Raw genomic sequence first — 143,200 nt, forward strand, 5'->3', positions numbered from 1 at the left:
GTATGGGACGTCAAAGACCCCAAAGAGCCAAAACAAAATTGAAGACAAAAACTAAAGCTGGAGACATCACAATTCCAGACTTTAGGTTATATGACAAAGCTGTACTGAACAGAGCAGTATGTTACTGGCAACCAACAACAACAAAAACACAGATGCAGAGATCAATATAATGGAAACCCAGAAATGAACTCAAACCTATATGGTCAACCAATTCTCAACAAAGCAGGAAAGGATATCCATTGGGGAAAAAAAAAGATAGTCTTGGGACACACGGGTGGCTCCAAAGCGTGTTATTGGTGTTTCCGCTCAGATCATGATCTCAAGGCAGTGCAGAGCATGCATGGGATTCTCTCTCTCCATTTTTCTCTGCCCCTCTTCTGCATATACTCTCTCTCAAAAATAAATACATAAACTTAAAAAAAGTCTCCTCAACATATGGTTTTGGAAAAACTAGACAGAAACCTGCAAAACAAAACAAAAACAACGGACCACTTTCTTACAACATACACAAAAATAAATCCAACATGGATAAAGACCTATGTGTGAAACTTGAAACCATAAAAATCCCAGAGGCTAACTAACAAAGGCAGTATCTTATTTGACATTGGCTGTACAAACATCTTTGTAGATATATCTCCTGAGGTAAGGGAAACATAAGCAAAAATAATGGGACTTCATAAAAATAAAAAGCTTCTGTCAGCAAGGAAATAATCAACAAAACTAAAACACCTACAGGATAATATTTGTAAACGACATCTGACAAAGGTTTAGTGTCCAAAATATAAAAAGTTATACAGCACCCAAAAAATGAGAAATCCGATTAAATATGGGCAGACGATATGAATGGACATTTTCCCAAGGAAGACATACACATAGCCAAGAGACTCATGAAAAGATGCTCAATATTACTCATCGTCAGGGAAATACAATTCCAAAGTACAATGAGAGAACACGTCACACCTGTAAGAATGACTAAAATCAATGAATGATGAAACAGCAGGTGTTGACAAGGATGTGGGGAAATAGAAACCCTCTTGCATTGTGGGAAGGAATGCAAACTGGTGCAGCCACTCTGGAAAACAACATGGAGATTCATGAAAAAAAAAATGGAAATAGAACTATGTTACGATCCAGCAATTTCACTACGAGGTATTTACAGAAGGAATACAAAAATAATTCTTCAAAGGGATACATGCATCCTGATGTTTACAGCAACATTTTCTACAACAGCCAAATTAAAGAAACTGACCAAGCATATATCAACTGATGAATAAACTGAGATGTAGTATATGGAATGTAATATTATTTAGCCGTAAAAACATGAAATCTTGTCATTTGCCACGAGCTGCATGGAGAGAGATAATGTTATGCTGGGTGAAATAAGACTCTCAGAAAAAGACAAAACCAGATGATTTCACTAACACATGGAAATGAAACAAAACAAGGAGGGGGGGGGAGGAGACAGTGACAAACAAACAGACTCTTAACTAGGAAACAAACTGAGGAGTTCCACAGTGAGGTGGGGGAATGGGTGAAACAGCTGATGGGGATTAAGAAGTGCACCTGGGATGGGCACAAGGTGATGTGTGGAATGGTGCTCTATATTGCACACCTGAAACTAATATTACACTGTATCTTCACTCACTGGAATTTAAATTAAAAGATAACATAAGGTTAATGACAGGTACCTCCAGGTTTTCTGTAGTTTTCAATCACTTCACTAGGTTGGAAAAATAACCATGAATGTTTTTTTTTTTTTAAATTATGTATGATGTGTGGGACAGTTTGTGCTCTTACCTCGGTCTCTGGTTCCAGCAGGATTCAAAAAGTGGGTCCCAGCTCATTCTTCTAGAAGGTCCTGAGATGAGCATTTCATGCATTCATGTCCTAACGGAATGCAGTTCCCATTCTTCTGCATTTCTGTCAGGGTTTCTTCCCGGAAACAAGCCTGAATCTGGAACAAACCATCGACTGCATCTATGAGGTGATGTCGTGGGACCCCGCAATCTACGAGCCCTTTAGTAAAATACATCTTGTTCAAAAACTGTCCAGGAAAGGGAGGAATGAAACACAGGAACAACCCAGAAAATGCAAGGGCCTGTGCTGCTCAGCAACCACCTTGCCCAGGGAAGCCACCCTGCGCCCCCTCCTCAGCACTCAGTACAACAAAACAGCTTCTCTCTGGCGACTCAGGAGATGCCAAGTTGCTGCAAAGCTCCCAAGGTCTCCCCTGTGTGCGGACAGCATAACGCCCTGGAAAGGCAGCTCTGCTCTCTGTCCTGAGGCAGCACCAGAGGCCCTGCATCCTCTGGGAGCAACAGCAGCCCTTCCTGCTCTGAAGTGCCCTGGGTCAGAAAAGCCAATGGTGTGTCCTCTGCTGGTCATCACTGCCCAGGCAGAAGAACCCACCCCTCCGGGTCTGTGGTGCTTGAGCTCTCTCTGCTGGCCACCATGGGTATTCCTTCAATGTGGAAGTCCCTGGTCGCACAGCTGAGAGGCCCAAGGTGCTCTGGGCAACTAAGCCTGTTCTCCACACTGGGAAGGGTTTTAGTGACAGGGCCTGGGACACAAAGAAATCTTTTCCATCTCCTTTCTTGTGAGTGAAGAATGAAACCTAATTTATTAACGTAATGACATCATTTGTAATGTTTTAAGCAATGTTCACAGAAAAATAAACTGCCAATTTACACATGCTGAACATGAGGTAATTGTGTTTACTACAATTGTATTTAGGTTAGATAAATAATTGACACCTTTGAGAGAGAGATACTGGCTTCCAGGTATGAATGAATGAGTCCTAGGGATACAAAGGACAGCCAATGGAATGGAGTCAATCCTGTAATAATACTGTTGCATGCTTTCACATGATAGCTACACTTGTGCTGAAGTACAACATAATTTATAGACATATGGAAGGACTACAATGTATGCCTAAAACTAATACAACAAATGTGTGAACAATATTTAAATTAAAAATAGACATCCTCTATATTATCCTTAATTTCTCCTTCTTTGCCAATAAACTATCATTCCTGGGGTGCTTGGGTGGCTTAGTCGGTTAAGCCTCCGATTTTGATTCAAGTCATGATCTTGCAGTCCATGAGTTTGAGCCCTGTGTCAGGCTATGTCCTGACAGCTCAAAGCCTGGAACCTGCCTCAGATTCGGTGTCTCCTGCTCTCTCCCCCCCTTCCTCCCTCAGGCTCTCTCCAAAAAAGAAAAGCAGAAACATTATAAATTTTTAAAAAATCTTTCCTAATTTAGAATCTGTGAAATTCCATTTATACCAGATTCTCTAACATGACCATCTTGATGTTGAGAACTTATCTGAATAGTCACTAATAATATCTTTGATGACACATATGTGACAAGGTCAGAATGCAACTTACAGGGAGCTATACATCTGTTATGAATTTACTGTATGTATCCTTCACTAATATTTCCAATGAAATGTGCTTTAGGGATACAGATGAATGAAATAATGTCCATAAGTCGTATAGGTCAAATTCCTATAAGACCATTATGCCTTTAATTAGTAATTGCCATCTCTTAAAAATTAAAAGAAAGCTGTGACAAGAAAATGTCTTGAATTTGATGTAAGAGAAGACTATCGTGTTTTAAAGGGTTCACCTACCATCTGGCATCCTCAGTTTGGCAGTGGACAGGAGGATAGCAACCCACGGTCTTGATGAACACCGCTAGTTCCAGAAGGAGAATATGGACTTTATTGTCAAATACTTTTTATCAATATTACTAGTCCACCTCTGCCAGGTCCAGACTGCCGGACCTGGGGGCAACACAATGCCTGATGCCTGGGTTCAGAACTTGAGGAAGGCCAGCTGGTGGGGGTGGGGGAGAAATCCAACAGGTACTGGGGCAGTGAGGGAGATGGCTCTGGGTCACCTCCCCACAGGGCATGCTCTGGAGTTTACCTGCCAAAGAGCAGCACACTCTCCCTCAAGATATCCCTCTCCATGACAGAACATGAGGCTGTGCCCCCACAATTCCAGGAGAAATGAGGGATACCCATCTTTTAAAATGCAATGTCCTCTGCAAAGCTTGGCCCCAGGGATGTTGGAGTCTTGGAGTCACAGAACTCTGATGCCCATGATACCAGCCCTTTCTGCCCCAGCACTCTGAGACACTTCATACATCCCCTCTCCCCCAGCCCATCTCACCCCGTCCACGTTCCTGGACAAGGTCTCTACTTTCCTCCCCTTACTTCTTCTTTGTCTCTGTTTCTCCCTAACCACATCTCTCACTGTTTCTTCCTTTCACTCTCTAGGACTTGCCCAATTCCCCTATCACTCATTCAGTGCCTCTCTCCTGCCTGTCTCTTTCTCCAACTCTCCCCAGGCTTCAGGCTATCTGCTCTGTGCATACAGCCCTGTTCAGGAGCACAGGGCTCTCCTGTATCTTCCTCTCTCCTGTCATGTTTTGTCCCGGGCCCTGATCACAATGGAGGAGAATTCCCTGTACAGCAGCTGCTCATGTTAACATTTGCTAGAACAATGCTGTCAGCATGTGGACAGCCAGACATTTACCCTTGGTGGCCCAGCCATGACCCAAAAGCTGCTGGAGGGCTGCTTCCCTAAGCTGGGAGAAAAAAGGGGCTCACAGGGTTCAGGGCCCTGGGGCAAAGTGGGTTGGATTGGCCAATGTAGAAGGAGCCATATGCTTACACCCAACTCTCCTGGATGGTGTCGAAGGAACCTATCTCAGACCATAGACCTCTGCCCTCCCCATCCCTCAATAAGGCAACAGGGGAAGCTTTGTGGGACATCATGTGACTCACCACAGAATTTTCTCCATTTGCCCCCTTGGAGGCCACCTGGATTGGTGCTTGGGGGCAGCTGGTAAGGTGCACAAGGGCACAAGAGGTGAGCTAATGCAGGGCCTCCTTACTGGCCTCCTGAAACCATTCCTCACCATCAGAAGAGACCCTTTCCTGGAGACAGAGACCTGCCCTTCTCATCAGCACAAACCCCATCAACTAGCATGTGCGCTGTGTGTTCATGAGTATCTATCTACAGAATAAACAACCATGACCAGAGCTCCCAAAAGGATGTATCCAACTCCTCAGATGGAACTATAGGTCCCTTCCAGGCAATACAACCCCAAAGAATGATCTGTCTTCTTCCACCAATACTGTACATATTATGTGTTGGTTAACAGCATATACAGGAACCCCAAAGTGTACACTTGATGGGGAATGAGTGTCGATTTACTGGAAGCAGACGCTGACACAGAAACACAACTGTGACCAGTGCATTAGGGGACATTAGGAAGGACAAAATGGAGGGGACAGGGTGAGCAGGGAAAGCATTCAGACCAAGAAGCAGATTAGACACCATCTCTAAATATATAATAACCATAGCTGGTTTGTAATGGTTCAGTGTCCTCTTCAAATTTCAAACTGATTTCCCTCTATGTCAAAGTGATTTTGAGTTATTGCAAAGGGATCTTCTGTTCTCCTCTATGCATTTTGTCTTCTACAATATATCTGTGTCCTTGGATGAGCACATATTTGTGTGGCTGCATTTGTGTGTCTACCTCAGATCTTAGATGTAGATCCCTGAATGTACACATTCTCATACTTATCTTTTCCTTCTTTGTAAAGAAGGACCTGAATTTTAATAGAAAAAACACAGGGGTCTTTGTTGTGTCTTTTGAAACAGGAAATGCCAATCTCCCAGCCTCAGGCATTATACCCTCAGTTTCATGAAATTGAATGAACATCTGTTGATGATCTTCTGTGTGCAGATACATTCATTTCCACCCAGAGAAGGGTGAATGCCCACTCATCCCATACATTTTACAAATTCCTTATGTGCTTAACCACCTCTTCATTGCACTGACCTCAGAGACCAACATTGTCCCTGCTTCTCAGATTACAAAGCTGAGGCTCTGAGATGGCCCCACTGAGAGCTGGCATTAGGGCTGAGACAGCAGGATCACAGGCAGTGCCTCAGGAAATTGTGAGGGAAGTTTCAGAGATACAAACCTTCATGCAGGGTAGTGACAGTAGATTCAAGGGTGTGGTGTCAAGAGTCCAGCAGGGGCATTTCCTGGTCATCCCTGAATTCCCCGCTAAGAGTCTGACTCAGGCTGAAGGCCAAGGAAGCTACACAGCTAATCTAGAACCTTTCATCACATTTAGTCTCACAGAGGCACACAAACTTAGGCAGACAAGCATCCCATAAGAACCAAGCTAAACTACAAATCTCCAGGTCATTCTTTCACACAGATCCAGAACCTTCAGAAAACCAAGGGAAACAACAATCTTTATTTAGATAATAAACTAGGTGCACTTTGGCCACAATGATATTTCAGAGATGATACCTGCGTGAACTGTCCTTGAACCCATGCAGCAGCTCTGTGTGGACTTCACGCTGTGCCCACTCTCCCTAAGTTGTAGGCCCTGCGAGATATGGCTTCCAACTCCCTCTCACTGAGTCCAAAACCCTCCCCTCTGCACCATCTCAGCTATCCCTTCTCATGCACAGCCTCCAATTCATTCCCATGAGATTCATGTCTCTGTCTCTTGTACTTGAGGACCCATTACTGGAGCTGCCACTATTGTAGATCAGAAGTTCCATGTAATTTAATGCATGTGACTCTCTGCCCATTAGGACAGTTGAAGCCCCTCATGGTAAGTGTTTGCCTCATCTCTCACAGAGCCAGGGACATGGACTGTGTACAAGGCACATCTGCAGAACTTATATGCCTGCTTTTCTATTAAAAGGCTCTTTCCTTCTCCACAAGAGACATATGCAGCCCACTCAGTAATGGAAATGACACAGCCCAACATATGTATGTCCTGAGAAACTTGAGGAATCTTAACAGTGTCCTCAGCCAGCAGCACCCTTGCATTACAAAGCATGTGAGGCCATCTCTACGTCTTCTCAAAGACTCAACAACACAGAAGCTGAACATGCTGATCATGTCAGCTCATACTGTTCAGATCATTTCACAAATAGTCGAGGTGGAGGTGGCGGGTCCTGTCCCTGAGAACACCAAGGAATTCGAGGTGGCTCATAGAGCCCATGAACAGTGATAAAGGGTATCTGTAGTGGGTGCACCTAGGAAAGGAGGAGGCCTCTTGCATCGATAGGGACCTACAGAACAGAAGTGACAGGTATGTTGGTATGATAGACAGAAGCAGAACACCCACAGGAGCTGAAACACAATGAAGCAGGTGTCGGCACGTGGCCCCTTGTTCGTTCATGGGTTCTAGCAAAACAGAGCATCAGTGCCAGAAAACTCTACCCTCCCACAAGGTCCCACTTACAGCCTGAAGGTACCAGATGGCACAAGGAAAAACTACTGTCACCACACGTCATTGCCCATGTTTACCAATGCAGAAAGCCAGGGAATTCTATTCTAGAAGATTGATGGCAGTAATGCCAGTCTAATAAAGGAGCGTATTCCAGAGAGGCAGGACTCTGTGTCGAGGACCCCTCTGGTGTCCACTTCCACCAGATCTGCAGACTTTTTATTTGCACATTGAGAACAGACAGAACATGAAGGAATGAAAGAAAAGCCCAGCACCACACAGAGATTCAGGGCCACCCCAGGGTCAAAGCTCAACCTGCCATCCCATGCCTGTCCTCACTCTGCTTCCCTCCCTGACAAAGACATCTTCTGTGCAAGGCCACAGAGACCTCTGAGGAGATGGGGATTCCTGGAGTCCTTCAGGAGGCCTGGAAATATGTTTTCTGAGAGAAACACGTTACCTGTGCACATTCATTGTTCTCAAGTATATTTATCTTAATTCACAGGTAATTCAGCTTTTAAATACAATATGAGTCACATAGCCATTTTGTCCCATTGTAAAAGAGAGGTAGAAATTCTACATAAAAGAATGAACAGAAACATGTCTCAATTTCAGGTGTAAAATTCCTGTAAGGTATCATGAGACAAAGTACCAGTTACAACTGCTCCCGGGACACAAGAGAACCTGCTCATATAAACACAACTGAAGAACTCTGTGAGGTATTGGCCCTGCAGGTAATCACTGATTCTCTCCCTTCATGACTGCAGTTCCACATACATTTTTGATTACACATGCCGCTTCTGAAAATTCAGAGTATTTCCACCTAGGGGACGACTGGAGAAATTCTCTATCATACATTTACCAACACAGAAGGACCAGTAATGAATTCTGAAATTTTGCTAAGAACCCTCAGTACAAAGCACACAATATAATGTTGGAAAGAGTTTTTATCTATTCCAGTCACGAGGCTCATAGCACACATTCTGAACAAATTCATGGCCTACACTGAAATAGGAAAAAATGAAAATAATAAGGATAATCCCATGTAAAGAAGGTGTGGAAGGAGTCAGAAGCTCCAGAAGACTTGAGGGTGCAGGGAAGTGTCATCCTCCTCAAGTTATTTCCACAAACACAAAGTGAGACCCACGTGGTCCTCAGCCTCCACTCACTTGTGGCTTCCAGAGGCGCCAGCTAACATGATGATGTTAAACTGGAGAAGCCTGGAGGCTTGTGAGGACATAAATCAAATAGTAAAGACACCAGAGGACATAGAAAACCAGACAAGGCCAGATAAAAGTTTTTCAGAAAGCATTGCAACTGAAACGGGCAAGATAATTTACCTTGTCTTTCTCTGCATCCTTGGTAGAGACACAACTGATATTCTCCACGGGAGCTGCACCACATTCTAGGTCTCATAACAGATGGAGGTGGATGGAGGTTGATTCTGACTTGCATAGACTGTGTGGAAGAAAAACAAACCATCCGCCACATGTTTCATTATATTCAACTCATTCACACTCTTGGGTCCCTTACCAGGGGCAGAGGGTATTTCATGTGCCTCGGGTGACCCTTGAGGACAAGAGGGAGATCTGATCCTGTCTCTTGAGGAAGGTTTACAGGGCCTTGTTTCGGGTGTTTTTATAACTAATCAAGCAGCTGTGAACAGCTCAGGTCTCAACTCGCTAGAAAATAAGTTAGGGGTGTGTCTCATCCCTCAGAGAGCCCAGCACATGGTCTCTGTACAAGCTACATCCTAGGGAGTGCTATGTCTGTCAGCATGTATAAGGCCTCCTTCCTTCTCTATCAGAGGCACGTGTTGCCCAGCTCACTATGGGGAAACGACTGCCCATTTTATGCATTTCCTGAACAACTTGAAGAACATTACAATGTCCTCACTCAGGCTGACCTGAAAGCCCTGTGGTGCCATCACTGCATCTTCTCCAAACACATGACAGGTAAAAGACAAAACGTGTTTTATAAGTCAACTCATACTGGTCATATCATCTTCTACATGGTGGAGGAGAAAGGTGAAGTCCCAGAGGACCCCAGTTTGGAGAAGGTGGGAGTGGCCCTGCCCACGGATAGTGATAAAGGGCATCCCATGGGGTATGACATGAAGGGCACTTCTGGGAAAGGAGGAAATATCCTGGAAACCACGTGGACCTGCAGGACAGAAATTAAACTTTTGAGATGTGGTAGGGTAAAAGGTGAAAAATCCAACACCAACACCAACACTAACATACCTGAACCCCATTGAAGCCGGAATGGTACCTGTCTTCTTCCCCTCCCCCTGGTTTCAACAGGGCAGCATCAGTGCCACTAAACTCCACCCTTCCCACTGGGTCCCACCTAGAAATTCTAGGAGTTGGAGGCGACAAAGCAGTGCATTGCTGGCAGCATGCAGGGTACTAGCTGTGTCTGCAAATGTAGGGAAGGAAGTGGCTAGTCTTAAAGGATCAGAGGGATAATTCCATACTAAAGAAAGTCTGTTCCACACACACAGTCTTTTATTTCCAGGACTACTCTCCACCCAGCCCTCACCACCTCAACAGCTCCGTCTTGGCATAGTAAGAGCTGAAACGATGAGGAAGAATTTTGTTTCCGTACCATTCATTTATATCTTTAATCCATTTCAAGTTAATTCTTGGAGTGGTATAACAAGGTGCTAAGCTCTATTCTTACACATGTGAATATCCATTTTTCCCAGCACCAGTTATTCAAGAGACTACCCTTTTCCACTGTGTATTCTTGACTCCCTTGTCAAATACTAGTTGACTGTGCATGTATGGGTTTAGTTTTGGCTCTCCATTTCTGTTCCATTGTCTTGTGTGTGTGCTTATGCCAGTGACATAACTGATTTCTTTGTGTTAGAATGAGCTTGAAATCAAGAAGTGTGATGCCTCCTGTTTTGTTCTTTCTTGCATTGGCTACTTGGGGTCTTTTTGTGGTTCCAAATACATTTTAGGATATGTGTTTCTAATTGCATAAAAATTGCATCAGAGTCTTGAAAGAGATTGCACTGAATCTCTAGAGGGTTTTGGATAATATGGACATTGTATGTATATTAATTCCTCCGAAAGATGGACGTGGGATGGCTTTTCACTGACTTGTGTGTTCTCCTGTTTCTTTCATCCAAATTGAATTTCTTCCATTTCTGCACACAGGTTTTATAGTTTTCTGTAGAGAGATCTTTCACTTCCTTGGCTAAATTTATTACTATAAAGTTTATTGTTTTTGATGCTACTGTAAGTGGGATTGTTTTCTTTCCTTCTTAGAGAATTTGGTTAGCATATAGGAACGCTACAGAATTTGATATGGTGACTTTCTAGTTTGGAACTTTACTGCATTTCTTGATTATATATTTACAGGTTCATTTACATTAAACGTTTTATTTCATTCTTTTACCTTATTAAAAAAATCATGTTATTTGGGAATAGCTGTTACACTATGTTACATTAGTTTCAGATGAAGAACATAGTGATTGGACAAGTGTATACATTTTGCTCACTAACACAGGTGTAGCTATCATCTGTCACCATGCATCACTATTCGAGTACCACTCTCTATGTTCCCTATGCTATATCTTCTATCTGTGATTTATTCATTCCATAACCAGAAGCCTGCATGACCCAATCCCCTTCACATATCGAGGGCATCCTTGCCTTGTGCCTGATCATAGAGGAAAATCTTCCACAATTTCACTATTGAGTATGTTGTTAGCTGTGGGCTTCACATACATGGCCTTTCTTATCTTGAGATATGTTACTTCTACATGGAATTTTTAGAGTTTTTTAGCACAAATGGATACCGAATTTTCTCAGAACTTTTTTGCTCTGTCTATTGACATCGTCACATGAGTTTTCTTTTTAATTTTTTTTAATTTTTTTAATGTTTATTTATTTTTGAGACACAGAGAGACAGAGCATGAACAGGGGAGGAGCAGAGAGAGAGGGAGACACAGAATCTGAAACAGGCTCCAGGCTCTGAGCTGTCAGCACAGAGCCCGACGCGGGGCTCGAACTCATGGACGGTGAGATCATGACCTGAGCCGAAGTCGGACGCTTAACCGACCAAGCCACCCAGGCACCCCTCTTTTTAATTTTTAAAATGTATGGGGCGCCTGGGTGGCTCAGTTGCTTGAGTGTCCGACTTGGATTCAGGTCAGGATCTCACAGTCTGTGGGTACGAGCCCCACATCGGGCTCTGTGCTTACAGCTCAGAGCCTAGAGCCTGCTTTGGATTCTGTGTCTCACTCTCTCTCTGCCCCTCCCCTGCTCAGGCCCTGTCTCTCTTTCTCTCTCTGTCAAAAATAAATAAACATTAAAAAATTTTTTTTAAAATAGTATTCATTTATTTTAGTTTAAATTTATTTATGTATTTCTTTAGTATTTATTTTTTCAAGTTTTTATTTAAATTCCAGTTGGTTAACATACAGTGTAATGTTAGCTTCATGTATAGAATGTAGTCATCCATCACTTACATACAACACTCAGTGTTCCTCACTACTAGTGCCCTCCTTAGCCCATCACCCATTTAACCCATCCCCCTGCCCCATCCCCCATGGGGACCCAATTCCAAAGTCTGACAACGGTATGCACACGGGGTCGAAAATCCCTGCAGAAATACTCAGCATGGAACTTGGAACATCACCATGTCATTTCCAAAGCACGACTACAGCTGCACTAGAGGACTCCTGAGGCCTCCCAGAAGGGTGGCCCATACAATTGTCTGGCCTCACAACCCAAAGACTAATCCTCTCCTGCACCCTCCCTTGTGGACTAGAGTGAGCCCTTAGGGAGACAACTGCTCTGCTGTGGGGTCCATGCCTTGAGCCTCGTGGGAAATAACCCTAACCCTATCCATAACCCTCAACCTACACCTAACTCTAACTCGAACCCTAACCCTACACTTGATCCGCACCCTTGCATGGGCCCTCAAATCAGCCCTTGAGGGAGATTACGAAACTGGAGTCGCATCAGCCCTGGCGACGTCCCAGGACCATTCCCTAACCCTAACTAAGGCTCTCTCCTCATGGGGAACCAATTCCAAAGTCTGACAACAACACGCACACGGTTTGGAGAATCGGTGCAGAAATACTCGGCATGCAACCTGGAACATCACCATGTCATTTCCAAAGTGTGACTGCAGCTGCCCGAGAGGGTACCTGAGGCCTACCCAAAGGGTGGCCCATATATTTGTCTGAACTTTGAACCCAAAGAATACTCTTGACCAGCACCCTCCCTGATGAACTCCACTCAGCCTTTCGTGGAGACAATTGCTCTGTTTTGGGGGAAGGGCCTGGAGCCTCCTGGGACCTAACACTAACCCTAACCATAACCCTAAGCATAACTCACAATGTACACCTGACTGTATCTCTAACCCTAACCCTACATTTGACCTGCACCCTCGCATGGGCCCTCAATTCAGCCCTCGAGGGAGATCATGAAACTGCGTCGCTACGGCCCTGGCGATGTCCCTGGACGGAACCTTAACCCTAGCTAAGGCTCTCTCACCTTGGGTACCGAATTCCAATGTCTGACAATAGCATGCACACAGGTCCAAGAAATGGTACAGAGATACTCGGCATAGAAGCTGAAACATCACCATGTCATTTCCAAAGCATGACTGCAGCTGCACGAGAGGATTCCTGAGGCCCTCAAGAAGGGTGGCCTATACATTTGGCCTTGGAACACAAAGACTAATCCTCTCTGGAACCCTCAGTTGTGGACTAGAATAAGCCCTTCAGGGAGATAACTGCTCTGCTGTGGGGTCCGTGCCAGGAGCCTCGGGGGAACTAACACTAACCCTAACCCTATCCATAACCCACAAACTACACCTAATCCTAACTCGAACCCTAAACCTACACTTGACCCTTCCCCTCGCATGGACCCTCAAATCAGCCCTTGAGGGAGATCAGGAATCTGGAGTCGCATTGGCCCTGACGAGTTCCCTGGACCGCACCCTAAACCTAACCCTAGCTAAGGCTCTGACCCCATGGGGACCCAATTCCAAAGTCTGACAACAGCACGCACACGGGTTGGAGAATTGGAACAGAAATACTGGGCATGCAACCTGGAACATCAGCATGTCTTTTCCCAGGGCCGGCTGCACTTTCCAGAGAGGATTCCAGAGGTCTACCCGAATAGTGGCCCATACGGTTGTTTGGCCTTGGAAGCCAAAGACTAATCCTGACCGGCACCCACCCTTGTACCCTCAACTGAGCCTATCAGGGAGACAAATGCAATGCTGTGGGTTCAGCGCCTGGAGCCTCCTGGAACCTAACCCTAACCCTACCCCTAACCAGAACCCTCAACTGAAACCTAACCTGATCTCGAAACCTAGTCAAACACTTGAGCCTCACCGTTGCCTTGTCCCTCACTTCAGCCCTCGAGGGAGATCACGAGACTGGAGTCGCTTTGGCCCTGGTGATGTCCTGGACCAAACCCTAACCCTAGCTCAGACTCTCTTCCAATGGAGACCCAAGGAACAAACCATAAATCATCTATGAGAAAAATTTAAGAAACCCAAAGAAATGGAAAAAATTCCATGGTCATGGATTAGAAGAACAAACATTGTTAAGATGTCAATACTATCCAAAGCAATGGACACATTCAATGTAATCCCTATTAAAATAACACGAGCTTTCTTCACAGAGCTAGAACAACCCACCCTAAAATTTGTAAGGAGCCAGAAAAGACACCAAATAGCCAAAGTCATATTGAAAAAGAAAACAAAGCTGGAGACATAACAACTTTGGATTTTTGGTGTATTAGAAAGCCACAATCATCAAGACAGTACGGTACAGGCACAGAAATGGAGACAGACATCAATGGAACAGAACAGGGAACCCAGAAATATACCCTCAAACATATGGCTGAGTAATCTTTGATAACGCAGGAAAGAATATCCAATGGAAAAAAAAGAGTCTCTTCAGCAAATGGTAATGGGAAAACTGGACAGTGAGAAGAATGAACCTGGACACTCTTCTTAAAGGACACACACACACACACACACACACACACACACACACACACACACCTCAAAATAGATGAAAGATCTAAATGTAAGTCAGGGACCATCAAAATCCTAGAGGAGATAACAGGCAATCTACCTCCTTGATCCTTGCTACAGCAACTTCTCGCTTGTCATGTCTCCAGAAACAAGGGCAATAAAAACCAAAATGAACTATTGGGACCTGAAGATTAAAAGCTTCTGCACCGCAGGGGACACAATCAACAAAACTAAAAGGCAACTGAATGAAATGGGAGAAGATATTTGCAGGTGACTAATCAGATAAAGGGTTAGTATCCAAAATCCATAAAGAACTTATCACACTCAACACCCAAAAACCAAATAATCCAGTGAAGAAATGGGCAAAAGACATGAAGAGACACTTTAACAAAGATGACATCCAGATTGGTCACACATGAAAAGATGCTCAATCTCACTCATCATCACTGAAATACAAATCGAAACCACAATGAGATATCCCCTAACACCTATCAGAATGACTAAAATTAACATCTCAGGAAATGACAGATGTTGGCAAGGATGCAGGGAAAGGGAACTCTTTTGCAATGATGGTGGGACTGCAAAGTGGTGTAGCCACTCTGGAAAATAGTATGGAGATTCGTCACAAAAACAAAAAATAGAACTACACTAGGACCCAGCAATTGCACTACTAGGTATTTATCCAAAGGATACACTAACGCTCACTCGAAGTGGCACATGTACTCCAATGTTTAAAGCAGCACTATCAACAATAGCTAAATTATGGAAAGAGCCCAAATGGCCATTGAAGGATGAATAGATAAAGAAGATATGTATATTCATACGATGGACTATTACTCGGTGATCAAAAAGAATGAAATCTTGCTCTTTGCAACAACGTGGATGGAACCGGACTTTATTATGCTAAGCAAAATATGTCAGAGAAAGACACACATCCTATGATTTCTCTCATCTGTCGAATTTAATAAAACTGATGAACATAGTGAAGTGAAAGCAAAAATAAGATACAAACAGAGAAGGAGTCAAATGATAAGAGACTGTTAAATAGAGGGAAGAAGCTCAGGGTTCCTGGAGGGTTACTGAATAGGGGTATGAGCTAAATGGGTGATGGGCAATAGGGGTGGCACCTGGGATGAGTATTGGGTATATTTTGTACTTGGATCACTAAGTTCTACTGCTGAAACTGTATTCCTCTATAAGGTAACTAACTTGGGCTTATATTTAAAAAAAGAAGAAATATTAAAAATAAGTAAAGAAATGTACTACCAGTCAAAAGAAAAGAATATTTAAATCAGGCTCTTGAGTGGAAATGAAAGACTAAAAGTGTTACAGACAAGAAAGGATCAGAGAAAACATCAAGAAATAATGACAAAACAACTAGTAGAATGGGACTAAATATATACCTATCAATAATCACTCTGAATATAAATGGAATAAATGCTCCAATCAAAAGACATTGGATAGGACATCAGAATGGACAAAACAAACAAATAAACAAACAGAAACAAGACCTATATAGATGCTGCCTACAAAGCCTTATTTTGACTTAAGTCACTTGCAGATTTAAAGTGAGGGAATGAAGAAACATTTATCGTGCCAATAATTTCAAAAGAAAGCCAGTAGCAATATTTATATCAGGCAAAATAAACTTTAAAACCGAGACTGTAGTTTGGTACCCTTTGGGTAAATACCTAATAGTGACGTTGCATGCACCCAATATTTATAGCAGAATTATCAACAGTAGCCAAACTGTGGATAAGCCCAAGCATCCATCAACTGATGAATGTATAAAGAAGTTGTGGTGTGTGTGTGTGCCTGTGTATGTGTACATATATATACGCATATGTACGTATGTGTATGTTCATATACACATACATACGTATATACAATGAAATATAACTCAGCTTCAAGAAGAATGAAATCTTTCCATTGGCAACGATGTGGATGGAGCTAGAATGTGTTATGCTAAGTGAAATATGTCAATCAGAGAAAGACAAATATATGATTTCACTCATGTGTCATTTAAGAAACAAAACACATGAAAACTAGGGAAGGGGGCAGGAAAAGAGAAGAGTGGTAACAAACCATATGAGTATCGTAATGTTAGAGAAAAAAAAACCTGAAGGTTGATGGAGGGAGATGGGTCAGCGCTGGGCTAAACAGAGGACGAGTATTAAGGAGAGCACTTGTTGTGATGAGCACTGGGTGTTGTATGTAAGGGATGAATCACTGAATTCTACTCTGGAATCCGAGAATGCACTGTATGTCAACTAAGACTTAAATTTAAATAAATAAATAAATAAATAAATAAATAAATAAGTAAGTAAGTAAGTAAGTAAATAAATAAAGCTATAACAAGAGATGAGGACAGACACAATTTCATACTAAAGGGGACAGCCAAACAAGAATATCCAATGATTGTAAATTTTGATGCACCCAACATGCGATCACCAAGTATATAAAACATTTAGCAACAACCATAAAGGAACTCATTTATAATAACACAATGATAATGGAGGACTTTAACACATCACTCACATCAATGGACAGAATCTATAAACAGAAAATCAACAAGGAAATAATGGCTCTGAATGGTACACTGGACCAGATGGGTTTAACAGACATATTCAGAACACTCCATACTAAAATGGCAGAGTACACATTCTTTTCAAGCGCACATGCGGCATTCTCCAGAATTGATCACATTCTAGGTCACAAATCAGGCCTCAACAGGTACCCAAAGACAGAGATCAAACCAAACATCTTTTCTGACCACAAAGATAGGAAACTTGAAGTCAACCGCAAAAAAAGGGCGGGGGGCAGGGGGGGAAGGCCACAAATAAATGGAGGTTAAATAACATGCTACTAAATGAATGGGTCAAACAGGAAATCAATGAGAAAATACATTGAAACAAATGAAAATGAAAATACACTGGTAAAAACCTTTGGAATACAGCAAAAGCAGTCTATGATGGAAGTATATAGCAATACAAGCCTACCTTAAAGAGCAAGAAAAATCTCAAACAATCCTAACTTACAAATAAAGGAATGAGAAGAAGAACAGAAGAAGGAAGGAAATAATAGAGATTAAGGCAGAAATAAGGAATATAGAAACCAAAAGACGCTAGACCAAATCAATGAAACCAGAGGCTGGTTCTTTGAAAACAGTAATCAACTTGAAAACCTCGTAGGCAGACTTTTAACAAAGAAGAGAGAAAGGACTCAAATAAATAACATCACAAATAAGAAAGGAGAAATAACAGTCAACACCACAAAAATACAGTTAGAAGATAATATTAAAAACTATATGCAACAAATTGGACACTCTGAGAAAAACGAACAAATTCCTAGAAACACACAAACTACCAAACCTGAAACAGGAAGATATCTAAAATCTGAAAATAGAAAGAAACCATATCAGTAATTAAAAAAATTTCCCCCCAACACAAGAGTTCAGGGCCAGATGGCTTCATTGATGAATCTACCATACATTTAAGGAAGAGGTAATATGTATTCTCCTCGAATTATTACAAAAAAATAAAAAAGAAGGAAAACTTACAAATTCATCTTATGAGGCCATCATTACCCTGATAACAAAACCAGATGAAGCCTCCACTAAAACCGAAAACTGCAGCGGTGCCTGTGTGGCTCGGTCGGTTTACTGTCCAACTCTTAATTTCGGATTAGGACATTATCTTGTGGTGTGTGGGTTCGAGTCCCACGTTGGACCCTGCCATGACAGTGTGGGGCATGGCCAGGATTCTCTCTCTCCCTGTCTCTCTGACCCTCCCTCACTGTTATGTACTCTAAGTAAAGAAATAAACATTTCACAAAATGTTTAAAAATTTTTAAATAAAACTGCAGACCAATAGCCTGATGACTATGTATGCCAAAATTCTCATTAAAATACCTTCAAATTAAAGTCAACAATACATTAATAGAATTATTTGCCATAATCAAGTGGGATATATCCCTGGGCTGTAAGGGTGGTTCCACATTCACAGATCAATCAACATGATGCACCACAGTAATAGAAGAAAGGATGAGAACAATATGATGTTTTCAACAGATTCAGGAAAACCATTTGACAAAATGTCACATCCATTCATGATAAAAACCCTCAGCAAAGTACATTGAGACTCAACCTACCTGCACATAATACAGGTCATCTATGAAAAACCCACAGCTAATCTCATCCTCAATGGGGAAAAATTGAAAATTTTTCCTCCAAGGTCAGGGACAAGACAGGGATGACCCCTCTCACCACTGTTATTCACATGGCACGGGAAATCCTAGCCACAGCAATCAGACAACAAAAAGAAATAGGCATCCAAATCGGCAAGGAAGAAGTAGCACTTTTGCTATTTGGAACTGACATGATGTGCTCTATAAAAAATATGAAAGACTCTCATAAAAATTGCTAGAATTGATATATGAATTCGACAAGTCACAATATACAGAAATTGATGTACATAAATGTATTGCATTTCTACACACAAATGATGAATTAACACAGAGAGAAAGGGATCAATCCCATTGACAGGTTCACAAATACCACAGGATACCAGGAATATACCTAACCAAAGAGGTGAAAGACCTGTACTCTAAAGGGTATGAAACACTGATGAAAGAAATGGAACAGGACACAAAGAAATGGGAATACATTTAATGTTCATGGATGGGAAGCACAAAATCCTGTTAAATTGTCTACACTCTTCAAAACAATCTACACATGTAATGAAATCCCTATCACACAAACAAAAACATTTGTCACAGAACTAGAACAAATAATCTCAAAACTTGTATGGAATGACAAAAGTCCCCAAACAGCCAAAACAAACTTGAAGAAGAAAAGCAAAGCTGGAGACATCACAATTCCAGACTTCAGGTTATATTACAAAGCTGTACTGATCAGAACAGTATGGTACTGGCAAAACCACAACAACAACAACAACAACAACAACAACAACAACAGCAGCAGCAGCAACAACAAGAAAACACAGAGGCATAGATGAATAGAAAGGAAACCCAGAAATGAACTCACACATATATGGTCAATTAATTCTCAACAAAGCAGGAAAGAATATCCAATGGGGAAAAAAAAACATAGTCTTGGGACACATGGTTGTCACAGTCACCAAAGCGTGTGATTGTGAATTCAGCTCAGGTCTTGATCTCAGGGCAGTGCAGAGCATGCGTGGGATTCTCTCTCTCCATTTCTCTCTGCCCCTCTTTTGCATGCTCTCTCTGTCTCTCAAAATAAATACATAAACTTAAAGTCTCCTCAACATATGGTTTTGGAAAAACTGGACAGCAACCTGCAAAACAAAACAAAACAACAGACCACTTTCTTACAACATACACAAAAATAAATCCAACATGGATAAAGACCTATGTGTGAAACCTGAAACCATAAAAATCCCAGAGGATAACACGGGTAGTATCTTATTTGACATTGTCTGTACAAACATCTTCGTAGATATATCTCCTGAGGTAAGCGAAACACAAGCAAAAATAATGAGACATAGTAAAAATAAAAAGCTTCCGTCACCAAGGAAATAATCAACAAAACTAAAACACCTATAGAATGATATTTGCAAATGACATCTGATAAAGGGTTAGTGTCCAAAATATATAAAGTTATACAGCACACAAAAAATGACAAATCCAATTAAAAATGGGTAGAAGACACGAATAGACATTTTCCCAAGGAAGACATACTCGTGGCCAAGAGACACATGAAAAGATGCTCAACAATACTGATCTTCAGGGAAATTAAATTCAAAAGTACAATGAGATAACATATCACATGTCAGAATGACTAAAATCAATGAAGGATGAAACAGCAGGTGTTTCCAAGGATGTGGGGAAAGAGGAACCCTCTTGCACTGTGGGGAGAAATGCAAACTGGTGCAACCACTCTGGAAAACATCATGGAGATTTGTCAAAAGAAAAAAAAAACTGGAAATAGAACTACCTTACGATCCAGCAATTTCATTAGGAGGTATTTACACAAAGAATACAAAAATAGTTCTTCAAGGGGATACATGCACCCTGATGTTTACAGAAGCATTTTCTACAACAGCCCAATTACGGACATTGCCCAAGCATCCATCAACTGATGAATAAACTGAGATGTAGTATATGGAATGTAATATTATGTAGCCCTAAAAACATGAAATCTTGTCATTTTCCACAAGGTGGATGGAGAGAATGTTATGCTGGGTGAAATAAGCCTGTCAGAGAAAGACAAATACCAGGTGATTTCACTAACCCATGGAAACAAAACAAAACAAAACAAGAGGTGGGGGAGAAAGGAGACCGTGACAAACAAGCAGACTGTTAACTAGGAAACAAACTGAGGGCTTCCACAGCCAGGTGGGGAATGTGTGAAACAGCTGCTGGGGATTAAGAAGTGCACCTGGGATGAGCACCGGGGGACGTGTGGAAGGGTTGCTCTATAATGTACACCTGAAACTAATACTACACTGTATCTTTACTCCCTGCAATTTAAAAGATAACATAAGGTTAATGACAGCTACCTACCAGGTTTTCTGTAGTTTTCAATCACTTCACTAGGTTGGAAAAATAACCATGAAATTTTTAAAAAAGCATGTATGATGTGGGAGACAGCTTGTGCCCTTACCTCGGTCTCTGGTTCCAGCAGGACTCAGAAACTGGGTCCCAGCTCATTCTTCCAGAAGGTCGTGAGAGGAGCATTTCATGTATTCACGTCCTAACGGAATGCAGCTCCCGTTCTTCTGAACTTCTGTCAGGGTTTCTTCCCGGAAACAAGCCTGAATCTGGAACAAACCATCGACTGCATCGATGAGGTGATGTCGTGGGACCCCGCAATCCACGAGTCCTTTAGTAAAATACGTCTTGTTCAAATACTGTCCGGGAAGGGGAGGAAGGAAACACGGGAACAGCCCCGAAATTGCAAGGGCCTGTGCTGCTCAGCAACCAGCTTGACCAGGGAAGCCACCCAGCGCCCCCTCCTCAGCACTCAGTACAACATTGCAGCTTCTCTCTGGCGACTCAGGAGATGCCAAGTTGCTGCAAAGCTCCCAAGGTCTCCCCTGGGGCGGGCGGCAGAACCCGCTGGAAACGCAGCTCTGCTCTCTGTCCTGAGGCAGCAGCAGAGGCCCTGCATCCTCTGGGAGCAACAGAAGCCCTTCCTGCTCTCAGGGGCCCTGGGTCAGAAAAGCCGATGGTGCGCCCTCTGCTGGCCATCACTGCCCGGCAGAGGAACCCGCCCCTCCGGGTCTGTGGTGCTCGAGCTCTCCCTGCTGGCCACCATGGGAATTCCTGCGATGTTGAAGGTTCTGGTCGCTCAGCTGAGAGACCGAGGTGCTCTGGGCAACTAAGCCTGTTCTCCACACTGGGAAGGGTCTTAGTGACAGGGCCTGAGACACAAAGAAATCTTTTTCTTCTCCTTTCTGGTGAGTGGAGAATGAAACCGAATTTATTAACGTAATGACATCGTTTGTCATGCTTTAAGCAATGTTCACAGAAAAATAGACCGCCAACTTACACATGCTGAATAAGAGGTAATTGTGTTTACCACCAAAATACCCAGGTTAGATAAAGAGTTGACACCTTAGAGAGAGAGATACCGACGTCCAGCTATGGAATGAATGAGTCCTAGGGATACAAGGGGCAGCCAATGGAATGGAGTCAATCCTGTAATAATACTGTTGCATGCTTTCACATGATAGCTACACTTGTGCTTAAGTACAACATAATTTATAGACATATGGAATGACTACAATGTGTGCCTAAAACTAATACAACAAATGTGTGAACAATGTTTAAATTAAAAATAGACACCCTTTACACTATCTTTAATTTCTCCTCCTTTGCCAATAAACTATCATTCCTGGGGCGCTTGGGTGGCTTAGTCGGTTAAGCGTCCTACTTCCACTCAGGTCATGATCTTGCAGTCCCTGAGTTTGAGCCCCACATCAGGCTCTGTCCTGACAGCTCAGAGCCTGGATCCTGCCTCAGATTCGGTGTCTCCTGCTCTCTCCCCCCACCCCAGCTCGGGCTCTCTCAAAAAAAGAAAAAAAGAAACATTAAAAATGAAAAATAATTCCTAATTTAGAATCTGTGAAATTCCATTTATACCAGATTCTCTAAAATTACCATCTTGATGTTGAGAACTTATCTGAAAAGTCACTAATACTATCTTTGATGACACATATGTGACAAGGTCAGAATGCAACTTACAGGTAGCTACACATCTGTTATGAATTCACGGTATGTATCCTTGGCTAATATTTCCAATGAAATGTGCTTTAGGGATACAGATGGATGAAATAATGTCCATCAGTCATATAGGTCAATTTCCTATAGGACCATTATGCCTTCAATTACTAATTGCCATCTCTTCAGAATTAAAAGAAAGCTGGGACAAGAAAATGTCTTTGAATTTGATGTAAGAGAAGACTATGGTGTTTTAAAGGGTTCACCTACCTTCTGGAATCCTCAGATTGGTTGTGGACAGGAGGATAGCAACCCACTATTTTGATGCACACAGCTAGTTCCAGAGGGAGAATATGGACCTTACTGTCAAATATTTCTTTTATCAGTATGAGCAGTCCACCTCTGCCAGGTCCAGACTGCAGCACCTGGGGGCAACACAATGACTGATGCCTGGGTTCAGAACATGAGGAAGGCCAGCTGGTGGGGGGAGGGGGGAAATCCAACAGGGCCTGGGGCAGTGAGGGAGATGGCTCTGGGTCACCTCCCCATAGGGCAGGCTCTGGTGTCTACCTGCTAAAGAGCAGCACACTCACCCTCAAGACATCCCTCTCCGTGACAGAACATGAGGCTGAGTCCCACAATCCCAGGAGAAATGGGGGATACACATCTTTTCAAATGCAATGGCCTCTGCAAAGCTTGGCCCCAGGGATGTTGGAGCCTTGGAGTCACGGAACTCTGATGCCCATGATACCAGCCCTTTCTGCCCCTGCACTCAGAGCCACTCATACATCCTCTCTCCCCTGACCCATCTCACCCCGTCCACATACCTGGACCAGGTCTCTACTTTCCTCCTTGTACTTCCTCTTTGTCTCTGTTTCCCTCTAACCACATCTCTCTGTTTCTTCCTTTCACTCTCTACTTGCCCAATTCCCCTATCACTCATCCAGTGTCTCTCTCCTTACCTGTCTCTTTCTCCACGTCTCCCCAGGCTTCAGGCTATCTGCTCTGTGCATGCAGCCCTGTTCAGGAGCACAGGGCACTCCTGCCTCTCCCCCTTTCCTGTCATGTTTTGTCCCGGGCCCTGATCACAATGGAGGAGAATCCCCCGTACAGCAGCTGCCCATATTGACATTTGCTAAAGCAATGCTGGCAGCATGTGGACAGCCAGACATTTACCCTTGGTGGCCCAGCCAGGACCCAAAAGCTGCTGGAGGGCTGGCTGCTTCCCTAAGCTGGGAGGAAAAAGGGGCTCACAGGGTTCAGGGTCCCTGGGGAAAAGTGGATTGGCTTGGCCGATGTAGAGGGAGCCATATGCTTACACACAACTCTCCTGGGCGATGTCAAAGGAACCCATCTCAGACCATGGACCTCTGCCTTCCCCATGGCTCAATATGGCAACAGGGGGAGCTTTATGGGACATCGTGTGACTCGCCACAAAAATTGCGCCATTTGCCCCCTTGGAGGCCACCTGGATTGGTACTACTGGGGGCAGCTGGTAAGGTGCACAAGGGCCAAGAATTAATGCAGGGCCTCCTTACTGGTCTCCTGAATCCATTCCTCACCATCAGAATAGACCCTTTCCTGGAGACCTGCCCTGCTCATCAGCACAAACCCCATCAACTAGCACGTGCGCAGTGTGCTCATGAGTATCTATGTACAGAATTAACAACCACCACCAGAGCTCCCTAAAGGATGTACCCAACTCCTCAGATGGAACTATAGGTCCCTTCCAGGCAATACAACCCCAAAGAATGATCCGTCTTCTTCCACCAACACTATACATTCTACCTGTTGGTTAACTGCATACACAGGAACCCCAAAGTGTACACTTGATGGGGAAGGAGTGTTGATTTACTGGAAGCAGACGCTGACACAGAAACACAACTATGACAAGTGTATTTGGGGACATTAGGAAGGACAATGTGGAGGGGATGGGGTGGGCAGGGAAAGCATTCAGACCAAGGGGCAGATTAGACACCATCTCTAAATATATAATAACCATAGCTGGTTTGTAATGGTTCAGTGTCCTCTTCAAATTTCAAACTGATTGCCCTCTATGTCAAAGTGATTTTGAGTCATTGCAAAGGGATCTTCTGTTCTCCTCTATGCATTCGGTCTTCTACAATACATCTGTGTCCTTGGATGAGCACATATTTGTGTGGCTGCATTTGTGTGTGTGCCTGTAATGGAAGACGATTATCTTCAGATCTTAGAGTTAGATCCCTGGGTGTACACATTCTCATACTTATCTTTTCCTTCTTTGTAAAGAAGGACCTGAATTTTAATAGAAAACACACAGGGGTCTTCGTTGTATCTTTTGAAACAGGAATTGCCAATCTCCCAGCCTCAGGTATTATACCCTTAGTTTCAGGAAATTGAATGAACATCTGTTGATGATCTTCTGTGTGCAGATACATTCATTTCCACCCTGAGAAGGGTGAATGCCCACTCATCCCATACATTTTACAAATTTCTTGTGTGCTTAACCACCTCTTCATCGCACTGACCTCAGAGATCAACATTGTCCCTGCTTCTCAGATTACAAAGCTGAGGCTCTGAGATGGCCCCGCTGAGAGCTGGCATTAAGGCTGAGACAGCAGGAACACAGGCAAAGCCTCAGGAAATTGTGAGGGAAGTTTCGGAGATGCAAACCTTCAGGCAGGGTGGTGACAGCAGGTGCAGGGGTGCGGTGACAAGAGTCCAGCAGGGGCGCTTCCTGGTCAACCCTGAATTCCCCGCTAAGAGTCTGACTCAGGCTGAAGGCCAAGGAAGCTGATCTACAACCTTTCGTCACACTTAGTCTCACAGAGGCACACAAACTTAGGCAGACAAGCATCCCATAAGAACCAAGTTAAACTACAAATCTCCAGGGCATTCTTTCACACAGATCCAGAACCTTCAGAAAACCAAGGGAAACAACAGTCTTTATTTAGATAATGAACTAATTTGGCCGCACTTTGGCCACAACGACATTTCAGAGATGATACCTGCATGAACTGTCCTTGAACCCAGGCAGCAAATCTCTGTGGACTTCACGCTGCGCTCGCTCTCCCTGCCCAGGTTGTGGGCCCTGCCAGAAATGGCCTCCAACTCCATCTCACTGAGTCCAACACCCTCCCCTCTGCACCATCTCAGCTCTCCCTTCTCATGCACAGTCTCCATTTCATTACCATGAGATTCATGTCTCCATCTCTTGTACTTGAGGACCCATTACTGGAGCTGCCACTATTGTAGATCAGAAGTTCCATGTCATTTAATGCATGTGACTCTCTCCGCATTAGGACACTTGAAGCCCCTGAGGGGGGTGTGCCTCATCTCTCACAGGGCCAGGAACACGGACTCTGTACAAGGCATGTCTACAGAACTGATACGCCTGCTTTTCTATGAAGAGACTCTTTCCTTCTCCACAAGAGACACCTGCAGCCCAGCTCAGTAAGGGAAAATGACACAGCCCAACATATGTATGTCTTGAGAAAGCTGAAGAATCTTAACAGTGTCCTCAGCCAGCAGCACCCTTGCATTGCAAAGCCTGTGCGGCCATCTCTACGTCTTCTCAAAGACTCAACAACACAGAAGCTGAATATGCTGAACATATCAACTTATACTGTTCAGATCACCTCACAAATAGTAGAGGTGGAGGTGGTGGGTCCTGTCCCTGAGAACACCAAGGAGCTGGAGGGGGCACACAGAGCCCATGAACAGTGATAAAGGGGATCTGTGGGGAAGGGCCTGTAGGGTGGACCTGGTAAAGAAGAAGGTCCTCTTGCATCCATAGGGACCTACGGGACAGAAGTGACAGGTATGGTGGTATGACAGAGAAGCAGAAATGCCCACAGGAGCTGAAACACAATGAAGCAGGTGTTGGCACCTGGCCCCTTGTTCATTCATGGGTTCTAGTAGAATGGAGCATCAGTGCCAGAAAACTCTACCCTCCCACGAGGTCCCACCTATGACCTGAAGGTACCAGATGCCACAAGGAGAAACTACTGTTACCACACATCACTGCCCATGTTTACAAATGAAGAAAGCCAAGGAGTCCTATTCTAGAAGACTGATGACACTAATGCCAGCCTAATAAATGAACGCATTCCAGAGAGGCAGACATCTATGTCCAAGACCCCTCTGGTGTCCTCTTCCACCAGATCTGAAGACTTTTTATTTGCACATTGAGAACAGACAGAACATGAAGGAATGAAAGAAAAGCCCAGCACCACACAGAGATTCAGGGCCACCCCAGGGTCAAAGCTCAACCTGCCATCCCATGCCTGTCCTCATTCTGCTTCCCTCCCTGACAAAGACATCTGTGCAAGGCCACAAAGACCTCTGAGGAGATGGGGGTTCCTGGAGTCCTGCAGGGGGCCTGGAAATGTGTTTTCTGAGAGAAACACGTTACCTGTGCACATTCATTGGTCTCAGGTATGTTTATCTTAATTCACAGGTAATTCAGCTTTTAAATACAATATGAGTTGCAGAGCTATTTTGTCCCATTGTAAAAGGGAGGTTGAAATTCCACATAAAAGAATGAACAGAAACAGGTCTAGATTTCAGGTGTAAAACTCCCATAAGGTATCATGAGGCAAAGTACCAGTTACAACTGCTCCCGGGACACAAGAGAACCTGCACATATAAACACAACTGAAGAACTCTGTGAGGTACTGGCCCTGCAGGTAATCACTGATTCTCTCCCTTCACGACTGCAGTTCCACGTACATTTTCGAGTACACGTGCCGCTTCTGAAAATTCAGAGTATTTCCACCTAGGGGACGACTGGAGAAATTCTCTATCGCAAATTTACCAACACAGAAAGATCAATAATGAATTCTGAAATTTACCTAAGAACACTCAGCACTGCACAAAGCACACAATATAAAGTTGGAAAGAGTTTTCATCTTTTCCAGTCACGAGGCTCATCGCAGACATTCGGAACAATTTCATCGCCTACACTGAAATAGGAAAAAATGAAAATAATAAGGATAATCCCATGTAAAGAAGGTGTGGAAGGAGTCAGACGCTGCAGAAGACTTGAGGGTGCAGGGAAGTGTCATCCTCCTCAAGTTATTTTCACAAAGTGAGACCCACGTGGTCCTCAGCCTCCACTCACTTGTGGCTTCCAGAGGCGCCAGCTAACATGATGATGTTAAACTGGAGAAGCCTGGAGGCTTGTGAGGACATAAATCAAACAGTAAAGACACCAGAGGACATAGAAAACCAGACAAGGCCAGATAAAAGTTTCCAGAAAGCATTGCAACTGAAACGGGCAATAGAATTTACCTTGTACTTTCTCTGCATCCTTGGTAGAGACACAACTGATATTCCCCATGGGAGCTGCACCACGTCCTGGGTCTCATAAAGGCTGGAGGTGGATGGAGGTTGATTCTGACTTGCATAGACTGTGTGGAAGAAAAACAAACCATCCGCCACATGTTTCATTATATTCAACTCATTCACACTCTTGGGTCCCTTACCAGGGGCAGAGGGTTTTTCTGGTGCCTCGGATGACCCTTGAGGACAAGAGGGAGATCTGATCCTGTCCCTTGAGGAAGGTTTACAGGGCCCTGGTTCAGGTGTTTTTATAACTAATCAAGCATCTGTGAACAGCTCAGGTGTCAACTAGCTAGAAATAAAGTCAGGGGTGTGTCTCATCCCTCAGAGAGCCCAGCACATGGTCTCTGTACAAGCTACATCCTAGGGAGTGCTATGTCTGTCAGCCTGTATAAGGCCTCCTTCCTTCTCTATCAGAGGCACGTGTTGCCCAGCTCACTATGGGGAAACGACTGCCCATTTCATGCATGCCCTGAGAAACTTGAAGAACGTTCCAACGTCCTCACTCAGGCTGACCTGAAAGCCCTGTGGTGCCATCACTGCATCTTCTCCAAACACTCAACAAGTAAAAAGACAAAACGTGTTTTATAAGTCAACTCATACTGTTCAGATCATCTTTCCAGATGGTGGAGGTGGAGGGTGAGGTCCCAGAGGCCACCAGGTTGGAGAAGATGGGGGTGGCCCAAAGCCCACAGATGGTGATAAAGGGCAGCCCATGGGGTGTGACATGGAGGGCACTTCCGGGAAAGGAGGAATGTTCTGGAAGACACGTGGACCTGCAGGACAGAAATTAAACTTTTGAGATGTGGTAGGGTAAAAGGTGAAAAATCCAACACCAACACCAACACTAACATAGCTGAACACCAGTGAAGCCGGAACGGTACCTGTCTCCTTCCCCTCCCCCTGGTTTCAACAGGGCAGCATCAGTGCCACTAAACTCCACCCTTCCCACTGGGTGCCACCTAGAGCTTCTAGGCGTTGGAGGCGACAAAGCAGTGCATTGCTGGCAGCATGCAGGGTACTAGCTGTGTCTGCAAATGTAGGGAAGGAAGTGGCTAGTCTTAAAGGATCAGAGGGATAATTCCAGACTACTAAAGAAAGTCTGTTCCACACACACAGGCTTCTATTTCCAGGACGACTCTCTACCCAGCCCCTCACCACCTCAACAGCTCTGTCTTGGCATAATAAGAGCTGAAATGATGAGAAAGAATTTTGTTTTTGTATCATTCATTTACATCTTGAATCCATTTCAAGTTAATTCTTGGAGTGGTGTAACATAAGGTGCTAAGCTTTATTCTTATACATGTGAATATCCAATTTTCCCAGCACCAGTTATTCAAGAGACTACTCTTCTCCACTGTGTATTCTTGACTCCCTTGTCAAATACTAGTTGACTGTGCATGCATGGGTTTAGTTTGGGCTCTCAATTTCTGTTCCATTGTCTTGTGTGTGTGCTTATGTCAGTGACATAACTGATTTCTTTGTGTTAGAATGCAGCTTGAAGTCAAGAAGTGTGATGCCTCCTGTTTTGTTCTTTCTTGCATTGGCTACTTGGGGTCTTTTTGTGGTTCCAAATACATTTTAGGATATGTTTTTCTAATTGCCTAAAAATTGCATTGGAGTTTTGATAGAGATTGCACTGAATCTCTAGATGGCTTTGGGTAGTATGGACATTGTATCCATATTAATTCCTCCAAAAGATGGACATGGGATGGCTTTTCACTGACTTGTGTGTTCTCCCGTTTCTTTCACCCAAACTGAATATCTTCCATTTCTGCACACAGGTTTTATAGTTTTCTGTAGAAAGATCTTTCACTTCCTTGGCTAAATTTATTCCTATATATTTTATTGTTTTTGATGCTGTTGTAAATGGGGTTGTTTTCTCTACTTCTTTTTAGATAATCTTTTTAGATAATAGTGTATAGGAATGCTACAGTATTTGATATGGTGACTTTCTATTTTGCAACTTTACTGCATTTCTTGATTAGATATTAACAGATTCTTTTACATTAAACTTTTTATTTCATTCTTTTACCTTATTTAAAAAAATCATTTTATTTGGGAATAGCTGACACACTATGTTACATTAGTTTCAGATGAACAACATAGTGATTGGACAAGTGTATACATTCTGCTAACCCAGGGGTAGCTATCATCTGTCACCATGTATCACTATTCCGGTACCATTCTCTATGCTCCCTATGCTATATCTTCTATCTGTGATTTATTCATTCCATAACCAGAAGCCTGCATCACCCAATCCCTTTCACATACCTATGGCATCCTTGTCTTGTGCCTGATCTTAGAGGAAAATCTTTCACAATTTCATTATTGAGCATGATGTTAGCTGTGGGCTTCACATACATGGCCTTTCTTATGTTGAGATATGTTCCTTCTACACTGAATTTTTAAAGAGTTTTTTTTTTAGCACAAATGGATACCAAATTTTCTCAGAACATTTTTCTGTGTCTATTGACATTGTCCCATGAGTTTTCTGTTTAATTTTTAAAATGTATTTATTTAGTTTAGTTTAAATTTATTTATGTATTTCTTTAGTATTTATTTTTTCAAGTTTTTATTTAAATTCCAGTTGGTTAACATACAGTGTAATATTAGTTTCAGGTATAGAATGTAGTCATCCATCACTTACATACAACACCCAGTGTTCCTCACTACTAGCGCCCTCCTTAGCCCATCACCCATTTAACCCATCCCCCTGCCCACCTCCCCTCTAGTAACCCTCCATTTGCTATTTATAGTTAAGAGTCTGGTTTCTGGTTCATTTTTCTTTCATTCAATTATGTGAGGGGACACATTTATTGATTTGCATTTCTGAAACATCCTTCCTTTACAGGGAAAAAACCCTTCATCATGGTCAATGATCCTTTTAATGTAATGCTGAATTTGGTTTGCCTATACATTATTGGGAATTTTTCATCTATATTCATCACGGGGATACTGGCCTATAGTTTTCTGTTCAGGTAGTATCCTTCTCTGGCTTCCTACCAGGGCAATTCCAGTGTCATGAAATGAGTTTGGTGGTGTTCATTCCTTTTGAATCAGTGAGAGGACTGCTGTTAGTTTCTTCTACAAACGTTTGGTCAAATTCACCAGTGAATCCACCTGGTCCTGGGCTTTTTTCCCCTGAGAGAATTTCGATTACTGATTCAATTTACTTGCATTGGTTATCTTCTTGTATTGATACAGTCTTCCTTTAATGGGTCTGCGCAAACCTTCTATATCTTCCTGATACAATCTTGGTAGGTTCTGTGTTTCTAAGAGCCTATTCATTTCTTCTAGGTAGGCGGTTTGCTGGCCTCTAATTTGGCCATAGTCGCCTCTTTGTCTCCTTTATGTTTCTGTGGTACCAGATGTAATGTCTTCTCTTTCATTTACAATTCTTTTGATTTGGGTCCTCTCTCTGTCTTAGCATAGTCTATGTACAGTATTGTCAATTTTGTTTCACTCTTCAGAAAACCCACTGTTGGTCTTCTTCATATTTTCTATTGATTTCATGGTCTCAGTTTCATTGGTTTCCACTCTCATATGTATTACTGTCTCCCTTCTGAGAACATTGGACGTAGATTGTTGTTTTTTTCTAGTTCTTTGAAGTTAAAAGTAGTTTGTTCATTTGAGTCCCAAATCTATCCTCCACGCATGCAAATCCAGTGACTCATCAGAGAACCTTCAACAGGTCTTTCCTGTCCTGTCATTCTCAGAACTTGAGAAATAGAACCAGAAAATTTATTTGAAGACACAATAGATGAAAACTTCCCTAATGCGGGGAAGGAAACAGATCCAGAAGCAGGAGGCACAAAGAACCCCCAATATATTCAACAGAAGCAGATCCACACCAAGTCATATAGTAATTAAAACGCAAAATGTCATGATAAAGAAAAATTTTAACAGCAGCAAAACCAAAGATGACAGTTACCTACAAGGGATACCCCATAAGATTATCACTGGATGTTTTTCAGAAGAAACTTTGAAACCATAAGTAAGCAGCGTGGTATGGTAAAGGTGCTGAATGGAAAACATCTGCAGCCAAAGAGAGTCTATCCAGCACACTATCATTCAGATGGAAGGAGAGATCAAGAGGTTCCCAAATAAATGCTAAGCGAGTTCACAACCAACAAACCACCCCTGCAAGAAATGTTAAAAGGGACTCTTTAAGTGGAAAAGAAACACCTAAATTGACAGTATTAAAGGGTGAAACGCAAAAGCAATAAAAATGAGTATATCTGTAAAACATCAAAGTATTCACAATATGAAAGGTTTTGAAATATGAACACTACATATCTACAACACGGGGAGGAGAGGAGTAAAGAACTGGTTGTGGGGTCCCCGGATGTGGGGACCATGACCTGAACAGAATTATTCGGCGAGGAACACAGAAGTTTGACATGCCATTTTCATGGCTGGGATGGAGCTGCAGATGGGGATACTGAGCCAAAACCTAACCTTGGCCCAAACAATAGGTTTCCCCCTGAGCCCAAAGCCAAGGACTGACCCACACCCTAACATGTGCCCTCAACTCAGCTGTCTGAGGAGATCACTGAATGAGTGGTGGTTGGGCCCCTACTTCCTCTTGGGACCTAACCCTAACATTAGTCATGGCCTGGTCCCAAGGAGGTTCCACCTCCTAGGTCTGAGAAAAGAACTGATTTGGGGCCCATGACTGGCACAGCATCATTCAGCAAGGAATCCAGGAGTTTGCTATGAAATTTCCAGAGTCCGAATGGAGCTGCAGAAGGGGATCCTATGCCAAAACCTTATCCTGAACACACAAATAACTGATTCCCGATCCCAAACCCTAAGCCTGTCCCATACCCTAACAGGGACCCTCAACTCAACCCCCCATGGAGATCACTAAACTGGTGTCAGTTCTGCCCCTGCCACCTCTCAGGACCTAACCCTACCCATAACCAAGGCTCTTGCCCTAAGGGGGCCCACCTTTTAGGTCTGAGGTAAGAGCAGATTTGGGGCCAATGACTGGAACAAAATATTGCAGTGAAGAATGCAGAACTTCACAGTAACATTTTCAAGGCCAGGATGGAGCTTAGATGGGGATGTGGAGCCAAAACGTAACCCAGGCCCATTCAGTCATCTGGTCCTGAACCCAGTCCTAATCCTGACCCAAACCCTAACAGGTGCCCTCAACTCAGCCCTCCAGGGAGATCACTGCAGTGCTGTTGGTTGAGCCCCTGGTGGTCAGACTCTGAGGTCCTGGGACCTAACCCTAACACTAATCATGGCTCTGGACTTAAAGGGGCCCACCTCCTAGGGCACAGAAAAGAATGAATTTGGGGCCTATTATCCAAGAGGAATCCAGGCATTCACCATGACAATTCCAGGGTCAGAATGGAGCTGCACTAAGGGATTCTGTGCCAAAACCTGAACCTGGAATACACATACCATCAGCCATTCCCAGGTCACAAACCCTAAGCCTGTCCAACACCCTAACTCACGCCCTCAACTTAGCCCTCCGTGGAGACCACTGAACTGGTGTCGGTTCTGCCCCTGCCACCTCCCAGGACCTCACCCTAACCCTAGCCATGGCTTGGCCCTAAAGGGGTTCCACCTCCTAGGTCTGAGGAAAGAACAGATTTAGGGACCATGACCAGCACAGAATATTTCAGAGAGGAACCCAGAATTTTGCTATATCTCCAAGGCTGGGATGGAGGTGCAGGAGGGGATCCTGAGCCCAAACCTAACCCTGGTCCACCCCATCATCTGGCTCCTAAATGCAACTCCTAAGCCTGATGCACACCCTAACAACTGAACTCCACTCAACCCTCTGGGCAGATCACTGCACTGGCCGGCATTTTGGCCACTGCCACCCTGCTCAATTGATCCCTGATCCTAGCCATGGCTCTAGCTTGAGTAGGGCCCACTGCTTAGGTCTGAAGAATAAATGACATAGGGGCTCATGTCCAGTACAGAATTATTCAGCGACAAACCCAGAACTGCACTGTGACATTTCCACAGCCCGTATCCCCTACAGCAGGTCCTCAGGAAACCCGGCTTCTGTCAGCATGGACAAGTCCCCACATTCTCCCCTCCCGAAACCCGCCCACCCACCCCGCAGCGGGTCCCGAGGAGGAGGAACACCAGTCTGTGCCGGTGGTAAGGTGGCCGGCTGGCGGCGCATGCGCCACTCAGGTCAGGGAGCTGAGCTCTGGCGCCCCCTGCAGGCAGTGAAGGCAGTGCAGGATTCACTGGGCTACCTCTAGTCTAGGTGAATCCGTTAACTTTGGAAACTCAAACTGAAACGGAGCCCAATATCCCCCAACTTCTCCAGGAATACTTAAAGAACAACTAATTGGAAACAAAACGCAATGAAACGAAACGAGGTGAAATGAAATGAAATGAAATGAAATGAAATGAAATGAAATGAAATGAAATGAAATGAAATGAAACGAAACAAGACAAGGTGAAATGAAATATAAACACAAACTTCGCAACTTACACCAGATTTCACTCAAAATTGCAGATCCATTTCAAGTGCAAAACTGTCAAGGCAGGTCGCTCAGTCATTTGAGTGTCCAACCTTGGCTCAGGTCATGATCTGGCAGTTCGTGACTTCCAGACCCACATGTGGCTCGCTGCTGTAGCCTGTCAGCACAGAGCCCGCTTCAGATCTTCTGTCCCTCTCTCTCTCTCTGCCCCTCCCCCGCTTGCGCTCTCTCAGAAATAAATATTTTTTTAGAAGTGCAAAACTATCAAAATATCAAAAAGAAAACATAAAACAAAACCTACATGACCTTGGGGTTTTAAGACACCAAAACCAATCCACAAAAGAAAAAAACTGGCAATGTGAACTTTATAAAATTAAAACTTTTACTCCATGAAAGACCTTGTTCAGAGACCCAAAAGGCAAGCCTACAAACTGCAAGAAATATTTGCAAAACACACATCTGATAACAGATTTGTATTCAAAATACATTAAGAACTTTCAGAAAACTCTCAGAAGTCAACAATCAGAAAACACACAACCTAAATGAGAATGGGTAAGGATCTGAAGAGACACCTGGCCAAAAAGAAAATAGACGGATAGTAAATAAGCATACAAAAGTATGCTCTACATCCATGTATCATTAGGAAATTCCAAATTGCTACACACCTATTAAAACTGCTAAACTCCAAAAAAAATTTGACAATGCCAATTGTTAGAGAGTGCAGAATGAGAAGAACCCTCCTTCATTTGGGAAATGCATGTGCAGCCACTTTGGAAGTGAAAACTAGTAACAGGAAACCTCACTAAAATGAAGTCTAGGAAGGCTTGGCAGGAGAGACTCTCACACCTACCGCTCTACATCAATTGCAGACCCAACGGGACCATTTTACTATCCTAGCAGGAGGAAGAAAGGTTTCCTCCTCCCCAGACAACAGCTCAGCCAATGACAGACTGTCACAGGTCAGCCAATGAGAAGCCACTACACATCAAGCCCCCAGTTTACGCCAGTGAACTTTCTGTTTAGGACAGTGCCTCCCAACTTCCTCGGTTTCCTCTATAGAAGACTAATGCTCCTCTGCTTTGTTCCGTGTGCTTGCTTATGGTTTTGCCTAAGCTTGCTTGTCTTGGATTGAAATTCTCAACTATTCCCAAATAAACCCATTTTTGCTGGTAAAATAATCGGCGATTTCATTTTTAAGTTTAACAGAAAATAGTTTGGCATTTTTCCCCAAAGTTAAACAAGTCTTGCCTTAAGAATCAACCATCATCACACTTCAGGTACTCACACAACTGCTTTGAAAAACTATTTCCAAACAAAAACTCGCATGCAGCTATGCACAGCAGCTCTATTCGTAATGGCAAAAGTCTTCAAGAAATCAGGATGTCCTTCAAAATATGAATCCATAAGCAAACAGGAAGCAGAATATGCCACCATGCCCAAGATAAGTCTCTTGGGCACAAGTATTATTTGGGGCTAATCGATTTTAACAGACAGAAGACAGAGGAGAATCTCTGAAAACCGAATAAAAGTTGTCCTTTAGTGAGAAAAAATTTACATTTACAAAGGAACGCTCCATTTGTAACAAAGTCTCTGGACTTAAACCTGATTAACAACCTTACCCCTCATATACTCTTGCTTGGTCTGATAGCCTCCCTTAATTGGCCTTCCGACTACTGAAACATTCCAAGTGATTACTTCAGCCATTTTGGGAAGTTAATCAGTTTTCCTGAGTATGTCCCACGTATACAAGATGTATACACGCAATTACAGTTCTGTTTTTCTCCTGTTAATCTTTTATCACAAGAAGTAGTCTCAGCCAAGAACCTAGAAAAGTAAAGAAAAATTATTTTTAGTCACCTATACATGCAATGCACTACTACTCAGCAGTAGAAACGAATGATCCATCACCCCTTACAAAGACATGGATGAATCTTACACATATTTTGCGAAGTAAAAGAGTCCAGTCTGAAGAGGCTACGTACTGTATGGCCCCGTTCATAGGACATTCTGGAAACGGCAGAACTACAGAGATGATAAACAGATCATGCAGTTAGAGTTCAAGGTATTCCGTATATTTTAGTGATAGGTATGTGCCACTACGCATTTGGCAAAACTCAGATGTTTCCAGCCCAAAGACTACATCATGATTATCCAACTGAATTATTTAGGATGTGGGATTGTCACAAGATATAATACAGAATGTGATACATGATCTAACTGTACTAGAAATGTATGAAGAAACTCACTGTAGGTGCCGGGGCAGAAAGTGCTAACCTAAGCAGCTTTGGGAATGAATGAAATGTGTACTGAAAGCACATAGACAGTGGGCTCTATAACATTCTTCCCCATGATACGTAAAAACTATCAACATAGGGGCCCCTGGGTGGCTCAGTCGGTTAAGCCTCCGACTTTGGCTCAGGTCACGATCTCACAGCTTGTGGGTTCAAGCCCTGCGTCGGGCTCTGTGCTGACAGCTCAGAGCCTGGAGCCTGCTTTAGATCCTGTGGCTCCCTCTCTCTCTGCCTCTCCCCGGCTCACACTCTATCCCTGTCTCTTTCAAAAATAAATAAACGTTAAAAAAATTTTTTTTAACTGGGGCACCTCGGTGGCTCAGTTCGTTGAGCGTCCGACTTCGGCTCAGGTCATTCCCTAGCGGTTTGTGAGTTCGAGTCCCCCATCAGCCTCTGTGCTGATAGCTCAGAGCCTAGAGCCTGCTTCATATTCTGTGTTTCCCACTCTCTCTGTCCTTCCCCTGCTCACACTCTGTCAATCTCTCAAAAATAAATAAACATTAAACATTTTTTTCTTAAAGTTCATTGGAGATGCCAACAGAAACCATCTCCTAGCCTTGTCCTCACTGCCCCAAATTGTCCCGAAGCTGCAGGAGCATCCTGGAGCCCATCATCCCCATCAAGATGTGGGTCTGACTCTGAGGCCAGGATACGTTATGATCTCCTTCAGGTCAGAGAGCCAGGTTAGGGTGCCCCCTGCTGTCCGCTGGGCTGTGGCACAGGGAACACCCGACTCACAGTTTAGCCCCTCGTGGCACATCCAGTTAATCTCTGAAATTCAGTGCCACGATTTGGAAATTCCAACTAAGATAGAGCCCATCATTCTGGTACCTTGACTGGGAAAAGAGGTTGTTGTTTTTTTTTTTTTTAAGTAAAGGTCAATTATAAAAAAAAAAAATTCCATCTATCTCCTACATCAGTGCTATGATCTGAATGTTTGTTTCCCCCCAAATTCATCTGTTGGAATCCTAATGCCTGATGTGATGATGTTAGAACAGGATGCCCTTGGGAGGTGATTAGGTGATGAGGGTGGGGTCCTCACGAATGGGATTACTCCCCCTATAAGAGACCCTAACCCATCCCCTACATGTCAAAAGAGGAGAAGTATGCCAGTACAAACAGGGCCCTTACCTGACCATGCTGGTACCCTCATCTCAGACTTCCAGCCTCAACGACTGTAAGGCATCGATTTCTACTGGTTATAAGCCACCAAAAATACCAAAATACGGTTCCGTTTTAGCAGTCCAGATGGACAACGGTCAGCAGCCAGTCTGATCCTGAATACTAACCCCTAACCTTGTCCCTGAACGCTGGGCCCTTACTTCTGATCTCTGGCCCTCACCCTGACCCTAGATCCTGACACTAGGCGCCAACTCTAGCGCATGGCCCTGGCACCCCAACCCCAAACCTTAACTCTAAACCCGAAATTCTCACCATCACCCTAACCCTCACCCCTTGCTGCCATGGAAGATATGTGACCATTAACCCAATTATCTGTTAACATTTTCACAAAATAGGAAAACTGTGCCAAGAAACTAACCACAAACATGCTTCAGACACATACTTTCTCATGGAGTCGTAGCTGTCACTTTTCTGTTTTCGCCATCCAAACTAGGTGTGCTTTTTTTTATTTTATTTTTGAGAGAGAGAGAGAGAGAGATTGAGAGAGAGAGAGAGAGAGAGTGCGAGCTGGAGAGGGGCAGAGACAGAGGGAGACAGAATGCAAAGCAGGCTCCAGGCTCTGAGCCGTCAGCATAAAGCCCGATGCGGGGCTCGAACTGACAGACCGTGAGATCATGAACTGAGCCGAAGTCGGACACCCAACCGACTGAGGCACGCAGGCGCCCCTAAGTGTGCTTCATTTAAAATCACGTCTTCCCCAAGTGTACTACCATGGTACAGAATGAAGCCATAACACAACAGTGAAAGAAAACACATGATTCTAATAAAGAAAAGGTTTATTTTTAAAGATTTTTGGAAAACATGTAGTCAAGAATTTCAATCCCACACAGGAAACACAAGCCATGCCAAGAAGGCTGAAGTGCCTGAACGAGGTTTATTGATAGCCTTTGTATTTACCCAATGTGTATCTACTCATGAAAATCTTGGTTTCAAACTTCTGGCATTAATTCCCTGAAAGGTCCAGACTGGCAAAAGCATTCTTACATACACAGTTGATTTTTACACCGCATCCTTGATATTTATAAATTTGACATTTGCTGTGTACGTGTCTGTGGCTTTACTACTTTCAAGACACAAATCACACACAGAAATACATACTCCTCAGAACATAAAAGTCCACAGCTGTCTAGAACGTGGTTTACAATACAGAGGTTACAGGCCACACAGACTATACATAATCCATCTGTCGGGGAACAGACAGCAGTGCATCATCCTGGACCCTGGGGAGGGGCACTTCGGCCCGGGAAAACCCATTTACAATTCTTCTCTACGTGTATAAGATAAACACCAAACTATTTCACATATATTACATCTATATATATATTTTTAACCAAATTCTGGTTTAAGTATCGCAAACAGACAACATGTAAATACGAACACAAATGTTAGCAAAGGTCTAACCTACGTAGGGAAAAACATGTCTTATGAACGGTGAAGAGGCTTTACAGTCTAGCGTGAAGGCAAATGTGATTTAAAAAATAAATAAAACCCATGTACAATTATAGGAAAAGAACTTAGTCAAGCCACCCAGTGTGACAGATTTCACAAATATGCATTTGACCTTATGCTCCGAATGTCCGTGGATCGCAGAGATCAGTACACTCCGGTCAGCGTGATGTCGGCACAGATGTGCGCACCACTAAGTGATGTCAAGTCCTCAAGTAAACGTAAACTGGGCGCTTCTGAGACAGCGATGCCCAGCCTTCCGTTAGAAGCCAGGTTGAGAACAACTGTGAAGTCACTGTCTTTATAAAAAATTACATTTCCAGATCTAGGGCAACAGACATATTTTCCCAGCTCTGCGTGCACACAGTATCCTGTAGAAAATGATTAAATTACTTAAAAAAGAAGAGAAGTTTAAGAATAAATAAATAAATAAATAAATAAATAAGCAGAACTCAGTTCAGCTGGTGAAACCACAAAGACACACTCAAGCTCAGCAACACCGGATAAAATCAGTCATAAAATCTGGATGATTGATCCCACAGCAGCACTCTGAGTTTGGGTCTATTGTTAACATTTGATACCACTGTTTTCTTCTTTGGGCACAAAAAGCAAGTTTGAAAAGAACCAATGTTTTGGAACTTGGTAAACACAGAAACCTGTCAACACAAAGGGCCTAGAGAAGGTAGAACCCACAAGCCCCTGGGGTTAGACTGTTATTCTAATGCAATGGAGCTACTAAGATACATACATTTGTTATTAAGAAAAATTAGAAAACGAACACATCTTCTTCTCCAGAATTATAAAAGATAAAATCTGTTAATCATTAATGTGATTACAGAAAAGTAGCCAACTGAAGGAAAAAAGAAAAAACAGCACAGGTTGTTGTGACGTTGTCTGCAATGTATTTCCTGCAGCCTTAATGCTTCCCACCTGTTTTGAGGACCGAGCACATCCGTGCCCTAGACACCCATGAACATACTCAAGGTTGCGTCAACGGTCATCCCCACCGTTGGAGTGAAAGTAAGGCAGCTCACTGCGCACAACGCTCGTTTCATTCTCGAGTATTTTCTTTAAGGGATTATCTGACACTGGTTCTTCTAAAGGTAAGAAAAGGCGTCAGGAAGATATCCCTTGAATCATTTTGGAATCCCAGAAAGACATCTGGCAGTTTGATACTTTTATTCCTCCTCCCCCATCACAAAGTTCTCTCTTTTAAAACTACAATGGACAACCCACATCCAATCTAATTACATTTATTTAAAATAAGGGAGCGCTTTTCAATAACGTTCCCCCCATCCAGAGAACTAAAAGGGTTAGGGGAGCTCAGCGCCAGTAATTACGAGGCTGACACCATAAAGTGCTAACGTGGACACAGGTGCGTCACACCCAGAAAAGATTTACACACTTGCAAACTTGCACTTTCACTTTTTCTAAGCAACACAGGTTCCTTTCAACTTCAGTCTTCGTAGGTTACCTTGAGTGGGAGACGGTCACCAAAGCGGTCTCTGCAGGCAGACGTCGGAGTTTCATCAGAACAAAAAGCAAACACCCTTCTCAAGAGATGCTCTCCCTTCTGAGAAAACCTTCTCCTATGCGCTTTATGTTTATCAGATTATGTTTACCGAAATGATACCACTGAATGGAGATTCTACAGGAAAACCAAGAACGAACTAAAGACAGGAAGGTCGAGAGGAGAGCACTTTCCTTCCCCACAGCACGGGCCCGGGCGACCCCTCGGGGACAGCAGGCACAGCATCAGCTCTGCCTCGGTGCCCTGTTCCCACAGACTTACTTCTCCCTGTAATAGAGCAAGTAGTATTTCAGGGGGTCTGGCAGAGGGAGGCTCAGGACCTTCTCCCGTAGGAAGTTCACCGGTGGGGCTGGCTTGGCTTCGGGCGGGGGGGCTCTGTCCTCCTCCCGCGACTCCTCTTCCAAGTCCTCGCAGCTGTTGTCGTCAGAGGGGCTGGAAATCCGACTGGCAAAAACCTCTTTGTCCAAAAAGACGATCGTTTCCATTCGACGGCGGCGCACTCTCCTTCGTTTCACCCCCGGAGTGTTCTTTAGTCCGTTTCCGCTGCTGCTCACCGTTTCCTGACGAATGACCTTTTTAATGGTGCCCCGGATGGCGATGCGAGCCAGGTCCTGGAGGCTCCGCACGGCCAGCGGCGCTGCGGAGCAAAGGAGGAGACGTGTCAACCTTGTCTGAGAGTGACCGGGACAGCACAGAGCCCTAACCCTGGGAAGTCTTCACGTCACTGTCATTCACTGGCGTATTCACAGAACAGGCACGAGAGAGCGTTCCTGGCAAAGTCAATTAGTTAGTGCTCTAGTGTGCATGCATGTGGTCCTTCTCAAAAGATATTTTCAAATACATCGACCCTGAACTTACAGAAGCAAGATCGAGATTGTTTGGCTATTCAGTCAGAAGCAAGGGAAAACCCTGGGCTACGGTGTTTTGCTTCCTGGACAGCCAGGTTCATTATTCTATTTACGTATTCATTCGTGGGTTCTAGCTCATCCAGTGGAAACACAGAGGATGTAGGGCTCCAGAATTCTTTTGTCTATCTTAATATTTTCACAGTACTTTACAAATTGAGTATTAGTTCCTCTTTTTTGATTTAAGCAGAGAACAGCAAATCCAAACGTTTTTAGTAAGTACAAAAACTCCAAAGCATACTGAGGAAAAACAGAATCTGGTGATTAACGCAGGCTCAATTTAATGCTCAATTTAACGCAGGCAGTACGCACATGGCAACAGGAGAGCTTTTTTCTCAAAGGGAGAGGAATGAGGGGCTGTGTGTTTAAGTACATTATACTGAAAGGCAGCGTCACTTTTTTCCCTCCAGTACCTAGCTTCTGCCAAAAGAGATGGCCCCCTACAATCTAGGGGGGCTCTTAGATTGTCTGTAACATCTATCACCCAAATCAGAGAGGCCTGCACACAATTCCGTGCGAGGCTCACTGTTCCACAGGAGCCCTGGAAAGTGCTCTTGCTGGAGGCTCTCAGCACCTTCTCCCCTTTGTCCACACCAGGCTTCCTCTCCTGCTCAACTGTCCCCTCTCTCGTCCGGGACAGGCTCCAGCACTTGCCCCACTCCGCAACACCGAAATCACGACCTTCCGTTCAGCGCGTCCTGCCTTTCCTTCCCTTCCCTTCCCTCTTCACGGGCTGTTGCCACTCAGTCTGCTGAACGGACTCCTTCACAGGTCACCAGACCTCCAGGACTCACATTCTGGCTTCCCTGGCTCCCCCCCCCCGCCCCCCCCGAGGCGCCCACTTGCAGGGAACTAACTAGGCCCAAGCCTCTCCTGTGAGCTCCCTCCTCCACCCAGGCCAGTGGTGTTCCCTGATTCCCACCACTTCCCCCTCTCCGTGTGCCTATCGATCTCTGTTTCGGCATCCATTCTGTGGCTTCGAGTAACAAAGACTGGGCAACGGCTCCTAGGGCTCTGCTCCAGTCCTGACTGGGGTCCCAAGCCTCCCACAGACCCCCATCTACAACAGATGCCGGACACCTCAGGCTCCACATCCTTCCTCAGAAAGGCCCTGTGTGCCTGCCCCTGAGTCCCTTCTACTCTAGAGGCCACGGTCTCCCTCGACACAACTTTACGAGTCCAGAAAACTCCAGCCCAGCAAGAGGCAGTTACAAACAACTGGGTTGTTCGCTTCAGGAACCCTAAGCATCACGTGATTACCCGTCATCCAGCATTTGCTCTGAAGCGCTAGCCTCAAAGCTGGCATCTCAGGGTGCCCTCCATGTTGGCACAACTTTTTTTGAATTTTTTTACTGTTTACTTATTTTGTGAGAGAGAGACAGACAGAATATGAGCAGGGGAGGGGCAGAGAGAGACACAGAATCGGAAGCAGGCTGCAGGCTCCAGGCTCCGAGCTGTCAGCACAGAGCCCGACGCGGGGCTCGAACTCACGGACCGTGAGATCATGACTTGCGCCAAAGTCGAACACTTAACCGACTGAGCCACCCAGACGCCCCCGTGTCACCACAACTCTTACCCAGATCGGATCAAGCCCTCACACCAAGAGACTTGTCTTCAACACCCCGCCCCTGCCCCCCCCCCCCACCCCGGGTCCCATAGATACTCCAACTATGCCCTCACCTCTGGTGCTACTCAGGTAGCATTCTGGAAGGGAGTGCTCCGGCCAACTGTGAGCAATGTTAGCTTATCCTGGTGGGATTTTCAGAGAGCCTGCATGTGACAAAATCACCCTGCAGCCGGCCACAAGGGTAATCAAGAAGGCAGATGCCCCACATCCCTTAGTTCTACTATCTGGTGGCTCGCCACAGCCCACATGATAAACTCAGGTCTAACCTACGTACTGGGCTGGCGTCTCCTGTACACCCTCACTCAGACCACACCAGGGAGTGGGCATGTGGGAAGTCCACATCGGCCTCTGCTCATGCTTTTTCTCCCTTTCTTCTCTCTTCAGAGAATTCATTTTCACCCAGAAAGACCAAGCACAAAGAAAGGTCCCATCCTCTGTGAAACCCTCCCTGGCCCCTCTCAGGCACTGTCTATATTCTACTGTTGTTTGTTACATTTCAAGGACCACATCTATGGCATGTGACCTCCACTTAGCAGAGACAAAGGCGGAGCATTACTGTTCGATAAACGATTCCTCACAAATAAAAAATAAAAAAATCCTGCAAGGAATTTGCCAACACATGTATTACCTTTGGGTGGTAAGATCATGGTTACTATTTTTCCTTTTTGTACATTTTCCGAATTTTCTAAATGATCGGAATGCAGAAACCATGCTGAATAGTTTTATTTTAAATAAGTCATTTGCAATTCTCACTGCTATGTAAATTTGTTTAAACTAGAAAACAGTATTTGGATGAACGCCAGCCCCGATGTTTGCTCCTTCTGGGTCTACATCCTGAAGGAGTTGCAGGCACAGGCCTAGTCAAGTCAATGCTCCTCAGCAAGCCTCCCACCACACACCAGCCAGCCGGCTGAGACGTGTGCCCATGAGGTGGGCCCAAGGAGGACAAGGTCCCATGACTCAGCAAGAGCCCTCTGGCTCGACGGTACTGGGAACACACTCTCTCTGGAAGAGCTTTCCACGTAGCAGAATTAACTCCCTTTTGTGGGAGTCTTCTGCTTCCAATGGCATGACCAGAAATAACTCCTGTGGATTTAAAAGAAGGCCAAAATAACCTAAAACAGGCTAAAAACAGATCATGATTTTTACAATACGTAAAAAACCATTTGTAAAACTGTAAGGCTTCAGAATCCTCTTTAATATTAAAAGCCTCCTTAAAATTTTTCTTTCTCTTCAAATTCTAACGAGATTTTTTAAAAGATCTGAAAGGTAAGTGAAGATCTTTGTACTTACGTAACTGGACAAGTCTTGATTTTCCTGTCTCTGAATGACAGGGCTGGATCAGAGGAGCAAAAGAAACAGCCAGAATCTTTTTGGTTTCCCAAGCAGAAGGACCAGTTCGTGTTATCTTAGTCAACTATCCCAAAGAGAAAATGAGAATATTCAAAAAATTTGGCTACTGTTAGTTTATATTTAATCATTCCTACACGTAAACTAAAAAAACACAGATACGCTAACAATGAAAGAACCTGACATCAGGGGCCCCTAATGTGATGTGGCAGGAAGTACACAGTACTTATTAAAATCTTTGCAAATATGTTTCGCCTGAATATGTTCAAAGCTTCTAGACCGAATTTCTGTTAACAAGAAATACATACGTTAGAGAAAAGAAGTCAAAGGATAACAAGAAGAGACAATCAGATGAGATGACTTCCCAGGGCTGTCTGCGAGAGTCCCTGTTGGGGGCAAAAGTAGGGCAGAGGGGGGGTGGGGAACATCCTAAAGTCAAAGTCATTACAGACACTCATGACCACCTATAATGCTTCAGTTTAGACTGGATACCAGGCTGTTGTTTCCAGAACAGAAACAATAAAAAGACTTTCTTGCAACATGACCACACACAAAACAAAAGCTACTGTTACAGTTTTGCCAGGACTTCCTTGAAGGGACCATGCCACCTTGGGTATGTTGGAGCTTCTCCTCACTACGGTGTTTATGTAAATTTCTATGTGACATCACCACCAAAACACACAGATTTGCAGTGAATCGCAGTCTTAGAAGCACAGGAAGAGCCTAATTAGACCACGTGGCCCTCCTGTGTGTTCTGTGTAACCAGTTTCTAACGACCCAAACAGGTGACAGTACTATTTTTGCCCAGCTTTGGCATGCTGAGATTATATGCTCTCTTGTCTAAAAATATCTAAGCCAGCAAAGCTTCTGAAAACTAAGATTCTATGTCATGAATCTGGGAACTGAAAGCATTAAGTGGCCATGTACTGGGTAAACAGGTCGCTCACATTCCTGTACCCCAGCATAAACTTCTTCTTCAAAAACTTTTTTTCAAGGAGAAATTCCAGTTATGCTAAACACCAAACATTTAAATATAATCCGTCAATAATGTGTGAACCCTTCAGGAAAACTGTAAATCCATATTCTACATTCCAGACGAGGAGACAGATACTGAAAATATGTCCATAATCCTCAAATTATTCAACATGTAACACAATTCCAATAAAAGGTCTGAAGTATTTCTGTGATGCAACAAAGATTTCTAAAATAAGTAAAGATGTACTTAAAACAATATTCTGAGAAAGAAGAGCAAAAATGGGGACATCCAGCCCTGCCACATACAACAATCTACTAGCAATGACAGCAACAGCAGGTGGGACTGTTAGCAAGGGGACGGATGGCTCCTCTCCTCTGCTGCTGACAGCGAAGCTGCTGGAAAGGCAGCTGGCCAAAGTCAAAACACAGAGTCTCCAATCAAGCACCCGGAAGAGGTCATGGGTATAGACAAAGACTAAGAACATCCACAAACATGGATATGCACAGCCTCGTCACAGCGGCACTGCTTGGAAACAGCAAGAAGCTAGAAAGAACCGAACTGGCCATCAAAAAATCACATTCTCATATGCCACCAAGAAACATTTTGAAATGAACAAAATAAGGACAAAAAAGAATTTCTACTTATATTGAGCACCAAATACCTAAAATGAACAATAAATGATGTATAAAACTTACAAACTATCAACTCCCATTTCATATGTCTGGATAGGGATGGAAAAAAAGTGTGCATATCTTCACGTATGAAAAATTGTGTTTGCTTATATAGTTTTTGCATAAACACATAAACTAAAAACAAACAAAATGGTTACCTACAGGTGAAGTAGAGGGAACACAGAGGGGAAAAAAATTCTGTGAGTATTCATTACTTAAACTTTGGAATCTTATAAATGTTTTACCAAGTTACAAAACCTAAAACGGCAATCCCTAAAAACTGAAAACAAATGAGCTGTGAGTCAGGCTGATGGTATAACCTCACAGGAAAGCATTATTTCCAGTGACTTTAAAACATGTTAATTTCTACATCCCTAGTGTAATATAAGGGCCAAAGAAGCTCCCCACCCCCCAAGCCCCCGCCCACATCTTGACCCAGTTTCAGAAATCAAATTCTTGGTGCCGATGCTGTGGATAAACAAGGAGCCGCGTAGTCGAGGACTGGGACTTTCAAGCATGGCAGACCGAAGAAGTCAGAAAAACCCTCTCACCCTGACTTCAAGATGGAAGTACCAATATAAATCCATGGTGTATTTTATGTCCAAAAAAACCAAACCAACAAAAAACATAAGATTGTGTGTGTGTGTGTGTGTGTGTGTGTGTGTGAACTTCCTAGCTCCAGAGTTCCACCGAAAAACTCGCCCAGCATCAAAGATTCCCACAAAGGCCCCACCTGTGTTCTCTAAACACCAATTCCCACTGAACTTAAAATTAACAGAGATCCTCAGAAATGGCTAGCTCCAACTTTGTTGTAAGAAATATACATATGTATACAAAGTGGGTGTGGAACATCTTTTCTTACCAGAAAGTAACAAAACTATCACAGACTACTGAAATTGTATCCAAGCCCAGGAGCCAAGCTGGAGAGGTCCCCACGGGCCAAGACAGGACATGTTAAGCTTCATTGAGAATGGTGGCACGATTAAGATATTAAGTATGTTTATATCCATTAATTCACACCGACACTAAAAACCAAATAAAATCTTACCAGTCACCACCTTCAGCAGATGCTGGAGAACCAGATTATTGAGGAAACTAGTAAACAAAAGTCAAGAATCAGAATGTATCAGCCTCTCCCTCCACAGTGTGCCTAGGGTAACCAAATAAATGATGAGGGTGTTTCTCCTTAAGTATTCCAGGTACTATGAAGTTGCAGGATACAAAATCAATGTACAGAAATTCGCCGCATTTCTAAAAACTAATAACAATGAAGCAGAAAGAGAAATTAAGAAAATGATCCCATTTATAATTGCACCAAAAATAATGAAATATCTAGGAATAAACTTAACCAAGGTAGTGAAAGGCTTGTACTCTGAAAACTATAAAACACTGATGAAAGTAACTGAAGGTGACACAAAGACACAAAATGGATTAAGGAGTTAAACACGAGACCTGAAACCATAAAAATCCTAGAAGAGAGCACAGATGGTAACGTCTCTGATGTGGGCCACAGCAACTTCTTTCTAGATACATGTCCTGAGACAAGGGAAACAAAAGCAAAAATAAACTGTTGGCACTACATGGAAACAAAAAGCTTCTGCACACGGAAGGAAACAACCAACAAAACTAAAAGACAACCTACTGAATGGGAGAAGATAGTATTTGCAAATGACATTACTCAACCATGAAGAAGAATGAGATCTGGCCAAGTCAGAGAAAGACAAATACCATGATTTCGCTCATATCTGGAATTTAAGAAACGAAACAAATGAACAAGGAAGGGGGTGGGGAGGATATAAAACAGGCTGTTCGAGAACAAACTCATGGTCTCCAGAGGGGAAGTGGGTGGGGGACGGAGGAAACCGGTGAAAGGGATGAAGAGTACACTTATCTCAGGGAGCACTGGGTGACGTATGGAACCACTGAATCACTGTATCATACACCTGAAACTAATGTAACACTGTTACGTTAACTATATTAGAATGAAAATTAAAAAGAAAAAAGTGGGGCGCCTGGGTGGCTCAGTCGGTCGAGTGTCCGACTTCGGCTTGGGTCATGATCTCACAGCTCGTGAGTTTGAGTCCCGCATTGGGCTCTGTGCGGATGGCTCGGAGCCTGGAGCCTGTTCGGATTCTGTGTCTCCCTCTCTCTGCCCCTCCCCCGTTCACGCTCTATCTCAAAAATAAACAAACATTAAAAAATAATAAAAAAAAAAAAAAAAGAAAGAAAAAAGTATTCGAGGTACTAAATGATGAGAAATGATGGAAGCAGAATTTACCATCCTGTATCCCTTAATGAAATAGTGGATCAGGACCACATTTGCACTGCTGGCATCGGGTATGATGTGAGTGTATATGGACATACACTGTAATACCTGGTAAGTATTCTCGCACCCTCCCTCCCCACCAAAAGTTGAGTCAAACTGCAAACTAAGCAAGTCTTTGGATCCAATTAGCAATTTACAGCGAACACAGAGAAGAGAAGAAATATGTAAGATACCACCACAGAGATATGTAATCTCCAAATCCAGGCTGTAGGAAACTCTATAAGACAAATGCAAGGATAAAGTTAAAAAAAAAAAAAAAAAAAAAAAAAAAAAAAAGTTATAGATAAGAAACACTTTAGACATATATCAACCAGGGGTGCCTGGCTGGCTCAGCCGGTGAAGCATGCGACTCTTGATCTCAGGGTTGTGAGTTCAAGCCCCATGTCGGGTGCAGAGATTACTTAAAACTAAAATCTTTAAAAAGGAGAGAGCAAGATATCAACCAAATGCAAGACACAAATCAAATGTTTCTCACAAATTCCATCAGCATTGTAAGTTGATTTTTGCCTCCAGAAAAGTTACTGATACCACAGGTCTGGGAACTCTGCTGTTTGAACTGCTCTGCTGGAGAACACAACGCTCTGTACGTGGCCCAAAGCTGATAAACGGATCTGGAGCACATTCAAATATATCTTACAAACGCACAGTATGAAAACATAATTGTCTTGTTGAATTATGATGCTGCACACGTGAAACTAATACATCAATTACATCTCAATAAAAAAAGGAGGGCAAGAGGGAATTTGGAGGAGCAACAGAAAATGTTCTATACGTTGTTTGCGTTGTATGCTACCTCTGTCGTCACTTGTCAAAATTCAATGGATTATACAGTTAAAATTGTTCAGTTTTATTCTATGTGAATTGAACCTTAATAAAACTGACAAAATTAAAAAAAAAGATATAATCAAATTAAACCCTATTCAAATAAACCATTCAAATAAATTCTGAGATAATCAGGAAAATCTGAACACCAGCTGACCATCCGAAAACACTAAGAATTACTTGATCGTAATTTCAGGAATTACTGAATCCTACACTAACAGCACTTGGGGTGGGATTGTAAGCAGTTTTTCTTAATTATCATATCTTCTGGATTTTCTACAATGAATGATTACTTTTTAAACAAAATAAATGCTAACATTTTAAAATTGCAGAAAATCACACAAAAATGCACGATCTCCCATTTTTATCATTTCCATTTTTCCTACTTCTTTGTGATGGAGACATTCTTCCTTAGGACCAACTCAAGTTTGATTAATCTTGCTCATTTCTTACAATCTGTTTGCCTCAGTGCAGCACAATATCCACAGCACACAGAAACATGACCAAATAGCAGACTTAGACAAGGTTCATACTAAGGAAGAGACTCCTGTAGAATGCTCACTGTCACAGAACCAAACAATCAGACTAACAATCAGAATTACGGAAGTAATTTTTACGTGTGAGCCTAACAACAGAATAAGCATACTAGAATAACTGTGGAGGAGGGAAGGGAGGTGGGAGAGAGGAAGGAAAACAGGAGGAGGCAGAGGGATGTGAGCGCAGGGCTTACAGTGCAGGCTCCAGGGTGCCTTCCTGGGTCTGCCCTGGCCCCAGCTAGGCTGCTTTTATGCCCTGTCCCTGCCTGGGTCCTCATCTGTGAAATGGATGGAATTGTTGAGGGATACAAGGAAAAATGTATGTAAACTTCCCGGAACAGAACTTGGCCCATAGTTAAACACGTCAGTTATGAAAGGGATCTGACCTTCTCCTCCAGTGGCATGACAAGGATGCCCCCTACTTTGAGAAGACTCTTCATGTATTCTTCATGCTCTTTCTGCACACCAGCCCCACAGTACACACGATCGTACTGAGAACAATCTGGAGAAATCTCCAGGCAATTGCCAATAACAAAGGAAGGTTCACAGAAGTCAAATCTAGAAGCAAAAAATGTTTTCTGTAACTGAACTGATCACATTACAAGTCTACAGAGTAAATCTATGTTAACCACGGATTAGTTTTTCATTGAACAACCCTATAGTGAGGTAATGCAATTCACAGAGCCAGAAGCTAGAAGACAGACTTCCAAAAAGAATTATACTCTTAATTAACAGAATCCAAGAAATTCCAAACAAAATATTATGGAAGTGAATGCCATAAGCACGATCCAAGCTTAAATCATCCAACCTCCATTCATCACAGTCTTTGTTCCGTTTTTATAGACTACCTTATTTAGGATCTACTAAAAACGAGTAAAATGAAAGAAAAATACATTTGGTGTTTCTAAAAATGGTAAACTCTAAAATAAGAACTTTAATGCCTTATTTAAAAATGGCAAGAGGTAATTATATATACTACTTAAAGACAAATGCAACAATTCTGTTCTAGAAACTATTAGATGAAAACGTTATCTGTGTCAGAAACACAAAAATTGAGCAAAATGAATATTCTATTTCCTTTCTCTTATTATGTTGGTGAAAAATCAGTCTTGCCCTGGTATCATAGTTTAAAAAAAAAAAAAAAAAAAAAAAAAACCTAAAGCCCTCAAAACCACAAAATATTTACAAAACAACTAGAACAGGGGGTGCCTGAGTGGCTCAGTCAGTTAAGAGCCGGACTTCGGCTCAGGTCATGATCTCACGGTTTGAGTCAAACCCCACGTCGGGCTCTGTGCTGACAGCTCAGAGCCTGGAGCCTGCTTCAGATTCTGTGTCTCCCTCTCTCTCTGCCCCTCCCCTGCTCACACTCTGTCTCTCAAAACTGAATAAACGTTAAAAGAAAAAAAATTTTTTTAAACAAAAAATAATTAGAACAGCTATACATATACCCCTGATTCTCCTGCCAAAGTTGAATCACATTTGCTGGTATCCGAACACTAATAAACTCGTTTCTGTCAACGAATCAAAAGTTTAAATTGTAATTCACACACCAACCCAAGGCTAGTTAGTATCTGATCTTACTTGTCAAAGCTGTCACTGGTTCGAATGAAGAAGTCCAGCTTCTGCTTTGCATATTCTATTACATCTGAATGGAGTTCAACCCCGTGGTTCACACCAAAAGGACCTAAAAGGTTTCAGAATAAGAAAACTTTTAGAACTAGGGCAAAAATTCTTACTCTTTATTTCTATTTTTTCAATTGCAATGCACCAGATTCAGCACGTATAATTACATGAAGAAATTTGCAAGGTTTTGAGGTCTTGCCACATTATTGGACCTAAATCAAAAAGCTAATCTTTAAATATGCAGGGTAGACTATGCTCGCCACGTTGTAAATACTCGTTTCTTTGACATTACTAACTCCACACCTTTCCAAAGCCTGGGCCTCCCTGCTCTCAATCATTTGAAGATGTAAAAAAAACAAAAACAAAAACAAAAAAAACAACAAGATCTGCAACCAGGAATTCAAGATCTCACTAATGAATTGAAGAAGAAAAATGTATTTCCAAATGAAACCGGACACAGGCCTATTTGCCGTAAGAGGTCGCCCTACTCAGACATGAAAATTTTAATAATCCTCACAAATAGGTTTTGATCATCATTAAAACAAAACTATAACCAAGTCACAATGAAACATTTTTTTTATACCAAAGGAAAATTGTCAGTAATTGGAAATAAAGCTGTAAGAAAAGGTGGACGCCCACTTAACGATAAAGTTTTTGCCTCCGTATCGAACTGCCTCCAGATGAAATCCACGGACACAGACAGCTAGGGGAGTCTCTGTTGTGGGAATCCATTTATAGGAAGGTCAGCAACGGGCAACACTCATCTGGGATCACGGAGGGCCAAAGAGTGCTCTCCTTTCTGGAGGGGGAGGGGCAGCATGACAGCCACCGGGTGCCGATTCTATTCGGAACTTTGTGCTTGCAGGAACGTGAATACTTACGTACAGGTTCACCAAGCCCCACACCTCACACCCGTCTGTGTACCAGAGGTAAGTCACACTGCCATTATTAAAAGCCTCCGTGTGAAAACCAACGGCGCACGTAATACCTTATTCACTAGGCAGATATACTGAAGTCACAGTGCAGCACCGAACACCACAATCCAACAGAAATCCGGGAAAATCAGCAACCATCCGCACACCCGTACCGTTACATTTTGCCACCTGGGCTTCCCTGGTCCCCTGACGGCACTACGGCCATCCCAAGCCAAGGCTTCCCTCTCCTCCACCTGGACAACTTACCTGCGACTCTCTTCTCTCAACACCTGTCATACACACAGCTGCGGCCAAAACATCCTCTCATTAAAACACACCTTACTTGAGAAGTCGCATTTTCACTCTTTACAACATCAAATCCAAATTATCTAACTTCAAGACCCTCTGCCCAGTCGCTGACTTCCACCCCCACTGCTCTCAGGCTGGCAGCATTGTACCGGAATCCAAGAAAACCTTTCTCTACCTTCCCAGTCGTCCTAGTTTCATCCGCCCCTCTGTCAACACCTATTAAGTAGCTCATTCTAGTAACACATAGGGGACATAGTTCCCAAGAAGCTTAACACCAAACACAGTGTTAATCCATAGCTCCTGACCCACCCCAATACCAAGACGATTGAGAGGGGAGGGGGGACACAGAGCAACAGTCAGGACGACACATCAAGGGCGTGGCACTACACCCAGACCACAAGGCCCCTGATGAGGGCCCTGCACTCCCTAATCACACCGCACTTTCGGGTCAGTGGGACAGGAATGCGGCAGAAAGGGCAGAAAGGGCAGAAAGTTCAGGGCCAGGTGGAAGGGCAGCTGAGGCCAAAGACGTCAGATGAAACACTCCAGACCTCACACCTGCAAGTACTGGGTGGCCAGCATGGCCTTCAGCTCTCGAGCGATGTGCTTGAAGCAACCCTAAAGGCCGGATGAGCTGGAGAGAGGCCCAGGACACGTGCTGTCGGGACAGAGGTATCGGTCCAGTGCACGCAGCCTCCTCCCTGCAGATCCAAGATGTCTGTGCAGCAAAGGAAACTCTGCAGTCACCTCCCTCAGATACATCCAAGCAGTACACAGTGTCCTCTACACCCCCCAAAACTCCCCCCCCCCCCTTCAGGTCTCTCTCTCCCCACTGCGACATCTAGTTACATTCCCAGCAAACGGGGGACTCAGAGAACACAAGCCATTTCTTTATGACTTCTAGGGAACGTCCAGTGCAACAGGTCACCTCAGGCTTACCATATGCCCTCTTTTCCTGAGGCTCTTAGTTATTTTCAATGGCGTTTCTAACCTAGTCAACATGATACCCCATCCCCCTCTCCGCCAAATATCGTATCATCCTTAGCTCCCCCATTTTCTGCTCCACTGAAGGGAACTGCCCTTCATAATACCAGAATGACACATAACCCGGGGTCCTGTGCAAAGCAGTTTAAATCCAAGACAAAGTGCGTGCAAAAATCATTCAGCTTTAAAGAACAAAACAAGGGGCGCCTAGGTGGCTCGGTCAGTTAAGGGTCAGACTTGCTCAGGTCACGATCTCAAAGTTCACGACTTCATGCTGTCAGCACAGAGCGCTTCACCACCGCCCGCCCCACTCACATGCTCTCTCAAAAATAAACAAACATTAAAAAAGGAAAAAAACAAAAACAAAAACAAAAAACCACATTTAAAAATTTGAAGATACCAATCTATAGCCTGAAGTCAAATGATCAGTCTCAAAACATCACCAAATTCCCAAGCCTATAAACTTACAAAGATACCAAAAATCTTGGGGTGCCGGGGTGGCTCGGTTGGTTACGCATCTGAGTCCGGCTCAGGTCATGATCTCACAGTTTGTGAGTTCAAGCCCCACGTCAGGCTCCATGATGACAGCAGAGTCTGCTTCGGATCCTCGGTTCCCCCCACTCCGCTCTCAAAAATAAATAAACATTAAAAAAAAAAAAAACCAAAAAACAAAAATTTCATTCCATACCCCTGAATACCAACTGTTACTGCTAAGATTGTCTGTAACAACCGCAAAGAAACAATGTTGTGGCCTGCAGGGCAATGGCTCTCGCCTGAAATCTCCAACTAAGAATCTCACACCAGTTTGACCAAGAGGTGTGTGCGCAAAAAGAAAAAAAAAGAGGTGTGTGCGCACAGGCACGTTCCTGATATTCCTTAGCGGGTCTCGTCACGACGCCTGGCACCTGGGGCCTGTGGTCCAGATGCCACCCTCCAGCCCCAGCCCCTCTTCACAGCAATCTTTTAAAGCGAGGTTAGCTCTCGCTACTCATTCCACCTCACTCAGAGTGAAAAAACCGACACCTGAGCCCTCAACTGTCAGCCAGCCCTGTTGTTTCAACAACAAAAATGCCGATTCCCATGTGCAGTCTCACAACTTGTTTGGAGAAAGAGGCAAAATGTCTTCAAATAAGATAACTTGTCCTTCCCGTCCCTGGAATTTATTTACAAAGAAAAACCTACAGGTATTAACTCTTTTAGCATTAAAACAAAGCAAAGCAAGACTGCTTGGAACGATTTTAACTTCCAGGGAACTTTAAACTTAATTAGTCTCAGTTTACAGACAGAGAGACAAGGCAGGCTTGTGACTGTGTGACTGTGTCAATCAGGAAATCACTGTAAGGTCCCACTGGAATTCTCTAGGTCCTGTGCTGTCCAGAAGGAGGGTGCGCTGAACGGACTGCGGAGCTTCAGGTGGGAGGGGATGGGAACAGGAGGGGTCCCCGCAGAAAACTCAAAGGCCTCCCTCCACCAGCCCGGCCAATGGCTGTGCGTCAACCATCCCGGGGAGCGGGGGGGGGGCAGTGCTCAGAAGGCCAAGTGCCGGGAGACAAGGCCCCACACTCTCGCCAGGTTTACCTAGAATGAGCCCCACCATGGAGCTGAGGTAGCCAGTGCCGCTGCCCAGGTTCAAGAAGGAGAGGCCTGGCTGCAGGTCCAGAGCTTCCATGACTTCTGAGTAGATGCACGGGGCTGAGAGGTGGATGTTTCCATGCTTCCACGCCAGGTCTTTATACGCATTTTCTTTAAATTCTTCCAGATAATAGTCTGCGCGGTCGACAGCTCGGAAAGCCTGCTCCACCAGCTCAGTCCGGATGTACTGTGCTTCCTTCAAATTGTCTATCAGTTCATCGTTGTCCTCACCGGCACTCACAGCACCTCCCATCGTCAAGACCACACTCAGGCAATACTGCAACGGAAAAAGTTTCCAAAGAGCTGTTTCCGGAACAGGTAAAAGCCCAACAGAGTTTCCAATAACACGCCAATTTCGCATTCTAAAATAATACACGTGGAATGTATTTTGTCGGTACCCACCCACCACCCCCCCCCCCGCAAGGATGCCAAATTCAGAAGGTTAAAAACGAACCAAAAGTTATGTATGAAATTCCATTGTATCCATCCAGAAGTAAGTTTGTAGTTCATAATATCGAATGAATCCAAATGACCCTGAGGTACCTAAAACATATTTGACCACTGAGAAACATCATTTAAGTATGAATTCGATACTTCAGCACAAATTGTCAATCTACAAAGTCAGCTACTTAGGACTGAAGTTATCCTGAATATAGATCTGCCCTAACAGGGACACAAGACAAAGTCACTGAATATAAACACAAAAGAACACAGATATGTCTAAAAAAAAAAAATCATGCTAATACCAGCTTCTCTTTGAATATTTCAAGTGTTGTAGATCACTTTTGGTAAATCATTCTTTAAAAGCAAAAAAGAATGAAATTAAGGTGAACAACAAATACTACAGTTACTCATTCTTATTTGAAATTAAAATTTAACTGGTGTCCTATTTTTATCTGACAACTCTACACCCCCACATACACAGAAACATCAAGGCAAGCGATCCATTCAGTCTGTTCTTTCGGATATCTGGATGTACAAATTCCAGGCAAAAACACCACTAACAAAACTCTCTCACCCGACTGGACGAATGGTGACATTTTATCGTAACAAGTACAAAATCTGTTTCCAGGCTACAGCTGCCACTAGAAGTCCCACACCCCCTCTGGCAGTGGATGCTCGGCAACCTCTCCACCTCGGACCAACAGAAGGTCCGCTGCTTACTTTCCTCCCAGCTGCCTTCGAGAAGACAAAAGCGTGACCCCCTACATACCATGTTCCTCCATCTAATTCAGGGATAACATTCTCCCAGCTGAGGAGGTCTTACTTTTCCTAAACCACAAAAAATATCTTCTCCAATTTTATACTTACTCCACGTAACTATTTTGAAAAGAATGACTTTACGTCACATAAAATGGTAACGTTTTACAAAACATCTGACATAAAACTGTTGGGAAAAACAGAAACCACCAGACTGCGCAAAGACACATTCTCCACATCATTCTCCGCATCAGGACAACTTCCTGATACTATATCATAATTTATGATCACAAGGTTTATCCTCACCTCCCCCCCCCCCCCCCAGTCGTCTGCATTTCTAACAGCAGAACGACAACCATCAGAAGTAGAGACTCCACGCACACGCACACTGCTGGCGACCGCGCCGGGAGAGGTTTTCCAGGAATAAAAACAAGTGACCACACAACGAATCGTCCGCTTCTCACAACACATACACAAAATATGTAAAACATGGGGCTTAGCACAAACGCTCTTCCATTTATGGTTGGGATCATTCGTCTTCATCAAGATTTTAGAGCTGAAGGTCATACTTTCCAAAGCACTGGGGTGGTCCAATTACTAGACTTTCACCCCATTTCAACTCGTTTCAGAGCCACTGTTAGGGTTAGGGTCCACAGCCAGCAAAGTCAGCTGCAGGGAGAGTGCTAATGAGGTCATGCTTAATCTTGGATAAGCCACTTAGTGCTGAGGCGACAGTCTACACCTCTAGTCTGGGGCAGTCATCTGAAAATTTAGGTCACTGCTTAAAAGTGGAGTTGCATTTGCTGCTTAAAGGTCTATTTAGGAAAAGGCCTGGAAACCACATATACTCCACGGTGACTCTAACCCTGCATACAATGTTCTATCATTCTACCTCAGTATCATCATTCTATCTCCAGAAAGCAAAAACTATATATTGGGTATATTTTATTTTCCACTAAGTAATCTATCATTTATTTTCAACTTCTCCTCACTTTGAAAGTATGCAAAAGCTAGCCTTTTACTAAAAAGAGCTACAACTTTTTACAGGTACCACCTGCCAGCCACTGGAGCTCCTTTTGGTTTCACAACATGATGAGGCAAATTGAGCAGCTACTTTGCTCATGATCACACACCAGTGTGTGAGAAGAAGGCCAGAATTCAAACTCAGGACTGTCTAGCCAAAGGCCTACGTTTGTCACCCCACACCAAAAGCGGCTTTTAAAACTTCTCAAGGGAGAAACATTCTTTAACACAAAACACATTGGTAATCTTTGCCCCAGATGACAGACTAAAAACTATGGGGTAACCCTACCTGTTGTCACCGGTAGGATGCATGGGACCATCTATATAGGGTTAGATACTGCTAACCTGCCTCCCTCACACTGGATACAATCACTGCTTATTACTGACCACCCACGTGACTTGCAATTCTCAACGTAATTCACTACTCTGGGGTAAATGGCCAACAGGACAACCTTACTCTCCTAGTGCTCCTTCCAAAATCAACTGCCTGTGGACAGCGAGGAAGATGGTTCAAGCAGCAGCAGGCATGGGAAGGTCTCGTGACTGACAACCAAGGAGGCTATAGCTGGGTCAACACAGCTGCACAGCTGTGATGGGGGCTCAGGATTCCAGTCTACACTGGGTCTGTCAGACTACACATGGAGAGTCGTGTTCCAACCTGAATATCCCTTCTTAAGGGAAATATGGACACGGTAATGTCATACGCAAAATGAGCGAAGGAAAAGGACCCTGCAGTGTAAGCCGTGAGAGGTTTTTCTTGTCTGTAATGCCAGTGCCTAAGTTTAGATTGGTGAGGAATAAACATTTTGCCTCCTGCCACTCAATGAGGTAGAACCAGGACACCTCCTCCCAGAGTATCCTCTATTTGAGATCAGCTCTTAGTTGATTTTGATGAGACCTTTTGGGCCACTTATCTTTTCTCTTCCCAGGCTTTAAGTTTGGTTGTAAACTCCCCAATAAAGATCAAGCCTCAGAAACCCCTAGGCCCTCACCCTCGACTCCAATAAAAGCAGAACCCAGGCCTGTGCTCCCTCAATCTCTCTCTTCACAGCCTCCCACTTCACTGTGCGGCCCCAGGTATGCTACAAAATTTCCAGGCTCTGTAAGTAATAAACCTTTGTTTTTTTCAAAGTTTCCTGATGGTTATTACTGAAAGGTGTCTTACAATCATAATAACCACAAGGGCCAGTCCAACCGCGTTGGTTATTAATAGGCTGAGACCAGCAGAAAACAGACCTAAAACCACACCTCCTGTTGGCGGAATAATGAAAGAAACACAGATTTCTCATCTTGAAAACTAAAACTCTCGAAAGGAATACATACAGAGGGATTTTCTTCAAATACTTGAAAGGCTGCCACATATACAATATTCACGGACCGATAACTGGGGCAGAACACATCAGATGGAGATCATTTCTACTGAACACACAGAAAAGCTTTCTAACAACTAGATTCCAAGTACTGCACTGTTCTCAGAACCTGGAGAGCCTCTCACCCCCAGAGACATCCCAGGCTAGGTACAGCTGAGGGGGGTCCAAGAGGTCAAGGCACTGACCCCATCACCTCAGAGGTCCCCTCTCATTCCACCTGTAAGGCTCTACTTCACCCAAGCAGAGCCACAAGTTGGGAGTTGTTTATAGGAACCTGACTTCACTAATTCTTGAAGGACGGTCTACTCAACACCCAAAACAGAGTTGTTTACTTCAGCCACCCCTCTGCCAAAAAAGAAAGAAGAAAACCATTACAGGTTTGTGACGAACAAAGGGGAAAGACAGAGATGTAGATAGCTTTTTTGAGGACAACACTCGAGCAAACATCCACCTGAGAGGCACATCCCATGGAAGAAAACAAAACTCGGGCACCCCAAGCAAGTTCTCCCTCCCCAGCTACAGACCTTCTTCAGATGCCTTGAAGTCCCAGGGCTCTGTGCCAATTCTAGCATCCCCAAGGCTTGGAAAGGCCAACCAACCATGTCACAGACTATCACCTCCTTTTTTTTCTTTTTAAAGATTTAATTTTAAGTAATCTCTACACCCATGCTCAACTGACTGAGCCAGCCAGACGCCCCTAGACGATCACCTTCTGAAAAGCTCCAAGGTAGAATCTGTTTTAAACCCTGATAAACCTTGACTTGCCTTAGAACTACAAGCGCTTGCTGCTTAGTAAACTAGGGACAGATTAGATTGCACGTCTGTAGAGTCAAGCAAATCCAAGCGCGCCAGCAACGGGCACTGGGAGACCTCCGGGAAGCCCTGGAACGCTGGAGGGCGAACCGCAAGGCTCACCCCGAGACAACCCCCCCCCCCCCCACCCGCCCACCCGCCCGGGCAGCGGAGCAGGGGAATGAAGGGACCTGGGCTCCTTGGAGGGGAGGTGCCGGGTCGGGTTGGGGGATGGAGGAAGAGATGTGGGAGGGGGAACCCCGGGGAGGGGAACGCTGGTTGGGGGGAGGAGGAGACACCCCGCGGAGGGGCGGGGGGGAGTCGCCGGAGGAGCGGGGAGAGGGGAGACAGGAAGGGAAGACGGCCGGGGAGGCGGGGAGAGGATAGGAGAACGCCGGAGCGGAGAGGGACGCCACCCGGAGGAGGGGTCCAGGCGCTCGGGGCCGGGAGCCAGGAGGGGAGACAGAGAGGAGGGAGGGGCCGGGGGGAGACGCCGCCGCCCGCCGCAGGCCGCAGGCCGGGCCAAGGGCGGCGGCGGCGGTGGCGGCGGCTCTACCTCCGGGCTCGGCCGGCCCGCGAGATCAGGCCGCCTGGGCCGCGACCAGCAGCTCCTCGGGCGCCCCTCGCCCGTCCGCGGCCCGGCTGCGCTGCCCCGACCTCTGCCGCCGTAAACATCAGCCGCCCCACCGCGCCTGTGCGCGCAACGGCCCGACTGCGCGTGCGCCCCCGCCTGGCGCTTAAAGGGGCGACGGCGAGGCTGGTGGGCCCAGGCACGGTCTCCGCCGGAAGACTTTCCGACCGACCGCAGACTGACCTCGAGGCGCGTGCGAGGCAGGAGAGAGACGCAGGGCCTGAAGATATTGGGGAGGGGTCGGTCAAAGGACAGCTGCAGGTGAGGACAAAGGACAGTGCAGGTCCGCGCTCCACCATGCAGGGACCCAGCAAGGAAGGGCTAACCGGTGAAGAAGAAATGAAAACGCTGTGTGATGCACAGTAACTCGAGGCGGTGACTACTCTTGCTTGGGCGACACGGAAGGGACATTGGAGCAAAGGTCTGCAGGACAAGAAGGATCCAGCTGTGCCAACAGAGGGGCCGATGGCTGCAGATCGGGGAAAGCAGACGTGGACAGGAGCCACCTGCCGTGCCCACACCTGAGAGGAGGCCACAGCGGGCCCCCGGCCCACCCACCCCTACTCCTCTTGAGTAGGCTGCCAACTCCCACACCTGCACCTGGGCAAACCCTTCACCTCTTTTCTGGGCCTCCGCAGAGAAACGCAGAGTTGGAACAGACCCCATGTAAGTTCTGTCCCACAAAGTGAACCGTGAACCCGTACATTCTCATGTTGTGGAGCTGGTTTACATAGCAATCTCCATAACAGACAACTGAAGACATCCCAAATGACACAAAGACCCAGCACAGTAGATTCTCAAGAAATGAAAGTTACTGTCATAAGGTTTTCATTCCTAGAGGATGATGGAGTTTGGGCAAGGGGGCACACTGGTCAAATTTCTTTGGGTCCTTCGAGGCAAAGAGAACTGTTTTTGAGTAATATGAATAGGAGTGACATCAAAGGGAACATTATGCCAATATGAACTTCCCACTGCACTGGAGGAAGGAGGAGGAAGCTGCCCCTAGGAAAGCGTGCTGGATGACAGGAGAGTGTGGTTGCAGACCCTGCAGACCTGGAGGAGTCAGGGTGTGTGTGCACCCACATGTGCGTCCCACACAGAAAGCGCAGAGTGGGGGTGCGTCTCCTCTGTTTGTCTCAAGGTGAGTCAAGGTTGTCCTCGTGAACCTAAGCTTTGGGGCCCGTGGGACACCACGTAGGCGGCCAAGCCGCTGAGGGTTGAAGGTGGACGTGATCTCGGAGCAGGGAAGTTGTGCTCCACGGCATCATGCTTTAGATGTTGTTGACCAGGGACACGGACCCTGCACGGGCTGCCCGATAAGCCCTCCACGTGAGAATAGCCGGAGATGCCTTCGCCGAACACGAGTCAAGATCCTTCTGCATCTCGAAAGGGACCTCGTGGCTCTGTGTTCAGATCCACTGGCAGTACTTTCTTTAACGCTGCCTCCCCTCACCAGCCCCAGCCACCCTGGGGCCTGTCCTCTTCTGCCACCTTGATGCCACGTGTCCCTTTGTGAGCCACCTGCAGAGCTACCCAGTAAGCTTTGCGACACTCCTCCCACTCTTCCTTTCACTTCAGCCCGACCTCACGTGTGCCTTTCCAAATGAGCTTTGAGCAGCAGACCCTTCCTCTGAACCTAGCCTTGCAAGCCACCCCGTTTATGTAACAATTACAAGCATCGCTGCCATGGAGGAGAGGGCTTGCCACCAGCCTCACAACCTTGACCCTGGCTTCAAATTACAGAGGTCCCACCGCTCTCCTTGACCCTCTCCCCACTGTCAGGGGTCACACCTTCCATATACTCCACCCTGTCTTGTCTCCTGTATGTCTCACCTGTCACCAGGATGATGTCTTAACTGGCCTCGTGCCTGCTTTCTCACCACCCCTCCCTGTTCTCTTCCAAGTGGTCTTCCTAAAGCACGGTCTGATCACGTGAGCCCTCTGTTTTTCTACCTAGCCATAAGACCCATCTGCTTGGCTCTCCAGGATCATTCCCTGCCCGTTCCATGTCAACTCCACCATCCATATACCATCAGGATTAATCTTCATAGGGTGTCACGCTAAGCACTTTATGTGGATTATTTCCGTGAAGCAGATACTGGTATGATCTCTGAGAATGACAAGAGCAGTCCCTGACACTGGAAGCTCACCTGGCGCTCACAGCAAGGCCATGTGTTCTCCCGTTGGACCCAGACAACCTTGCAGAGGAGCTCCATTATGATACAGTGAGACAAAACGTAACTGGGCCCAAGCACAGACCAAAACAAGGCCCCTGTGTCACCCACAGAATCTCAATATATTCTGTCCCAACCAATACCAGTGACCCCTGCTCCTTCATCACTTACAGATGAGCCTCCCCCTGCCCTGCCCTCCTAACACATATCTCTGAGATGCCTCTGCTTCCTGACAGCATCCAATCCACTCACAGTTTCCCCATCTGTAAAATGGAGGTGTCAGCGCCTTGCAAAGGCCACCAGACCAACCTACAGTTGGATGAGCTTGTCTTTCTTCTTCCAGTGTGCAGGATGTTACCATGGGGAGCTGTGGGGTGTCCCTGACAGGTGTTGGGAAGGCTTACTGAAGGGTATGCACTTGGGATGGGTGATTTGTGGGCCACTCGTGCTTAGCATACCTAGAGGAGGGGTCCCCTGGCACAGGGAAGGTCACGTAGAGGCCTGAGGCAGGGGTGAACCTGGGTACTTGTGGCTGGAGCCACAGGCAGTGGGTTGTGTTGTTATCTTCAAAGTACAGTACTAATACTTCCTTTGGCTGAGGTAGCTTTAAAAATGTTTTTATTGTGGTGATATAGAGAGAGCATAACATTTATCATTCGAGCCACTTTCAAGTGCACAGTTCAGCGGCATTAAGTGCATTTTAAGGGTTGTGCAACCATCACCACTATCCATCTCCAGAATTTTTTCATCATCCCTAACTGAAATGTGCCAAGAAACTCTGAAACTCTGACCAAGATGGACTGGACTTGCCCTCGTGCCTGAAACAACCAAGAAATGGACAAATATGTGTAGCAACAGTTCTCAGAACCTGGACGTTGTGCAACAAACCTCAGTGACTCCTGAGAGACGAGAAACCAAAGGGCCGAGTCCTTACAATTGCCCCATCTCACTGCTGTGAGAGTCTTCAGCCTGCAGTGGCAGGGAGGAGGGGATCCCTAGCGGAGCCGGGAGGACTCCCTGAGCTGAGGAGACGAAACTGAGAATGCAGGGAGACCAAGGTAACTAGAGGTCCCAGGGCAGACTACAGGTGGGGAGAAAGATACATAGAGGACTTGGGGACCTGTAGCAGGTCCCCATCAAGTGTTCAGTTAGAGAACTAATCAGCACACGTGTGTGCAGAAACAACCCAAGGCCAGGGAAGGAACTGTCCAAAAGGGTTAGAGGTGACACTGCCCACAGTTGAGCGGGGCAGAAAGTAATGTCGGTTACCAGCAGCCACACTGGAAAACCTCTTGGTCTCTGGAACAGTGAGAAGAGTACACAGGAGGATCTTGCCTCAGGAGTGAGTCAGAGCTCCCCGCAGACCCGTCGCTGATCAGACCCCTCCTAACATATCAGAGAAAGATCTGAAAGATCAAAATGTGTCCTGGCCACTGTGTCCAGGAGCAAAGCTCAAGAATATTCACGAGAAACAAAATGTCCAACACTCAACAAGATAAAATTCACAATGTCTGGTATCCACTCTGGAATTGTGAGGAATGTAAATTTAATTTTTTAATGTGGATTTAATTTTGAGTGGAATAGGGGCAGAGGGAGAGAGACACAGAATCCGAAGCAGCCTCCAGGCTCCGTCCGAGCTGTCAGCACAGAGCCCAATGCGGGGCTCGAACTCATGAACCACGAGATCACAACCTGAACAGAAGCCAGAAACTTAACCAATTGAACCACCCAGGCACTCCTAGAATTGTCGGGAAAATAAAGACGAGGCATAATGAGGAGTTAAGTGCAGACACAGAGCTTACCTAAAAAGACCCAAATATAACCTCTAGGAATAAAAATTACAATGTCTGAGTTGAGAAATACAGTGGATGGTATTAGCAACAGACTGGATGTTGCTAAAGAAAGGATTGAAGACACAGCAATAAGAACTCTCCCAAATAAAAAGGGAAAAGAGAATAGACGAACAGCACCAATGGCAGTTGTGGGGTGACCTCGTGTGTCCTGAAATACATGTAATTAGTGTCCCAGAAAGAAGGAAAGACACGATGGGACAGGAAAAAATAGCTCAGAAAGTAAAGGCTGAAAATTTTCCAAATCTGTTGACAACTATACATCTCAATGAACCCCCAGCACAGGAGCATGAAGGAAACGAGCAAGGCACAGTATAATCAAATTGCTCAAAACCAATGATGAAGAGAACAAAAATTTTAAACACCCAGATAACAAAGACACGTTATAAACAAAGAAGTACAGACGAGGTGGATGGCAGGTCACAAGATGCCACAAGGCGTCGCCCCTGCACAGCTGTTGTGTTGAAAGCATCCACACTCTCCTCCAAAAAGGGCAAACACCGTTGTTCCTCACAGTGAGCCATCTGTGGCCAGCAAGTGGAATTAACCAGTTTCAGACACACCTTACGGCTTCTCTGCTACGTGTGCTGTGCAGGTGAGCGCACTTTGAGGTTGTCTGAAAGTGCTGGTGAACTCCAATGTATTCCTAGATGTGAAATGATTGAGAAGGGGTCTACAGATAATTTGTCATCTTAGAACAAACCACCTTAATAAAAAGTTAGTAATGTGTGGGCACAGGGAAGAGGTCTGATGAAGAACGACGCTGAAGTTTATGTATCTGCTTGGCTAGGATGTGGTGCCCAGATGTTTGGGTAAAGAGTCTAGATGCCTGACAGGATGTTTTAGATGTGATTAACATTTAAATCAGGGGGGCCCAGGTGGCTCAGTTGGTTTAACGTCCAACTCTTGATTTCAGCTCAGGTGTTGGTCTCTACGAGGACAGTGCAGAGCCTGCTTGAGATTCTGTCTCCCTCTCTCTCTCTGCCCCTCCCCCGCTTGTGCGCATGCGCTCTGCGCTCTCTCTCTCTCTCTCTCTCAAATAAATACAAACATTAAAAAATTAAAAAAAACATTTAAATCAACAAACATTGAGTAAAGCAAACTACCCTCCATAATGTGGGGTGGGTCTTATCCAAGCACTTGAGGCCCTAAGAGCAAAGACTGGGATTCCCCAGGGAAGAAGGAATTCTGCCTCCAGATGGCCTTTGGACACCAAACTACAGCATCAACTGTTCCTGGTCTCCAGTCTGCCACCTGTCCTGCAGATTTCAGACTTAGCCACTGCAATTGAGTGAGCAGATTCCATAAAATAAATCCCCTCCCCACCCCAGTTCTAGATAGATAGATAGATAGATAGAGGATAGATAGATACATACATGCATACATACATAGATGATAGATGATAGATAACATGAAGAAGCAGTGTCAGCCCAGGGTCCAGAGCCCTGCCTCCAGGGCACCTGGGGTGGAAGCTTCCTGAGGAGCGGACAGCCACATTTCCTAAGCTATGAGTCCTAGGGTTCAAGGGTCTCCTCCCCCTTTGCCAGCCCCTCCGACTCTCCTCCCTGGCTCCTGTGACTTACGAGAGGAAAGGCATCAGGGGAAAGCATGGGTGGGCAGCAGCCTTGGAGAAGGAAGGCCAGTCTGGAAAGACCAAACTTCAGAACTTCTGAATGCAGCTGTTGGCAGGCCAGACCAGTTGCTAACAGCGGTGACAGCAGCAGATGTATTCAATCCTCGGGCACCGGGTGAGAGGTACCTAGACTTGGAGGGCCCTGGGGGGTGGCTAGCACCTAACAGAGGCAGATCTTGGAGCTGGGAGTGATGACTGGTATAAATGGGGAGATGCAGGGAAGAGGAGGTGGGTTCAAGGGTGTCCTCAGAGCGTCAGGGGATAGTGCATGACCTGTGGCCTGGGCTAACCCTTTCCACCTTCCTCCTCCCCTCCTTCAGTAGCATGTGCTATGGACCCCTTTACGGAGAAGAAAACCAAAGCACAGAAGTGGCATGCTCAAGGTTCCCAGGCGTGAGATGGCCTCTGACTCAAACAAAGCTGCTGCCAGTGCTACTGTGTCAGAAACCGGGAGCCCCCACAAAGGGGACTTGCCCAGCACCTCTAACTGTCGTCCACGCAGTTGCCTTTTGCAGACATGCTTCCTGCCCACCCCCCACCCAACAGAGCACACATCCTGTATTTGGCCCTTTCTCCCCACTTGGTCTCCCAGGCTCTGTACTTGGCTGGTGAGGGAGGTAGCTAGAGACCCTCTGATGGGACATCTGGTTGAACCTACCCCAGGGGGCTGGACATCTCCCTCAGGCCACACCACTTCTGACCCTCAACCTTGGCCAGAATAGCACAGGGACTCTGTGTGACATTCCATCTAAACAGTTTACATGCTTGAACAATGTTTGGAGATCACCAGTCCTGACGCAGGGCTTCAAAATGCAGGGTGGTGGCAGCAGCCCCTCCCCCCATACCAGTAGCCACCCAGGGGTGCCCTAGGACCGTTGAAAGCTTCCCCAGGACACTTTGAGCATGGTAGGGTGGCAAATGGATGGTGTCTGGATCAGAATTCTGTGAGCATGGAGTGAGCCTTGAGGCCTGAAGCAGACCACCATCATCATGAGCCCCTGCCACTGATGCCTCTGACACAGCTTTTCAGGGACCCTGAGCTGGTGGGGAGTGGGGGCATTCAAATGCTTCAGCTGTTTCAGAATGACTGGGTCCCCACTGTGGTGAATGCACATGTCTCAAGTCTTCATATGCCCCTCCTTCTGTACTTACTAGGAAACTGTAGCACAGAGAGTCAACTTGTCAGGGGCTACTCAATGCGAGATGTGGCCCCTAACCTATGGCCACCGGAGTATCATATTCATAGGACACTTTGGGACTGTGAGCTGAGAAGTCTCCCCACTGCTCAAGAGTGTGGGAGGGCTGTGGATCAGGAGAAAGATCCCCCGCCAATCCCGTCACTGCACATGCACACATAATTTCTCAAACAATGTCAAGGGGTTCCAAACTCCAAAAAGGCCCCCACAGATTCAGCTCTACAAGAAGGAAATGTGCTTGGGGGGTCTCTCCCCGTGATCCCAGACCTGCTTCCAGGGCCCCCCTCAGACCTGAGCTCAGCAGAAATCACACAGAGGGCCAGCACATGGAATGGGGTCAGGCAGCTAGCTGTCATACCCTCTGGGAACAATATGAGGGTAAGAGGTCCTCCAGGGAGAGTACAAGCGTGGCGATGGCTAGGGAATGATCAGGAATATTCTGGAGATTGTGGTCCCAGTACAAGGACCACACCTTAGTTCTTTCTGCTATGGACTGAAAATGTATACATGGGAAGAAACTGCCTTTAGGAGTGTAGGAAACGGATCTTGGATAAGCCTAACTGCCCTGTGGGAAAGCACTGGCTGGCACAGTGACAGTGAATCATCCAGGCAGGCCAGCCCAGGCTGATGGGGGCAAGGAGAGGTCCCCTCGGGGACAGGTATACCTTGCTCAGCCCCATAGGCAGGAGGAGCCATAGGAGTGCTGGAGAACCCCCTCCACCTCGAGGAGGCTTCAGAGTCTCTGTCCAGTCCCAGCTACCTTAGGGAATGGTCAGAGCATCCTGGGAGGCAATGGTATCTGCCAATACGACTCTCCCGAGACTGGGGGACCTATCTGTCCATGCTGTGCCTGGACAGATTCTTCCTGGTGGCTCCTTCTCTGTCCACTGGCCTGGGGATCATAGTAGCTCCTTCTCCTGTGGCCCCCTGTGTGCCCACTGGGTCTGACTGCTACATGGGGTTCAGCTGAGCTGGCACCCCTTCCTCTTCTTGAAGAGGACAGACCCCAGGGACCAGAAGGCTGGTGTAAATCCTGGCAACACAGCCAGTCCTCTGTGTGACCCTGAGCAGCTTGGTGGGCCTCAGCCTTCTGGTGTGTATGACAGGGACAATCCTAGTGCCTGCACCACAGTCGTTGACAAGAGGTGGGTTTGTCATTACTTCTCTCCTGTACCTGCTCAGGGCTGATCCAGGTAGGGTTTTATGTGGGGTGACTCAGCTGTGACTGAGCCCTTCTATGTTTGGTGCCTGATGGTGTCTTGGATTATCGAGCTCTGTGTGGGGACGCAAGCAGTGGCCCTGGGAGGCGTGTTGGAGGACTTACAAGCTCTTCTGCTTGTTCACAATGCAGCAGGTGAGCCTTGGGTGGACTCCTTACCATCTTTAGTCATAAACAGCACCAGGTTTCTCCTTTGCTGTTTTGACAACTGCCACAGAGAGAGCCGTGACAGAATTGAACACGAGGAAAACATTTTTGACAGTGTGTGAAAGACACGGGCAGAAATGTGTCCAGCCTGGCAGAAGGTACCCAGTGAGCAGAGATGGGTGGATCCAACGAGGGGGTCCATTGGCATGGCGCTGGAGAGGGAGCTGCACCTGTGTCCTCCACATCCACTTCCAGGATCCTATGTGAGAAGCAGGGTTGCTCCGTGGGCTCCCCTGCCCCTCCCCCTAGGCCCCTCGTCCTGGAAGCGGGAGGCTTGGGGATGGCCCCACAGGGCTGAGACTGCACCAGCTCCTCTGATTCCTTGGGGCTCCAGGCGTGCCCCTGAGACCTATACTGGCTCAAGAAGCTGCTGGGGGTGTGAGCAACCCTCAGAGCCAGAACCAGCCCAAATGGATACCTCTGTGGAGGACCTCCCTGGGAGTTCAGTAGTCACTGAGTCCACCCCGTCCCCTGTGGTAGGCAGGGCATGGCTGATGCCACCATGCATGCATCCCTGCACAGCTGGATGTAGCCCTAATACTCGCCTGTTCTTCATCAAGTCATACGTTGGCCTCATTAGGGCAGCACCCCTGGGTGGCCCCGTCTGGGGGGCACACACGACCCGACTGGTGCTCCATGGTAACATCCACATCCATGTGGCACCACAGACACTGTGGCCCCTCTTGGTAGCTTCCATGTGGCCACGATCTCTTCAGCTGGATGAATCAGGACAGGCAGCTAATGAGGATTGGCATCTTGCTGGGCCCAGGGAGGGTCAGGCTAGGAGCAGCAGATGGGCTGTTGTGGTCACTTGGGTACATGTCCTGTGGCCTGTGGAACATCCAAGTGGAGACCCAGAAGGTTCTAGAACTGGGAAAAGCAGACTTGGAAAGCAGTGTGGGAGTAGTCTGCACACGGCAGACATGAGCGGTAGGGATGTTGATTCGGGGAAGGAGAGAGGCCGGGATGCGGACTGGGGCAGCCTCTGCGGAGCACACAGGAGGACAGCACACAGCAGGTGCAGGGTGGGGCAGAAACCAAGAATAGGCCCCGTGGCCAAAGGCAGATGAGAAGAGGGACCAGTGGAGGACGGGAGGAGGGAGCCATAGACGTTGCCCAAAGAAAAGAGGCCAGGCCTCAGAGGCCTGCACGCTGTAGACACTGAAAGGAAAGAGAGAAAGACAAGGACAGTGTGGAGTGGGGTGGGGAGGGGGGTTGGGGGTACAGCGAAGGCCCAAGCGCAGCTGCCCTCCAAACACACCAAATGCCCCCAGGTGTCCTGGACCCTGTCTGATTCAGACAGTGGTTGGAAATGAGGCTCAGAATTTCTAAGAATTTTCCTTCATCATGTCAGGTGGGAGCTCCAGGTTGGCCTTCAAGGCCAGATTCCCAAGGAGGTCAAAAGGTGTGGACAGTTCAGGCTGAAACTCCAAACCTAAGTCTCACCCTGTGAGAGCTAGAGCTCCACCTGACATCAAAGTGTGAAAATGGGAGGCGCCACTGCAAGGCCAAAACGCCAAGCGCAAGAGCTTAAGCAAAGAAGAAGGAGGAAGAGGAGGAGGAGGGAGAAGAAGGAAAAGAGAAGAGAAGGAGAAAGAGGAGGAGGAATGAGGGGAGGAAGGAGAAGGAGGAAAGAGAAGAAGAAGAGTTCGTTCCCTGCATAACTGGGAAATGCGAGGATGGGCAACCTTCAGCTGGACCAGGAGCTCTGAAAAGATTAGAGAGTTCTCTCATCCCCTCCCTTCCGCCTCCACCTTTCTCTTTCCATTTCTCGACTCTACCTCCCTCCAGAATGTCCAGACTCTCTCCTACTGCAGCTGGCTTCCTCCTTGTGGCCAGGAGAGGTGGTCTGTGGCAACCCCTGTTCCACCCCTCGACCCCACCACCCCTGCCACCCCACCCTGACTGACAACCCCAACAGGAAGACTTCTGTCCAAGCCCAAGAGAAAGTTCTGCTCTGCACACACCCAGTCATGTGGGAAGAGGCAGAGCACAGTGACTTAGACCTCCTAGAACCGCCCCTTAGGGGAAGGATGTTCGTTCCACATTAGGGTCCCAAGAAGAGACCACAGGTGGAAGAAGCCACCCACCCACCCACCCAGCCACTCCCCAGGAAGGTGACTCATTAGGGCTCTCAGGGACACAGACCGCCGGCACAGTACACACCGCTCCCACACAGTCAGAGTGGACTTTTATTAGGAAATCACCCTGCAAACACACCGAGAAGTGCTGTGCTGTGGGTTCCACGCATTTCCTGAGGAAGGGGGTCACAGTTTCGGAGCTGTCGGAGGAGCAGGGAGCCTGTGAGCGGGGACTGCTCGGTGCTGCCTGTGGCCAGCACTCCTTCACAGCAGCATGACTCAGCCATCAAGAACCAGCACACAGACGCAACACAAGAAACACGCCAGAGCACACACATCTGCGCTACACTTAAATAAATAATAAATACAGAATTCCACTTGCTGTTGTCCGTGCCTGAAACAAAAGGAACCGAAGGGATGAAGAAAACCAAAAAGTCTTTCCTTCCATTGGACCAGGGGGAAAACATCCCCAAATTATCAAAATTCCTCAGTTACAAAATACTCTTTAAAAAATTCCATTATTAAAAGAATAAATAACAAAATATATAAAAAATAACTTGGTTGCATCAAAATTATAAGAAGACTTCTATATATAGAAGTTACAGCAAGATTTTTTGTGGCCTATCTCTTGTCAAATAGTCAATTTTGCTTTGATTTCATCTGTTTCCCTCTCATGGTGTCCTGGTGTGGGGTCTAGTTGAAACAGTACAAAATTAATAAATAAAAATGTTAAATAAATAGCAAATGTTAACACAAGAGGTTGTGAATATAAATACTTACATCTTGACAAAATTAAACAATGTACAGAATAATTAAACTAACTACTTTTTTTTTCTTCCAGGAAGTGCAATTTCTCTACTTTTAAATACTACCTTGGAATTGCAGTCACAACCGATTTGGACTCTATTTACACGGTAGGAACATTGTGTTTAACACATTATGTTAAAATTTTTTTTCGCGTCTTGAATGGATCTAAAAGGAAGCGAAACCTTGGTGGTCTCCTAATTAGGGATTTATCCCCTGACCTTGCCGATGCCACCTCCGCCCCAGTCAAGCTCGGCCACGACCCGGGTAAAGCGGCAGTGACGGGTCACAGGCATGAGTGGACGCACAGACAGCCAGAGACCCTGGCCCTGACCCAGACCTGGGTCTGAAGGCGGCAGCCCCGAGGGGGAGCGTGACCCCAAGCCTGCACGTGTCTGTGCGGGCTTGGGGTGCCAGCTGCCCCTAGAAGTGAGGTGCTTTAATGTGGAACTTCCAGGGGTTCCCAGGTTAGAGTCCTCAAGTTGGCCATGGGCTGCAGGTCTGTTTCTAACCCTCTGGAACAGTGCTTTATTCCATCCTTAAGACAAAACTGAGTTAAATGAAAACAGAAAACACACTTGCCACATTGACCTCACTGAGCAGACGTGTGCCCAGGGGCACATGCTCCAGGCTGACACTGTCACACGCACCACCCGCCCCGTGCCCACGGCTACCCTCCCAGCCTCGACAGACAAAGGAATACTGTGGTTGCAAACTCCAAAACTTCCCTGAGAACCTTGTCCATGAGCTTTCACTGGAGACTTTGAGCTGCTCTTCAGATTTCTTTCAAAAAACAAAAATAAATCACTTTGTAATACTTCACGCCCTGCCCTGCATTCGTGTGGGGAGGTCAAGGCCTCCAGCCTGGCAAGTGCAACGAGAAAGACACTGATTTCCAGGCACCCCTGTGGATAAGCCCAACTGAGGCCTCCCTGGGCTGCCAACTGGAAGTCACTGTGAGTTGGGACTCCCCACTGCGGGGGCAGGGCAAGGGAGGTAAGCGCGGGAGCCAAGTTGGGCTGCCCCGGATGTCCGGATTGGCGGGGTGGCTCTGGAGTGATGGGGTCTAGACCTGGATGCCCCTCACAGCCCGTTTGATGCTCTCCAGGAGGTCCTTGTTCTCGGGGTTCTGGTAGCACTCCTGGTTGGAGTACATGTCAGTGAGGGTGCTCACGTAGGCATCGAAATTCTGCTCACATATTGGCTCCTGGAGAACAGAACCAGGTTAGCAAGCTCCATCCACACGGTGTGTCCCCTGATTTTCAGAAGCCACAGAAGTCTGTGGCAGGACTCAAACCCATCTCCTCACACCTACTAGGGCCACCACTGGCACCCTTGGGCTGAAACAACCATGAGCATCCTGCTGTGGATTCATAAGCTCTTCGGGACAGCTGGAACCACTGTGGCCAGCAGCCTGTCGGGCAGAGCACCTGCCCTTCTGGCAGGACCCCAGAGGTAGAGGTGTGCCGCGCCCTCCTTGCCCTCCCCAGAGTCCTGGCAGGGGGTGGGGGGACAGTCAGCCACAAGCTCACTGGTGTGCCTGCAGGGCCACATACTGCTTACCATGTGCGGAAGGCGGATGTTGGCGAGACTTTGGATGAGGGCCTGGCTCAGGCCCGACAGCTCCAGAAACAGGGCTTCATTCTGCTCCTCAATGAGCTTGTTCTCCTCTTCGATGTTCTTCAGGCTCTTCTCCATGGAGGAGATCTGCACCAGACCAAGGTGGGAAACGCCTCCTGTCATGGGGGCCCCATGGACCATATCATGTCCTCCTGGGACACACCCAGCATGCTAACTGTGCCACATGTGCTATCTTTCTGGGAGAAGGCAAAGACGTAGGGACTCTGGTCCCTGGATGGAGGAGGGGACACAGTGACTCAGCCAGGAGTGGTGTGGGACCATGGGTTTCTATGCCACATCTGTCCTGCGGGGGCAGAGAGGAACACAGACTCTGAGCACCCTGGGCTCAAATCCCAGCCCACCACTAGCCGTACAGTTAACCTCCCCATGTTTCTTCTTCCTTGTCTGTAATGGGAATACTGCACGCACTTTATGGGGTGCCTGGCTGCCTTTGGGTTTTCTCCCCACCAGAAAGGCCAACAAGTGCCCTAATAAAGCTGTGGAAGACAGCCACTCCTGGCTGAGTGGAGCCAGTCAATGACACGGGCAGTCCGGCCTACCCAGAGCAGCTCAAGCGATCGGGTGAGTCTCGGGGTCCGCATAACCCTATGCAGACATTCACGGCCAGCATGGGGAAGGTGGGAAACCTTCCCTGGGGCCTGATCTGGAGAAGACTTGCTCGGGAGGGCAGCCCCCAACCTGACCACATCTTAAGGAGGCCTCAGGGCAGAGGCAGGTTCACATGACATGTGTGACACATTAAGCTGTCCCCAGATAGAGACAGGTAAGCTGCCTTTTAGAAAGCTATGGATCAGGTAGAGTGCTTTCCTCCAACCATGTGGCTGGGAAACACCATGCTTCGTCACCTGGTGACAAATCTTCGGCTTAAAACACTCGGGAGTAGGAGTTAGGGGACTGCCTCCTCTCTGCCTGAGCCTTGGGCAGAGCACATGACTCAAAACTCCCTCTAGAGGAAAGGGGGCTCCCGGTCCTTCCAAATGGATGCCGATAAATAAAAAGGTGGGAATCAGGGGGTGCCTGGTGCCTGGGGGCTCAGTGACTGTGTTGAGCATCTGACTCTTGGTTTCGGCGGGGGTCATGATCTTGCGGTTCACGAGTTCAAGCCCCACACTGGCCTCCACGCCAGTGGAGCAGTGGAACAGAAGCCTGTTCGGGATTCTCTCTCTCTGCCCCTCCCCTGCCCACTCTCTCTCTCAAAATAACTAAATAAAAACTGAAGAAAAAAAAAGGTGGAAATCAGCAAAAAGGGAGAAGTCAGAGGTGCTGCCCCAAGGGTACACTCTGAGAAGGGAGGGAGCAGTGAGGGACAGAGGGTGGCAGTCACACAGTGATATGTCTCGGCACCCAGAGACGCCCCAGCACTCCTCTGCTTCTACTGCCTGGGAGCCTGGGGAAAGTGCTGCAGAATGAAAATCCTTCCTAATCTCCATGGGCCGATGCTCTGTTTACACAGGAGGTCAGCGTGAAAGCCTGTTTCCCAGTGGAGGAAGGAGCAGAGGAACAAGACACGTAGAGCTCCAATGTGTCACGCTGCAGCCTCTGGGAAGGAGCCTCACCGCCTTCCCATCTGTCCTTCCTGCCCTCAGATCCTGCAGGGCCCAGTACCTCCTTGTCCCTCTGCCCTTCAGGCCATGGGGGACACAGCTATGTGTGGCCACTCCTTCTGTGCTCCAGGTTCTCTCCAGCCCCCTGCTCAACAGCTAAGGACAGGGCACTGTCTTCTTTTCGGAATAAGGCTTTCGCTGCATTTTTTCCTGATGACAAGTGTTCATTTTGGGGAAATCAGAGAGATGGCAAATACCCTTAAAGAAACGTGTAACTCTCTCACATGGCAACAGTGGCTCTTTCTGGGTCAGACGCCTCCTCATACAAATGTCTTTACCTCACAACAACCTCACAGAGTTGACTCCTATTTTTCTCTTCACTCCACCAGCAAGGACGTCAAGATGCAGATTGCCAACGGGTTTTCCAGGTCACTCGGCTGGCGTACGGCAGTACTGTGGTAGAGGCAGGCTCCAGCCAGACCCCCGGAACCCACCTGGTGGTGCTACTCCTACAGGGCTAGCAGCCAACTCTGATGGCACCAGTAACCCTGATGGGACCCCCGGCAGGGCCACCTGAAGACCCCTTACCGCTGGAAGAACAGCCAGTGCGGGCGGGTGTGGCACGTTCTGAGTCTCGCTGAGCGCTACGCCCATCAGCTCAGCTTGGCAGCAAGTTTGATGAGGGGCTCAGTTTTCCTGCCTCCCTGAAGTGCAGGCTGAGGACCAGGACCTCTCCGGTGGGGAGGGAGAGGGCGTACGTGCAGGTGGGCAGCACCACCCACCTGGGACTGCAGCTGTACCATGGCAGCCTCCATCTCTGAGTTGGACTCGTTCAGGTCGCGGATCTCCTGGTTCAGCTGCTTGATCTCTTCATCGTTCTCCAGAACTGCCCCAGAGAGAAACCTTGGTTGTGGCCCTCAGCTTTGCGCCCAGGCCAGCAGGTGGGAGTGCAGTGGAGGCCTGTTTTCTAGGTGGGACTAGGGAGCCCGTCCAAGGCCTGTTTTCTAGGTGGGACTAGGGAGCCCGTCCAAGCAGAGGCAACCCGCCTGGCTCGGTGGGCAGCTCGTATCCCACTTTTGTGCTGGAAAAGTCGATCTTGGAGACTAGCAGCCGTGTGTCTACATTTTTCCCCCTGACCCTGGGGCACAGATAGGAGAGTATAAATCTTTGGCAAGTGTTAATTGCCAAGATAAAGATGGAAGTTTTCCAGGTGGTACTGAATTTCCTCAGCTTCCCTCTTCGTTGACACTAACTGAGTTCACGAATCCACAAACCCTGAGATCGTGGCTTCTGATGCCGCCATCAGGGTTCTCTGATGCCACCACTTGTCAATACCCAGGTTAGAGCAAGCATGGCCACTTGAGGGCCAGGATCCCAGACTTGAGGCGACCAGGGGTCCAGAGCTAGGTTGGGGGACCCGTCGACTCAGGTAAGCAGTCTGTCTCCACCATGACTCACGCTAGGAGGGGCCTTGTCTCCCTACCCCCTCCCGCCAGTACCTGCTCACTCACCCATGTCACAGACATCGCTCGGAGGAACTGCAGGAGGGACACCTTACCATCACTCGTCTTGAACTTCGTGCTGAGAACCTCATCCCCTGAGACTTTTCCCTTCTTTCCAGCAAAGGTTGCTCTGGGACAGCCAGATAAGCTGGAAGCAAAGGTCACACCAAAAACCAGTCCAAGGTCACATACCAAGGGCCAGTCTGTGATGACACATCACAATGAAAGCCAAGTCCTCATTGGCTGGCAGCCTGGTAGGACCCTGGTTGGAACTTTCTCATTCGTCTCCTCTTGCCACCTGCTCCCCGGCTCCGGCCGCCAAGCTTCCACACCCCTTATTCGGTAGCCCAGGCCTTTCCCAGCTTAGGCCCTAAAGGCTTATCCCCAGATTGCCTGGGCCAAGCTCCTCACCCCCTTCTCAGAGAGGCCTCCCTCCCTCCTCCCTGCCACTATCCTCCCCCACAGCATCTATCCTCTTGGCCACACTGCAATATCTTACTCATTTGTTTGGTTATAGTCTGTCCCTCACTTGGCCCAAATCAACTCTTGTTCTCTGCTCTTCCTGAGCCTGGTATTTGGTGGACTCTAAGTCAAAGCTTGTGGAACGAATGAGTTCATTAATCTTTAGGTGGAGAGACAGGGACGGAACAAAAGAAAGAGAAGGTTTCTGATGAACAGTGTAGTGACCCCTGCACCTTGGCCAATACCTCAGCTGCCTGGCACACAGAGGAATAGAATGGGGGAGGCAAGCTGTCCCCAGGCCTGGGACAGGTGTTGGGGGCAAATGAGAGCCCAGGCAAGGAGGGGTCTTGTCGCCATGTCCCTTCCACAGCAGGCAGACGTGGGCCCAAAGTTCAAAGAAGAGACCCCAGCAGGAGGGGCCAGCTTTTCATGAGAAGCCGGCAGCCTGTGTCGAGAATGCACACACGAGACTCAGGGCTCCACTCACTCTTGCTGGAGGGACTCCACGTGCTCCACGTGGAGCAGCCACTTGGGGTGCCACATGTCACAAACACCATGATCTGATACTAACAGATTTTCTATGGCTTCATCCAGTCGGCTACCAATCCGGGCCTTGCTTTTCCCTGGAGAAACTATAGGCCACGACTGAGCCCTTCCTGAGTCTGGTCCTTCCTGAAGAACCTTGCCCACATGCCCAAGGCCAGGGGCCTATGAAATGCAAGCCATGCAGGGCAGTTACCTCCGGTGGGTGAGGAAGCTACCATTGGCATGACCGGAGCCATCACAGCCTGGAGTGGGGCAGGTGGGCCCCTCGTTCTTCAGTGACTTCCAGGAGAACGGTGAGCCATTAAGAGAACCCTCTTTCTGCCTCCGAGCGGCCAGCGGGCAGCCAGATGCACTTCTGTGTGAAGCATATTTGCCGCTGATGTGACCGAGCCCCACACAGCCTGGCACAGGGCACCTGGCACAAAGAGGTCAGAGGTGAGCACTGAGCACTAGATGGGGGAGGTGAAGCCCAGAGACTCTCCCATGCCAGACACTGAGACTGCTGGGGGCTCCTGGATGAACTACCATGGTTGGAGTGATTCCTGAAGCCACAGGTCAGAACCTGGGCCTTCCCAACCAGATGTAAAGGCAACAGGGATCACGTTCCCTCTCCAGCCTCACCCTCACGCCTCCTGCTTAGTTGGAAGGTCAGCAGCTACCTTCCCTGAAAGGAGAAGCTACCTTCTCTGGAAGAAGCTACCTTCTCTGGAAGGAGAAGCTACCTTCTCTGGAAGCAGCTACCTTCTCTGGAAGGAGAAGCTACTTTCTCTGGAAGCAGCTACCTTTTCCAGAAGGAGAAGCTACCTTCTCTGGAAGGAGAAGCAACCTTCTCTGGAACCAGCTACCTTCTCTGAAAGGAGAAGCTACCTTCTCTGGAAGGAGAAGCTACCTTCTCTGGAAGCAGCTACCTTCTCTGGAAGGAGAAGCTACCTTCTCTGGAAGCAGCTACCTTCTCTGGAAGGAGAAGCTACCTTCTCTGGAAACAGCTACCTTCTCTGGAAGGAGAAGCTACCTTCTCTGAAAGGAGAACCTACCTTCTCTGGAAGCAGCTACCTTCTCTGGAAGGGGAAGCTACCTTCTCTGGAAGCAGCTACCTTCTCTGGAAGCAGCTACCTTCTCTGGAAGGAGAAGCTACCTTCTCTGGAAACAGCTACCTTCTCTGGAAGGAGAAGCTACCTTCTCTGGAAACAGCTACCTTCTCTGGAAGGAGAAGCTACCTTCTCTGAAAGGAGAACCTACCTTCTCTGGAAGCAGCTACCTTCTCTGGAAGGGGAAGCTACCTTCTCTGGAAGCAGCTACCTTCTCTGGAAGCAGCTACCTTCTCTGGAAGGAGAAGCTACCTTCTCTGGAAGCAGCTACCTTCTCTGGAAGGAGAAGCTACCTTCTCTGGAAGCAGCTACCTTCTCTGGAAGGAGAAGCTACCTTCTCTGAAAGGAGAACCTACCTTCTCTGGAAGCAGCTACCTTCTCTGGAAGGGGAAGCTATCTTCTCTGGAAGGAGCTACCTTCTCTGGAAGGGGAAGCTATCTTCTCTGGAAGCAGCTACCTTCTCTGGAAGGAGAAGCTACCTTCTCTGGAAGCAGCTACCTTCTCTGGAAGGAGAAGCTACCTTCTCTGGAAGGAGAAGCTACCTTCTCTGGAAGCAGCTACCTTCTCTGGAAGGAGAAGCTACCTTCTCTGGAAGGAGAAGCTACCTTCTCTGGAAGGAGAAGCTACCTTCTCTGCAAGCAGCTATCTTCTCTGGAAGGAGAAGTTACCTTCTCTGAAAGGAGAAGCTACCTTCTCTGGAAGCAGCTACCTTCTCTGGAAGGAGAAGCTACCTTCTCTGAAAGGAGAAGCTACCTTCTCTGGAAGCAGCTACCTTCTCTGGAAGGAGAAGCTACCTTCTCTGAAAGGAGAACCTACCTTCTCTGGAAGCAACTACCTTCTCTGGAAGGAGAAGCTACCTTCTCTGGAAGCAGCTACCTTCTCTGGAAGGAGAAGCTACCTTCTCTGGAAACAGCTACCTTCTCTGGAAGGAGAAGCTACCTTCTCTGAAAGGAGAACCTACCTTCTCTGGAAGCAGCTACCTTCTCTGGAAGGGGAAGCTACCTTCTCTGGAAGCAGCTACCTTCTCTGGAAGCAGCTACCTTCTCTGGAAGGAGAAGCTACCTTCTCTGGAAACAGCTACCTTCTCTGGAAGGAGAAGCTACCTTCTCTGGAAACAGCTACCTTCTCTGGAAGGAGAAGCTACCTTCTCTGGAAACAGCTACCTTCTCTGGAAGGAGAAGGTACCTTCTCTGAAAGGAGAACCTACCTTCTCTGGAAGCAGCTACCTTCTCTGGAAGGGGAAGCTACCTTCTCTGGAAGCAGTTACCTTCTCTGGAAGCAGCTACCTTCTCTGGAAGGAGAAGCTACCTTCTCTGGAAGCAGCTACCTTCTCTGGAAGCAGCTACCTTCTCTGGAAGGAGAAGCTACCTTCTCTGGAAGGAGAAGCTACCTTCTCTGGAAGCAGCTACCTTCTCTGGAAGGAGAAGCTACCTTCTCTGGAAGCAGCTACCTTCTCTGGAAGGAGAAGCTACCTTCTCTGAAAGGAGAACCTACCTTCTCTGGAAGCAGCTACCTTCTCTGGAAGGGGAAGCTATCTTCTCTGGAAGGAGCTACCTTCTCTGGAAGGGGAAGCTATCTTCTCTGGAAGCAGCTACCTTCTCTGGAAGGAGAAGCTACCTTCTCTGGAAGCAGCTACCTTCTCTGGAAGGAGAAGCTACCTTCTCTGGAAGGAGAAGCTACCTTCTCTGGAAGCAGCTACCTTCTCTGGAAGGAGAAGCTACCTTCTCTGGAAGGAGAAGCTACCTTCTCTGCAAGCAGCTATCTTCTCTGGAAGGAGAAGTTACCTTCTCTGAAAGGAGAAGCTACCTTCTCTGGAAGCAGCTACCTTCTCTGGAAGGAGAAGCTACCTTCTCTGAAAGGAGAAGCTACCTTCTCTGGAAGCAGCTACCTTCTCTGGAAGGAGAAGCTACCTTCTCTGAAAGGAGAACCTACCTTCTCTGGAAGCAACTACCTTCTCTGGAAGGAGAAGCTACCTTCTCTGGAAGCAGCTACCTTCTCTGGAAGGAGAAGCTACCTTCTCTGGAAACAGCTACCTTCTCTGGAAGGAGAAGCTACCTTCTCTGAAAGGAGAACCTACCTTCTCTGGAAGCAGCTACCTTCTCTGGAAGGGGAAGCTACCTTCTCTGGAAGCAGCTACCTTCTCTGGAAGCAGCTACCTTCTCTGGAAGGAGAAGCTACCTTCTCTGGAAACAGCTACCTTCTCTGGAAGGAGAAGCTACCTTCTCTGGAAACAGCTACCTTCTCTGGAAGGAGAAGCTACCTTCTCTGGAAACAGCTACCTTCTCTGGAAGGAGAAGGTACCTTCTCTGAAAGGAGAACCTACCTTCTCTGGAAGCAGCTACCTTCTCTGGAAGGGGAAGCTACCTTCTCTGGAAGCAGTTACCTTCTCTGGAAGCAGCTACCTTCTCTGGAAGGAGAAGCTACCTTCTCTGGAAGCAGCTACCTTCTCTGGAAGCAGCTACCTTCTCTGGAAGGAGAAGCTACCTTCTCTGGAAGGAGAAGCTACCTTCTCTGGAAGCAGCTACCTTCTCTGGAAGGAGAAGCTACCTTCTCTGGAAACAGCTACCTTCTCTGGAAGGAGAAGCTACCTTCTCTGGAAACAGCTACCTTCTCTGGAAGGAGAAGCTACCTTCTCTGAAAGGAGAACCTACCTTCTCTGGAAGCAGCTACCTTCTCTGGAAGGGGAAGCTACCTTCTCTGAAAGGAGAACCTACCTTCTCTGGAAGCAGCTACCTTCTCTGGAAGGGGAAGCTACCTTCTCTGAAAGGAGAACCTACCTTCTCTGGAAGCAGCTACCTTCTCTGGAAGGGGAAGCTACCTTCTCTGGAAGCAGTTACCTTCTCTGGAAGGGGAAGCTATCTTCCCTGGAAGAAGCTACCTTCTCTGGAAGGAGAAGCTACCTTCTCTGGAAGCAGCTACCTTCTCTGGAAGGAGAAGCTACCTTCTCTGGAAGGAGAAGCTACCTTCTCTGGAAGCAACTACCTTCTCTGGAAGGAGAAGCTACCTTCTCTGAAAGGAGAACCTCCCTTCTCTGGAAGCAACTACCTTCTCTGGAAGGAGAAGCTACCTTCTCTGGAAGCAGCTACCTTCTCTGGAAGGAGAAGCTACCTTCTCTGGAAACAGCTACCTTCTCTGGAAGGAGAAGCTACCTTCTCTGGAAGCAGCTACCTTCTCTGGAAGCAGCTACCTTCTCTGGAAGGAGAAGCTACCTTCTCTGGAAGCAGCTACCTTCTCTGGAAGGAGAAGCTACCTTCTCTGAAAGGAGAACCTACCTTCTCTGGAAGCAGCTACCTTCTCTGGAAGGGGAAGCTATCTTCTCTGGAAGGAGCTACCTTCTCTGGAAGGGGAAGCTATCTTCTCTGGAAGCAGCTACCTTCTCTGGAAGGAGAAGCTACCTTCTCTGGAAGCAGCTACCTTCTCTGGAAGGAGAAGCTACCTTCTCTGGAAGGAGAAGCTACCTTCTCTGGAAGCAGCTACCTTCTCTGGAAGGAGAAGCTACCTTCTCTGGAAGGAGAAGCTACCTTCTCTGCAAGCAGCTATCTTCTCTGGAAGGAGAAGTTACCTTCTCTGAAAGGAGAAGCTACCTTCTCTGGAAGCAGCTACCTTCTCTGGAAGGAGAAGCTACCTTCTCTGAAAGGAGAAGCTACCTTCTCTGGAAGCAGCTACCTTCTCTGGAAGGAGAAGCTACCTTCTCTGAAAGGAGAACCTCCCTTCTCTGGAAGCAACTACCTTCTCTGGAAGGAGAAGCTACCTTCTCTGGAAGCAGCTACCTTCTCTGGAAGGAGAAGTTACCTTCTCTGGAAGCAGCTATCTTCTCTGGAAGGAGAAGTTACCTTCTCTGAAAGGAGAAGCTACCTTCTCTAGAAGCAGCTACCTTCTCTGGAAGGAGAAGCTACCTTCTCTGGAAACAGCTACCTTCTCTGGAAGGAGAAGCTACCTTCTCTGGAAACAGCTACCTTCTCTGGAAGGAGAAGCTACCTTCTCTGGAAGGGGAAGCTACCTTCTCTGGAAGCAGCTACCTTCTCTGGAAGGAGAAGCTACCTTCTCTGGAAGCAGCTACCTTCTCTGGAAGGAGAAGCTACCTTCTCTGGAAGGAGAAGCTACCTTCTCTGGAAGCAGCTACCTTCTCTGAAAGGAGAAGCTACCTTCTCTGGAAGCAGCTACCTTCTCTGAAAGGAGAAGCTACCTTCTCTGAAAGGAGAACCTCCCTTCTCTGGAAGCAGCTACCTTCTCTGGAAGGAGAAGCTACCTTCTCTGGAAGCAGCTACCTTCTCTGGAAGGAGAAGTTACCTTCTCTGAAAGGAGAAGCTACCTTCTCTGGAAGCAGCTACCTTCTCTGGAAGGAGAAGCTACCTTCTCTGGAAGAAGCTACCTTCTCTGGAAGGAGAAGCTTCCTTCTCTGGAAGCAGCTACTTTCTCTGGAAGGAGAAACTTCCTTCTCTGGAAGCAGCTACCTTCTCTGGAAGCAGCTACCTTCTCTGGAAGGAGCCATGATGCCCTTGCGCCCTGGGATGTCTCTCAGGGGCCTCTGGGTCTACACCTAGACCTCTTGCTGCCACATCACTTCTATATCACCCCAGCCATGTGTAGTGAAGTGAAGGTGTCAGATGAAACCATCCAGAGCCCACTCCCTGGGAGATTGCACCAAGCACAGAGCCTAGGGGCCTGGGCAGTCACAGAAGTCCCAAGAGTGCCCTGAACCAGGCAGCGTGGGGACAGCAGGGGCTCCATCACCCCACAGCATCCCAGAATGAGACTGTCATGCCATGATGTCCATGGATGTCCCCACATCCGAAATGTGTGTTCTGGAAGGAAGAACACAGGCCACAGTGCTCATGCAAGAAAGACTCAGTTCAGACATTCCATAATGACTCCTGCCAAGTTGTTGCAGAACAGGGAGAGAATCCTCTTGGGAAATAGCAAATGCCCCAGGAATGGTTGAAGTAACTTGAGAAAAGTTTCAGAGCAAATCCCCCTCATGCTGCCATTGGAATGAGTGCACCACAGAAAACTGGCTGGAGCAGGGGGCTCTGGGCATCCACTCTCATGGGATCCAGGCGGGACCTGGGCCAGGAGCTCCCTGCGATGCCTTCTGAGCACCGACATTTCAGGATCATGGTATCTGAGCTCAGGACCACCTAGGAACCAACAACTGACTGGGGACAACATCCTCCACCTATAAGTTCTGTTTTCTCCCCTGCAACAAATGAGACTCATGTAATTTCCCATTTGTTACCCACTTTTTATAAGCCACAGACCTGGCAAACACACAGGGCCCTGAAAGGGGACACATGGCCCCAGTTTACAGAGGTGGGGTTCCTTGGGGTGGGGAAGTCAGAGGCACAAAGCCTTCAGGAGAGCAAGGGTCGTTCCGGGGCTCCTGCTCCAGCAGGTGAGGGGACGGGGCCTCATTGCCCAGAAGTTGTCCCCATACTCGGGCGTCACTTCCAAGGTGGCCACTGCAGACATTTTCCCAGCCTCCTTTGCCTGGATCCAGCCCCACTTGTCTCCTCTCCTGGTGCCCATCCCTCTCTTCCTCATCCCAGCCACGTGGGCCTCAGACATGTGGAATGGCCACTGATCCGGTCCAAGGTCATCTCAGCCATCAGTCCAGAGTGGAGACGCTGCCAAGGGCCTTGGAAGGACCCCGGGGACGTTCCATTCTATGTCTGCCCCTCGCACCTGGACACCTCTCTGCTGTGGGGTCCCAGAGACACCGGGGCCAGGTGCTCTGAAAGTGCCTGTGAGCACCTGCCATCACAAGATCAAAGGCCAAATGAGAGGCAGCCCTTCACAGTTACAACACAAGGTTGAATCTAAATTCCTTTTTCCAACTTTGTTTGCAAAACTCTAACCCTCCTCATCACGAATGACCCCCTGGAATTTATTCGTAGTGAGTATTTCGGACATGTGGGTGGTAACACCACTTCTCTGTCCCTCCACAACCAGTGTCCAAATCTTTGGAGCTGTCGGGTGACCTCACATTAAGGTGTGTGTGGAGTGCCAAGTCAGGCAGCTTCTGTACTTGCCAGGTAGGCCGGTGGTAGGGCACAGGAGCTCTGTGCCACCAGGGTCCCAGGGTCAGAGGCACATCTCTTTTGTCAGATGTCAGTGTGGTTGGGGATAGCGCGGGGGGGGGGGGGGGGGGGGGGGGCGGGGAGGGGGCACGGCAGGGGCGGGGAGGGCTCTCCACAGGCGATAGGCATTGAGCTCCTAACCCTACCTACACTGGAACATCCACAGACTTTTACGGCCAGTTATTTAGTTTTGGCAAAGGGATTTAGCAGAATGTGCTGACATGACTTAATCTCAAACGGTGCAAACACAAGATGTCATAAAGGGAACTCTTCCTCCAGCAGCCTCCATAATCCCATCTAGCACGCGCTCACGAAATCCTGTCACGCAGCAGGACCTGATGCCCCGGTTAAAGTTTCTGCTGCAGTCTGCATTTGTTTAAAGATGATAGTCAATTATAAATACAGTTAAAGTTTATGGCTGGGGAGGAGGCCCTATAAAATGGAGGTGCTGAATAGGCGCCCCTCCCTCCCACCGCCTTGCCATGAAGCCATTAGGAACTTCAGCCATCCTGTAAATGCTGACCTGCTTCTAAGTCATATTCTCCACTTGGCTGAAAAAATCTTGTTTTTTAAAAAGCAAAGTTGACAGCACATTAGGAGGAGGAAAACCATTTTTCCCAGTTAATTTGAAAAATGCTGATCTTGATTTTAATCATTTGCAAATGCAGCACAATTCACTTATCATATCCCTACAGCAGGATCCTTGCTAAATCCATAGCAGCTTGCATTTATATGATCGCAGGCAAATTCCTGGCTTCTCAGAAAGATAAATACTCTTTATCCAGCCTAGCATTTAGTAGGCTGCATTCAGGACACCAATATCCACAAATTTTGTGTTTTTGATTTAGCATTCATTATAGTTTCATTGTAAAAAATAAATTAAATAAACCAGCCACAGCCTCTTACCACCGAACAGCTGGTGGAGCCAGCCCCTTCGAAGGATGTGACGCTGGTCAATCAGACCTCTCCTCCTGTGGCCAAGCAGATGTTTGGGCGCAGCTGGGATGAGCTACGAGCTGAAGCTCCAAGGAGGAGCAACCTGTCCAGGTTGCTTCCCTCTGTAGGGGCGAGCATCCAGTTGTTCTTGGCCCAAAGGTAACACGCAATCAGGACAGACCCGCTTTCTGTGGACCTGCCTGGCTATGCCCTGACCAAGCCGGCTCCAAGGCCCTGTGCCACAACACAGCCAGAACCCTTCCCTTCTACTCATCAACTGGCAAGGGGACCCACTGCCTGCTTCATCCAGTTTTGGCTCTGAAAGTCCTGGGCAAATCGAATGGTGGGTCAGTCTGTTAGCCATACCTGCAAGTGGGGGGTTTGGGGGCAAGTTCCTTCCTGGAAAGATAAGCTTGCAACGATACAGGCCCCTACCAAGTGGGGCACTCACAGGTTCAGAGTTCACACACAATCCCCCTGATGGCACGTTAGGTAGCCCCAAGTGGGACAGTCTGGAGAGGGTTTCAGGGACTTCAGTCACGTAAGGCCCAGGATGTCCCCTTTCCTCCCCACAGCAGTGTCGAGGTCCCAGTTCAGGACGACCCTCTTTCCACACCAGCTCCCTCTTTCCACACCAGCTCCCTGCAAAGGCATGTGAGTGTGCAGACACACACAATTTGAAGACTGGTCATCTTCCTCACCCTCCTCTCCTCCTCCTGCACCTGACCTTTCCCATCGGACCACATTTGTGCAGGTTGCAATTCCCACGAGCGCCCTGTGGGGCTGCCCCATGCCCTGAGCCTACACCCGGGTGCCCCCCCCCCCACCACGGTGCGTGGGCAGCAGGGCTCTCTGCCTCTCCTGGCCCCATCAAACACCCCCAGAACTGAGAAGCCCACACAGGAGGGCACTGTGTGTGCCCTCAATACAACACACGTGGCTCACAGCCTCGTAGGTGTCCACATGCACAGTAGGAGGACTTCTGTAAAAATGGGTATTGTCATTGACCAGCTGTATTAATTGAAAAAGGAGTCTAGAAGCAGCTTTTCAGGATCATAACACACAGGAAAATCCCAATTCTGCAAAGCCACCAAGGGCATCAGCAAGACCCCAACTTACTTCATCAGCTCAGGATCTTCCTTGTCATCCTTTGTGGGCGTCACCCTGGCTCCACTTTTCTTGGCACGAGGGCAGCCTGACAAGCTAGTTTTGAAAGAGGAACATAAGCCGTGGTCATTCCAGAACAGCAGCTTCTCACACCCATCTGCCCCTCCCCACCCCTCCAGCTCTGTGATCAGCAGCCCCAGAGGATCCCAAGGAAACTTCTGTCATCGAGCACTCTACTGGACAGTAGGGCTATGACAGGAAGTGGCACCATGAGCCCTCTCATTCTGGCTGCTAATAGCAACACGATCAGGCTTTGGGCACGGCAATTCAGATTACGGCGAGGAAACAGGCTGTGGTTGCCGCAACATTAATGTCTTATCTGGGGCACTGCAACGGCATCTGAGGAGGAGACCCACCCCACCCCATCTAGCCCGGCACCCCAGGCCATGGCAGCCTCACCTCCGGTGTGATGCGTAGTTCCCCGTTATGTGGCCAGAGCCGTCACAGCCGGGTGTGGGGCACCTGTGGAGGACAGCGGAGCTGGAACCAGAGCCAGTGAAGACACTTGGCCACAAAAGGACCCCCTCCGTGCTCAGCCCCAACGCAGGCCCACCCGCCTCCCTAGCACTGGTCTCACAAACAGTGTGTGCGTCCTGGCTAGCCTGCTGCCGAGACGTCCGGCCTTCAGAACTTTGCCACCCCGTCTCCCCAGGGGTTCCAGGAAGGCCAAGACGAGAGCACATCTCCACTGCAGGAATGATAGGCTCCCGTTTCGGCTTTCTGCAGGGTTCTAGGCTGGGCTAAAAGGTTCCAGGACACACACGGGCCTTTGAACAGTGTTCAGGAAGGCAAACCTAACACTTAAGACGGGTTCATCTTCCTTGACGTGGCTAGGAGGAAGAAGGGTTGTTCTCGGGGACATCTGAGCAAAGGAATAGATATTTCCTGAGCACCCATGACCCACCATCCCCAGCGCTGGTCACCTAGAGGTGTGATTCTCAGTGAGTGCAGAATTTGCACAACCAGAGGCTTTTCAGGGGTAGCAGGCACTGGCCAAGGGTAAGGAGGGGGGGCCACAAGACACAAAAGCCCAACTGTATGCATCCAAAATGTTTGACAAACATATCACATAGAAAGTAAAAATTCCACTTTAATGTACAAGTATGGGTTTTCTCAAATTGTTTTTCCCTGAATGTCCATGGAGGCAGAATGTCAGAGTGGGGAGGCGTGCCTGACTCTGCAGGGGAGTCCACCAGAACCCTCTGGAGCAGGAGCAGGTCTTCCGCTCTGCACCTGGGTCCGTGTGAGGGTGCAGCTCTGACCCTGTGGGACTTGGCAGGATCTGAGGGCTTGCATCTGGAAAGCCTGTTATTCACAGAATACTTATCTACCGTTTCTGGTTTCAGCCTCGCACACAGAAAAAACCACGGGTGCCGAGGCTCTTTCTCAATATACAAGTGGCCCCAAAAGGGTTCTGGAGACTTGCATCAGCTGGAACAGGACATAGGTCTCTGCCTGTCACTCAGCAGAGTTCTCTGAGGCACTCGGGCCCCTGTGCTGTGCCCAAAGCCCTTTGTCGGCACCCTCTTCCACTGGCAAATGCAGCATCTGACATTCGGAGTGAGACAGAGGAAGCCAACACAGCCAAAGGACACCCCCACAGCTTTGGGCTGCCTCCCAGACCTCAGCAGGCCAACACTGCCTGTTCCGCATCAGAGGACGCTCAAAGCTGGCATGGCAACACGGAGGAGTTCAATGCCCATCTGACCTGCTCCTTCTCCAGTCCCTTGGACTTTCTCAAGGCACCCTCCTCGTCCCTGCCCTATGAGCCACACATGAGATGCCTCCCTGGCCTGCCGGCAGGCCAACCGGTCAAATCACCATTTTGTCGGATTTAGGGGTAACTCAAACCCCTTGAGGTTATGATGGCTCCTGCTCCAGGCATGTGTGGTCACATACCAACACACACACATCTAGGGCCAGGAGGTTTTTGCATTTTCATAGAAATCACACACCACCTCCATCTAGGTGGGCTTCATCCTCTCAAACAAACCCCGAACGGGTGCACCACTCCTGCTGGGATGCTTTGTGTCTCTGCATCATCCGAGGTCCCAGGGTGCAAGCTGCCGGGGTGGGCCCCCGGCTGTGGGCACCAAGTCCTTCAGGCATGTCAGGGTATGCCTCACATGACTCTCTGCTGAGGCCGAGGCCCCGCTGATGCCCTGCTGCCTCCTCCTCAGCTCAGAGTGCCCTGCTGAGCACTCTCCTGGCCTGCCGAAGCTAGAGCCCTTCTCCTGCCCTCTGGAAGGCCAAGTGCAGAGAGTGAGGGTGGTGCCTCTCCTGAGTCTGTAGCAGCTCAGGTGGCTGCCTGGACTCTGCTTATTCTCAATTTCAGGGAAACGTGGCAGAACTCAGGCTCAGTGCTACGGGCGGTGGCCAGGGCAGCATGGCCCCGCAGCAGCCCGGGGCCTCGCTGCCCAGAAGTGCAGGTCCATACTGTGGTGCGACCCCCAGTGGCACCTGTGAGTGAGGCTGGCAGGGGAGAGCATGCACGTGGGGGTGGACCCTGCCAGGCCCCAGCACACGTGGGCCTGGCGTCCCCGGGGGTCCCACTGAGGCACGCTGTCGGCAGACAGGTGGGGCATCTGCTCTCCTTGCTGAGGCCTGACTCAATGGCTTTTCCCCACAGCTGTATCCAGCAGAGGATGAGGTTCATGTGCCTGGAGAAGCAGATACCCATGCTGGGCGCTGGCAGTGTCAGCCACTCTTGCGCCCCTGAGGACCCACAGGGTCAGTGGCAGGAACCCTCCCAAACATTTGCTTCTGGGTGCATCGTCTGGGTAAGAGGAAGAGTCCTGCGTCTCTGCGACTCACTACAGCTTGGCGACGCACACCAGGTCTCGCCTCTGAGCCCCTTCCCTGACCCACAGTGGCGGGGGCGGTGCGGGGGGGCCGTCCCCCACCTGGTCACACACCTTACAGGGTATGTGGCTGCACCCCAACTCCCCGCACACAGAGTGAGCTGAGGGGCCCAGGGCAGCTGTGTGCCCTGCCCCCGACCACACTGGGCACATGAGAAAGAAGAGTAAATGCCCCTGAGACTGGATTAAAACACGGAAAACACATCATCCGAGACTGTCGCTGCACCCAGTTACTGACAGGGAGGCCTTGCTTGCAAGGCAGTGATGTAGACGTCTGTGCCCCTCTGGGGTCAGGTCACCATCACGCACCACTGCCACAAGGCTGGTCAGGAGCAGCCTCTCTGAGATGCCCACGGGACAAGAGAAGGGAGGAGGGAGCAGAAGCACCAGCACACCGGGAGCACAGTGGAGCCCCGCCACGTCCACCCAAAGCCCACGCTGTGGCCCGAGGGGGCAAAGAGTGGACGCCCACACAGAGACCTCTGGGGCCAGCGAAGAGCTTGGGAGGAGTCGGGTACCTCGGCCACCTTCCCAGACCTTGCTGACCCTTGCTGAGACTGATGCAGGACTTGTTTTCACATGGGGAAGACTTCCTGTTGCTATTTCTAAACAAGTTCAGGTTAATGTTCCCCACAGGCTCTTAGTCTCAGAAGAGTGCTAACCCTCCCAGACGGCCACGTTTCCAGGCCCAGACCGGGCCCACGGTGTCCTTCCAGCAGCCCCGAGCGCCCGCTCTGCAGGGAGAAAGGTCCACCGCGCACACGTGTTCACACCTAGAGCTCTAAAATCATTCAGACCCTCAAACTGGAAAACCACGAAAACTAATCATCGTTAGAAAGCAAGTCGAATTGGAAAAGGAAACAGGAAAAAGGGAACGTGGGAAAGACGGTAAGAGAAGACAGGGAGGAAAGGAGGAGGGGAGCTGGGGGAAGAGGGTCCTGAGCCTGCAGGACTGATAGACTTCTGGGGCTGGACCTGGTGAATGGATGAGTAACTATGCAAATCAGCCATGATGAGCTGAGCCTCAGAAAATGTTTACATTAAAGCTGTGAACACTTAGAAGGACAGTTCCGGTGGTGAACCCTGCTCAGAGCAGAAAGCCCCATGGGTAACAATGAGCAATGACATGCCATGGCTGCCGGGACCAGATAGGCCTCCCCAGAGTGACAAAGAGGAGACTGGCAGGATGGGGACCTTCCAGAGATCTACAGCTTTCTGCCCTGTTTCTAAATCAGCTCAAGCCCCTTGGACGCCTTTGGCAATAACAGCTCCTCATCTTACAGTCTCTAGGGCCCTGGCTCCTGTCTGGTCCCAGAACAGGATGAGCCTAGATTCAGGGCCCCTCAATATGGAGAGGATGAACACCCTGGAAGAGGGAGTGACCCTCGAGGAGAAGAGTAGGGCCTCCTTCCTGAGCCTTTGCTCAGCCTGAGAGCCCAGGGTCAGCACTGCAGGGCTCAGGGTCACAGCGGCTGCAATGTCGCAGCTCAACCAAATGCATAAACATCAAAGGCAGTGACGGTCCCCAACTCCAGCCCCAAGAGGCCACTGATACCTGGGAAACCTCTGGGTGCTTGCATCGCATTTGAGCGGGGCTATCAGGCAGGCTAGATGGTGCCCGTGTGTTAGGGGCAGGGAGGAGAAGCAGAGAGGGGGGCTGCTCAGCAAAAAGAAGGGATGAGCGTGGGAGGATCACCAGGGGCCAAGACAGAAGCAGCTGCAGGGGCAGTAGGAGAAGGAAGGGCAAAGAGTTTTCTCTCTCATCATCAGCACCCAGTTCCTTCAGTAAGAGCCGCACAGCCTAAAGCCTGCTGAGCCACAGCAAGACTTAGAAGCCAAGGCCAGCTCTGGGCTTCTCCCAAATCTCAAGGGCGGTGAGAAAAGCAGGCCCAGACAACCCCGTACAGGGTCCTCGGGAGAGGGAGAGACGGGCTGGGCCACCAGCAGCCAGAGGCGGGTCCTGCTCCCCTCAAGGCCCTCCAGCCCTCGGTCCTCAGAGCAGCTAGCAGACCCGAGGGCAGCACAGGAGCCTGCGGCAAGGGACAGGCGGATAGCAGCACTCAGAGCGAAGAGACACAGGCAGCAGCAGCAGCAGCAGGAGCCCCAGGCAAGCAAGTCGGCCCCTCCATGGCCTCTCTCTCTGCCCCATCCCGCCGGGAGGGGCTCCCCTGGGGCTGGAGCCCTGGAGAAGGCCGACTTTGGCTGGAGTCTCACGGAAGGAGAGAGCAGAGCAAGGGAGCCGCCCAAGAGATGGGTGGCCAGGAGGGCAGACATACTTGAGGTCAGCAGAATGGGCAGCCATGAGGTTTCTGAGGCTCTTGTCAGCAAGAGGGCAACCAGAGAGGCTGAAAGAGAAGAGATGGGACATCGGGGTGAGCCAGAGGGGGAGCAGAGGAGGAGAGGGGAAGACCCACCACGCAGCACCCAGGCCAGGCTGGACCCGAGCAGGGACAAACCTGCGGTGAGAGGCATAGTTCCCGGTGATGTGGCCGCTGCCGTCACAGCCAGGGGTGGGGCAGCTGAACAAAGGAAACAGAGCGTCAGAACAGAGAGCAAGGCACACCTGCCAGGCCAGCCCCCCAGGCGGAGCCTACTCAGCAGAGCAGCTAACACTTGCTCTCGACTCACCCCCTCAGTCCTCAGAGCACAGCCCTCACCGCTCAGACTGCAACTTTCTCCCACACAACTTAACTCGAGGAGGAAAAAGGAACCAAATGAAAGCTCAGCTTGAAGCTAGGGTGTCCCTGGAGCACATGCGCTCTGCACGTGCACACGTGTGCACCCGTGAACGCGTAGGCAGGGAGTTCCTTCCCTGAGGACAAGGCCAGAGAGCAGAGCCTGGGGAGAGCCAACAGCAGGGTAGGAGGAAGCTGGTTGGGTTCCTCGCAAGGAGAACAGGAACCCCAGAAACAAACTGAGCACGGGTGAGGTTCCACCTGTGGTGCAGGTGCCAGGTCCCACCCCCCACAGTCCTCTAAGGAGAAGCAGTTCTCAGTGGGGGTGACCGGAAGGCTGTAGGGTGGCATCCGACCAGGGGATGACTCATATCTACCAGCAGCGGCCCCATTCTGTAACAATGTCTGCTTGAACCCTGCGGGGACAAACTCAAAGGGGCCGCTGGCTGGGCTGCCAGAGCTGAGGGCACCGTGCCTCAGAGCAGAGTACAAGTCAGGCCTGGGCTCCGTAAGCCAGGGCAGAGAGCTGGGGCTCGGGAGAGGGTTGGCTTCCCTCAGCCCTCCCGCTCTGTGGGCCAGAACAGAGGCCCTTCCTTGCTCTGAATCACTTCAGAGGGCTGTGTGAGATTCCAGCGCGGTGCCGAGATGACAGGAAAGCTGTCACCCATCGCCTGGCTCAAGAGCGTTGCAGTGCAGGATGCCCAACCTCTGCCCAGCAAGATGGTCTGGCCAGGAGGGCGGTCAGAGCTAGGCCAGGGAAGGGACAGGTCCAGGACTGAGCAGACCTGGTCATTCAGGGCTCAGACTAAGACATGCTTTTTTCCGGACCAGACAGGTCCTCGAGGAGCCCTCTTGGCCCAGGTGGGGACTTACGTGAGCAGCTCCTTCTTTATGTCCTTGGAGAGAAACTTCATCTTAAAGTTGGCCAGGGTGACTTCCCCAGGGTACTTGCGCTCCTCAAAACTCTCTTCCGACACTTCCTGGTCATCTGCTTCAGAAGAAGCAAAAGAATGGGCTGCTGGCTCTGACTGCAAAAAACCAGCAGGGAGACGTTTTAACCGGCTGGCGGGGGGCCGGGTGCCCGAGCCGGGGGCTGAGGGAGAGGGGCCTTCAGAACAGTGTTCACAGAGACATTTTCCGGTTTCTCCTGCCTTCTGGATGGGGGAGGAAGACTTGCCCCCAAGAACACAGGAGACAGCACCCCTGAGGGACTAGAGGGTCCCCCCCACCCCCAGCAAGAGCTCCTGAGCTGCCCCAGGAATGAGGAGCCCTGCCTACTGCCCGGAGCGATGGGCTCTGACACCTTCCCGTGGCCTCAGGCCTGTGGGTCACCTCCACCTAACTGCCACTGGGTCACCTTCTAGACACAAGAACCTATGCAAAGTGCAGCTCTTTCGGTGCTCAGTAGACAGCAGGCACTCAACAAGTGCTTGTTTAAATGCTGTAACGATGAGATGGCACAAGGAGAACAATAACATAAAAATGTGATAAGAATATTCAGTGACCTTGTGACCCCATGGCCCTATGCCTCCCCACCCAGCACGACACCCTGACCACAACAGGCAGGTGATAAGCTCGAGTTCTATGTCTGCAGTTGTTCAGCAACCACCAGAGGGCAGGGTACTCTGGACACAGGGGTGGACAAGGACAGTCCCTGTCCACAAGAGTGGGAAAGCTCAACGCCCGGCAAGTGGGTCTACATCAGAGGCAGTTAACCAGTGTGACAGTTCGTGGTCCACATCCCAGTGCTGGCACTTGTGTGTCCCAGGCAAGTTGTTCAACCTCTTGGGGCCCAGATGCTACACTTTAATTTTTTTTTTAAGTTTACGTATTTATTTTTAGAGAAAAAGAGAGAGAGAAAGTACAAGCAGGTGAGGGGCAGAGAGGAGAGACAGAACCCCAAGCAGGCATCAGCACAGAGCCCGACATGGGGCTCAAACCCATAAAACGCGAGGCCACGACCTGAGCCAAGACCAAGAGTCAGATGCCCAACCAGCCGAGCCACCCAGGAGCTCCTAGAGGCTACACTTTTAAACTTGAGAGAACAGCAGCCCCTCACGGGATTTCTGGGGAGTGGAGCCCAACGTAGCGAAGGCTCTGAGTCACTGACAGTGAATCTTGTCAATGTGGCGGGTGTTGCTATTACTGCCACAAATACTATTATTGGACAAGGTGCAGACCAAGTGGCTCATTCCCTTGAGCAAGTTCGACTTAAGGTGGGTCTTCGGAAAAAATGGCAACTTCCCGGAAGCCCCAGGGAGGAGGTTGTCCCAGAGCAGGGAGAGCCTCCCAGAGGCCCGTGGATACTGTCCTGGCTGCTGCCCAGTGCAGTGGGCTCCTTCCCATGGCCTCAGGCATGTGGGTCACCTCCACCTGGAGTGGGAAGTGAGACTGAGAGTAGAGGTGCAGCCTCACATAGGACGGATCAAGGAACCTTGGGCAGAGCTGGAAGGAGAGTCTGAGTCGGGAGCCCAGGGCCATGACAAAGGGACTAGGAAGGCCTGATACAGAAGGCCTTTCTGGGGATGACCCTCCTGTGCCCAGGAGGAGAGGAAGGGCCTGGGAGTGAGCTGAGGCTCTGGGACAGAGAGTGACTGTGGGCTGGAGTGTAGGGACCGACTTGACTGGGCAGGGACCTCAGGACCCCTGAGACTGATGACATGAATCCTGGGGTGCTCAGAGGGTGTGTGAAGGGAGGAGGAGAGGGGCAAGGCAGCCAAGGATGTAGCCTGAGCTGGGGATCACAGACAGGTGCAGGGAGGGGTCAAGGGAGGGACTGTAGTCACCAGGAAGGGCAGGGAGCAGCTTAGACCTGGGGGCAAGACTGGCACAAGATAAGAGCAGACTCTCCTGGTGGTCTCTGAATAGGAGGGCCCCATCTGGCCTCATACCGGACTCCCAACCACCACAGAGAAGACCACCCACACAGTTCAGCCCCCTCCACTCAGGGCTCAGTCTGAGAGGTGCCCCTCTTCTGCGGCCTGACACCAAGTTGTAGCCACATGACTGAGCCAAGTGACCTCAGCCTGGGGTCCAGTCCACTCTGCAAAGTAGGGGTACACGTGAAGCGTGTAGAGGGAGCCTGGCTCACTGGGGAGACTGAACTGCAGGGGTGGTGGGTTCCCAGAGAGGAATCCTAGTCACCCCACCTCCTCCTCCGCAGGGACCTGCCCCCCTGCCCTTCTAGGGTTGGTGGGGAGCTGGCAGGATGGGGAGGGAGAACGGAGGGGACCTGCAGGCCTGCCCATACCGTGCGGAGGCTGCCTGAAGTCTGCACCATCCTCACGGCTGGGCTTTGCTACTCAGGATGCACACCTCTTTGAGGAAGAGCCTTCAAATGGCCCCGCTCTCGGAGGGTAGAATGATTGGAAAAGGATGTTTCACTGTCCCCAGACTGCAGCTCCAACACGGACGCCTGACTTCTTGCTCTTTACCAGGTGGTGCTGGTCTTGGGACTCGGGCCACTGACCACCACAGGGGCTCCCAGGGCCAGGAGCTTTCTCCTGCCTCTGTCCAAGGAGCCAGGTGGCCAGAGTGTCCTGTGGATGGTGAGGAAGGACTGCTGCCAGAATTCAGGGTGTCCCTATCGGGACAGCAGGTTGGGGGGAGGCCACAGAACCAAGGAATTTGGGGCCACTCCCAAATGTCTCCGATGGGATATGAAACAGGCCCTTCTCCTCCCCATGCTTCCCCCGAGCCCACAACGGTGCTGATCACCGTGTCCACGGAAGTGAGAAGACCACTTCTCTCTTGGATGGGACAAGATACACCACAGCCCAAGGGCGAAAAATTCCCCAGAAGGGCGGGCCGGGTCCTAGCTTCCTAGAGGTGGCGAGGCGCGGTGTGGACAGGGCTCGGAAGCTCCTCCTGGAGAAGCAAGCCCTGCTTTACATCAGCCCCCGGGTCCCACACCCACCTCCTCAGGCTCCTCCTCTCGCTGGCGGCTGGGCTTGGTATAGTCCAGAGGTCGATCCCACTCGTCCTGGCGGGAAGCCTGGCTGGACGGGGGCGAGGTCATGGAGCCGCTTGGGGCACTGGTGCTGCTGTGGCGCTGGGAAGCATCAGGGGACTTCACGCCAGGGCTGCTGCCGCTGCTGCCGCTGCTGGGGAAGGCGCTGTCCCGCTTACGGTGTTTGCGCATGCTCAGGTCCAGGGTTCCGTTTTCATCCACCTCGATGTCCGCAGCCTGCAATTGTGAAGGTGGGTCTGTGCTTCCCACGTGTGCCTTCTGGCACTTTAAGTCAGCGTTACAGAATGCCCGGCACAGGGTTTCCCTTGGAAGGAAGCAGAGCCACGCAAGAACAGAAGAACCTCTGGGAAGCAAGAATCTTGACTTGCCCCTCCCTGCACCTCACACGGAGGAGCCTCCACTGCCTCTCAGGTCTTGCTAACACCACAAACCCAGACGCCTGAGACACGGTGAGCATGATCACACACGGACGGGCGCTCGACATCCAGGCGCCGGGGCAACGCGAGGAAACGTGCGTGTGCAGAGCCATTTGGTCCTCCTTAGGCACAGCACCCAGAGCTCTCAGAGGGAACCCATCTAACCCCCTCTGGTCATCAGGAGCCACGACCGGGAGGAAGACAAGTTTCTCAGGTGGACACCGGGTGTCCCTGAGCACCTTTTGGTGTAGGCTCATGGTCCTGACTGTGAATCCCACCAGCCCACCGCTGTCTCAGACAGAGCTCCTCGTAGGGGACACACCAACCTTGCCGGGCAAGTCCTGTGGCTTCGTGCTGAGATTCTCAGGCATTTCCCAGCAGCGCGTGGAGAGGTTCAGGATGGCTGTGGCGGCCATGTGTGCAGCCTCAGCATCATGCGTGTAGTCGAAGCCTGCAGAAGAGGATGAAGTGCTGGGGCTGTGCCTGGGGGAGGAGGCCTTTGGGAAAGGTCTGGCTGCAAAAAGGGAACAACACCAGGCTGATATAGAACTTGAATGCATGGTGGCCACACAGACACGGGTGGGGCGGCGGGGTTGGGGGGACGGCGTCTTCGGGATGGCTGGGGGAGCACAGGGTACAGCTACGTGGAGGGGCTTGGGGCAGGGTCTTTGTCCCAGTCACATGTGCCCACAACACACTCCTACTCGTCCTCCCATAGGGTACTGAGGACGCTATTTCTGGCTCATCTAAAATTTGGGCACAAAGAACAAAACCTTCCAAAGACATTCCAGCATCCCTCTTATTTCAAACAAATACAAGTCGTCTATTGGTGAATGCTTCCTGAGACAGGAAGAATTCTATAAGAGGAGGAGTGTATGGGACTATCGCTCAAGTAGAAAAATTTTTGTCACAACATCTCAAAAGGCTGATTTTGGTGTCCCCATAATACCACTTCAATAAAGTAACATTACTGTTCAAATAAACGTGACAAATGAGGACATAAAATGTTATCTCTTCCAGAAACTGTATGGTAGTCATAAAGTGACTCTCAAGCATGACATTTCTGATATCACAATATCACCAGTAAGTTTCCAGATATACGAAAAGCTCCTTGTGAGTGTTTGTTGGTGCCTGTACATGGTGGCAGGAAACCTCTGGCCCTAACAAGGGGAAGAGGTGTCCACACTGTAGCTGGCAGCTGCATCAGTTAGGATTTTCATTATTAACATGACAGGAACTCCTCACTGCTGCATTTCAGGGCCAAACACCTACCCCGAGATGCCAGTTCCAATCTCATGGGCACACTTCCATTTCATATGTGTTTCCAGGGCTAAGGGGCTTGCAACCCACAGATTAGTACACTGAGTAACCAAAACAGTAAGGCAGGATTTTTCTCAAAAGTTTGTAGGAATGCATTTTGTTAGTTACAAGTATTCAGAACACTTGTGGCTAACACAACACACTGTATCCAGCAAGATGGTCCACATGCAGGAAAGCGAATAGCTTCTGTCAGGCACCCAGGCTCAGCACAGTCTGGCTGAGTTGTCTGAGCCCCTGCAGAGTGGACCGTATCAGGGAAATTATTCTCAAGCTTTTGGACATGCACACCATAAAGGACTTGGGTTGTTTTGTTTTTTGTTTTTTATTTGGGGGGGGGGGGTTGTTTGTTTTTTTCACAAATAGTGAAGAGATACATCAAGCTTGATGGGGAACATGGTGGCAGAAACATGGGGGAAATATAGACCCTGGGAAAGCCACCTCAGTGGACACTGGGACAGCTAGGGCCCCCTAGGGGAGAGATTCCCTACATGCTCCTGGCGAAGGGGGTCCCTCCTCCCCCATCTCTCAAACCCTGCGTCTCCCAGGAGCAGATCTCCCCTACTTACATTTAAAGGCTTTAGGTGAGGTTTCGCTGGTCTGAATCTTTGGGGCAAGCATGCGTTTGCCAAAAACCTGAGCGTCAAAACTTGCGTAGTCAAAGGTGACCTTGGAGAACTTCTCCAGCTCCTTGGCCAGGTTGGCCCTGGGTGTAGCAGGGGCCACACTGGGCCGGTAGCTTCCATACGGAGGGACTTCAAGCTGCTTCACGAAGCACATGGGCCTGAGGTGTGGATAGAGGTACAGAACCATGAGGACAGGGCTCAGGGACCCCATGCCCCGTCCCACAGCCTGGGCAGGAACCCTTCAGAACCCTCTGTGCACGGAGACCCTCCGCCATGTCCCTCTGCTAAACGGTGCCTGGGGCCTGATCTATATGAAGAACTGAAACCTCGGAGAAACAATGCCATGGGCCCTTGCAGACGGCATTAGCCAGAGAGGGAGGGCCCTAGACTTTGCCCCAGAACTTAGGAGAGCAGGTTTCAAACTGCTCTGCTACAAGAGGTATGAGTCCTTGGCAGGCAACCCTACAGGGGCATCCCTAGGACGGTGGCTAGCCACACCTAGACAGAATTCTCCTGGTGGAATAACAGAGCTCCCCAGTGAGGAGGGAGTCAGGGCATCTAAAGGGGATGGGGTGTGTTTCTGAGAATCAGGCTCAGGGAGGGCCCAGCTCAGCTTTAGCCCTCACTACCCTTTGCTCGAAGGCATTTGAGAAGAGCCCTGGTGGGGCTGAAAGAGTTAAGGACAGGAACAAAAAGGCCACTGCAGGCATTCAGTTCATCATCTCTGAAGCCCTTGGAAGAGCTCAGAGTTTTGAATGCACAAGAGCTAGCATGAAGACACCAGCCCAGAGAGCACAGGATCCAAGGGCAGGAAGAGCCAGGTGGAGAATGGCAACCGCACAAGGTGTGGACAGGCTTCTGCGCTACCAGCTCAGAGAGAAGGAAAAGAGGAAGGGAGGCCTGGGAGACCCGTCTGCACACCCACTCTCTCTTTGCTCCTGAGTCTGAACCAAGAAATGACTTCAGTCTGAAAAGAGTGGATCACAAGAATTAAGAAGGGGTCAATGGTGAGGTCTTCAAGGGGCTGAGTACTACAAGAACTTGCACGTGGCCCCAAAACAGGAGCCTGGTGACAGAAAGACCTGCAACCATGAAGAGACCAGCTCTGAGTCTGGACCTTGGAAAAGCAGACACCCCCAAGCATGGGCACATTCTCCTTCCCCAAGGAGGGTGGAAGGGCCTGGTAGCATCTGAAGAAGTTACTGGAGTGTGCTCAGGTACCTCCCAGGAGAAAAGAGAACCTTAAATTTAACATTGGTACCATGGCTTCCTGGGCCAGGGCTCCATCCCACAGCAAAGACTCAGTGTCTGTGACACTATCAGAGATTTGCAAAGGCTCTCCCCACACCCCAGGGCGTGACACCCAGAAACACAGCCACGCAGAATGAACAGAACCTGAACAAAAGGCTTCTGCATCCTGGTCACCATCACGACCATTGGAGAGGTTCCTCACCACGGCCCGGGGAAGCAAAACATCACTATCTTGTTCAAGCCTCATGAGATACTTTCGAAGCCCACAAGAAAACATTGTTGCCCACTTTTACAGGCAAACAAATGGAGGTCAGACTTCCTGGGGGCACAGCCACCATGTCTGGAGCCTCCTTGCCCCCCACCCTGGGCTCACTGGGCCTCACCTGCCTGCTGGTTTGGCATGTTACCAGTGACTTAGATTGAGGCAGGAAAAGAATCGAGATAGTAAATGGCAGGAAGCTGGAAAGAGCAGTTACAGGATGAAGGTAAGAAGCTGCTTCCAACCATCCTAAGAGCCAACAGGTGGACGGAAGCCAACTGGATGTGCAGGGCCAAAGACACGCATAGACAGAAGCGCAGGAAGGTGAGGCCCCGACCCCGGCCCTGGCCCCGCCCAGAGACTCCACACACGGGACCCACAGAGCAGGCCAAGGCGGGCAGCCAAGTTCCTCTGGTTGAGAATTTGCCAGGCACACACCAGGGTTGGACGGGCCCTGAAAGGAGGCGGGCCCCTCTCCAGACCAGGGTTCATGCAACTGCCCATGTCTGTGACTTCCAGGTGTTAGGCCTTTTCAGGGTACAGTGGCCCTCATCTCCCACATTCTCCTTTGGGAGGCAGACATGGAACTGTGGTCTGGAAAACTGAGGAAGGGGAAGAATGTATGAATCCTAGTCCCTCAAAGAAACAGGAAGCAGCGTGTCCGCTGAGCGAGGACAGTGAGGGGTGGGGTAAGGGAATCCCCCAACGGGTAGAGAACTATGTTGAAGAACAAGACCCTGAAGCCAAGCTGGCCTGGGGCCAGTGCCAACTCCCCCAGCCAGTAAGTGTTACCTTGGGCAAGTTCCCGAGACTCTGGCCTTACTTGTGGTACCCGCTTCACAGGGTCACATGGATGGCAGGAATGCTAAGCAAATGCATTCTGAGTGCTCTTTCAGGAGCCCCCTTATTGCTGACACATGTCTACATGCACGCACACACGTGTGCACACGTGAACCCATGCATACGCACACGCACACAGGCCCACTGCTGCCTCAGAACCTCTGGGGCCAATGCTCTGAAGGGTACCACATGCACCCACTTCTCTCCCTTGGTTTATGGTCCTTCCTTGGAGTGAGACAGCCAGAAGGAGCAGTTCCGGTGCTTCTGGACAGCAGTGGCCCTCGGCTGGTGCGGTCTGCCCTCTGGAGACAGGACCAGCGTCTCCACAAACAAATCCCTGAGTAATCTCAAGCGGTGAGATCAGACGCCTTTGGGGAGAGCAAGGCAGGGGCAGCCTGGTGGGTGTTTGTGCCACAGCCGAAGCACCGGTGAGAGGGGCAGATGTCAGACGCTGTCCTGTGTGTGCCCAGAAACTGTCCTCTAGGGGGCCCCGAGGGCAGCTGAGGGCATCAGCACACACATGCACATGCACACACACGCAAGCATAAACACACATGCACACATACACACACGTGCACATGCAGCCCCAGAGACACTGGGAAGCCCCCTCTAACCATTTTGGGAGGCAGCCCCTTCAGTTGTGTGGCTCAATTCACTCACCTGAGGATCCGATCTGAATTGGAGCTATTCTTGGAAGGATCTCCCCCTTGCGGCTGTTGCTTCTCATGAGATTTGGCTAATTTTTCAGCAGCAGCAATGGGACATCCGGACAAACTAGAGAAAAGGCAAGGAGGGCAGCTGAGCATTCTCCTTCAGATCCTGCCTGTCCGAGCCCAGAAGCCCACAGACACCAGTAGGAGCCCAGAGAAGGCTCCTGTCTCTCCAGCCCTGTCCTCAAGCCCTCAAGGTAGCAGCTGCACAGTCACTTTCTGCTTTGGGAAATTCTAAGCAATGATGCACACAGACAAAGTATATCCTAAAAGCCTTCAGGGCTCTGGGCAAAGGCACCTCCTCTAGGCAGGTCTGGGCAATGGGCCTGCCTCTCACCTCCCTGCTCTCCCCCGACATGCCAACACGTCTCTGGCTCAACTCAGGGAAGCCCAGGGCCCCATGGGCCACACAACTTGGGTGCTAACCCTAGAGGTTACAGACTGTACCACGGCCACAGCAAGAGGCCCCAGCCCTTCCTAGGGAAGCACCCAACCTGGGACATCAGGGAAGCAACTTCATCTGTCAGGACAGAGCTGACCATGGCTGCTGGAGAGGTGACTAGTCACAAAAGCGCTCAGGAATTTAGCCTCTTCTCAATGAAGTGACCTCGAAAGCTCTGGCCTCCTTTGTGAGAGCACATCCCATCACAACCCTGCTGCCCAAGGCGCTCCAGGCAAGGGTGGGGGGTGTGGTCACCTCTCACTGTGGAAGACAGCAAACAGCTAAACCCTGAGTGCATCGTGGGAGTCTCACTTCTACCTGGGTCTCAGAAGCCACAGCGTAGCCCAGAGCTCGGTCCTGGCCAGCCGAGGCCCACCACGAGCAAAAGCTAGAGTGCAGAAGCTTCCCAAACGTCTCACAGCCTCCACCTGGCTTTCCCGACAGGCAGTAGGCCTCTCTGAAGAGCACATACCCATCCCTGCAGCCGCCCTCTGGTCTCTCAGGACCCCGCCACAGCGACCATGCCTCTGGGTGCCACGCTGACCCTCCACCAAGAGGCCTGCTCCAACCTTGCACCCGTCCCAGGCCAGGGCTCAGCCCACGGCCCCGCCCACCCCACCACACAGCCCTCGCCACTCCCAGCACAGCCCGAGTACCTTCTGTGCGTGTTGCGGTTACTGTTCACGTGGCCTTGACCTGTACAACCAGGAGTGGGGCACTTGAGCACATTCTCGTGCATAGCCAAGACTGGAAGAGAACCAGGGAGAGGGAGATGGTGAGCCCCACCAAGAAACGTGGAGGAGCCCCATCCGCAGTCTCCAACTCTGCAGGGCGGCAACTTAGAGCAGCAACCCAGAGTGGCTGCCAAGCCTCAGCCCAGTCGAGGCACACTCCCTCCCACTGTGGCCCCTGCTTCCCTCGCCTTCAAACCCCCTGGCTGTTCTGTGAGTCACCCTTTGAAATGAATGTTCACAATTACTGCCTCTAGCTTAGGAGTGAAAAAGCTTAGGCTTTCTCCTCATGGCCCTCAGAGCACAGATGGCTGGCTCTTCCCTGGCTTGCTGGCTCCTCCTCCCTCCCGAGTGCCTGTGTTTGTGGCAGGCCCTCCTGGGGCCTGGCTGCCGTCTCAAGGTAGGTAAATGGGCACACTCCATATCCCCGGCCATGTAGGACTCAAGTTTGGGCACCTGGACGGTGCCAATCCAAAGGGACAGGGCCCTGGGATGGGGGCGGGGGGGGAGGGGGGGGGAACGCTACATCATCCAAACACCAGAGATGGCTTGAGCTGTGCATAGCTACTCACTCTCCGGGGGAATCCTGTCCTTGTGGGGGCAACCAGATAGGCTGCGGTGGTGAGGGTACAACCCTGTCACATGGCCAGTGCCATCACAGCCTGGTGTTGGACACTTGATCTCGCGCTTCTCAGCTCTGGAGGGATCTAAACACACAAGAGGCATCGGTTAGAGGGTAGCCAGAAAGCCAAGTGGGGAGGAGGACAGAACAGCCATGACTCTTCATTCCGGCTGTCCAGAGAGGAGAGTGGCCAGACTGCCCGAGAGCCTGAGAGGGCTAGTTCTGAAGGAACTGGTCCACATCAACTGTCCTCATGGAAAAGCCCAGAAGCTGCCCCAACTGTAAGTCTGTAAACTGCCCAAACATGTAGTAAGTTGTGCAGCATTTTAAAGAGGACAACCCAGGTAGCAGCTGGTGCCCTCTTTCCCTGCTCCTACTGACTTGTGTGAGTCCCACTCAGGGTGGGGCCATGCCTCCAAGAGCCCCCATGCCTTGAGGTCCAGCCTCTGCACAGAGAGGTGAAAGATGTGACGAGGTCCCTGCCAGGATATGTCCTCTGGATTTGACAAAGTGACGAGGACAAAGAAGTTAACTTGCCCAAAGCCACAGGACTAATATAAATGCCTGGGCAGAAACTTAAACTCAAAGCTCAGTTGCTGACCTCACCTAGGCTCTGCAAGCCCAGAGAGGTCACTGTTGAGTGTGGGGGCCAGAAGGGAACACCTGCCAGGACACAGATGATCCCCAGAGCACAGCCGGTGTCCCAGAGAAGTTCCTAGATGGAGCGGTTCCCCTGGGGAGAACACAGAACTCACACAACCACACTCAGAATGCCCACCCCGGCTGAGGCAGAAACCCGAGCAGGTTCTAAAGTGCAGGACCCCTGGCTCTTCCTCTTCACATTCAAACAGGCAGGAAGCTGGACCTTCACCAACCTAGCAGGCAGGGTCATCACAAATGATCCCCGGAGCCTGCCTCCTGAGCTGCTACCACTGCCACACGGGCTCTAGCCGGGCTCGCGCTGTGGCGGTGCCTCGACATCAGTCGCATCTCGCCCACTGCCGGGTGCTTCCAGCGCCACTGTTTGCCTCACCCTGAGGCTCTGTCCCCTGGGCCTGTGCCTCAACTCTACCCCTGAAGGCAAGGCACCCTGCGTCTGGGTCCCCCCAATGTCCCATAGGCCTGTGTCACCCAAACACCTGCACCCGGGGCTGTCACTCTGCCTGTGTCCCCCAGCCATGCCACTCCCCAATAGTGTCCCACCAATATCCGCCCTGATCTGTGGTCCCCAAGCCCACCACCCTCAGGCTGATACCCTACACAGGTCTCAACACCCTGTCCCTACATTTGTATCACATTTACCTAGGTCTCCTTGTGTCTGTGTTCCCTCAAGACTTGTGCTGGCCTGAATCTGGGCTCCAAGCAGCTTTCCCCCACACCTGTGCCACCCTGAAGGGTGTCCCCTTGAGAGCTGTGTCCCTCAGTATCTGCCCCAGGCCTGTCTCACGTGAGGATTCCCAGAAAATCTGGGCCCTGTGTCCCCACCTGTCTTCCAGCGGGGGCTCCCCAGGGCTCACTCGAGTCTCTTCATGACCCAGGTGTGTCCCCCCAGGGTCTGCCTGTGTCTCTCCATGACCCAGCTGGGCCCCCCGGGCTGTGCCTGAGGTGCTGGGGCCAGCTCACTGTCCCTCCCACGCTCCTCCTCCCACCTGGAGCCCTGTGTCTGTCTCTGGATCGCCCTCTGTGAGAAGTGTGAGCATGCCTCTCACCCAGCCCGCATCCATGCCTGCTGGGGACAACCCTGGACGGAGGCGTTAAGGATGGGTGTGCAGGCCCGGGCCTCCAGCCCTACCTTTGCTGCAGTAGCTCTTCCGTGCGGCATCCAGAGGCCTCACCACCTTGCCCGGTTCACCAGGGCCCGGCTGGCCCTGCTCGGTGGCTGGGCAGCCTGGCTCGCAGACGGCTTGCACCTGCTCAGCCTTCAGGGCAATGGCCTGCTCCAGGAGGCCCAGGTTCCCACGTGTCATCATGTCATACATCTCTGACTCATCAGTGACTGCAGACTTCTGGGAGCGCGAGTCTTCGTCCTTGCCATCATCAGAGCGCACCTCCACGATGACAGAGTACTCGGGCTTGGGGCTGGGAGATGCTGGGTGCCGGGGTTCCGGGGCCTTCTGGGTGGGGGCATGGGGGGCATCCTCCTGACAGATCACATCGGGAGCGGCTACTTCTTCCTCCTCTTCCTCCTCCTCCTCTTCCTCCTCCTCCTCCTCTTCCTCCTCCTCCTCTTCCTCCTCCTCCTCTTCCTCCTCCTCCTCTTCCTCCTCCTCCTCTTCCTCCTCCTCCTCCTCCTCCTCCTCCTCTTCCTCCTCCTCCTCCTCCTCTTCCTCCTCCTCCTCCTCCTCATTACCCAGGTTGACTTTCATCTTGCTTGACTCCTCGCTGACCATGCCCTCCCCAGACTGGGGACCCAGCTCCTGGGAGCGTTCCCTGGCGACTTCCATGACTTCCTCTGTATCCTCTGGCCGGATGAACACGTCCTTCTCCCCCTCATCACTGGTGGCCCCTTCTTCGGCCTCCTCCTGCACCAGGTGCACAACACCGGGGCCCGGCTTGGCCACCTGACCCAAATCCTCCCCAACTAGCGTCTCTACGGCAATCTGGCCCAAATTTAGGAGAGAAGTGGCGATGATCTCCTGATAACTGCTGTAGCTGCCCTTGGTGGGGCCCGTGGGGCTGCTGATGGGGTTGGATCCGAAGTGGGGCTTGACAGGGCTCCTTCCTGCACAAAATCGGAAACAAGTGTGAAGAGCACAAGAGGCAGGCTGTCCCAGCACAGCCTGGGGCTGTGGTCATTTCTGCCAGCCCCTCTGCCTGGACCTGGAGACACGGTGAACTTATTTTTGGTCCTAGATGGAGTAGTCACTGCTGTCTTTGAAGCTGAGGAACACTCCGATATGTTTTACTAATGGTCCTCCCCTCGATGTTTACTTTCTCAAATCAAGTAAACCTGCATCTCATAAGATGGAGCTTAAAGCACCCATCGGGTTTTTTTTAATTGCTCCATAATTAGCAAGTACTAAATGAATTTATGTTTTCAAAAGACTCAAAGTTGAACCTCTTAACTGCCATGGCTATGACGTAGCAGGTGTTCGCCACACACAGGCCCTGGAGGACAGTCGGCAGGGGTGTCCAGGGTGCAGGAGCCAGCCCTGCCGTCTGACCATTCCCAGAGGAGCCCAGCCAGGGCCGGTGCCCAGACCCCAAACTCACTCCTCTGTAAGAAAGCAGGCAAGCTAGTCCTTTCTACCTAGAGCCCTTGGGGCCACACACCGCTTGAGACACAACCGAAGACTCGGGAGGGAGGTGAGTGTAAGGACTCTCCCTGAGTTGGCTCCAAAACAAAATAAAGCTCCATCTCAGACCCTGCAGGTTCAGAAGACACAGGCAGCTTTGGGGTGGGGGGTGCTGGGGGATTTGGACCTCAGGTCTCAGTCCCACCCCCAGGGTTCTGTAGTCTGCCAACGTTCTTGGGGGACATGGACACTTTTACACCAGCATTTGCCAAAGTCTGGGTGCCCCAACGAGGCTGGTGCTGCTGAGCCCCACAGGGAAGAAAGTGAAACAAGGAATCCCTTCATTTCCCCCTGCCGCTCCAGGCTTCCCTGGGCACCCCCACAGAGTCTCATCTGATGCCAAGCAGACCCCTCACTCCCACCCCCAGGCTATTCTTTCCCAGCGCCAAGTGGAGTGGGGTCTATCCCCCTCTGCTGTACATGAGACCCTCCCCCAAGCACAGACGCACAGCCCATGTCCATCTGTCCATCCATCTCTCATATGCACATAGGCACACATCCACAATCATACACACAGTGTTCGCACAGAGATGCGCCCACAGACCCCCCAAGCACCCTGTACCGGCCCCTCTCCAGGAAGCCCCAACAAATGTCAGGACAAGACCTCGCTTGTTCTCAGGAATGGCTTCCTCGGCAGCCCTTTCACTAACTCAGAGTGGGCCCCCTCCCCACTCACAGGCTGTGATTCTCCAGGGCCACACTAAGCGCCCTTTATTTCAGGGGAGAAAGAGCCACAAAGCACCTTCAGCTGGTTCAGGACGATGAATCTCCTCCTGTCCTGACATTTCAGCCTCGTCCTCCTCCAGAGTTCCTTCCGATTCATCCGAAACAGAGGCGTCCTTCACCTCAGCATCCTCACTGCCGTCGGTGTCCACACTGTAGCCCTCGTCCAGAGCCAGCTTCAGGGGGTGGGACTTCCGCTTGGACACCAGGTGCTCTGGCTGGGCACCCTCCAGCTTCCTCTTCTTGGCCAGAGGGCAGCTCTGCAAACTGGGAGGAAGGAGACCAGGCCAAGGGCCACCTTGTCAACACCCCCGGGGGGTCCTCCCTCCGGCTCCTCCCCTCACCCTCCGCAGCCCCTTTCCCTGTTGTGAAAGTTTGTCTTTGCGTCTCATCACCAACCCAAGCCAGAAGCCCCACATTCAAGACTGGCAGGCTGATGTGTTTAAAATTTTACATTAATTGTCCACATTAAAAACTTAGATTATTTCCTGCTTCTCTCATGAGACCTAACCTCAGCAGTCCCATCCCAACGGCACCCCCTGTTGGGAGGGGGAGGGGACTGGCCCCAGGCAGCTCTGCTTCACACCCTCTGTCGGACACAGCCCGCTTCCTCCCACCAAGCAGGTCAGCAGGGTCCCCGGGGCCCTTCCTTCTCCACCTCCAGACCCTGCACACCCTCACCCACTGAAGTCAAGCTGACACCCCAGGATGACAACAGTGACAACCAGGTCATTTGGGTCACCAGTGTGTACGAGGTCTGCTCTGAGCTCTCCCCCATGGACTCATCCAGCCTTACAGCCCCCAACAGAGAGACTGCGGCATGACATGCCATGACCACACCGGCCTCAGCAGCCGCAGGTGGAAATGGAAGGTTCTAGATCTACAAAAGGGCCAGGAGTGGGGTTCCAGCTCCCCAGCAGCCCAACATCTCTCCCAGGAACCCCCTTACCTTACCTGCGGTGCCTGGAGTACTTGCCCCGGATGTGTCCTGAGCCGGTGCACCCTGGGGTGGGGCAGCTGGGGGGAGACAAGCAGGACTGGTCACTCAGTGGAAGGACCCGCCCACCCCAGGCCCTCACCCTGAGGAGCAGAAGATTGTCTCCAAACAGTGCGTCTCAGAATGGCTGCTTGCAGTTTGCTAAAAATTAATGAAATAACTCACCCCATTTAAATAAACGAATGGTTCATTACAATTTTATGAGTGTGTTTAATTAAAGATCTGTATGTACGAGACCAAGACTTCCAACATCGGCGCCTCCTAGATGGCTTCTTTTTTCTGTGGATAAGTCTTTCCCACTGCAGGCGAACTGCAGGCTTCCAAGCAGCTGGGACACAGGACCCTCTGTGGAGCCCCCAGAACCAGCACCTGAGGCTGGCCCAAGGGCAGAGCAGAAACACTGGGCTTCTCCATGGCCATCGCTGGTGCTGTGAGGCCTGCAGCCCCTGCCAGGCATGCCCTTGGCCTGGCAAAATAAGCAAGTACCTCCAGGCAGGAACGGCTCTATGTAAATATCCAGGCCTGGCCCAAGCTACAGGCCCCCAGCTGCGACCCTCCTCCAGAACCTGCAGCCTGGTGCAGGAAGGTGAGTCTAGGAAGGCTGGTGACCCAGAGACTGCCATAAGATGTGGGTGGGGGTGCCGCTGGGCCTCGTGCTTCCCCCCCAGGAGCCAGGAAATGCGGTTAAAGGTGCGGCCCCCAGGAGTTCCCCACTCTCCACTGTCATCTGTCTCCCCGCTGAACCAAACCCCAGAAAGCTCTGGAAACTTCTGATCGTGGGCACAGGGTACGCCACCCAACCCACTTCTAGAGTCAGCTCCATGCGAGGCCACGGTCCTGTGGGCCGCTGAGCACATCCACAAGCCACAGAGTGCAAGAAGCTGCCATCACCTCATTGTCCGGAATGGCCAATTGATGCCCGGAGAAACAGAGACAGCATGGAAGATCACCCAGAGGAGGGGCACCTGAGCTCCTCCCGGGAGGGGCCGTCCCCAGGTGCCCAAGACAGGAAGACCTTGTTTTTAGGTTTTAGATCTAGGATTGGCATCACGGGGTCAGAGCTCCCCACCGCAGATCAGGCTCTCCCAGATCCGGCGAGGGAAGGACGGGGTGGGCCCCAGAAGGGGCAGGGCCCTAGACTTCCGTCTAGACACACCTGATAGTTTCTAATTTGATTGATCACGGACCTGACTGCAGAGCACTGTGGGCCCAAGTAGCCACGCAGGCCACACTTATCAACCGGTCGGGGAGAAACAGAACAGTCTGTGGAGACAGAGCCCCACCCACCCTGAGCTCACCAACAGCCCTCGGGGTAGCAAGGGGAAGCAACAGTGTCCCTGAGGCCCTCCCTGCAGCCCATGGCCACCATGGCTGATCTCAGTGCTGGTTTTCATGGGTTTAAAAGTCAGAAAGGAAAGGAGAAAGGGAAGAAGGGGAAAGGAGGAAAGGGAGGAAGTGGGGAGAGAATGGGAGACAGGGAGGGAAGACGTGCCACACTTCGTCGTGGATTTCCTTTCCAGACAGACGGGACTTAGCGCTGCCCCCAGCCTGTCTATTCTAAAATCTATGCCCCATGCTTGCTTTCACTCTCTCAAGAGCTAGCTTTGAGACTTTTCACAAAAGGTCCTTGTTATTGGGGATTTGAAGCTGAGGTCCCAATTAGCCGATTAATCACTGAGTTAATCAGGCAATTATGTGACAGCTGCCGTGGAGGCCTGCAGGCCACTGGCACTGCCCCCAAACACGTCACCAGATCCAAACCACACCTCCACCCGCCACTTCGGAAGAGTCCTGGCCTCTAGCCTAAACGGAGCAGGATAGGCTGGGAGCCCACGTGTGTGGAGCAGGTGACGGCCACTCTGGGAGGAGAGGCTGGAACCCCCACGCTCCCGCCCCCCACGCAGCAGCCAAGGGAATGTCCAACAAGGGCAACGTGAGACCTGACCAAAGCCCAGGGGCTGCAACGCCAGCAGCCTATGCCTCCCAGTTCACACAGCTTCCCCTACAAGCTTCCCCAGCGTGGCGTCGCTGAGGCCCAGAGGGTGCTCGGGGCCAGAGTGTGGAAGCAGCACCAGCTCCAGGCATCTGGAGCCTCTTCCCAGCATGTGGGATGAGGAAGACCCAGCCAAACCCTGTCCCTGAACCCCCCAGGCTCCCTGAGTGTGGCAGAGACGGAGAGATGGTCAGGAAGGCTTACAGACTGCCTACTCACAGTCAGCACTGAGCAGGGTCCGGGCCACCGCTCTGAGGTGTCTGAACATAGACAACAGGTGTCAAGGGAAGTCGAGGCCGAGGCCGAGGCCAGGAGGAGCCAGATCCCAGCTGGAGCCCCACACTCAGCTCCCGTTCCTCCAAGGGATTGGCCTCCCTCCAGCCCCCTGGAGACAGGTGGAGAACTCCGCCCCCACTCCCATCTGTCCCATAGGCAGGGGCTGACCACTGGCTCACAGGAGGCCCTCAGCTGAGGTCAGGTGGGCTGGGTGGGAACCAGGGTGCAGTGGTGACAGATGGGCAACTCTCCTGGAACCTGGAGGCGGCTCCAGAAGGGGTCCAACCGCTTCCGTCTGCAGAGGAGTTGGGTGCCCCAACTTCACACTAGCCGTCGCCTCTAGCAGAGTCACTCTGAAGTTTGTGACGGCAGATGGGCCCAGACCAAGACACAAATGAAGTGTCCATTGGTTCTTCACTAACGTGAAGGGGAAAAACACCAGATCCATTTGCTCTCTCTTGGGCGCTCGGTGTTAACTTCAGGGCACGGAGCAGCAAAGTGGGCTCCAGAGGCAGGAGAAGGCGATGAGAGCCTCACCCACTCCTTGCCAACCTTCTGCTCTGCTCTCATCACAACAGCCGCCATGCCACTGCTCCGAGAACAAGCAGCTTCCTGGGAGCTCTGCGTGAGCTGGGGAAGAGACAGACCGGAGCAGGGGATGGCAGCAAGTTCTGGGAGGCATCATTCCCTCATCCGTGTGGCGAGGCTCCCAGGTGGAGCTTCACCCTAACGCAGCCCCCCTTCCAGTGATGCTGCATGACTTCATCTAACATCACAACGTTTCTCTTCCAGGTCCCAGTGAGTTCTCTCCCTGTGCTGGCGTCTTTCGTGTACACCTCACCAGGACGGGGGTCTGTTCTGCTTAGGCAGCACAGCCGCTGCCGTGCCAGAGGGGGAAGAAGTCCTGGCTTGCAGCGTTTGCCCATTCTTGTGGCACAAAGGTGCCTAGGGCGGCTGACGTGCAAATAAAGGGGTGAGAGCCACGAGGGCACCACAGATCACAACCCTACGTGTAGCTCACGGCCGGTGCACGGTTATGAACACAGGAGTGACTGGCACCTTCCCGGCAGGACATGGGCAGTTTTTTGGCATAGACCTCTCCATTTCACTCCAAGCAGCCATTCCCCAAAACCGGAAGAATTGCCGAAGACCTTGCTGCTAGCAGACATCAATGCGTTAGTCAGTTTCCCCACTAAAAAATATAAGGGTCTCACTATCACCAAGTAAATAGGTTGAGACCACATAAAAAATGAAGGTGTTCACGCAACCCTCTCCCGTGCACTGGCTGGGTCCTCTCTGAGAATATTTCAAAACAAATCTATTTTCAGAGTCATTTTTGGTTCTGCTATTGCAGAATTATGAGAGAATACCCAGCCCTTTGGATCTGCCTTTCCAACTGCCGCCATAACTTCATCTGTTGCCAAAATTAACTGCTATTACCAAACCCCAGAGCTTCCTCAGGTGCTATGCCCAGCCTCCTCCCCTTCACTGTCCTGAAGATGTCCCCACTGAACGTCACACGGCCCAGGGGAAGTGGTACCTCCTCCTGGAAACCAGCTCTCACCCTGTGCCCCTGCCCCTTTGAGCATCCATCCACTGGTCCACCCATCAGAGAGGGCACCTCCCCTCCAGCGAGCTAACCCTGTGCTCAGGGAAAGCGTGTTCTGTGCAGCTTCCATCGGCCTGGTCTGGCTGCCTTTCCACCCTCACCCTCCCACCCTGTGACCGAGGCTAGGGCTTTGAACAGTGGAGTGTGTGATTCTGCTCTTGCGGTTGGACAAACTTTAGCCCTCTGAGCCTCGGTTTCCCCACTTCACAAACAGGACAATAATAGCACTGGGAACCGTGTCCTCAGAGCAACACTATGCTGTGCAGCTATAGCAGAGATCGCCACACACCTGGGCTCTGAGTGTGTGGCCTCCCTTTGTGCCCCTTCCTTTCTGTTACCAACTTATAGCCTCAACAGTTAGAGGGATGCTGGGACACTCTGGGGTCCTCTCCTTTCCCTGGCTGGCAAAAGCCACTCATCAACAGGTCTGGTGAAGAATAAGACAGTCCTGGGGTGCCTGGGTGGCTCAGTAAGTTGAGCGTCTGACTTTGGCTCAGGTCATGATCTCACAGTCCATGAGTTTGAGCCCCACGTTGGGCTCTGTGCTGACAGCCCAGAGCCTGGAGCCTGCTTCGGATTCTGTGTCTCCTCTCTCTGCCCCTCTGCCTCTCACGCTCTGTCTGTCTCTCTCTCAAAAATAAATAAACATTAAGAAGAATAAGGAGGAGGAGGAAGAGGAGGAGAAGACGGGGCACCTAGGTGGCTCAGTCGGTTAAGTGTCTGACTTCGGCTCAGATCACGATCTCACAGTTGGTGAGTTCATTCAAGCCCCCCAGTCGGGATCTGTGCTGACAGCTCAGAGCCTGGAGCTTGCTTCGGATTCTGTGTCTCCCTCTGTCTCCTCCCCTCCCCTGCTCATGCTCTGTCTCTCTCTGTCTCTCAAAAATAAATAAGCATTGAAAAAAAATTTTTTAATCAAAATAAATTTAGAAGAAGAAATAGAAGAAGAAGACGACGATGACAGTCCTGGCCCCAGGCTTGTGCAGTTTAGTGAGACTCTTTCCCCCTAAGAACTGAGAAGCGCTGATGCCCTGGATTGATGCAGTTACGTAGGAAGAACTGTTCCAGGCTGGTGGCAGAGAGAGCAGGGAAGGAACATCACTGACCCTCAGAAACTAGACTGTTCTGTTTGTCCCCAGCTGGGAGTCTGGAAGATCACAGAAACCCCCCCTGGGGTGTGGTTGTCACCCGTGGCCCTTGAGCATGGACAGAGCACCAAGCCGATACAGTCCTTGCCCACTGTCTCAGGGTGCCGGGGGCACTGGGGGCTCTGTGGTGTGCTCAGCACCAGAGCTGCTATTGGAAAGAGGGTGGGCTTGGAGCCCTTCCTTCCTCCAAGGATGAGCCTCTGGCAGGTGACCTTAGCTGCAGTCCAAGCCTGGCTTCGACTCACAGGAAATTTGTGAAAATTAAATGGGGCCCCTGGTGCCCACCTGACACACTGGGACCCTCAACAACATCACTTCCCTTTCTTCTCTCATGTTTGAGCCAGAACACATTGACACTACCCCTCCTCAGAAAAGGTGGGGAGAACTAGGGGCTGATTTTCTTGGTTGGTTGCAGGACGTCATCAGCGCTGTCTGAGCAAAACAGCACTGAGGGCTGGCACCAGAAGAGCCCAGGCCCACAGAGTCACAAGTCCAAAGGATGTGTGGGTGGTGCTGGGGGAGCAGTCCTTACACACAAGCACTGGGGCGGCTTTCTCTCTGGCCTCCCCCACCCCCACCCCCCACAGCCCCAGGAGCCGAGCCCAGGACAGAAGCAAGCAGGTGAGGGCAAGTCGACCTCTGGGGAGGAGAGCCTGGCCCCTCTGCCCTGACCCAGCAAATCTCCGCAGTAGGCTGTCCTCCCTTCCTCCTCAGGGTGCTCATGCCTTGTGAGATGTGACCTAGAATCTGGAAAGTCACAGGGCTAAGCCATTACAAGATCACCAACACACAAAAACACTGTCTGCATCTAGAGTCAGCGGAAAACTTAGGACCTGGACAGCCAGCTTCCTCAACTCTGGCCAAACCACCAGACACAGAAGCATTTGTGAGAGCCCACTAACACAGCACCTTGTTGCTGGCTGGGGACCGTGGGGACTACCAGGGCCTGGTGGTGACCAGATGCGAGCGTATCTGTGCCCCTGTGTCGAGGCTGGCTGCATGGTAGGGCCAGGACAGAGGTGGAGGGAGGGCCGAGAAAGGTGAAGACAGCTGGACTCATGGCGAGGAGGAAAGGGGTCCAGGGGTGTGCTTGGTCAGTCCAAAGTGCCCAGTGTGGGACATTTTGGGTGTTCGGGGTCACAGGCATGCGCAATGCTGGGAGCTAGCAGAAAGCCTTTCTTACCTGAGGTCGGCACCTGTGGGCTCTGGGGGCACTGGGTGAGAGAAAGAGAGAAACAGGGAAACACATGTGGGAGTCCGAATTGAAAAGGCACATCGCCCTCATGGCACAAATGGAATAAAAAGCGGAGGCAATCCCAGTGAGAATGGAACCCCGTCCTTTCCTGACCTCCTGGTATGTCCTGCAGGGTCCAGTGGAGCGAGCTGCCACCTCTAACCTGATGCTGTGCCAGACTCTCCCCACGAGAGGCTGGTAGTTTTGCAGACTGGGTCAGACGCCCCACCTAATACAGGCTCTCTGGGCCCTCGGGGCCAGGATGGTTTCCCTTTCTCTAATTGCAGCTAGAAGTCAGCTTCCAGCAGGAAACTTGACCCAGCAGATAAAGCTGGACAGAGAGAATAGATGGGCTGAGCGGCTGGTCCCTCAATGATGTAGGCCACAGGGGGCAACATGCACCAGGGTCCAACTGGGCAGCTCACCTGAGAAGCTCAGTGTTCTAGCCCCTCCGTGAAGGCCACCCACGCATGGGGACACGCAGCCCTGGCCCGTGTGTGCTCATGGAGTCAGGGAGGTGAGGCTGGCCAAGGGTTCAGCAGGGCCTTGGCTCCCTGTCTCCCCACCCCACTGCCAGTTAAATCTGACAACTGCCCATGGCCATCCAGCACCAAGACTGACGTCCTGGGAGGCAAGGAGGCTGGTGACGGGAGCCTGGCAGCATCTCAGTTCCAAACAGAAAGGTCTGCTGGGCGAGCTCTGCTTTCCCCACTCTGTGGGACTGCCTGCCTCCTCACCTCCACCCCAGGCAGCTTTGTCTGGGCCCCACAGCAGCCCTCCTAGGCACCTTGAGGCTGAAGAGGCCTGAAGCCACCAGACCCATGGACCCCAACTGCCCAGCGTAAGGGGAGGAGCATCCCAGGGCCTGGTCATCACTGTGGGGTTCTGTTTTCCTGAGGAAAGTGACATTTACTGCTTTAGGGCCTGGGACTCACAGCCAGACCCAGCTGGGAGGGGACGGCACTCACCTCGGAGGGCCTTGGATCGCGTACGAGCCCGCTTATCCTCATGTTCTAAGCTCATCTGCAAGCAAAAACAACTGTGATGTTAACCGAAACCCAGCACAGAACCACCCCTCGAGGGCCACACTGGACCTCCAGCCGTTTTCTGGCTCAAGTTTTACTGGTGAAGGTGAATCTGTGACACAGAAAGACAAGGAGTGAGCTCCGAGGAGGGGGAGGCCTGAGACCAGGAGCAACAGGTACAGGGGAGGTGCTTCAGGACAGAGACCACCAGTCAAGGGCGGGGGGTGGGGGGTGGGGGGTGTCCCTTGCCTCCTGCTCCCAGCCCTCCCACTGCCCCACACACACCCGAGCAGGAACCTCAGGCAGGAGCCCTACCCCACCCACCAGCTCTTCACAAATGTTAGGGTCTCATAGAATATGGCCTCCTGGCAAGGCTGAGGGTTCCACCCAGCACTCACGGGGGGTGGCAGGTGCTAAGGCACCATGGCAGGTCACCCACTGGGCCCCAGAGCCCGGCTTCCCACAGGAGTGAGTGCCTTACCACACTGGGATCATCCTCTTAGAAACAGGTGGCTGGGACTAGAACAGGCCTCCACAAAGTGTCCAGAAATGAATGACTTCAATTTTTACTGTGCCGTCCCAGGGAGAGCCCAAGGACAGGCAGCCTGAGCAGACCTTCCCTAACGTGAGACGGGACACTCAATGAGTGTGTGCTCCTATGCTCGATGAGTGTGTGCTCCTACACTCCATGAGCGTGTGCTCTGAGAGGTACAGGGGCCGCCAAGGCACCACCACCCTGGGGAAACGAAATGCAAGTTATGACACCACTGTAAATGTTCTAATAGTCATGTTATAAATGTAAAAGGAAACATGAAGCAGATTTTAATAGTAAACTTTACTTAGCCTAACCTATCCAAAACATCATTTCAACAGTAATCAGTATAAAAAAATATGAATTGGATTCTGTTTTATGCTAACTCTGAGAAACCCGGCATGTCTCCTGGATTCACAGCACATCTCAGTGTCCCCGGCCACATGCTAAGTGCCCGTGGCCACTGTACCATATAGCCCAGCTTTAGAGGTGGGAACCAGTCTCAGGTGAAAGCCGGTTAAAAACAGGAATGCAGGCCAAGGGGCCATCTGGACAGGACCCACAGTCCACCCTCCCAGAGATGTCCCTTCTCCCAGGAGAGGGTGAGTAGAGCTTCCCAAGGGGCATGGGGCACCCCACACAGTGGAGAACCCCTCATATCCTCTGGCCACCCCACACGAGCCCATCAGTATACCCCACATTCCCTGCCCCCTGCTAACTTCCAAGGGGAACACTGCCTGTGTAGTCCCATGAGGGAGTCGAGGGAGAGCCTACAGGAGGGTGAAGCCTGGGGACAAAGGTCACAGAGAGGCTTGAGGTGGGGGACGCCCCCAGGGGCTACAGGTCATCACCTAGGATCTTGGACCTATGTCACCCAGACAAATCTGGGCAGATATGTAATGAAGAGGTAGGAGATGGGTGGACCCCTGAAACATTCCTTGTCTCCAAGGGAGAGAGGCCCGGTGGGGAGGGACCTCCGCCTGGCAGGATGAACCCCAGGCACCCCAGGAGCCCCAGGAGGCTCCAGGAGAGCCAGGGCCCACAGGGCTCACCACCTGTCCCAGGCCGCAGCCGAGGTCGTCAAAGGGAAAGCCAGACAGTGGGAAGAGAAGCAGGAGAAAGCAAGGAAGGGCTACAAAAGTGGGGCTGTAGGGCCTAAAGATCTGCAAGGGACAAGTGCTGAGGTACCACCCTCCAAGGAAGAGAAGGAATCCCCCCAAGAGGTAAGACAAAATTCGCAAAGTGAACCTCCCCCCCGCCCGGTGGCACTAACATGCAGTGATTTATGTGATTTGTTAAGGAAGAAAAATCAAAACCTGGGGTAATTTATGCAACCTGTCGACCCCAGGCTGCAGAGCCACGGTGCCATGAGCTCTGCGTTTATTACAGCCTTCCAAAAGCTTGGAAGACAATTACTATAATCTCTATTTTTAAAGCAGAGGTTCCCCGTGGACCAATGACTCATATTTAAAGTGAAGAGAGGAGCAGGTGTCAAAGGGACTTCATTACATTTATGAGCCTTCAAATGTCATCTGCACTGAGCCCGAGCGCAATGCCTTCCGATGTAGGCCGCACAATGGAGCTAATGCGTCTGATTGCCGGGCGCCTGCTTTCAGCTGAAATGCAATCTACAGCTCTTTTTTTTTTTTTTTTTTTTTTTGTCAGTTTTCCCAAGGAAATTGGCAATCATTCTGCTAGGTTAAAGCGTGCCTTGGCAATTTGGATTTCCTGCAGATAAATTATTCAAAGAGCAGAGAATAGAGAGAGTTGCAGGGATGCGTAATGGGCGCTGCTTGCAAACTGCGAGCTCCCATTGATGAAGCTAACAGCTGTGGCATTCATTTTGCTGAGCACCTTTCCATTTGCAATTTATCTGCATCAAACGGTCAATAAGTGAGAAGTTCTCTTCGGTGCGTGTAGCTTTGATTTTAAAAGGGGGAAAAAAACTCAACCACAGGAAGAAAAATGGGTTAGCTCTTTAATATGAGGATGAATCTGTGAGACCCGATGACGTGGGACATCAACAACGAAGCAGGGAGACTTTGATTTCTGAGCCGTTTGAAACTAGCAGTGGTGGCTGCCTCGGAAGCATCTGGGCAAAGCTGTGATAAAACCAGCTCCACTTGATTTACGATTTACGTTGTTTTCCTTCCTGGAGAACTGAAAGCACTTCAGAGGTGGGTTCTCCTCTGGCCTCACGCCCTGTGTTGTAGACGGAGAACTGATGCCCATACAGCCCAGCACCGCCAAGGCTTGTGCTGCTTGGCTTACTGGCAGCCCCCCAGGGCCCTCTGTCCCTCGTCACACAAAGACAGGCCACTCACTGGTGCAAAGACAATGAGACACTTCCCAGTGGTTCACTGATTTATTTTTAAAAACCATTTGTTCCAAGGACAAGCCAATCAAGTCCCTATTTTTGTACAGCCCAGAAATAACTGAATGGCCTCTCACCTGGAGGGTGAGAAGGTCCCCTTGTCACAGCCAAGCCAACCTCAATCCCCACTCTCACTGTGGGGCAGTGATCTCTCTCAAGAACATTGTCTGCGCTGTTTCCATAAGCCAACTTCATTCTGCCACCAGGAGCATGTCTAACAGCTTCCCTGTGCCCCTTAAACCATCATTCCACTCTAATAAATATTTCAGTAGTTCCATCTTCAATAGGAAAACTATGGGAGGAGAATAATTTACAAATGCAAATACATCCTGTTTTGCCACATCCATTAACCAAAGAGAATTGTCTCTTCACCCTTCCTTTTAACTTGCTTTGTTAGTACCATATAATGGGTCTCATTCAAGAAGGTGTTACTATTTTGTTCTGTAATGTATTTTTTTGTAAAGTCAAGATTAATCAGGTATGCTCTTTTTAAATACCAATGGTTCTCACAACACCATGCTACAAAGACCAGCCCCTTTTAAGACCTATCTGCATTGCCAAAACTGAGTTCCTTAAGTTGGACATTTATCAACTTGGGAACCAAAAAAGCAAATGCAGTAATTATGCAGCCTTGAAACCCATGGGTTTGTCTGGATTCTTAGGCTGTGGTTGTCAGAAATGCACTCAGAACCCAGACGCACAGCCAGTCACAAAGCAGAGAGAGCAGACTCTCAATGTCCAAGAACATCCAGTCATGGACTGTTCACGAGGTGTGCAATGATGCTTAACAGACTTCGTGCCGATCTTCTCCTTTACCCTCAGAGATCAGGTCTGCCCCACCCTCACCCCCACATTCAGGAGCATCCGTGGTGGTCTTGAAGGGGTGCCCCTCCCTCTTCTCTCTCTTACATCCTTCCTCTCCCTCTCTTCTTCTCTTTCTCTCTCTCTCAGTTCTTCTTGGCTCTTCCCAGGCATTCACAACTCCAGCCTCCTTCCTCTCCACCCTATGCCGTATCCCTGCCCTTCTGCATGGATGGCTAAGGGCCAAAGAACAGAATTCATGCTGAAGCTTTCCTGCCGCAACCCCCCCCAGCCCCTGTAGGAGGAGAGCCAGCCTCAGCACCCAGGTGGCAGAGTAGAGCTCAAGAGGGAGGGAACTGCTTAGACTTGGGAGCCTGGGTGGGAGTGAGGAGGCTCAATGAATCAGTGAAGACCTGAGGGTCTTAGGGATGATAGCTTCAGGGTGGCATGTACTCCAGTCTTGGGAAGCAGGAAGCATCCCTGGGTGGCCTCTCAACAGTCAGGCCTGCACCTCCATTTTCCCACCCTTTCCCCCTCACTCTCCATTCTGTGCCTTGTCGTTTCCCTCATGGCCCTCACTTCAGTCTGAAATAAGCTCATTCATTCATGCTTTCAAGGCCATTGCCTCTCCTATACAGAACCAGGTACCATGGCTTCATTCACTGTTCGGCACATATTATGTAAGGACAGACAGGTGAAAAGATGAACGACAATAGTTGGAAACATGTCTGAGATCCCGGAACTGCAAAATGTGGCCAGGAGCAGTTGGAAGGGGCTGAATAGGGACCAGACCCTGAAGCTGGGTGGGGTCCAGACCCCCTGAGACCACTGGGGACATTCATCCCACCCCTGGCCTGGAGGGAGAGACAGGTTAGTGTTCATTTTGTTTAGAATGTGTTCCAACAGCTAGCAAAGCTGGAAAATTAGACTGGACTTGGGACAATTTTTTAAATCCACAAGATTATATGGATTATAGTGTCTCTGTGGGAGGATTTTGGTGTTTTCCCTGCTGGAAGACCTAGACAAAGAGAGGGGAGCACTCACTGACTCCCAGGAGACCACAGGCAAACCTGCCTGGAAGGAAGGGGTGACATGGGATGCGGAGGGCAGAGGGACATAACAGGGGCGTGTCAGGGAACTGGCTGTCACCCACCATATTGGCTCCAACAGCATCTGCCAGTGTCCCCTTTCTCCAGGGGAGGGAAGGGGGGGCAATATGGGCTGTTTTATTCTCTCAATTGTGCACAGCCAAGGGCAATGTCAACCCAACTCACACATCACCACTGTGAAGCCCTTCCAGCAGATCCATGTACCTAACACTGAGATGAAGCTTCACTGAAGGATTTGGGAGCAGCATTAAAGTGTCTTCCTTGCTCCTTCTCCCCATCAAGCTTTCCAATAGAATCCTCCAGAACCCCCAGTGCCAGTCCCATATGCTGCTGCCTACCTGCACAATCTTCCTGGCTTCCTGTTCTTTTGAGCACATACCTGTATGACAGATCAAGAGTCAGCCCGAAGAGCAGCTTTCTTCTTCAAAGGTGTACAGGTTCTACTACCTCAGGAACCCTCTGCACACATTCTGCTTTCCATTCTCTGATATGTGAGGCTAAATCACATGCCCACACCCCTGCTCCCCACCATGGCTACCACAGCACCCTTGGTTCCTTGAAATTATAGTTCTGTCGCCTCTTTGGGGGTGTCCAAATGCATGTCTGAAATTCTCCTGACATCCACCCATTGTTCGACCTACTGGCAGCTGAATAGAGCAGACTTTGCCTTGGTTTGTAGAAAGGATAACCCATGGAGCATTATCTAGCACATGTCTTGGGAGGGGTTCTCCTAACATCTCTGGGCAGGGAATTGTGGCTCACTCCAACCCCAAATTAAAAATTGTATGCAAACAGGGGTGCCTGAGTGGTTCACTTGGTTAAGCATCCTACTTCAACTCAGGTCATGATCTCATGGTTCGTGAGTTCAAGCCCCTTGTCCGGATCTGTGCTGACAGCTCAGAGCCTGAACCCTGCTTCGGATTCTGAGTCCTCCTCTCTCTCTGCCCCTCCCCCACTTGCACTCTGTCTCTCTCTGTCTCTCAAAAATAAATAAGCATTTAAAAATTTTTTAATTATATGCAGACAAAGAAACAAAAAATAGACTCTTAACTATGGAGAACAAACTGGTAGTTACCAAAGGGGAGGTGCATTGGGGGGAGGGGGAGAATGGGTGAAATAGGTGAAGAAGATTAAAAGTACACTTATCATGATGAGCACTGAGTACCACATAGAATTGTTGAATCACTGCATTGTACACCTTAAATATAACACCGTATGTTAACTGTACTGGAAATTAAAAATAACTAAATAAATAAATTTTTAGAAAATTATAGTTATATAGTAGACACTCTGATAAAGCAGCCATGTCTGGGTCCAACTGTTTAAAACTCCAACATAGGGGCCTCTAGGTGGCTCAGCTGGTTAAGCGTCCAATTTCTGCTCAGGTCGTGATCTCGCAGTTTGTGGGTTCGAGCCCTGTGTTGGAGTCTGTGCTGACAGCTCAGAGCTCAGAGACTGCTTTGGATTCTCTGTCTCCCTCTCTTTGCCCCACCCCTGCTTGTGCTCTCTTGCTCTTTCTCTCTCTCAAATATAAATAAGTAAACATTAAAAAAAGAAAAAGCTCCAACACAAATGGAATATCTACCTACCCAAGTGTAGGAATCTAGTAACATCCAGTGAAGCAGGCCAGAAAGGCCATGCCCAGTGGCACCTCCCTCCCTTGTCAGGAGGAAGGGCTGCTAAGCGTCCATGCAATCAACCTTCTCCTGGATTCATACCTGGAGTCCTCCATTCAATATTATGTGATTGGGGCCCAAATGTTTCATTCTTGAAGGTCAGGAGGAAGTTTAAGTACCTACCATCAATACCTATTCCTTTTCTCCTTAAGTTAAAAAATAAAAATAAAGAGCTCAACGCCCAGCACCTTCCCCAAACCCACAACCACCTAATCTTTTCTAACAGCCCCTTCACAGCCCATCTCTGAGCTGTCCACATGCCTGGTGCTGAAGCCAGAGGCACACAGCAAACCAAGCCATGAGTACCCACCCACTCACACAGGACTCCTCTGCTCCCACCACCCTCCAGGAACTGAGGCTCCACCACCCCACCCCCACCATGTAAAGCCATGTAAAGCCAGTCCCCACTTGCTGTGTGGCACTCTGCTCTCCCATGGCCTCCACTGCTCCCATGCTTTGGCCTCCCCAGCCTCCTCAGTCAGCACATACCACCCTACAGTCCTTCTGGAAATCCGCTCTGTCAAAGGAACATCCTCCCTCCTTGTCCAGCATCTTAGCTTCTCTGCTCAGAACAGTAATTCAGGCCCAAACTAGAAGTAAGACTCTCTAATGGGGCAGTTGTGAAACAGCCAGTGTTGCCAGGAACGCCTGAGCAGGGGCCACCAGGCTGCTCACAGCAAGTCCTAACACCCTCTGCGCTTGTCAGCTGGAGCCGCAGGGGGACAGCAACCTTCCTATCTGTCCCTTACACAGATCCCACAATTGTAGATACATGTTTTCCAGAGCCCCTGGCCTCACATCAAATAACTTTGTCAGTCACAATATCTCTGTTTGAATGCTCAGCGCTGGAAAGGGGCAAATGAAGAAGGCAAATTTAAGGTGGAAAAAAAAAACAAGATAAGTAACAGTTTAATGTGATACTTTAAAACATCAAAACATCAAAATACATGATGTAAAAAATACTAAAAATGTAAAGAAAGATAGGATCAGCATTTACTGACTTTTCCTTTTGCCTCAGGCTCCAACATGGCTCAGCATAGCAGTGATAACCCTACAGGAATAATAGCGGGAGTGGAGGTACTTAACAGGGTGCTACAAGAGACCCATTAGAACATATATTCTAGTCACCACATTCAAAGCAAAAGTGTTGGGTTTTAAGAGCAAACTACAAGCACCCTCAAGTGAAGTAGCCACCTAAAACTTTGTAGCCCTTCCAGACTACTCCCTGGGCCATCACATCTGGGTGGCCATGGCCTGCATCATGGCTTGGATCTTTGTTGGGGACCATCTCCATGTCAGGAAAATGAGAGACCAGAATCTGAGGTCTGGGAAGGAATGCCCACAAGCCTGTTGTCACTTTTACTTCCATCTCTGAGGGTCACCAGATCTTGGAAATCCAGCTTCATCCAGAGTATGTCATGGGAAGTTCTGGAATTGGAGGCTTGGTGTGGCTGTAGGCATATGGGATACCCTGGGTTGGGAGCATCCCTGGGGAGGCAGGGACCCTGAGTCACCTCCATCACTGAGTTCTAGGCAGGTATGAGAAGGGCATGTACCATCTACCTCCACTTGGGAAGATGGAAATAAACATGATCAACATACCAAGGAGAAAGTCTACCAAGGATTCTCAGCCTACCTGGGCAACAGCTATGGATGCAGCCCAGGTATGACCAGATCCAGAGCAGGGACCTGGCCAGAGGTGACAGTCTGTTGTCATATTTTAGTTTTACTCTGTTCAGAGTCATTTTTCTTCCTTTAATTTTACAGTGACCAGATCACTGATGGTCCTAGCCCCCACTTACCCTCTCTCTAGACTGATGTGACCAGACTGAAAGTCACTTCCATGCCCATGCCTGGAAATGAGAAGGACCCCTGCCCAGACCTGGGGGTGGGGGTGGGGGGGAGGTGTGGCAGGGCAGGGGCTGCCCTCCAGGCGCCTCACCTTGCTGCGTCTGCCCAGGAGGAGCCTCGAGGTCTTGCAGTTGCTGGCTTTGTCTCCTTGTGTCCACCTCTGACTCAGCAGCTCACCCCGGAACTCATTTTCTGAGGGTCAGAAAAAGAAAACCTAATGAAGGCAGCTGTGCCAGCTCAAGGGGAGAAAAGGGAAAACCTGGACTACTCTTTTCCAAAGCATTAATGTAAACCTTCTTTTCTGGAATCCATCAGAAAGACACACAATGTCACGGCCCCGTGGCTGTTCCAGGGACAAGGGACAGGAGCTCTCTGAAGAAAACTGGTCTATGATTGGGATGCTCAGAGGCTCCTAGCACCCTACATTCCTGCACCATCTTCCTGGAACCTGCCTCCAGTGGGTGTGGTTTCCATGAGCAGCCACTCCAACCAGGGGGCTGGTGCAAGTCCAACACTTTGCCTGCTTTGCCTTCCCTCTGCCCTGGTCCTCGCCATCTTTCCTCTCCTTTCTGCCTCTCTCCAGGGCAATGTCTCCAGTCGACATTTAATTTCTCACATAAATTCATGTGTCTAAGCAGAGGCTGAAGGCATCAGCTGGACATGACAAAGAAATGCCTATTCCCTGCATGGCACTCCCTGTTTCCATGACAACTAGCTTTCTACAACTGCAGCTTTTCAAAGGAAGGTCATTAAGTAACCAACAATAAAAACAGGAAATGAGTATTTCTGCATTCTGCTCTCTGCTTCTCTCTAGAAGTAAGTTTGGATTCTGCTGAAGGTAGGTCAGCACAGTGCTGTCATGCCCGTTATCTTTTCTCCCCTCACGAGCGCACTCCAAATGCTGTTTTTCTAAAATTCCACCACTCCTGCCCCAGACAGCCCTGTGGCTCCAGCCAGAGCATCCTCTTGTCTGAAAATGTCTCCATCCCATTAAAGGGCCTCCTGTGACCTCAAGGAGCACAGACACAGAGGGAAGCAGATTGGTTGTCAAGGAGACAGCCTAATGCAAGGTCTTCAAAGGAATGAGTAAAACCACCAGGATTTGACCCCTACTGTGTGCACCTACTGTGTGCCTGCCCCTCACTAAGCTTTGAGTCACCTGCAGGGGACCCTGCGAGGACTGGCCTTGACCAGGGAAGTGTGAGCAGTAAGGCTCTTCCTGGGGCCAGGAGGGTGCCCAGCAGTCATGAGCACACTCTGAAGTGGGGCCAGGCCACCCGCGGGGTATTCACATTCCCAAACCTATGCTGGGAGGTGGGGGGGGGGATTGCCCTGAACTCACAAAGAGGATGCCGCAAACAAACAGGTGAGGGTGGAGGAGGAAGCATCCCCAGGGGGTGGAAGAGAGGAAATTTAGGAGGCAATCAAGAATCACCTGTCACACTTTAGTTGCATCTCTGGTGGCAGTGGAAGCTGGAAGACCCCAGGTCGCAAAGTAGGTGGGGTTCACTTTATACACATACCTCCCAGGAGAGAAGACACTGCAGAACCCTGCACACGGGGCTGATCTGCAAGGCTCAAGTGGAATTTCTTGTCACGATAACATATGTAAAAATATGAGGTAACTGGGGCATGTCTCACTGACAGCTGGAGGAAAGGACATAAGATCCTAAGATCTTGGCAGAAGCAGGATTGTTCTCTGCTCCTCATATCCCAGCAGGGTACCTGAGAAGCTGAGCAGGGCCAAGCTCTTTCTGCCCTAGGTCTCTCCTGCTTCCCAGGGAAGCCCAGCCAAGATGAACTGCAAGTCTCTGTGAAGGGGCCTCTAGTTTTCTCTGTGATACTCTCACCTGCCCCTGGGGGTCTGGAAGTAGAGACCCATGGAATTCTCTGCAGCCACGCATCAGCTCAGGCAAAGTACTAGGGGTCTTCAGAACATCTGCTCCAGCATCACCACCTCTAAACATCCACTCCTGCCTCCTCTGGGCAAGAGAGCCAAACAGCATCCTAGTGATGCATTTAGCCCACACCCACAGGACACAGAGCCAAGTAAAGCAAGACGTACACACCCCAAGGTCAGAACTTCATTTACCAGGACCCACCTTTACCTTGACGCAATTCCTTCCTTTTCCTGGGGAATTTTTGGCAGCAAACTATTGTCACTATTAGAAGCCCCGTAAAGTATGGCAGTGCTTCTCCTTTGCTGGGCAACGGCCACAGGCCCTCTTTGTCCCCTTTGTCCCCTGCTGGGGGCTGTGTGTAGTTGGGCCCTACCACAGACAAGACCCCTCCTGTCTGGACACACTGAACAACCAGCTCCCCAGCTTGCACAGAAGCAGCACATGGAACCCCCCACACGAGACAACTGCAGAGTCTCCAAGCCAGAGGAAGGCCCTGCACAGAGACACAGGGGTCCCATCAGGATGCCCCTTCTAGAAGTCATGCTGCCAGTGGACACTCAGAAGGCGGCGGGGATGGACGGGGACCTGCTCCACACCTGACCTGCAAGCCACCTTCTTCACCTGCACATGAAGCAGAGGGAAGAAGCGTTAGGGGATTTAGAGCACGTGCAGAAAGTGGCCCCTTGGCATCTGGCACGTAGTGAATGCATGAGAATATCACCTCCTTTATTACCAGGAACTGCAAGTGAGGAAGACATTCTCCTCAAGACGGGTGCTTTCTTTGGGTTCTTGGGTCTCTAATGAGGTCTTCTGAAACCTTACTCATAGACACAGATGACAAACAAGCCGATTGGGAGCAGGTGGCAAGGACAGTGTCACTGGCCAGGACCCATCTTTGGGACCTGGCACTGTGCTCCCTGCCCGTTCTGTATTGCCCCAACATCTATCTCTACAGAGTCCCCAAACTCACTTTTATGGGACTCTGGCAGACAGATAAGCTCAGGAAAGTAACACGGCCTGTTAGCAGATACATCTGGGTCCTCAGGGAAGAAAATCTCTTGACCCGTCAGTTGTCCTCTCCTTCTACTAGGCTAGAGCCATGACCCAGGCGACAGCCAGGTCTATCCCTCTACTAATGACACCCACCCACCCCAACTCAGAACACTGCAGACCTGCAGCCAGCCCAGCCAGGCCCCTGAAAAGGCAGCAGGAAACCTTAGAGCCAGAGCACATTCTCCTTCCCACAGCTGGGGACACCCCCAGGTGGCCCATCTAGGAACCCACAGATGGCATCCACTTCTCCTTCCAGACGCTGGTGTTCTGTGCCCACTTCCAACCCCACAGACTCCTGGAGGGAGGATATGTCCTCCTAGAGGCTTCCTGGACTACTCTCCCTCTAGTCCTGCCAAACCACTGACAGCCTGACACCTTCCTCAGTTCAAACCCTCCCTCACCCACCCCAAAATAAGAACAGATGACAAGAAGCCTGAGCGAAGGGTCAAGTGGTAATTGCAAAAAGCCTAGATGTGTTCAGAGTCTTCACATTAGGTTTTGTGTCTGGTAAACCACAGGCAGCCTTTGGAGCCAGAAGCTGTTCCTACCTGCCCCTCACCCAGCAGGTAAAGAGGGAAGTGTCTTCACATGGAGACAACCCACATCTGGCCTCTCCCATGTCCCCCCACCCCCACGGACACAAACTCGTCAGAGATTCTCACTGTTTAGTGGGATATGTCAGCCCCTCGTGACAGCCCTTCTCTGTCCCCTCTCCATCCCCAACATAGGAAGGGAGGCCTTGCATCCCAGCTGAGCCAATCTCTCCATCTGGGCTTGATATCCTCTCCTTCCCACTACTGATTAAAGGGTCCCTAGAGTATCAACCATGTCCCATATTCCTCTTGAATATTTGATCACTCCCTCTAACCTGGACCCTTCCTGGGCCTTTTCAACCTTTCAGAAGCTTGAGGCATCCATGTTTAAAGAACATAATCTGTCTGGACTCCACACCCCAGCCCCACTACCTCTGCATCCCCACCCCCTTCACAACCACGTTTCTTAAGGAACTCAAATTTGCTGAATTTATTCCCCACTCTCCACTCCAATTGTCCTCCACCTACAGCAAGTGGAGGGTCACCGCTAATGTCTATGCCACATCCCCATTGTCCTGCACATCCCTCCCTCCTTGACCCGTGAGTGCTCCCCACTTCGCCCTGTATCCCAAGCTTCTATTCCATCACCGTAAAGGTTCTTGCTGCTCCACTCACTGGCCCATCTGCCATGCCATGGACTCCTCTTCCAACCCCATCCCTGCTCATAACACCTTCTCACAGGACTCAAGCTTTTCCTTCCCCAGTCTCAGTAATCAGCTCCTTGAGCACAATCACTGGGGATCATCCTGGGTCCCAAATCCTGCCACTGCTATTTACTGAATCTTGCCAGAATCTGACCATTTTTCACCTCTCCAGCTGTTTTGTTTTGGTGGCAAATACTGACAAACTGATTGAAAATTCATATGGCAATTCAAGGAACATAGAGTAACCAAAACAATGAAATTGAACCCCTCTCACACCATACACAAAAATTAACACACAATGAGTCACAGATCTAGATCTAAATGTAAAAGCTAAAACTCTTGCCTAACATTATAGTAAATCTTCCTGACTTTGGGTTCGGCAGTGGTTTCTCAGATGCAACACAAAAGCATGCAATAAAAGAAAAAATGGGTAAGTCATACTTCATCAAAGTTTAAACTTTTGCATGTCAAACAATACCATCGATAAGGTGAGAAGACAACCCATAGACTCTATAATCATGTATCTGATAAGAGACTTCATTCAGAATACATAAAGAGCTCTTAAATTTTCATAATAAGACAAATAACACACTTTAAAAATGGGCAAATTATCTGAATAGACATTTTTCCAAAAACAACATATAAATGGCCAATATGCACATGAAAAGATCCTCAGTAGCTGCTCATTAGAGAAATGCTAATCAAACCCACAATGAGATACCACTTCACACCCACTAAAATGGCTATAATTAAAAAAAAAAGACCATAACAAGTACTGGAGATAATATGGAGAAACTGAAATCCTCATACATTGCCAATGGAAACACAAAATGGCACAATTACTTTGGAAAACAGTCTAACAAATCTTCAAAATATTAACCGGAGTTACCATATGACCTAACAATTCCACTCCAAGAAACAGATCCAGGAGAAATGAAAACATACATCCACACAAAGTTTTGTACACAACTATTGATCACAGCTTTATTCATACTAACCCAAAAATGGAAACAACCCGAGTGTGTCCATCAACTGCTGAACAGAATGCCACTTATTAATATTTGGCAACAAAAAGGGTTAAGATGTTCCTCTGTGGTACAATGTGGTGAACCTCAAAATCAGACACAAAGACCACATGTTGTGCAGTCCCATATCTATGGAACAAAATCTGCAGAATTCCCGGTAATGGGAAGTCCACAGAGACAGAAAGCAGGTCAGGAGATTAGGAGATTGTACCTTTCCAAGGGTACAAATGGGGAGCGGCTGTTAATGGGAACAGGGTTTCATTCTGGGCTGACAAAAGTGTTCTGAAATTAAATGTGGACAGCGGAATGGCTATCACTATGCTAAGACCACTGAACCGTATTCTTCTAATGAGTGAATTATATGACATGTAAATCATACTGCAAGAGTGCTGTTTTTTTAACAGTTCCTGGCATACACACACAGGAAGGAGCCTAAGTGTGAATCTCACGACACACTGGAGCTCTCACTCACCAGAGCTCACCAGCGGGACTAGAACGACCAGCTCTAAGGAGGGGAGAGGCCCGCACATGTCAGATGGCCTCTGCGATGTCCTGCTTAGCCCAGGGGAGTGAATCTTGAGGACGTCAAGGGAGAGCAAGTCCTGCAGAACACCAGGTCACAGAAGAAACTGGGTGCGGGGTGGGCGAGGGCTGCCTCACACATCAGGGGCCATCCACAAAGGGTTCAGTGTGTTCCGCGTAGCTTTAGGAGGACCACCAAGTGATGTTCACAACAATAAGACAACAAGCGCTGCCTTACAAGAGATAGATTGCCTCCCGCTATGATGTGTGACCCCTGGCCGGGAGGCATATGGCTGGTCCCTGGAGCCACCTCTAGAGACTCTTGCAAAGGGCAGGGGTCTGAGGGAGTTGCCTTTGGTTCTCCCAGCCTGGGTTCTGCGAGCCCATGTTCTGGTCTGGCCTGGACTCCCCCCACCCACTCCCTATCTTGGAGACCATGGAGGGCAGGGGGATGCATCAGAGACCCCACCCCAGCAGCTTAGTCAACACTGACAACCAGGAGGCATCATGAGCCAGGTCAGCACGAGCGCAGCACAGACACCCCTCTGCCATCAGAATGTGTCGGCAGCTTTATCGCTCAGCCAATCTCTCACCCACCCCCGCCTGTAACTAAACAAACACAGGGACCCCTGTCCTGCCCGTGCCTGTGCTTGCTGGGCATGCTCCAGCTGCCCCTGCCTGGGGTGCTGCTGCCCTGGACAGGGCAGGCCCCCTCAGCTTTCCTGGCTTCTTATGCAGGGTGAAACTTGGGCAGTGTGCATTCCTCCTCCTCTCTACCTCACATCACTTCAAAGACATGAACTGAATATATCCATTGAAAACCTGGGCCCTCGGGGCGCCTGGGTGGCGCAGTCGGTTAAGCGTCCGACTTCAGCCAGGTCACGATCTCGCGGTCCGTGAGTTCGAGCCCCGCGTCAGGCTCTGGGCTGATGGCTCAGAGCCTGGAGCCTGTTTCCGATTCTGTGTCTCCCTCTCTCTCTGCCCCTCCCCCGTTCATGCTCTGTCTCTCTCTGTCCCAAAAATAAATAAAAAACGTTGAAAAAAAAATTAAAAAAAAAAAAAAAAAGAATGAAAACCTGGGCCCTCGAATTGAGTGTAAACAAATCTTGCCATTTAAACATTCTTTTCTGTTTTTCATCTCAATCTTCATCCATCCCCTCAGCTTCAAGGCCTCCTTGCCTGCCACTCAGACATAAGGCAAAGCCCAGAAAGGCAGGGAGAAAAAGGTTAGGATAAAATTGTAGAAATAACTTAAGGCCCACACAAAACTGACCACATGTCACTGTAGACATTTGGGGGGAGCACAGCCCAGAATTCCACCCTCTAGACCCAGAGAATCTCTGAACCCAAAGCCCTGAGGTCCAAACCATGCCTCCGGAGGCAGGAAGGCAAGGCCCTTAAAGGGCACAAAGGCCCCTGTCACACAGCTCCCAGTGGCTGCAGAAGGCAATCTCGCACCTCTCCAAGTTCAGATTAAGACCCCCATCCCAGACCCTTGTTCCTAGGACCTTTCCCACATCTATGGGCCAGAACCTTGGTGGGTGCAGTGCATCTAGGAATCTGTGCTGGATGAACAGGCCCATGTCTTAGAAGGCTCCCTCCTCCACAGCATGGACAGCAGAGCAGGAACTAGAACAGAGCCCAGGACAGCTGGACAGAGCAGACGTGGCCTGGCCCAGCCAGTGGCAGAAGCTGGAGACTGGTATGGGATTTATTTGGGAAGGCTCCCCAGCACCATGTCTGTCTTTCCCAATTTGGAAATAAAATGTAAACCCAACATGAAGAATCCAGTACAAGACCTAGCAGGTAGAAGTGAAGATGTATACTAGAAAAGTAAATAAGGAGACAGGAATAAGGAGGGAAACTAGTTGAGACCTCCCACCCGACTCCAGAGGTCCAGAAAAAAGAGAACCAAAAAAATGGGAGAGAAAAGTATGAACTAAGTAATAAAAAATAATTTCCCAGAACTAAAGGAAATTATGTTTTTAGATTGGAAGACCCATTAAGTACCCAGCAGTTAGTGAACACACACCTGCTCCAACCAAGCTGAGCCACAGTAAAATTCTGAACTACCAGGAGTACCGAGAGGGCCCTACAAGCTTCCACAGGGGAAAGGTCACAGACGAAAGATATTGTCAAAATGGTATCAGGTTTCTCAGTGAGGAAGCAAGAACTTCAAAACTGTAAGGTTGAAAATCAACCCGTATGCTGTCTATGCCCAGACAATATATCAATCAAGGGAAATAGTAGAATAAAAATACTTCCAGAGACACATAAGTCCCCAAAGCATGCCACCCACTGGACACTAAGTAAGCCAGGGGGAGAGGGGTGGGGATGATTATCTACAAGAAAAAGAAAAACAAAAACTTGTATGAGAAATAATCCTGGTATATATTACTTGGCCCAACAGTGAAAATAAATGGATAAAAAAAAAAGATGCTGCTCAATGTAAGAAAGTTGCTCGAAGGGAAGGTAGCAGAAGAATCCAGCCCTGAAGCTATATATACATTACACTGGGTTTCTCCTGCAGCACAGCCCATGAACCCACAGTCCTGGGCAGACTAGGCCCTTGAGTCCCCCTAGTGTCAGACTCCAAGCAGGAGGAGAAAGCATCCCCTAGAAGGTCTGGCCTGAAGTGGAGTACAGGGCTGTCCCATGAACTGTGGATGAGGAGGGGGCTTTGGCATAGTGGGCAGCACCCGAGAGGAGGGAAGGGGTGTTGATCAAATAAGTATATATATTCAGGACAATGGAAACAGCCAAGTTATGGACAGAGCCCAAATGTCCATCAACTGACTAATGGATAAAGAAGATGTGGTTTATATATACAATGGAATACTACTTGGCAGTGAGAAAGAATGCAATCTGGCCATTTGCAGCAACATGGATGGAACTGGGGGATATTGTGATGAGTGAAATAAGTCAGTCAGAAAAGGAAAGAGCATATGTTTTCACTCATATGTGGAACTTGAGAAACTTAACAGAAGACCATGGGGGAAGGGAAGGGGGGGTGGGGAAAGTAGATACAAACAGAGAGGGAGGGAGGCAAACCACAAGAGACTCTTAAATACAGAGAACAACCTGAGGGTTGATGGGGTGGGGGAGAGGGGGAAGTGGGTGATGAGCATTGAGGAGGGCACTTGTTGGGATGAGCACTGGGTGTTTTATGTAAGCCAATTTTACAATAAATTATATTCATTTAAAAAAAAAGGATAATGGAAACCAGGTTTCTTGCTGTTGGGGCAAGAAGTTACACAGAAGGGCAGAAACCTAGAATACACCCTGTGGGGGAATTCATACTGGAGGGCATCAGTGTGAACTTGTGCTTTTCGACATATAGAGAAAATAGAGAAGTAAGTCCAGATGTAGGTGCAAGTATGCACGTGTGTAACTGTGTGTACGTGCACACACATGTCCACTGAAAGGCTGGGAGCACACCCAGCACCAAGCCCTCCCCCGAAAAGGTGCTGTGGGGTGGGTTCTAAGCTGTGGACAGGAAAGCACAACAGAAGCCTGGGGTGAGCAAGGATGCATTCAGAAAGCAATGGGGAAGCATCAGGACTTGAAGCCACTTTGGGTGGTCTCACTGGCCCACAAGGAGAGGCATCGAAATAACAATTATAGCCCATTGGATAAAATAAGTAATGAGTCAATACAGGGATCAATAAAAATAAATAAATTGGTAGTTTGATGATGAGTGAGGTATTTCCATAGTTTCCAAGTACCTTCCCAAAAACCTAGGAATTGTAAAGGGAAAAAAGTGTCATTGCAGCAGCAAAGGGTGGAATGGTGCCATCTAACCCGGTGACCAAAGTAACAGCATCAAGGTGCATGGAGAAGAGCCTCACACCTGGGTGTTTCCACATAAGCCAAGTCCAGTCATGGGAGCAGCCAACAAACCCAAATTGAGAGGCATTCTACAAAAAACTGACAAGCATTCTTCCGAAGGGTAAAAGTCATGACGAAGACTGAACACATAGCATGATTCTCAGCCCATCCTTTGAGGCATCTGGAGGAGTTTGGACACTGTCTGAGGACGAGATGCCCATACAGGTGACCATGATTCTGCAGGAGAAATTCTTCTTTGTTGGAAACACCCAAACAAGTGGGTCATGGACATAGACTTGGCAAATATACTCTCAAGTGCCTCAGGAAAAACGGGTTTTGTCCTGCATTTGAAACGTTTCCATGAGCTTGAGCTTGTTTCAAAATATATTTTAAAAATGTGGGGTGTGGGGTGTGATTTCACCAACAGGTGGTCAGGGGAGGCCTCTTTGAGGAGGGGTTGAAGCCAGAGCTTGGGAGAGGGGCCCTCAGGCCCCTCTAGCTTCATGTCTCCACCTTCTGGTCTCCAGTACTGCTCCTCAAAGCCTACAATGGCCAAAACATCCTGGGCCAAGAACAGCTCCAACTGTCTTAGCCTGCCCACTTCCCTCTAGAGAGCCCAGGGACAGCGGGACAGGGCGGGGCAGGCCCTCGGGAGAGTCTAACAACCCTGAAAACCCTAATGGAAGGGGCACCTTGTGCCCTGAACATTTCAGGTAGGGGCTGAAGGAAAGGTGGGGCACCCTCGAGACCTTTCATTCCCCACCCCCAGATATTCCTGCAGCCCCCAGAAGCTCCCAGACCTGAGCAACCTGTCCTCAGCCCCCACTCCTCAGGGGTCCTTCTCTGCTCCAGGCCCTGGAAGGGCCAGCTCTGCTGCAGTGGGGTCTCTGTCCTGAGTTTGGGAGGTCTTGAGGCTGTGTTAGCATCCCACCCACTAGACCACCTTTTGGCAGGAAACACAATCAGGGCCAAGGGGAAAATGAGGGCAAGGTTTGCTCTTTTTTTTTTTTTTTTTAAGCTGGAATTCAGAGAGAAGTAAAATGGAGACTTGCTGAGTGGAGCAAAGCAGACCTGCTTTTGCTGAGTTTAGGTGAAAATGAGGGAAGAGAGAGGTGGGGGCAGGGGAGTTGGCAGTTCTATAGCTTTGCACATTTCTCTCATTATTTTGCTTCTAAATCAGCCTCGCTGGTACTTTCTCTATTCTATAAAAGCCAAATCCAAGCCATGTCCCTTAATCTCTCCAACAGCAGCTCACTGCTGGGAAAATAATACAGATGTAACTTCCAGCTTCATACACTTTCTTTTCCATTTATATGCAAATAGTGACCTTTCACCCAAGCTGTCTCAAAGAAGTGTTTCCTTAAAAATGCAAATAGCATGTTGCAGGCAGTTACTGTGGCTGAGTCTTTCCTATATTATTATTATTATTGCTTTTAACCTTACCAGTGCTGTAAAAACAACAGCTAAACTGCTTGGCATAATAATGACTTTCCGAAAGAAATCACAGGACAGCTCTCCAGGAGGCCTGTCAGTGAGCCCGCCAGCAGGGGAGGGAGGGTATCAGGATCGAGGGGAGAGTGCTCAGCCCCAGGGTGCCCAAGTGTCCCAGGAGGGGCACAACAGTGGCGACCTGCTTCTACCTCAGAGTCACCTGGGCCAGGCCTCCAACACCCAAGCAGGTGCCAGGAATGACGGCAACAGGAGCAGACCACTCAACACAACTGGGTCCTCCATGCAGGTCCACACAAATTTCAAGAACCTTTCCACCCCAAGTGGGGTTCAATGGTGACCCCAGTCGCCACCTCCACCCGGGCTGGTGAGTCAGCCAGCAAACTCACATGCGCTCTGCCCCCAGATGAGGAGCCAGGTGGCTTCCAAAAGCCCTTGCATTCCCACATCCCAGACCCCTCCAGGCCAACAGGAAAAACAGAGAACAGGAGGCTAGGAGAAGCAAGGAAGGAGCCCAAGGGAAATGGACGCAGCTAGTGTGTCTGCGAAGGCGTTGGCGTGGGGACCTCCGTCCCACTCCTCCTGACCAACCCCACTGACCAAGCCTGGCTGCAGGCCAGAGGAGGAGCTAGGGAAGGGGTCCACTTTATCACTGACACCCACTCACAGCCTCCAGGACCCCACCACCCGTTGCTGTGTCCGTGGCTGCTGCTCTCCAAGGCCCAGAGCATGGGACATGCCAGGTGCTCAGAAAGGAGGGTGTGGAAGGCTAAGCTGACCCCTGGGCCTGCCTCACTGAGCCGAGATCAGAGACACCGGCTACATCTAGAGTGACCTGCCTCAATCCTAGAGAGCACACGGGGAAACAAAGGCTGTGAGAAGGGAACAGGACGGCTCTGGCCTCATCCACCAGGTTGAGAACCAAGAGGGCTAGTTTCTGGGCACCCTCCCTGTAGGTCTCTGGGGTCTTCAGAGCACACACTGGCCTCCCAGGGTCAGGAGAGGCCTTCTCTGGAATTCTGCTCCTGTGCCTCCTGTCCATGAGTCCCAGAAACGCCTTTCTTAATCAGAACTGTCCAGCCCAGGGAGAGGAAGGATGGTCACTTCCGTCCTCATTGAAAACACACTTTATTTAGGGTTTGAAGGTGACCTGACTAGAATGGGCTCTCTCTCGTACAAGCAGTAAAAGTAAGCTGCTTGAAGCTTCCTTTAGGGTCTGTCTGCACCCTGGCTTGTGTCCCCCTCAGTCAGGAGAAGGCTCTCAGGCGGCTGACCTGAAAATCCAGGCAGGAAGAACATTCTGTAGGCAGGCACAGGCAGCTCAGGGGGCCTCAAAGCCCTGGGGGTGGGGGAGGCAGTTTCGACAACTGTGCCTTTTTCCTTCTCCCACCCCCAGTCCCTCTAACTGTAGGACATGGAAGCATTCCTGTTTCGGGGCAGAAGGGTGGGCCCCCAGGCGGCTGACATGATGCAGTTCTTCCCTGGTGAGTTTAATTGTAGCCTCAGCTCCAGGGCTGAGAGTCACTCCCAATTTTCAGGCGGCGGGGGGGGGAGACCCACCTGTCATCCTCCTAGCACTGCCCAGGAACAGCCCACCTGGCTGTCTTTTAGGCTTAGAAATATTGGGGAGTGCACATGCTAATTTCCCAATCTGAGTGTTCAGTGCTCAGCACCCAGAGAACCAGCACTCAATAGAAATTGGAGAAAACAAAAACACTTCACACAGGCCATAAGCCACTGGCCCGGGAGTGACTCTGGGCAGGAAGGGGGCCCTCACTGGGAGGGTGCAAAGCAGGACAGGGCTGGGAGAACCTCCCACCCTGTGCTAACACATGTGCTCATCAGAGTGCTCTCTCTAGGAACGCATCCTGCATCACAAGAATGGGCTCTAACTCATTACCAGAGTCCATTTGGGCCTCTAGATGCCAGAGACGCAGCCCACAAGCTGAGCGAGAGAGCCCAGATGCTGGGGCATGAAGGGAGCTCCACACCCAGCTACAGGTTCAGAACTTAGAAGCCGAACGTGTGTGTTTGGCAGCCAGACAAGCAAAGCCAGGGCCCGGCAGCCGACAGCTGATCCCTCATGACCTGCTCCAGCCTTCCAGGGGGCTACAAAGCTTCGCCGGATGAAGTTCTAATAACAAATCTACCTTTCTTCTCCCTGTGGGCTGATGCACCGAGGACTCAGACCCCCAACTTCAGTACTTCAGGGCCTCTGTGGGCTTTTCTGACTGCTTCAGTGGCCTCTCTAGGAAGCATCAGAACCACTAGATGAGAGAAGGCTTTAGGCCCTTCACAGATGGTGGAAACTGCTGGCTTGTGTGTGTTGCAGGGAGGAGAACCCTCCCAGCTAATCTGCTTTGGTGCAAAATGAGGCCTCAAGAAGCACTCGCAGCTGGGATCGGGCTCCTGGGATTGGGGCCTCGGCTTTGTGGAAATAAAACAGATCACACAAAAATCTAAACCATCTCTCCAAAACAGTCAGACCATTAAAAAGTACTAACAAGAGGCACTCTCTAGTTTGGATGCCAGACTCTGACTTTGCACAGTTCCATGTGCAAAACAGTGATCAACAAACCAATTAATTGTTCAGTTAGCAGTCCTGTGAGCAGGCTGCTTTGAACCACCTAGTCTAGGGGACCCTAGGACGGTCACTGCCCCAGAAAAACCAGCACTGAGAAGACCCCTGTCCCTAGGGTCCTTATTCACATCCCAGGAGAAGCTCTGAGTCTATGAAAGGCCTTTCGGAGAACAGCCTGCCCTTCCAGTTAGGAACCACTCGGATGTACACAGGTTGGCTGCTGATGCCGATTCATGTCAGGATTCAACAAGTCCCGTAAAGACTGAAGGGCTTCGAAATCAGCGATGCGCCTCAGGGACCCTCAGAACTACGGGTCTGGTGCACTGCGACCCAGGGCATCACTCCAGAGGCATTTGCTGCTGTCAGTTTGAGGTCTGGGAGAGCCACAGTCCCTCTAGGACCTTCTAAAACAGGCACCAGAGCCTGGTGGGGCGCTAAGGTCCTGCCCAGCAGAGAGAACCTGAGACCCTCTCCCTCCAGGGCAGAGGCAGAGCAGCCCTGGGGCTCCAGGGACCCTCTCCCTTGTGCTACTCCTCTCACGTGTCGTTTTTAGGCAACAAAGTGGGGAAAAGGGAGAGGACCCAGATGGCTTTTGCCGGCACCCTCAGACTGATGTCGAGCACGATCAAGGTGTGAAGCCAGGCGTGAGGGTGAGAGGTGGAAGCCCGGCAGGCTAATCTGTCAGCAACTCAGACCATATGGCGCGTCCGCTTTTCCTCACAACATCCAAATCACACACGCTCACTCGCACCTTGCCCACCACCCTGAGCGATGCAGGGAGACCGAGCCAGCCCGTCCTTCAAGGGCCTGCCACACGCACCCTCCGTGCAGGCCACAACCCCCTGGTGTACCGAATCCGAGCGATCCCGGGGCAAACCGCCCCTTCCGGTCCCCAGGGCTGGCCAGAAGGTGGCCACAAGGCCCTGGACGCTCGTCAGTGCTTGACAACCTCTCCAACCCCTGGACTAATCCCCACAGAGGCAGGTGTATTCACAGCCTGGCTGGGGCACATTGGAACTGTCCTCTGAGTTACTTGCACGTCATTTGATTGAAATAACATTGCGTTTTTTAAGTACACACTGTAAAAGGCAGGAAGGAAGAAACAATGGGTAAATCCCCTGTTCTCATAAGTAAAGCATCTTTGCTCCTAACCGCATAAGCCAAGCAAGGGGAAACGTGCGAAACCAACACAGGGTCGGCTTCAGTAATGCTGAAGATAAAGAGGACACCAATTGTAAGTATTCAGTAATCTATCTCCTGTGAAGCAAGCTTGATGGAAGTCTGAGAGCAAAAGCATTTCAAGTCAGGTGAAAAACGTCTATCCCGTTTTGTTTTGAGGATTTTCTTTAGGCGACATTTGGGGAAATTTAGCTGTTCATAAAAGACAGAAAATATGTGGAGAACCTCAAGACATTCCACTCCAGCAAGCACTCTAGGCTGGGTAGCAGGCTACCCCCATAGAGGGGCTTCTAAGAAAGAACAGGCCCTGGGGTCTTGAGGGAGCACAGAGCCACCCTGGGCGGGGGGTGGTATTCAGGGAGCACAGAGCCATCCTGGGCGGGGTCTTCAAGGAGCACAGAGCCATCCTGGGTGGGGGGGTCTTCAGGGAGCACAGAGCCATCCTGGGGGGGTGGGTGGTCTTCAAGTAGCATAGAGCCACCCTGGGGGCACCACCAGTGGCAGCTGTTCTCATTCCTTCTGGGAAACACAGAATTTTGGGGGCTGATAATCTCGAAATGTTGCTGGCTCCCGAAGACCATTTTTTTAACGTTTATTTATTTTTGAGACAGAGAGAGACAGAGCATGAACAGGGGAGGGGCAGAGAGAGAGAGGGAGACACAGAATCTGAAACAGGCTCCAGGCTCCAAGCTGTCAGCACAGAGCCTGACGCGGGGCTCGAACTCACGGACCGTGAGATCATGACCTGAGCCGAAGTCGGACGCTTAACCGACCGAGCCACCCAGGCGCCCCCCGAAGACCATTTTTGTGTAAAAGTCACACCACAAAATTCCCATTAAAATTACGTCTGTAGACAACTAAATTCTGGCTTATTCCTGAGTGAGTTCACAAGGAAAGAGCAGAGGGGGAGAATCTAGAAGCTGAGGGGAGTAGAGGGAGGGCACCCCCAGCCAGGCCCCCTCTGGGCTCTCCTGTCCAGTACTCTACAAGATAAAAGCCAACAAAAGGGAGATCTGGAATGGGTCTTCCAGGGCCAGGACAGGCACAGGGTTTATCTTTCCAATATGCCTGAGTAATGTGCAAGTCTGGCTGCCCAGTGCCCTGTCTGCCCCAGGATCAGGTGACTACTGGCTGTCCCCTCCTGCCCAACAGACACACCTCGGTCCTGCCGGCCAGGCCAGCTTCCTGCCTCCCGGTCTGCTCCAGGACAAGAGCTGACCAAGGTGTTCTGGTCGACTCTGGTCTCACCATCCCCAGCCCAGGCAGGGTTAAGCAGCACCATGACCTGCTCACTCTTCACCCAGAAGACATGCCTCTTGAGTGGAGTCCATCAGGGAGGAGCTCGGCCCCACCAGCCTGCCCACTGCCATCAGGGTGGCTGTGGGAGGCCCAGGGGTACTTGTCTAGTACATTTTCAGTCTGCAGGAAGCTTGTCCTGCTGTCTCTGCCCAGTGCTGGTCCACACAAAATTTTGCCCAAGGGTGGGTGCCCCCAGGACAGCGATCGGCCCAGCTCTGAGCCGCACACACTCCCAACTCCACCAACCAGAGTTAACACAGACCCTCCCTGCCCCACCCCACATGCTCACTCAGAGCCACCCATGTCCTCATGGACACATTTGGTGACCCCAGGCCAGAGGAGGACAAGAGGGCCCAGAGAGGAGGGCCTGGGCTCTGGGCGGCACCAAGGAAGAGTGCCCCCCACAGCCAGGGCCAGGGGATAGGTCAGCTGCCTGGGGCGCGTCTGAGTGCCCAGTGAGGGCTCCCATGGCAACACACTCTGCCAGCCTCTCCCTGATGCCTCTGGGCATTGACGGGGCTTTCCAGTAAAAGCTGCTGAGACCCCTGCCCCAGCTCCAGGACAGAGCAACTTTGTAGCACCAAAGGCTCTGCCCACAGATTCTCCCCCTCTGGCACCAGGAGGACTCAGGGCAATGGGTGACAGCTGCCTTTACCAGAATCTTCCAGGAGCGCCCAGAGCATTGGCTCTGAATATTTGGGGCTGCCTCCAGACCTGCGGACAATGCCTGAGGGTCACACAGGCCCCCTGGGTTACACTTTACACAGAAGCAGCTCCCCTGCCCTGGAGAGCTCCCAGGCCCACATCTGGGCCCTGTGGTCCAAGGAAGTTAGAGCCCAGGTGGTTCCAGGATGGAAAGGCCTCCACGTCAAATTCTCACACACGTCAAGCTCTCCACGGCCCCTGCTCAGGTCCCTGGATCCTTAAACATCCTGTGAGGTCAGGTGGTGCCGGGGGTGGAGAGGGAACTTATAGGGGCCTCCAGTCTCCAGGTCCAGGGCATGCAACGGGTCATGAAACTGCCACCTCGTCTTTGCAAACAAACTGCTCTCTAAACCCCGATCAGCCTCCTCTGCACAGTGAACAACTCTGGGGAGACAGGCAGAGTCCTGCCCTGTTGGTGACACCCTCCCCGCTGGCACCACAAAACTCCAATCTCTGCTCTCTTACTATTTTGTTTACCATTAATTAACAGGGCCATATGGAAGGAGGTGATAATCACAGCCAAGGACCAATGGGAAGGAAGCCCTGGTGGTGAGGATCCTGGGCCTCTCCCCGGCTTCCACCCAGCCCCAGGCAAGGACACCCCCCACACACACCACGCTGGAGTGAGGGCAGGGCGGGCTCTGCCAGCATCTCAAGAGTCAGAGTCCGAGCATAGCCGCTCGCCAAGACTGAGGCTCACCTCCTTGAGGTTTGTCCCACCACTGTTCCTGCCTTTTGTTCACTCAGCCACCAGGCTCAGAGATGCCCTCAGGTTCCTCTAACCTTAAGGTTTGTTTTTTAGACCACTGGGGCAAAATTCCTCACCTCCCTCTCCCAAAAGGATAATAGTAATAATCACTATCATTATCACCACTATAGTGACACAGCCTGACGGCCCACTACCAGACACACCTCTCAGATGTTTTGTTTCAGAAATTACATGCCCAACTTGACCAGCCAATGATGTCCACTGATGCGAAGGAGGCACTGAGGCCAGAAAAGCCCTCTGTGACTCAGAAACAGTAAGTAGCACCCTCGTGGTGAGGACCCGCTACCACAACACTAGGGCCACCATGGGCTTGTTTATTTCCTGATTCACAAAGAAGGAAATGAATCCAACGGACAAAACAAAGTCCCTCGCCCCAGAACACATCATCCCACGGGCAACGGCATTATGTTGTTCAAAGCTCACACCATCTTTCCTGGCCAACCCTGATTTTCAGTTTTAAATACACAAATTCAGTTACACTAATATTATAAGCAACCACACTCATGACCCCCCTCACGGCAGGAAACGGAGCTGAGAAGGACAGCCAGTATTGAGTTCTGTGCGCCTACCCCACAAACACATGCACCCTAGACGCTGCTCCTTAAGTTTAGAAATACATGACACGCAAAGACAAAATGCTCACATGACCATCTCTCCTCGGTGTCTTGGGTGGGGGCTCACACGAGGTACCAACTCTGAGATCCCCACTTCAGAGAAGTCTTCTGTTTAACAAGGCAGCATTTCCCCCCACCACATAGCTGCTGGGTTCCTCTTCCAGAAATGCACATAAAGTTTCTTGCCTTGGTACACGATACCCCCAATGTCTTTTCTGTCAGACGCACTACGTGTCCACTAGACTCTCAGAGAGGCCGAGCGCGTGAACAAGCCAGGGAGAGACAGAAAAAGAGAAGGAAAACAGCCACGGGCAGACCCGGTAGGAGAAGAAAGCCTCAGTCCAACAGAGCAGCTTTAAAAAGCCATCCCCAGACCTGCTTTTCCTGCAAAGAAAGCCTTCATCTTAGAAATTAACTCTGCTCGCGCGCCCTCTCCCTGTCTCGGTCCAAGGGGAAAAGCCAAGCGCTTGGATATCTGCCTTTGTCAGCGAAAGAGCATAACATGGACTTACCTTTCCCCACAGCTATTGTCTGTCCTCCTTCAAAATGACATCACGGAAAGCAATCATGAAATTTACATGGGGGGTGCAGGGTGGACGGGGGAGGAGAGGGGAGGCAGCTGCCTCCCTTACAGCGGTCACATGTGGGGAAGCCTGTGTGCGGGTTTCAATTAAATATCTTCTCCCCTTAGTGTGCGACTCCTAAGCCAGCTAAAGGCGACGTCTCATTTACTTAATGACCGCTCTCATTAGCAGCGGTGGCACGGGCTGGCGGAGAGGCTCCTTTGTAAATACGCTACCCATGAACCCTTGGGGCTCCAATATATCTGTTTACTCTCCGAGGTGAAATAAATTTACAGTATAGCATCAGAAAGATGGGTCTGCTGACTTGGGGAGTGAGAGGTGCCCAGGCCGGCAGAGCCCCTGTCTCCTGCTCCAAGCATCAGCCAACAGAAGGTGCCTGTGTTTGCCCACACTGAATCATAATTAATATGCAGCATGATTGGGGGTTTTTTATGCAAAACACACAAAAGGGCAGAGAGCGTCACAGCCGCCATACTCACCCCCCTGTGCTGTTTCCAGCAGTGGTTCAGTCCAATAATTCCTAATAGCAGCAACCAGAATGACAGATGCCCT

General features: G+C 49.5%; 2 protein-coding genes and 1 long non-coding RNA gene across 9 annotated transcripts; all 3 read right to left on the reverse strand.

Annotated features, from left to right (window-relative positions):
- Positions 1–1,732: 1,732 nt before the first annotated feature.
- On the reverse strand, positions 1,733–36,625 carry LOC122215283. Of its 3 annotated transcripts, XR_006200314.1 has the most exons (7): positions 35,890–36,625; positions 28,416–28,588; positions 27,762–27,880; positions 27,323–27,433; positions 20,932–21,088; positions 8,615–8,732; positions 1,733–1,954 (listed from the first exon to the last, which is right to left on the reverse strand). It is a non-coding gene; the product is annotated as an uncharacterized LOC122215283 (long non-coding RNA). The 3 variants fall into 3 exon arrangements; XR_006200312.1 differs by having other exon boundaries at positions 27,762–28,588; XR_006200313.1 differs by lacking the exon at positions 35,890–36,625 and having other exon boundaries at positions 27,762–29,034.
- A 1,876-nt stretch (positions 36,626–38,501) lies between these two features.
- On the reverse strand, positions 38,502–60,476 carry PCMTD2 (protein-L-isoaspartate (D-aspartate) O-methyltransferase domain containing 2). 5 transcript variants are annotated; one of them, XR_006200315.1, is made up of 8 exons: positions 60,337–60,476; positions 55,850–55,938; positions 55,342–55,672; positions 51,515–51,617; positions 50,320–50,491; positions 44,546–44,669; positions 43,306–43,395; positions 41,300–41,357 (listed from the first exon to the last, which is right to left on the reverse strand). XR_006200315.1 is itself a non-coding variant. In XM_042930350.1 (7 exons), exons 3-7 carry the CDS (start codon positions 55,646–55,648, stop codon positions 40,978–40,980), a joined length of 1,086 nt encoding a protein of 361 aa, XP_042786284.1. In that variant the 5' UTR covers positions 55,649–55,672; positions 55,850–55,938; positions 60,337–60,476; the 3' UTR covers positions 38,502–40,977. The 5 variants fall into 5 exon arrangements, 4 of the variants coding, with proteins under 4 accessions (XP_042786284.1, XP_042786286.1, XP_042786285.1 ...); XM_042930350.1 differs by lacking the exon at positions 43,306–43,395 and having other exon boundaries at positions 38,502–41,357; XM_042930352.1 differs by lacking the exons at positions 43,306–43,395; positions 55,850–55,938 and adding an exon at positions 59,754–59,878 and having other exon boundaries at positions 38,502–41,357.
- An 11,796-nt stretch (positions 60,477–72,272) lies between these two features.
- Positions 72,273–115,557, reverse strand: MYT1 (myelin transcription factor 1). The gene is made up of 21 exons (XM_042930355.1): positions 115,503–115,557; positions 114,484–114,514; positions 108,232–108,294; positions 107,297–107,544; positions 105,051–105,980; positions 103,209–103,343; positions 102,562–102,652; positions 101,414–101,527; positions 98,347–98,561; positions 96,787–96,911; positions 95,991–96,260; positions 92,948–93,102; positions 91,856–91,918; positions 91,676–91,744; positions 86,938–87,000; positions 86,491–86,574; positions 77,464–77,685; positions 76,319–76,410; positions 75,543–75,646; positions 73,139–73,282; positions 72,273–72,782 (listed from the first exon to the last, which is right to left on the reverse strand). Exons 1-21 carry the CDS (start codon positions 115,555–115,557, stop codon positions 72,642–72,644), a joined length of 3,414 nt encoding a protein of 1,137 aa, XP_042786289.1. The 3' UTR covers positions 72,273–72,641.
- Between the last annotated feature and the right edge of the window lie 27,643 nt (positions 115,558–143,200).

The sequence above is a fragment of the Panthera leo genome, chromosome A3 (genome assembly GCF_018350215.1).
Source record: "Panthera leo isolate Ple1 chromosome A3, P.leo_Ple1_pat1.1, whole genome shotgun sequence".
In the NCBI taxonomy this organism is placed as follows: domain Eukaryota; kingdom Metazoa; phylum Chordata; class Mammalia; order Carnivora; family Felidae; genus Panthera; species Panthera leo.

What these genes read in the sequence shown, in the direction of transcription:
- PCMTD2 (XM_042930351.1), bottom strand. Translation starts at nt 55,648, where the DNA reads ATGGGAGGTGCTGTGAGTGCCGGTGAGGACAACGATGAACTGATAGAC. An exon ending in CATGGTGGGGCTCATTCTAG is followed by an intron (nt 51,618 to 55,341) that starts GTAAACCTGGCG and finishes GAAACCTTTTAG; the next exon opens with GTCCTTTTGGTGTGAACCAC. An exon ending in ACCAGTGACAGCTTTGACAA is followed by an intron (nt 50,492 to 51,514) that starts GTAAGATCAGAT and finishes TTTTGCTTCTAG; the next exon opens with ATTTGACTTCTGTGAACCTT.
- MYT1 (XM_042930355.1), bottom strand. Translation starts at nt 115,557, where the DNA reads ATGAGCTTAGAACATGAGGATAAGCGGGCTCGTACGCGATCCAAGGCC. An exon ending in GAAGAGCTACTGCAGCAAAG is followed by an intron (nt 103,344 to 105,050) that starts GTAGGGCTGGAG and finishes TTGTGTGTTTAG; the next exon opens with ATCCCTCCAGAGCTGAGAAG. An exon ending in GCCCATTCTGCTGACCTCAA is followed by an intron (nt 87,001 to 91,675) that starts GTATGTCTGCCC and finishes TGTCCTCCACAG; the next exon opens with GTGCCCCACACCCGGCTGTG.